Source organism: Hylobates moloch, unplaced genomic scaffold (assembly GCF_009828535.3).
Source record: "Hylobates moloch isolate HMO894 unplaced genomic scaffold, HMol_V3 SCAFFOLD_12, whole genome shotgun sequence".
NCBI classification, from domain to species: Eukaryota; Metazoa; Chordata; class Mammalia; order Primates; family Hylobatidae; genus Hylobates; species Hylobates moloch.
Genome location: NW_026652287.1, coordinates 37,838,385 through 37,942,870, shown reverse-complemented (window position 1 = coordinate 37,942,870; position 104,486 = coordinate 37,838,385). Strand labels below are relative to the sequence as shown.

At 51.3% G+C, this 104,486-nt stretch overlaps 3 protein-coding genes across 8 annotated transcripts; all 3 read right to left on the bottom strand.

The window, feature by feature from the left end:
- Positions 1-4,019: 4,019 nt before the first annotated feature.
- KPTN (kaptin, actin binding protein) lies at positions 4,020-13,703 on the bottom strand. Its single transcript, XM_032169328.2, has 12 exons — positions 13,419-13,703; positions 12,990-13,072; positions 12,783-12,867; positions 12,649-12,703; positions 9,843-9,918; positions 9,645-9,718; positions 9,183-9,292; positions 8,748-8,825; positions 6,643-6,718; positions 5,742-5,877; positions 5,469-5,651; positions 4,020-4,485 (listed from the first exon to the last, which is right to left on the bottom strand). The coding sequence occupies exons 1-12, from the start codon at positions 13,639-13,641 to the stop codon at positions 4,357-4,359; spliced, it is 1,308 nt and encodes a 435-aa protein (XP_032025219.1). The 5' UTR covers positions 13,642-13,703; the 3' UTR covers positions 4,020-4,356.
- Positions 13,704-16,787: 3,084 nt separating this feature from the next.
- Positions 16,788-44,513, bottom strand: NAPA (NSF attachment protein alpha). The gene is made up of 11 exons (XM_032169332.2): positions 44,279-44,513; positions 32,852-32,931; positions 30,090-30,206; positions 24,697-24,743; positions 22,565-22,642; positions 22,268-22,323; positions 22,110-22,194; positions 21,168-21,272; positions 19,926-19,994; positions 18,843-18,893; positions 16,788-17,520 (listed from the first exon to the last, which is right to left on the bottom strand). The coding sequence occupies exons 1-11, from the start codon at positions 44,374-44,376 to the stop codon at positions 17,419-17,421; spliced, it is 888 nt and encodes a 295-aa protein (XP_032025223.1). The 5' UTR covers positions 44,377-44,513; the 3' UTR covers positions 16,788-17,418.
- Positions 44,514-49,690: 5,177 nt separating this feature from the next.
- Positions 49,691-103,072, bottom strand: ZNF541 (zinc finger protein 541). Of its 6 annotated transcripts, XM_032169327.2 has the most exons (17): positions 102,994-103,072; positions 101,798-101,944; positions 84,528-84,932; positions 78,198-78,438; positions 73,098-74,931; positions 69,856-69,914; positions 69,151-69,310; positions 68,680-68,853; positions 67,096-67,420; positions 61,527-61,590; positions 60,747-60,889; positions 60,258-60,361; positions 58,205-58,280; positions 57,581-57,669; positions 50,851-50,991; positions 50,479-50,654; positions 49,691-50,377 (listed from the first exon to the last, which is right to left on the bottom strand). In XM_032169327.2, exons 3-17 carry the CDS (start codon positions 84,832-84,834, stop codon positions 50,224-50,226), a joined length of 4,047 nt encoding a protein of 1,348 aa, XP_032025218.1. In that variant the 5' UTR covers positions 84,835-84,932; positions 101,798-101,944; positions 102,994-103,072; the 3' UTR covers positions 49,691-50,223. The 6 variants fall into 6 exon arrangements, with proteins under 6 accessions (XP_032025218.1, XP_058281688.1, XP_058281690.1 ...); XM_058425705.1 differs by lacking the exon at positions 50,851-50,991; XM_058425707.1 differs by lacking the exon at positions 68,680-68,853.
- Between the last annotated feature and the right edge of the window lie 1,414 nt (positions 103,073-104,486).

The window sequence follows — 104,486 nt, the reverse complement described above, 5'->3', positions numbered from 1 at the left end:
ATCCAGAGACAGAGATGGAGACAAGGGGGAGATGGGGAGAGAGACAGAGAGAGAGAGAGAGACACGCGGACATGGGAAGAGACAGAGACACAAAGAAAGCAGAGAGACAGAGAGACACACGAAAGCTGAGACAGGGGAGAGAGGCAGAGACACAGAGACACAGAGAAACAGAGATGGCGCAAGAGGAAAGGAGAGAGAAACCCAGGACTTAGAGACAGAGCCCCGGAGAGACTCCGAACAGACGCCGGCACAGAGACACAGAGAGAGGGAGACAAGAGTGAGAGAGTGAGAGACAGGGACTCCCACAGGCGGCCAGACTCTGCTAGACAGAGACCCTTGAGATATGTGGAGAGGCAGAAAGATGAGACCCAGACACAGGAAGGCGGGGGCAGAGGTAGAGAGCGCGAGGGGGGGTGCCCCAGACGGGGTGGGGGCGGGGTGTCCTCGCCCCCCAGTACCCAGGCGGTCCCCCTCCCCAGCCGCCGAGAACCAGGAGGGACTGAAGGTGTTGGGGCGGCTGGTGGCACTCCCACCCCACAGAAGGTACGCGTGCTGGGCCAGGCAGCCCCCCACCTCCAGAAACCAGCCCAGGGAAGCCAGCTCCAGGCTTCCCGAACCGCCCCCACTCCGCGCCTGGGGTAACCCCGTCCTTTTCCCACGCCCCCACTTCCCCACCAATGGGGTCTCTTACCTGAGGCTACAGCCTGGAGCAGGTCCCCCCAGCGCTGGGCTGGCAGTGGTGGGCGACTCCGCCCGAAAGAGAGAGAGAGATTGAGAGAGAGGAAAGCCGGAGACTGAGAGGGAGAGCCAGGGAGGAGGGGAGGGAGAGGGGATAGAGGGAGGAGAAGAGGAGAGGGGAGGGACACGGGGGAGGGGGAGTCGGCGAGGGAGCGAGGGAGGGGGAGGAGCCGGAGAGAGGGGGAGGAGGCGGAGGCGGGCAGAGGGGAGGCGGCGCGGGAGGCGGGGGAGGCCCGGGGAGGGGCCTGGGGGAGCAGGGCGGGAGGAGCAGGGAGCCCGAGCCTCCTCCCCAGCCTCCAGGTTCAGCACCAGAGGCAGGGGACAGCAGCGGAGGGCGCTCCTGTGCGTTTCAGAAGCAGCCCCCGCCGCCCAACACACACACACACACACAGACACACAGACACACACACACACACACACACACTCTCCCAGCCATACAAGGGCCAACAGCTACAAATAGTTACAGACTCACAGAACTAGGGGGAGGGCAAGAATGTTTAGCTGGAGTCAGATCCAAATTCACATACTGTGCCTGCACAGCCTCACAAAGGAGGCCAGAAACAACCACAAAGACACCCATTAATAAGAATAACAACAGCTGCCATGCATACAGGCAGCCCTGACCACGTGCCTGGCATCGGCAGCACATTATTATTATTTGAGACAGGGTCTCACTCTGTCACCCAGGCTGGAGTGCAGTGGCACGATCTTGGCTCACTGCAGCCTCAACCTCCTGGGCTCAAGCAATCCTCCTGCCTCAGCCTCCTGAGTAGCTGGGACTACAGGTCCCCGCTACCACCACGCCAGGCTTTTTCCCTCCATTTTTGTTTAAAGAGATGGGATCTCACTATGTTACTCAGGCTGGTCTCCAACTCCTGGGCTCAAGCAATCCTTCTGCCTTGGCCTCCCAAGTAGCTGGGACTACAGGTGCCCACCACCACCACCACGCTAGGCTTTTTTCTCTCCACTTTTTTTTTAAGAGACGGGGTCTCACTATGTTACCTAGGCTAGTCTCCAACTCGCAGGCTCAAGTAATCCTTCTGCCTCGGCCTCCCAAAGCGCTGGGATTACAGGTGAGAGCCCCCGCACCTGGCATGTTCTAATGTTTTTAATAAATTTAGGACATATGTTGACACAATCAACCCTTACACCAACCTTGTGAGGTAAATGCTATTATGAGCTTCACTTACAGACAGGGAAACCAAGGCACAAGGTGGTAAATATGGCTCCAGATTCTACACCCTTAACTGTTGCACCGCACAATTCCCCAGGCTGAGGACCGTCAAGTCAAGAAGAGCTGCAGGCTGGGTGCAGTGGCTCACGCCTTTAATCCCAGCACTTTAGGAGGCTGAGGCGGGCAGATCACTTGACGTCAGGAGTTGGAGACCAGCCTGGCCAACATGGTGAAACCGTCTCTTCTAAATATACAAAAATTAGCCGGGCGAGGTGGCACACACCTGTAATCCCAGCTACTTGGGAGGCTGAGGCAGGAGAATTGCTTGAACCTGGGAGGTGGAGGCTGCAGTGAGCTGAGATCATGCCACTGCACTCTAGCCTAGGCGACAGAGTGAGACTCCATCTCCAAAAAAAAAAGAAAAAAAAAAAGAAATGAACTGCAAAGGGCCAGGCAGGTGGCCTGGGCTCCTGAAGACACAAACTCACGTGCCTTGTGATGGGCCCACACATACCCCCACGCAAGCACACACCTCTGCAAGGCACACCAGCACTACACCCACCCCCAATCCCGCTCCCCCCAACAGGGGGTGATGGCGTGTGAGTCGGTGTGGAGTGCTCCTTCTCTACAGGCGGACAGTGGGAGGGAGGGGGCCTTGCTCGTGCCACCGGTCCTGCCCACTGCCAGTCCTGGCTGGACACCATGAGGCCTGCTGCCAGGGGAGGGAGAGGATCCGGCTCCCTGCAACTTCCCACGCCTGGGCCTGGCTTCTGGGAAAGAGGGTAAAGACAGGGGTGGCCAGGAGTTGCTGAGCTCCTAACGCCCATAAACGCTCGGTAGAGAACTGGTGGCTGGGTCTTCCCTGTCAGTGCTGGTGGTCAGACTTCTGAGTGGACCTCCATAGCGGGAGGTAGACAGATGGCCAAAATGACTACGGTGTCTGCCTCTCCCCTGAACCCCCAGGAAGCAGGTGTCCTGCCCAACCCCTGCCCCCAGCCTGGATACGGCCCAGGGAATGATCATCCCCCAACCCTGCTGACCCAGATTCTATTCCTGGTCTGCAGTGGAGGGAGGACAAGACTTCCATCGTTCCCGCCCTCCACTGGTCCTAGAGACACAGGCCTCTGATTCCTTCTCCTGGTAATACAGAATGGAGCACAGGAGGCCGGGCTCAGTGACTCACGCCTGTCATCCCAGCACTTTGGGAGGCCGAGGAGGGCAGATCACCTGAGGTCAGGAGTTTGAGACCAGCCTGGCCAACATGGTGAAACCCTGTCCCTACTAAAAATACAAAAAAATTAGCCGGGCGTGGTGGCGTACGCTTGTAATCCCAGCTCCTCAGGAGGCTGAGACAGGAGAATCGCTTGAACCGGGAGGCGGAGGTTGCAGTGAGCCGAGATCGCGCCGCTGCACTCCAGCCAGTGCATCAGAATGAGACTCTGTCTCTCACACACAGACAAAAGACCACAGGCAAGGCAACTCCTACCACCACAGGCTGGGAGAATCAGGCTTGTCTCCCACTCCCTGGGCCCCCAACCCCCTAGGCTTTTTAGATTAGGTCTAAGCTTAGCCTTTTCCAGCATGGTCTAGCCTGGGTCTTCTCCCTAGGTCTTGCTTCAGTGCTCTCCACTGGGAACTAAGCTAACTTTCTGCTGGGGTTTAACCCTGGCCCCTTGCACAGGGTCTGGCCATAGCAATTTTTTGTTGGGGTCCAACCTCAGCATTATTCATAGGGAGTCTAGCCTCAGACCCTCTGCTACAAATGGACCACTGCTTTCCCACAGCAGCCCCTTCTACCCACAAGTTTTCCTCTAAACGCTCAAGCTCCTTGCCGTTCCACTGGGATCTACCCTTAGATCTAGATCTTTCCACTGGGGTCTCATGTCAGCCCTCTCCACTAGGGTCTAACCTCAGCTCTTTCCCTTCTAGTTTACGTAGTCTGTTCCACAGTGGTTTAACTTTAGCCTTTCTGCTAAGGTGTCACCTCATTTCCTTCTCTTGGGTTCTACCCTGGGATCGAAACTCCATCCTGTATCTGGGTCTAGCCTTGCATTCCCTCTCCCCCAAATCCCTCTCCCTCAATTCCTCTGGGTGAATCCAGCATCCAACACAGAGCCAGGCATACAGCAGGTGCTCACCAAATGCTTGCCGAAAAAAAGAATCGAGACAACTGGGAAATGCTGTTCTTCTGGACATATAAATAACCATCAGGTGGCCAATTCTCATCCAGAGTGGACAGGGTGGAATGGGATCATCCCCGCTTTCAAATAGGGACATTGAGGCCCAGAGAGAGCAGTGGGTTAGCTGGGGTCCCAGGGCACAGCTTCACCACCCTGGGGAGGTCTGGGAAGAGCATCCTGTCCTTCAGGACACGCCCCACCAGCGGCTGGAGGTGAGCATGCCATGAGTCGCCCCAGGTCTGGGAAGAGTGGGTGCGTGGGTGCTTAAGAGGCTGCATTCTCAGCAGGCCCTGCACCTGCCCCGTCCTCCAACCCCTGTAGTCGACGTCTCCTCTGCTCCACTTGATGTCGAAGGCGGGTCAAGACCAGCTCCGAGGCCTGAATCAGGCTGTGCTGTGGGGAACAAGAGAATGAGGGGGATGGAGCTGAAGAAGAGCTGCAGGGGTACAGGTTAGACCACAGCGGGACCGTCTGGAGTGAAGCAACTCCAAAGTCCAGGAGCTCGGCCCAGGTGGGAGGGCAGAGAGCAGACCACAGTGTGTGGGATGGGAATGGGCCTCTGTGACAGGGGTGAAGGGGAGTGGCCTTAAGCGAATTTCTAGTGGGAGGGACAAAGCCTAGACCCAAATGTAAGGAAGTGAGATTAGAAGGAATATAAAATTTAGCCGGGCTTGGTGGCAGGCGCCTGTCATCCCAGCTACTCGGGAGGCTGAGGCAGGACAATCAGTTGAACCCGGAAGGTGGAGGTTGCAGTGAACTGAGATCACACCACTGCACACCAGCCTGGGAAACTGCACTCCAGCTTGGGAAATAGGGCAAGACTCTGTCTCAAAAACAAACAAACAAATGAAAAAAACAAAACAAAAAAAGGCTGGGGTGTGGTAGCTCACACCTGTAATCCTAGCACTTTGGGAGGCCGAGGTGGGCGGATGGCTTGAAGCCAGAAGTTCGAGACCAACCTGGGCAACATGGTGAAACCCCATCTCTACTAAAAATACAAAAATTAGCTGGGCGTGGTGGCATGCACCTGTAATCCCAGCTGCTTGAGAGGCTGAGGCATGAGAATTGTTTGAATCTGGGAGGTGAAGGTTGCAGTGAGCTGAGATCAAGTCACTGCACTACAACCTGGGTGACAAAGCAAGACTCTGTCTCAAAAAATAAAATAATAAATAAATAAATAAATCTCCTTCACCAGGCCGGTGCCCCCACCCCAGCTGCTGTGAGTGCTCACAGCTGCCCCTTTCTCCTGGGAGTTGTCCTGGCTGGCAGGAACTGCCTCCCCGAAATGAGTTCCTCCCTCCCCCAGGAGGGGGCTTGCACCCCCTGCCCGAAACTGCTGAGGTCGACTCCCCTCCCACCCCAAGAGCTGGGGTTACCTGCAGGATGTGCACGCCCTTCAGGGAGACCACGGCAAGCTCCTGCAGCCCATCCCCGGTCAGGTCCACGTGAGCCATGGCCAGCAGGGGACTGGAGAAGCTCCGCTGCCACAGCAGGCGGAACCCATGCTGGGCCTCAGGAAGCCCCGACTCCGGGCCCTGGTACTTATAACACAGCAGTTCCTGCAGGGGTGAAGAATCAGGTCACACAGGTTGATGGGGGGGACAGTGGAGGGAGGCCGGGGGGTAGTGACTCCAACTGTCAGGTCCCACCTGTCCATAGGTGGCCACCAGGACTTCTGGCCGCCCATCCAAATCCACATCGGTGACCAGGCCGCAGAGGACGCTGTCAAACTGGTCACTGCCGGGCAGGAGAAGCTGGTCTTCAAGACCCCGGTTCAGCAGGTCCCTGAGGGTCCCAAATGCAGCAGATAGACTGGGGTCAGTTTGCAGTGCCCAGCACCCTTGGCGGACACTAAGCTGGGTACTGGTACTGCTTCCCTTCTCAGGCCTAGACACACTGGTCCTCCGGAAGCCTAGACATCATCATCTCAGATTTGGACATATTCACAGACCCAGCAAGGGCTCAACCTGTGCACTCAAGCCCTTCACGTCGGGGACCATCTCACTCCCAAATGGAAAGCCAGTGTCCCATCTGGGGATTCAGACGCACGTGTCCTCAATCTAGACACCCACGCTGCCTTCATGGAGCCCGAAGAGGGCTTGGCCCTGGCCTGGACACCTTCACCACCCCTAGAGGGGTGCCAGAGCTGGCTATAGTTGCTTCCGAGAGCTGACTGGGAAATGTTCCCACGTAATCATGTTCATGGTTTGAAAGCCACCGTGGTGGGAGTATTTACACTTTGGAAACTCTGGTAAATGCTACATACCTGGGCATTCCTCGTGCATAGCCAGTGATTAACCATTTGCCAGCACACCTACGACATCCACTCCAGGGGGCAAGGGCACCTCTGCTCCCACCCCCCAGCCTCAACATATTCCCTACAAGTCTAGAGTTCAATATTCACAGCCCCCGCCCCTGGGTCACAAGTATCTTTACTTGTCCAGCTCTGGGTAATCCACCCAGAGGAACTTACTGTGGAGAATGACAAGGTTAGACCACAGTGTAAAGAAACAAGGTTAGACCACACCCATGTGTCTCAGGCCCCCTCACCGATATACCACTGCTGGCTCCAACATGCTGGCCACGAGCACGCTGTACTCATCTTGTGGTGGCCTGTCCTTGGTCTCTGGAGAAGAAACATGAATGGTAATCCCAGCACTTTGGGAGGCCAAGGCAGGTGGATAAGCTGAGGTCAGGAGTTCGAGACCAGCCTGGTCAACATGATAAAACCCCGCCTCTACTAAAAATACAAAAATTAGCCGGGCATGGTGGCGGGCGCCTGTAATGCCAGCTACTCAGGAGGCTGAGGCAGGAGACTCACTTGAACCTGGGAGGCGGAGGTTGGAGTGAGCCAAGATTGCACCACTGCACTCCAGCCTGGGTGACAGAGTGAGACTCTATCTCAGAAAAAGAAAGAAAAAAGAAACATGAATGAAGAGGGGAATGGTATTGTGGGGACAGGTTCCAGGCTCCTCGTCATACCCCAGGCCCCTTTAATGAGAGACCTGCAGGTTAGATCTCAGGAAAAAGTCTTGAGGTTGTGTTACAGAGGGAGGGTTAGAGATTGGCCCATGAGACAATTATAAGTCAGACACCAGAAGGAGAAATAGGTGTTAGATGATGGTTTAAAAAGTCTGAGGTTCCGGGTGTGGTGGCTCATATAATCCGAGCACTTTGGGAGGCTGAGGCAGGCGGATTGCCTGAGGTCAGGAGTTTGAGACTAGCCTGGCCAACGTGGTGAAACCCTGTCTACTAAAAACACAAAAATTAGCCTGGCGTGATGGCATACACTTGTAATCCCAGCTACTCAGGAGGCTGAGGCAGGAGAATTGCTTGAACCTGGGAGGTGGAGGTGATAGTGAGCCGAGATTGTGCCACTGCACTCCAGCCTGACTGAGACTCTGTCTGAGAAAAAAAAAAAAAAAAGACATTTGTGCATGTATGTTTACAGCAGCCCAGTTCACAACTGCAAAGATGTGGAACTAACCTAAGTGGCCATTGACTAATGAGTGGAGAAAGAAAATGTGGTATATATACACCATGGAGTACTACTCAAGTCATAAAAAGGAATGAAATGTCTTTTGCAGCAACTTAAGCACAGTAACATAGGAGTGAAAACCAAAAAATGTATGTTCTCACAGAAGAGGGACTAAGCTATGAGTATGCAAAGGCATACAGAGTGTATAATGGGGTTTCGAGATTCAGAAGCAGGAAGGTGGGAGGGGGTGTGGGATAAAAGCTACACATTAGGTACAATGGACACTACTTGGGTGATGGGTGTGCTAAAATCTCAGAATCCATCACTATAGAATTCATCCATGCAACCAAAACTACTTGTGTCTCCAAAGTGATTGAAATAATTTTTTTTTTCTTTTTTGAGATGGAGTCTGGCTCCGCCGCCCAGGCTGGAGGGCAGTGGTGAGATCTCAGCTCAATGCCACTTCCACATTCCTGCCTCAGCCTTCCGAGTAGCTAGGATTACAGGTGCCTGCCACCACGCTCCGCTAATTTTTGTATTTTTAGTAGAGACGGGGTTTCACCATGTTGGTCAGGCTGGTCTTGAACTTCCGACCTCAGGTGATCTGTCGCTTCAGCCTCCCAAAGTGCTGGGATTACTGTGCCTAGTCAAAACTTTTGTTAAAAAAGCAAGATGCCAGTCAGGGACAGACCTCAGTAAAGGAGCAGGAATGATCAACATATTGATGGAAAAGGCTAGACTCTGAGTGGTGGGACAGCGGTGAGTCCAGGAGCATAGCCGGGAGCTAGACTGCAACAAGAGACACAGTGAAGGGGCCACAGAGCGGGGTGAGGAAGTACCGATGTGACACGTGCAAGTTAGGGTACAGAGGGAGAGGTGGACGCTCAGCCCCAGGGTACGGGGCTAAGGTTACACCAAAGTGAGGAGAACTATGGACCCTAACAGAAAAGATATGGGTTAGGCCCCATGTGCCAGTCCTGGAAGTTAAATTCACAAGAGGGGAGGGGAGGGAAGAGGTGCACTGTAGCTCAAGACCTGGAGTGGGGGATCCAGGAGAGAGGGACTGGGGGCTGCACACTTTGGGAGAGGGGTGCAAATCTGGGTAGGACCCAAGGACGCAGAGTTGCCTCTTCCCTCCCACCCGCTCTCTCCCCATCCCCTCAAACCCAGAGCTCACCCTTGGCGGCCGAGAGGCTGAACACGATCACTCGGGAGATGGGGCCGTCCTGCAGGACCGACCACATCTGCAGAACCTCTGTGTGGAGAGCGAGGATTCAGAGCCCCAACCCCACCCCGGTCCCGCCCCCAGCCCTGAAACAGCCGCCTTTCCGCCCCCACCGTTCAGCCCCACCCTAGCCCCGCCCCTCTGCAGCCCTCAACCCCACCCTAGCCCCGCCCCCAAGACCCACCCTCATCCCTTCCCCCCCTTCCCCTACTTCACCCAGCTCCAGCCCTCGGCCCCACCCTAGCCCCACCCGGCAAGCCCCACCCTCATCCCTCAACCCCCTTACCCTCCTCCCCTACCCCACCCAGCTCCAGCCTTCAGCCCCACCCTGGCCCCGCCCTCTAGCCCTCAACCCCACCCCTTACCCCGCCTCACCGCCGCCCTCACCTCGACTCCGCTGGTCCACGTGGGTGACACGGACATAACCACTCTGACAGCCCAGAGCTGAGAGGCGCCGGGACGTGCCAGGGAGGTTGTGGACGTCCAGCCAGAGGACGCTGGCGGGCGGGTGGATGGACAGGACGGAGGGCCATTGTTGGGCCCAGCCCCGCCCCTCTGCCTCCCCAGGGGCAGCCGCCCCTCCCTGTAGCCCTGGGACCCTGCTGCATGATTCTTCCTGGATAATCCCCACCGCCCAACTCCTCTGGGGTCAATTCTCACCACCCGAGGGCTGAGTCCACCTCTTGTTTTCTCTGGGGTCACCCCTGCTGATCAATTTCTCTGAAGTCATGCCATGGACTGATTTTTCTGAGCTCCTCCCCGGTGATCAATTTCTCTAAGGTCTCACTGCCCGATTTCTCTGAGGTCAGTGCCCCGGTCCCCAGTGGCCTCTTTCGGGGCCTCTCCTACCTACTGGTCAGGTTCGTCAGCTCTGGGAAGAGGTTTTCCACGGGCTGTTCCTCAAACTGATGCAGCCCCTCGTTCTGGGGAAACCAAGACCCACCCCACCCCCGCTTAAGTCAGCCGTCAGCTTCACACATATACCCACCCAGCGCCAGCCCACAGTGAACCCCACAGGGCTCTGCCTAGCACGTCTCCCCACCTCACCTCCTTGTAGAGATGAATGGCCGGGTCGTTCCCACTCAAGAGAAACACGGTCTCAAGTTGATCCCCGACCTGGACCCTGAAAGCAGAGAAATCTAGAACCCAAGGTAGTGGAATCTACATGGTCTGAGAACCAGAACTCTCCTCTTGCAAAAACCCCTGCCTGTTGAGAACCTTAACATTCTGGGATCCAGACACTAGATCCAGGGTTAGAATCTCACGGCTCAAGCTCCTGAGTACTGTATCTCCTTGAAATACATTAACTGGCCGGGCGCGGTGGCTCACGCTTGTAATCCCAGCACTTTGGGAGGCTGAGGCGGGCGGATCACGAGGTCAGGAGATCGAGACCAGGTGAAACCCCGTCTCTACTAAAAATACAAAAAATTAGCCGGGCGTGGTGGCGGGCGCCTGTAGTCCCAGCTCCTCGGAGAGGCTGAGGCAGGAGAATGGCGTGAACCCGGGAGGCGGAGCTTGCAGTGAGCCGAGATTGTGCCACTGCACTCCAGCCTGGGCGACAGAGCGAGACTCCGTCTCAAAAAAAAAAAAAAAAAAAAAAAAAAAAAGAAATACATTAACTGTAGAAACGAGCCCTCATAGAATCTCAAAATCAAGGAATGTACCTCCCAATCTCAGAATTGCGGGAACACGGCTTGCTAGAACCTCCCGCTCTTAAAGCCCGCATCTACTCCTACCTTCGCTCTGTGGATTCAGGAATGGAATGTGGAACTCTAGAATGACCTGCAGAACCTTAGAAAGCTAGGACCTCTTCAATCTGAAACCCCGGTATTCTAGAAGTGCTGTTTTCTGTCTCCTTAGAAATACAAGAACTTCAGGCCAGGCGCAGTGGCTCACGCTTGTAATCCCAGCACTTTGGGAGGCCGAGGTGGGCGGATCACGAGGTCAGGAGATCGAGACCACGGTGAAGCCCCGTCTCTACTAAAAATACAAAAAATTAGCCGGGCATGGTGGCAGGCGCCTGTAGTCCCAGCTACTCGGAGAGGCTGAGGCAGGAGAATGGCGTGAACCCGGGAGACGGAGCTTGCAGTGAGCAGAGATTGCGCCACTGCACTCCAGCCTGGGCGACACAGCGAGACTCCGTCTAAAAAAAAAAAAAAAAAAAATACAAGAACTTCTAGAATTTGCCATCACAGATTTCAGATTCAAAGAATGATAGAATATCCAAATCCTAGCAAGGAGAACATTAGTGCAATTAGAATCTTCAGTTTTGGGGACTCTCACCTGTTAGACCAGAGATTGGCCGACTATGACCTGCAGACCAAATCCAACCCACCAACTGTTTTTGTAAATAAAGTTTTATTGGAACACAGCCACATCCATTCATTTACAGTGTCAATGGCTGCTTTCTGGCTACAATGGCAAAGTGAGTAGTTGTGACAGACTGGCCCTCAAAACCTAATATTTACTATCTGGACCTCTACCAAAAAAAGTTTGCCAATCCCTGTTCTAGACCATCTGTGTTCTGGAATGGAATCTGGAACTCTAGAATGGAACCCACACACTTTGGGGTTCTAGCACCTTGGTATTCTAGATGGTCTATGTTCTATCCCCTTGAAAGATGAGAATGTCAGGACTTTATCATTACAGAACCTCAGAAGATTCTGGCTTCTATCATACTGTAGAATATTCAAATGTTGGAATCTTAGAGCCTATGACTCTAGAAAACTTAGCATCTCTGATCTTGGAACGTCAGACTCTAGAACATTAGAATCTGGGAATTCTAGATGTGCAGAATTCCCAGAATTCACAGGTGCTCCATCAACTCTCTCAGATTATCTAGTTCAGGAATGGCAATGTGGTGGCCCCTTGGCCATCTGGTCCATGGCCACCTTAAAAGCATGATGCTTGGGCCGGGCGTGGTGGCTCACGCCTGTAATCCCAGCACTTTGGGAGGCCAAGGCGGGCGGATCACCTGAGGTCAGGAGTTCGAGACTAGCCTGGCCAACATGGCAAAAACCTATCTATACTAAAAATACAAAAATTAGCCGGGCATGGTGGCGTGAGCCTGTAATCCTAGCTACTCAGGACGCTGAGGCAGGAGAATTACTTGAACCAGGGACGTAGAGGTTGCAGAGATTGAGCCACTGCACTCCAGCCTGGCAACAGAGTGAGAGTCTATCTCAAAAAAAAAAAAAAAAAAAAAAAAGCACAATGCTTTAAAAAACAAACGTAGAATCTGATTGTCTATGGACAAGTTCGTGGTCTCCAGTTAGCTACAGCTTTCCAACCTCAGCTGCATATGCGTGTGTGCACATCTGCACCCTGTTATATTACACTTGTGCTTTCCATTCTCACGTGACCTCTCTGGTCCCCAAAGGCATTTTAGTTTAATTTAATTTAATTTATTTATTTTTGAGGCAGAGTTTCGCTCTTGTCACCCAGGCTGGAGTGCTGTGGTGCAATCTTGGCTCACTGCAACCTCCGCCTCCCGGGTTCAAGTGATTCTCCTGTCTCAGCCTCCTGAGTAGCTGGGATTACAGGCACACACCACCATGCCCAGCTAATTTTTGTATTTTTAGTAGAGACGGGGTTTCACCATGTTGGCCAGGCTAGTCTTGAACTCCTGACCTCAGGTGATCTGTCCGCCTCAGCCTCTCAAAGTGCTGGGATTACAGGTGTAAGCCACCGTGCCCGGCTGGCATTTTAGTTTTCAATCCCTAATCTAGTACAACCTCTTTATTTTCCAGAAGGGGAAACAGACTACAGGGGTCTGTAAGTAAAGAAGGGGTTCGAGAAGCCAGGGTTTCTACATTTACAGTGGGGTGGGCATCGATGCGCAGGGGACACTCACTCTGCATGGCACAGCTGGAACGGAGTGAACTGGAGCTCCAGGTTCAGGCAGCTCTCTGTAGGGAGGGCACAGGCAGGTTAGCATGGGGGACCTGCTGGGGACCCTCTCCCTCCTCCCGTCCACACCTCACTCACGGGCAATGGAGTCAAGGTTGTACTCAGAGCCGGGCTCGTAGTCGCAGTAAATATTCAGGAAGGGGCTGCCCTTGTCCCCTGAATCCTGGGGGAGGACACGGGGTTCAGGGGAGGGCAGGGGTGGCAGGAGGGATCCGGGGTGGCTCAGTGGAACTCACCATGTGTGTAAGGAGGAGGGCGAAGGGAGGTGGAGGGGGCTCTAGGTACCTTGATGAACGTGATCCCCACAACCAGACCCCGCTTGGGGGGTGACTTGTTGAAAGTGTCGATGGAGACAATCTCCGCGTCCACTGGGAGGGGAGAGTTCTAAGTTCAGTGTCAGGCAGACTCATGAATCCAGTCTCCCAAACATGGTGAGCTCTGGCTACTGCAATGATCATGCCCTCTGGTTTGGGTCCTGACCACCATCACCTGACCTCTGTTCCCTGGGTACTAGGGATCCTGACCTGTAAGTCTTTAGAATCCTGAAACCCTAGGCTCATCCAGGCCCCAACTATGCCTGCCCCCTGATCTCAGTGACCCCCTTAAAACCACCCGATCCCATTCTTCCAGCACGGTGACCCGGCTCAGACAGAGCCTCAGAAGCCTTCTCAACACCACGTTCCAGGCCCCCCCCAGCACCATAGCGCCACCCACCGGGAATGTAGTTGAACTGCAGCTCCTTGGCCACTGGCCGGATTTTCTGTCGGAGGTCTTGGTAGCGGAAGCCGAGCACCTTGCCTTTAAGGGTGGCGGCCAGCAGCTCCCCGCGCTCGCCGGCGCCGCCTGCCAGCCCATACACATTGCTCTGCGACGAGAAGCGCGTGAAGCTGTCCTCGCGCAACGGACAAGGCCCCGCGGCCACGGCCGCCTCCCCCATCACGCCCCTCAGTTAAGCACCCTCTCCGCAGCCCCCGCCGCGACCCGCACTACCCAACCTACGACTCTCTAAGCGACCTGAACCGCCGGGTGCCCGGCCGTTGCGCAGGTTGATGACGTACGGAAGCTGCCGGCGTTGCCCTCTCCCAAGATGGCGGCCAGATCGCCTTCTCGGGCCTCCCAGGCGACTTTGCCCCACTGCGCTTGCGCACTCTTCTCCTTTCCATTTCTGGACCAAGGGGCTGCCATAAGGAGTCTGTGACTAGAGATGGGAGGTGGTGGCCACGGCCTGTCGCTGTATGCTGTGTGGAAGGTCAAATCATCATCATCATAAAACTTAATATTGCCCTTATGTGCCAGGAACTACATAAGTGCATTCCATCTAATAATTTATTAAAAATTCGCAAGGGGGTGGAGGTAGGTACTTAAATCCATTTTAGAGATGAAGGAATTGAGGCACAGAGGGGTAAAGTAACTTGCCTAAGATCATACAGCTAGTAACGAGCGGTCAGTACTGGAAACCAAACAAGGTAACTCCACAGTTCACTATTTTTTTTTTTGAGACGGAGTCTTGCTCTGTCACCCTGGAGTGCAGTGGTACAATCTCGGCTCACTGCAACCTCTGCCTCCTGGGTTCAAGCGATTCTCCTGCCTCAGCCTCCCGAGCAGCTGGGATTACAGGCGCCACCACACCTGGCTAGTTTTTCTATTTTTAGTAGAGATGGAGTTTCGCCATGTTGCCCAGGCTGGTCTCGAACTCCTGACCTCAGGTGATCCGCCCACCTCTGCCTCCAAAAGTGCTAGGATTATAGGTGTGATCCCCCTTGCCTGGCCCATAGTTCATAATCTTAACAGTATCATCTTTAAAATAATACGTTCTTCTTGCCCCCAAGGAAAAATGATCCAGCTATAATAACCAACTCCTTTACCGAACACTTACTTGTGACAGTCATGCTGGCCCTGATAATCTGATTCCTCACAACTGTTCTGCAAGGGCCTACTGTTACCCTCCCTGCCGGTTCACTTACTCAGGATTCATTGAGCTTTTACTGTGTGCCTGGACGTCCTTTGCAAATCTGTCTCACTAATCTTTGCAAGAAAGAAACCTCTGCAAGAGGTTTATTATCCGAGTTTACAGAGAAAGAAATGGAGGCTCAGAAAGAGTAGTAAGTCCACTGACTGATATGCTAGTAAGTGGTGGGGACAGGATGTAAACCAGGTGTTTCCAACTCTGGGGCCTTCAGGGGTTCCTGTCTGTGCTTCTTTGTCTCTAGAAGGCCGTGGAGGTTTGGGTACTCTGTGCACATCTGTGTATCATTTCCAGAAGACATGGGTTGGCCAGCTCTCCTGGACACCTCGAGCACACACAGACTGCAAGCTCCATGAAGGCAGCAGCTGATCTCCCTTGATCATGGCCTTATCGCCTGTACCTGGACCACAAGGCCTGACACAAAGCAGGCATTCAGAAAATGTGTGTCAAAAATCACAAACTATGTGCTGAACATGTAAGAGACAGCTCTTACATGATGGAAAGTTCTCAAAGGCAGACTGGATAACGGAGGTGGCAAGGAATTTGTGGTGATTCCAGATTTCTGGATGTGGAGAGTAGAAGTTCCCAGAGGGCAGTCTGGGAATGCCGTCAGTGCTGCTGTATTCCCAAGGCCTGGCGTGCAGCAGGTGCTTAGTGAATACTTGCTGAGGGAGTGGCACGTGGGTCTAGTGCCACTTCAGCAGTGCGTTTCCTTCAGGCGTCTTCCCTCCCTAGTAACCTATAAGCCACATGTTGAGCGGATGAATAAAAAAATGAAGTTACAGGTTAGGAAGGAATCATCCTGTTTAGAGGTTTCCAATCCTAGCTGCACACTTGAACCGCCTATGAAGCTTTAACAAAACAAACCAAAACAGGCCGGGCCTGGTGGCTCATGCCTGTAATTCCAGAACTTTGGAAGCTGAGGCGGGTGGATCAACTGAGGTCAGGAGTTTGAGACCAGCCTGGCCAACATGGTGAAATCCTGTCTCTACTAAAAATACAAAAATTAGCTGGGCGTGGTGGCGCACACTTGTAATCCCAGCTACTCGGGAGACTGAGGCAGGAGAATCGCTTGAACCAGGGAGGCAGAGGTTGTAGTGAGCCAAGATCACACCACTGCACTCGGCCTGGGCAATAGGCCGGAGACTCCGTCTCAAAAAACAAACAAATAAAAAACCCAAAAACTCCCAAAGGGTAGGGAACCTCAGTCAAACCACAATTTATCAGAGTGCGGCCCCAGCCTGGATACTTTTATTTTTGCGCCATCATGCCTAATTTTTGTATTTTTAGCAGAGACAGGGTTTTGCCATGTTGGCTAGGCTGCTCTCGAACTCCTGACCTCAAGTGATCTGCCTGCCTCGGCCTCCCAAAGTGCTACAATTACAGGCATGAGCCACAGCACCCAGCCCCAAGCCTGGATACTTTTAATGACTTTAAAGCATAGCCAGGGCTGAGCATCACCGATTTGCTGTCTCCTCCATAGCGAGGGGCCCCGCGCAGGGCAGGGTAAAGCACATGTGTACCAGACAGGGCCCCCAACATGTACATCGTGGAGTGTGGTGGAGGCAGCTGGTTCCTGCCCACCTTTCCCGGGCAAAGGCTCCTGTTATCTCCTCCCCCACTCCCCAGACCCACTCGGACCTCTCAGACTCTGCCCACCAAAGCTGCTTCCTCCCCCGTCCTGTGACAGATGGAACAACTGTCACCGGGGCGTTCAGCCTTCCTGCCAGAAATGTGGACATGGGAGATTCGGCAGGCTTCCACCCATTCTCATCCAAAGCAGTCATGAGGACTGTCACATTCGACCCTCCCACTGGCTCTGAGGGGTGGCATCACCACCATGGATCCCAGTTGAGGAAACCAAGGCCCCCGGACCCCAAGAACCCAGAGAAAGATCAAGATGGGTGCTCTGGGACTCCCAAGCCAGAGCTCCTCCCCAGGCCCACCATCCCTGGGTCTCCCCCACCTAGAAACTGACCCAGCCCACGCGTGTTTCAAGGATGCATGCCCCTGACCTCCCAAGAGCTCACCTAGAGTCTGGGGGACCAGGAGTGTGAGGGGGACGGGTGACTGGCCCAGGGGCAGAGTGGGTAGCAGAGGTGAGGAGGAAGAGAGACTCATGCAAAAGTGTTGTTTTTTATTTTCTTTCATGGGCCAGCTGCAGCTTCCAACCAAGAAAAACCTCAAAGCATTAGGGAAGGAGCAGGTGTCGGGCTGGGGTGGGGGAGAACCCCCTAAGCTCCAGGGCCCAGGGTCTAACCTGAGAGGTCGGGGCTGCAGGAAGCTGGGGGAAGAGGAGCCTTCCCCTAGCAGAGACAGCAAGTCTCAGCGGCTACATGTGCTTTAGAGCTTGGCTGGGGGACAAAAGTGGGAGAGACAGAAACCGGCCTCATGACTCAGCTGGTCAGGATATGGGGGGCCAGATGCTGACCCCAAACCCCCGGCAGCACCCCTAGCAATAGGTCTGTATCAAAGATTCTGTACAGATGGTTTTGGGGGTGAAGGGCACCTATTGGGGCTTAAATAAATGGACAGGGGGCAAGGGATGTAGCGAGAACAGAGGGTGACTGTCCGGCCAGCAGCCTGGGCCTCTGGTGCCCCTGCATGCTGACCCCCAGTGCCGCCTGCCCACTGTGGCCCACGGGACTCCCCAGGTGGGAAAGGAGGGAAGCTCTCCAGCAAGTCTCGGCCCCACCTCTCTCTGAGAAGATGGGACAGGAAGATGGGTGCTGGGGGGCTGGGTGGGGCTTAACGCAGGTCCTCCTCGTCGCCCTGGATGGTCTTCTTGATGCGCAGCAGCATGGTGGTGAGCCACTGGTCCAGCCGGGAGATGGAGTCGTATTCCTTCACCTGAGGGCACACCAGGTGATAGGCTGGCCATGCTCCTCCCTGTTCCCAACCCTGCAGCCCAAGGGCACTTGTCCCAAGGTTTTCAAGATATGTCCCTGTCACCCCTGGTCTCTGAGAAGGAGCAGAGGGAGGGCTTGAGGCTCCAACTCAGCCATGGGAGCTCCCTCTTGTCTGTCTTGACTATGCCGGGCACAACATTTCCCTTGGGGGAGAAAGATATTGTAGCTTTTAAAAAAAAACGGTCCATGGCCGGGCGCTGTGGCTCAAGCCTGTAATCTCAGCACTTTGGGAGGCTGAGGCGGGTGGATCACGAGGTCAGGAGATTGAGACCATCCTGGCTAACGCAGTGAAACCCTGTCTCTACCAAAAATACAAAAAATTAGCCGGGCGTGGTGGCGGGCGCCTGTAGTCCCAGCTACTCGGGATGCTGAGGCAGGAGAGTGGCATGAACCCGGGAGGCGGAGCTTGCAGTGAGCCGAGATCGCGCCACTGCACTCCAGCCTGGGTGACAGCGCGAGACTCCATCTCAAAAAAAAAAAAGTAAAAAAAAGTCCAGCATCCTCATTGAATGGGTGGGAAACTGAGGCCTGGAGATAGGAAAAGGCCACTCCTGAGTGCCACGGGGGAGAGAAGCCACGGCCTGCTGGGCATCCCCTCTTTGAGCTCCTGGCTGAGTTGCCACCCACTATCTGGGGCAGGAGGAACCGGATGGCATTTGCTCACTGTCCTCAGTTAGGGGCTTCCATTCCCGAGGGGCACCTAGGGAGAAATGCTTGACATATGCCATTAGAGGAGCGAATCAGGACCTGAGCCGGATGCCAACGAGCCCAGGAACGCTGGGAACAGAGAAAGGGAAGGGAGAGAGAGCCGCGTGGGCGGCTCCACCAGGCAGAGAGAAGCTGGCACCTCTCCCATGTCCTCAGCTCCACTCTCCTTCTCACCCCTTCACTCCCCATCTGTGCCTCCTGGGTGTCCAAGGCGCCCACTGTTGAGTCTCACACACTCACCTGGGGGACTCAAGGAACCCTGGTCTTCAGAGGCAGACAGATGTGGCTCTGAACACCAGCTCTGCCCCTGAGGGGCCAAGGCCGAGCCTCCTGACCTCCCCAACCTCAGTGCCACCATCTATAAAATGGGGAGAACACTCCCTGCGCCTCCTGGTGCTACTTGTAAGGTTTCTGGGGTGACTGGAGAAAGAAATTCACAGTGGGCTGGGGGCCAGATAAAAATGGGTGAATGTCAAGGGACAGTGTGTCTGAGGGCACCTTTCCCAGGAGACCCATCCTCGTGAAGGGGCCTGGCCCCCCATGCTGGCCACTCACCGACTCGGTGTAGCTGTCCACATTCTGCTCCTCGTGGGCCTCTAGCAACTTCTGCAAGCAAATGGCAGAGAGGGGTCAGGGGCCCACGCTGACCTGAGGTCTGGCCTGGATTAGATGAAAGCACACACTATCTGTATGCCAGGCCTGGGGCTGGGGCTTCCTGAGGACTCTCAGAGGGTCAATCCGTGTGGGTTAAACTGGGGATGGGTAGGGGCGTGTTGCAATCCTGCTGCCCTACTCATCAGAAACGGCTTGCTCTCAGGGCAACCTTACCAACATAGAACATCACACAGAATGTGTGTGTGTGTGGGGTGTGTGTGTGTAGGGTGTGTGTGTGTGGTGGGGGCATGTGTGTGTGTGGTGTGTGTGTTAGGGGGGTGTGCTGTGTGTGGGCATGTGTGGTTGGTGTGTGTGTAAGTTGCGTGTGTGGTGCGTGTGGTGTGTTTGGTGTGTGTGGGGTGTGTTTGGTGTATGTGTGGTGTGTGGTGTGTGTGGTGTTTGGTGTGTGTGGCGTGGTGTAGTGTGTACAACGTGTTTGGTGTGTGTGCGTGGTGTTTTGTGCGTGAGGGGTGTGTGTCATGTGGTGTGTGCAGCATGTGTTTTGTGTGTATGAGGGGTGTGTGTCGTATGGTGTGTGTAGTGTGCGATGTGTTTTGTGTGTGTGAGCGGTGTCGTGTGGTGTAGTATGTGTGTGATATATGGTGTGTGACGTGTGCTGTGTGTGTAGTGTGTGTGATGTGTGTGGTGTTTGTGTAGCGTGTGGTGTATATAGTGTGTGTGTGGTGTGGTGTGTGGTGTGATGTGTGTAGTGTATGTTTGGTGTGTGTGGTTTGGTGTGTGTGGTGTCTGTGATGTGTCTGGTGTGTGTGTGTGTCCACCTAGCCATCCCGAGCTCCAGTTGTTGTTCCCGAGTTGTACTTTCTTCATCTGGAAAATGGAGACTCAAATGGCCAAAGAAAACAAAACAAAACAAAGACACCCTCTGAGAACTACTGGACAAGTCTTGGTGATTGTCCCACCTGGAGCCCCGGCCACCCCCGTCTGGGGTTCAGGAAGGGGGAGGCCGGAGCACCTAGCACTTACTTTCATCAACTTGCATTCTCGGGAATCAGAGAAAGCTGGAAACAGCTCCTCATACTTCTGGACAGCCAGCTGGGCAGCAGGGAAGGGGGAAGATGAATTAGTAACGAGAGGGCCCTCAGAGCTACTGGCCTAGCAGCCGAGGGGACTTGGGGATGTCGGGTGATATTGAGTCAGCTCTGTGCACCCCTCCCCCAGCCTCAGGTGTCACCTGGCTCTGTGTCTGTCAATACCTTCCCGTAGCTGAGCTCACCACCAGCCTGGCTGCAGAGATGGCTGCAGGGAGAGGTGGGTGGAGGGGGAAGGTTCCCCAGATAGGCACCCACCGCCTCCTCCCACCTGGCTCAGCCGGGGCAGGGGACAAATGAGCACATCCTCCATGCCAGGCCTGGGGCTGGTGCTTCTTGAGGACCCTGAGAGGGTCATATAACGGTGAGCCCCCTTTTCGAAGTGAAGAAACAGATCCAGAGAGGAGCAGTGACCTGCCCAGGGCAGGGTGAGACATGGGGTGGGAATGGGAACCTGGTCTGACAAAGCCCAAGCTTTTGCCCACCACCAGTGCCCACAGCAGAGCAGGGCTCTGTGGGGTATGTGTGTGGGTGTGTGTGTGGGGGGGGTGTGTGGGGCCATCACCCCAGGCCGTGAGCCAGGGACACCAGGAAATCCCGGACTCCATGCTTCTGCCAGGCAATGGTAGGAAAACTCCGGCCAAGCAAAATCTAGCGCCAACCCCCCAGCTCCTTCCCACTGGCCACGCCCCTTCTCACTGCCCTCTTTGGCACCTCTTTTGCCAAGTGTCCCGAAAATAGGTGGGCATGTGTGAAGTACAGCTGAAGTTATGATAGCAGGAGTCACAAAGATCTGGAACACTGGGGCTGCAGGTCCCTAGTCATGTGGCCTCAAACAAGGGACTCTCGTCCCAGACTCACCATCTTCACCCACAAGACGTGGTGACAATGGTGCTGACTTTAATGGGGTGCAGTGAGGATTCAAAAAGTGCACCCATGAAGGAAAGAGCACTAAGTGAGGCAGGAGCCAGACCCGCAAAAGCCTCCAGGCCCGGGTGGGCAGGTGACGCCAGCACAGAAACACAGCTGTGAGAACCACACTTCTCATCCAAAGGCTGACTGGCAGAGGCCAGACGTGAGGGAGGAGCACGTCCCTCTTGGGGGGCAACAGGACCTGGCCTGGAGATAGGCACATGGTGGCCTGGCACGGTGGTCCTGCGGGCATGGGGTGTGCTACCTTGGCGTTGAGCATGTCGATGCAGAAGTGGCAGAGGGCCGCCTTGAAGAAGTAGTCTTTGGCGCTGTACTTGAGGAGGGGGCTGTCCATGGCATTGGTCCCCACCTGTAGCCATGGAGAAGTGGCACTGTGAGCTCAGGGCAAGCAGCCAGAGGGCCAGAGCCACTGCCAGGCACTGGGGGGCCAGCTGGGAGATGGGTCCGTGTCCCGGGGTGAGGCCCTGTTAACCCAGGACCCCAAAGGCAGGGAGCCAGGGACCAGCTTGGGGAGGTCAGTGGCCAGTGCGTGAGCGACCAAGATCAGGGTGTGATGGTGGCTGGGTGGGGGTGGAGGCTGTAGCCAGGTGTTTATGGGCCTTCTGAGAGCCTGAGACAGTGGGAAGGAGGCGGCCTGGCTGTCAGGACCAACGGGAGGCTGGCACGGCGGTGGGCAGAGGGGCGGCAGGCGGTGGGAACATGAGAGGCGGCGCCCGCCCCTCTCTCCCCAGGGGCCAGCTGCCTTTTTCTCGGCCATCACCCAGGGCTCCGCACACGCTGGGGGGACCCCATGTGACACTCCCTCCCTCCCACTGTGGATGAGGACCATCGTGCCATGGGGTGGGGTGCCCACGGCCACCCTGGGCCTCTTGGCAGTTCTTCCTGTTCCCTCCCTCTGGGTTCTTTAGCCAGCCTCACTCTGGGCCCCTCCAGGAAGCTCTGCGAGGGGTGTGGGAGGGGCACAGCCAGGGAGAGAGACGGTGCTGGAAAGGCATGGAGTGGTAGGTGGAGAACGTTCAGCCAGGCTGAAGACGGGGTGGGGGGATGACATGGCAAGGGATGTGGGGGGAGAGGCAGAGGGCGAGCCGGGGGAGGGGTGGTTCCAGAACAAGGTGCCAGGGCTTAGGAGGAGGCACAGGCCCTGAGAGGGGGCAGGGTGGGAGCCGCCATCCCCATCTGTCCCCACCTGTTCGTAGATGTCAATGGCCTTCTGATACTGCTCCAGCAGCGCGGCGTAGCCAGCCACCTTCAGCAGACACTTGTTGGCTGAGCTGTGTGGGGAGGAGTAGTGAGGGGAAGTGGTGGCGGTGGCTGCGGGGCTGGGGCAGGCAGGAAGGGGGCTACCTGTTGGACTCCTCGCCTTTGTAGTAGTCTGCGGACTGCTCGTAGTGGGCGATGGCCTGGGGAGACACGGGGGATGGGTTCCAGGGGAGGGCAGGGAAGGGAGAGGAGGCCTCTGTGAAGCTTCCACACCCTCCGCCCTGCCTGCCTGGGACACAGCCAGACCCCGTTCTCCAAGTTCTGCCAGCGCCCCATGCCCCCTTCTCGGCACTCAGACACCAGAGGACTCCCCTGGTGGGAAGAAGAGAGAGCAGTGCTGGTCCTGGCTGCCAGCCCAGGCAGGGCCCTGCTGCCACTCACCTTCTCGATGTCCACCAATTCCGTCTCATAGATCTCAGCAATGGAGATGTGGTGCTTGGCCGCAATCGTGAATCGGCCCTGGAGGGGACACAGGAAGGGGCTGCCTGTGACTCATGACCTCCTGTGTGCCCGCCTGCTGACCCATGACCCTTCAAGTTCCCGCCCCTCAGCCACGCCTGTGAGGAGGTATGAAGAAGACCTGAGGTGTGAAGAAGACCGAGAGGTGTGGGAACACAGGGGTGAGAAGGGAGGGCCCCAGCACTAGAGGCCTGGCTATGCGTGCTGGGCTGAGCGGGTGACCTTGGACAAGCCACTTCAGGGCCTCAGCCTAATTCCATCCCGTCCACGAGGGCACAGATGGTGTGACACCAGAGAGGATGTGAGCACGAGCACTTGGCCAAGGCTCTGGCCCTTAGGAAGCCTCTGATAGCAGCCAGAGAGGCGGAAGGACCAGTCCAGAGCCACTTGGCAAAAGGCTCTGGAGAAACCAGGATGGGAGGGAGGACTTGAGACCCCTGCCCAAGAGTACCAGCTCTGCCCCCAGGCCAACACCTATCTGTCAGCCTCCCCCATGCACACCCAGAGCTCCCCAGGGAGGCCTCAGGTTCCAAGGGACCTCGCACCTTCCATCCGCCTCCACCCAGTGTCCAGGCGCTTGCCTAACTGCTCTGCACCAGGGGCTGGTCCAACGCCACCCCCTTGCTGAGGGCAGTAGGAAAGGGCAAGGCCCTGGGCTCAGCCAGACCTTGTTTTGGGTCTCAGTGACTCCTGCTTATAGCTACATGTCCCTGGGCAAGTCATGTCACTTGTCTGAGCCCCTCTCCTCCACTAAGGAACGGGGATGACAATAATGCCAACCTCACAGGGCTGTGGATTAAACCACCCTGCAGTGTCTGGCCTAATAAATGGCAGCTGCTATTATTGTTCTAATCACAGTCATCCCTGCAGCACTGCCCTGAACGCAAGGGGTAGGGCTTGTGTCCCTGCCTGGGGTTGGAGGGCTGAGACAGACAGGGCAAGCGGAGAGGCAAAAAGGAGCTGGCCAGGCGCGGTGGCTCATGCCTGTAATTCCAGCACTTTGGGAGGCCAAGGCGGGTGGATCCCTTGAGGTCAGGAGTCCAAGACCAGCATGGCCAACATGGTGAAACCACATCTCTACTGAAAATACAAAAATTAGCCAGGCGTGATAGCACACGCCTGTAATCCCAGCTACTTGAGAGGCTAGGGCACGAGAATCACTTGAACCTGGGAGGCAGAGGTTGCAGTGAGTGGAGATCACGCCACTGAACTCCAGCCTGGATGAGAGAGAGACTCTGTCTCAAAAAAAAAAAAAGAGAGAGAGAGAGAGAGAAAGCACTGACAGGAGCCCCGGCCTGGGTGGGACCCTTCACTCTGGCTCCGGTTGGCAGCTGCCCATCTGGTCTGCATCTGTCGTTGGCAACGCCCCCTGGGGCAGGCAGGTGCTGAGCCTCCTGTGGACTCTGCCTACCCCTATGGCCTGCTGCAAGATGCTTATCAAATGCGACACTTGTGGGAAGGCTAGGCAAGGGAAAGTGCCGGACGCACACTCTCTAGTAACCCAATTTCTTTTTTCGTTTCGAGACAGGGTCTTGTTTTGTCGCCTACGCTGGAGTGCAGCGGTGTGATCGCAGCTCACTGCAGCCTCAACTTCCTGGACTCAAGCGATTTTCCTGCCTCAACCTCCCAAGAACTAGGACCCCAGGTGCATGCCACTACACCAGGCTAATTTTTTGTAGAGAGGAGGTCTTGCTATGTTGCCCAGGCTGGTCTTGAACTCCTGTGCCCAAAAGATCCTCCCACCTCAGCCTCCCAACATGCCAGGATTACGGGCATGAGCCACACTGCCCAGCTCAATAACCTAAGTTCTATGAAGGAAAACCATGACTGCCTGTGGAGCGAGGGGGCCGTCAGGCTGGTGAGGAGCTGGGTGAAGACCCAACCAGCCCAGGCCAGCTCAGGTGACCTAATCCCCCCAGCTCCCACTTCCCGCTCCCCAACTGGTTTGGCCGCAGAATAAGAACAGTGCTGAGGGTGCTGAAAGAGGGGAAGCAAGGCTGGGGCAATGCAGTGGGACCCGGGGCGGCGTGTCAGGACAAGCAAGCGGCCCTTACCATGTCTGTGTAGATCTCGATTGCTCGCATCAAACAGTTAATGGCCTCTGGAGAGAAAGGGAGGTGGGAGGAGACATGAGAAAGTGAAGTCGTTTCAGCAGAAGCCGAGGAGAGGAGGCAGACGCAGGCGCACCTGGCTGCCAGCAGAGAGATCAATAGGCACTCAGAGCTGCCAGCGCTGCCACACACTCTCAAGGGGCTGGGAAGAAGGGGACGGAATCCCTGAGCTCCAGGAAATCTGGTGAGAGGGCTGACTCTGCAGACTGTGACTTGCTGGGCACATGCTTCAGGGGGAGCCCTTCTCCCCTCAGGCTGCCAGGATGCTACCAGCTTCCCACAACCCCAGCGACAGGGCACAGCAGTGCTAGGCCAGGCTGATGGCCAGACTCCCATGGGTGTTTTAAGACAGACCTGCCAAGGCGCTGCTCTTGAAGGACTGAGCTGCTGGCAAAGGGGAAGGGGGCATGGGAGGCGGCCAAGCCAGCATCTGAGGTGGTCTTGGAGGCAACAGGGGTACCAGGTTCTACCTGGGCTCTGCCACCATCTCTGCAGGACCCTGAACAGCTTCTGTTCCTGCACCAGGAGGACCTGGACCTCTGGCACGAGGAGGCTGGATGTCATGAACACTGAGCCCTCAGTGTGCTCTCCACTGCCCCCTCTTCCTCATATCTCAGCAGTCGGGAGCCCTCTGTTCTCAGTCCCTTTAACCTGGTCCTGCCACCCACCAGCTCCTCAAAGGTTTTGCCAAAAAACCTGAACACACCAGGATGGCACTGAGGAAGAACTGGGCTACCTTTGTTGTACTATCTCTTGCAAGATTTTAAATTTGGGAAAGGCTATTTTTTTGACAAGTTATTTGGAGGAGAGAGAAAAGCATGAGTGGGAGGCATTTTCTAGCAGATAGAAATGAGCTCCCAGGGGGTATTTTTTAAGAACACCATTTTAGTGCATCTCAGGAGGACAGGGGTGTTGTGGGGAGGGAGGCCTGGGTTGGGGAGAGAGAAAGGCAGGGAGCTTGGACAGGCCACAGGGCATGGGCTCTGAGCTTCAGCCTGGGCATCTGAAAGTTCCTGGTCACCGTGGGGGTCTCCATGGTCACCCAGGCCATGTTTGCCTGAGATGAGGGTGCTACCAAGAAGCGCCGGGGCTAGGCTCCTCTCAAGGGACTCACGGTCCGGATGGGACTCCAAACTCCTTCTGTGGGGAAGCATCTGAACAGAGGCTCTTTGTCTCAGGTCTGTGGCTGGGCTTTCAGGGAGTCCAACCCCTCCTTCTGACATGTAAACAGTGGGGTCCACAAGCACTCCTCTGGGGAGTGGGGTCTGTAGGTTTTGTCCAATTCAGAAAGACCTCTGGGGATCCAAAAGGGACTGAGAGAAGGTACAGCACTCAGTCCAGGTTCCAGGGCTGACAGACGGAGACTGTGGCAGCAGAAAGAGGAAACGATGGCAAAAAGGGGGCAGGTGAGGAGGAAGGGGAGAGAACACAACCTAAATCCGGCAGTTTGAAGACACACACATCCTGTAGTCGGCGGGCCCAGAAGCAACAGCTAAGCCGGGCCGCGCTGCAGAGGAGGAGAGCAGCAGCTGGAGTGAGGTGAGAGGCCCGCCTTGCCCCGCCCCACCTGGCTGCAGTCTCCACATGGAGGCCCTGGGCTGCTCACTGGTTCACTCTCCTGGCCAGAACACCCAGGACACCAACCTGGCACCCTGTGGGCTGAGGTGGCAAAGGCTGCTGCTCCGCAGTGAGCAGTGAGATCTGCAGCTGCCACCTGGGCCTGCTGGCACTGGCTCTGGAGCACCCGTCATCAGCATGGCACAGTCCTTGCAGTAGCAGCAGGGAGACAGCTTACCCCCAGGCAGCAACATGGACGCATGGGGTTAAGTCCCCTCCATGCCTGGAAAGCGGCGGGCCACCAGCAGATACCTGGGCCAGCTGGCTCCTGGACGAGCTTCTGACACACTCATGACTGCTACTCTTATCTCAGGTCACCAGGCCTTGTGCACTCGGACAGGCGGAGCAACACCCAGCTCTGTGGCCTGGCCCCTCCTGCACCCACCCACAGAGGGCTGGAAAGGGGCTCAGAGCAATACAGCCCAAGTTGGGGAGCTATGGCCCAGGCCACCGCCCATCCCCGCAGTCACTCCTACCAGCGATGCCCAGCTTGACTTCTGCCTCTCTGAAGCCCTTCCTGGTTACTGGTCATCTCCTCCTTAGTAAAATGGGGGCAAGTCACAGAATGCACAAAGAAATCAAATGGGTTAAAAGATGCCAAGCATTTGGTACACAGTAGAAATCCAGTAAATGGCAGCTAGGGAGGAAGTGGGGGACAAGCAGGGGCCAGGCCGCTTTCCTGCCCCAGGTACACACACTGTCCCCAGCCCCAGCTATCAGGCAGGCCCGGGAAGAGGCCTCGCTGGCCCGACTCTGCCCTGAGCAGCAGCCGTGGTTGGGTAACTGAGGAACCAATAACACATATGAGCATCACCCTTCCCCACCCAGAGCCACCAAGGTGGCAGCAGGCCACCCTCTGCAGAGGGAGAGGAATTCGGGAGCCCAGCCGGGCCTCAGGCACACTCCAGCTGCCACTTGGGGGCAGGTCCTTCTGGAGGGAGTCCTGGAGGAAACCCTAGAAGTGCTGACCCAAGACAGGCCTGCTAGGCTGCTGAGGAGACCAGTGATGAGGACGGCCCCAGGGCGCCGGCCACCTGCTTGGGGAAGCCAGGCAAGGTTCCAAATCTGGCCTCCAGCGCTGTCTCACAACGCACCCGGCCAAGGGCAGAGGCTATGGGGAGCCCAGGGCAGGCAGGGGCCCCTGGACTGATGAAAGCCAAGGGTGTCCTGACTGGAAGTTTATTACACACCAGGTGCCGCACTGGGCATGACTGCATCATCTCACAGCAGTCTCTGCTTTAACAGATGAGGAAACAGATGCCCAAAAGACTGACTTGCCCAGGATCACAAGGGAGGCAGGGTCCTCCCAGACCACCCACCGCCTGCGCTGCTAAGCCACACACAGTTGCTACATGACATTCTCTGTGAGGCTTTTTTTTTTTTTTTTTTTGAGACAGGATCTCACTATGTTGTCCAGACTGGTTTTGAACTCCTGGGCTCGAGCAATCCTCCTGCCTCAGCCTCCCAAAGCACTGAAATTACAGGCATGAGCCACTGCACCTGGCCTTGTGTGAGGGCTGTCTAGCCTCAGAAACAAAGCAGCCGCTGCCCTTGATGCCAGTGTGCCCCTTGCCCCACTGGGAGTCATGGCTGGGGTGCGCATCTTTAGGCTGTAGCTCTGGAAGCTGCACTAACACCCCTCCCTGCTCAGCACCACGTCCCCAGGGCTCTGGACATGGCACCTGCTCTCAGCTCTACCCAGGTGAGGCTCTCCTTTCAGTACTGCCCCCTTTCTTCCCTGAAAGATCTCCCATAGCCAAATTCACGTCCCCCAGCCTCAGCTCTGTGCAAGTCGGCCTCTGTGCCCTGGATGTGGCATCATCTTTATACTTTCCTACTGGTCGGAGTCCTCAGCCACCTTCTGAGCTTCCTAAGGCCAGGGAAGGGCCACATCCAGACTCCAGGCCCACACCCTGCAGAGTCTCGCTGGAAAGCTAGAAAAGCTCAGATCAAACGCAGGGAAGGGACCCCACCATATCCCACTGCCAGGCAGGGCCTGTGTGCAGGAAGTGAGGGGTCTGCTGAAAGAGCAAATGGCACTCACTGTTCTGCAGCCTGGCGCTCAGTGCTGCCCCAGAGTGTCCTTCCAGTTACTCCAGATGGGGCAGCAGCTGAACGTCACAGATGCTAAGACAGCATATCTTGGCCAACCAGTTTCCCAGGGAGCAGAAGGAAAGGCTTGGCGGGGCAGCTTAATGGAAGGCATGGAGACTCCCTGTGGTAAGTCAAGCTTAAAACCAACCCAGGGTCTCCCTGGGTCATCACTGCATCAACCACGCAGCCTGCTGTGGCCCAGTGCTACCAGCCAGGCAAGCCCCACGGCCCACCCAGTTACAAGGCTGCTCCTCGGCCTCTTGCCAGGCCTGAGCCCCACCATGTGACCACTGAGGCCAACGCGTGAGATGCCCAGCTGGTGAGGAGCAACTGGTCAGTCTAAGGACAGAGAAGAGCTACTGGTCAACACAAATTCATCCTCGTCTGGGAACATGTCAGATCATGACAAAGGGGTATGCCAGCAGTTCCCAAACATGGCGTGTGAACCCAGTGCTCACTGATCCATGGAGGAAGCTCCCTGCACTGCTGCAAACCTGTCTTCTCTTGGGAAAGACGGGCCTTTATTCCAAGATTACATAGTTGCTTTTTATTTTTTTTTTTATTTTTTTATTTTTTTATTTTTTTGAGACGGAGTCTTGCTCTGTTGCCCAGGCTGGAGTGCAGTGGCGCGATCTCGGCTCACTGCAACCTCCGCCTCCCAGGTTCACGCCATTCTCCTGCCTCAGCCTCTCCGAGTAGCTGGGACTACAGGCGCCCGCCACCACGCCCGGCTAATTTTTTGTATTTTTGGTAGAGACGGGGTTTCACCGTGGTCTCGATCTCCTGACCTCGTGATCCGCCCGCCTCGGCCTCCCAAAGTGCTGGGATTACAAGCGTGAGCCACCGCGCCCGGCTGCTTTTTATTTTTTAAAGATTCATTTATTTTCCATTCCCCTGAGATGACAGTGACAATAGATGGTCATTTTTAAAAACTGCCTGTGCTTTCTAATTAGCAACCTGTACCTGGCACCAACATTCTAAAAAATAAATTAAAATTCCCGCCACATGCAAACACTATGCTGGACTTCCTCTTCAGGAGGCGCCCAGGGGGACAAAAACTGTTTTCTCACCATGAGTCAGCCCCAAACTGGGCTTCTGTCCCTAGCATGCTCTCATTTTAAGTAATTTGTTCTCTGGCAACTATATCTCAGGCTTTGTTCTCTTTAATTCCTCCCCAGGATGTAGGGAAGCCAGGTTGGGCTAATTTCCGCTCCTTTTTCGGCAGCAACTCCTACCTGGCTGGTCTCAGAATCCTCCCCGCCCCCCACACCGCTCCCTTCTGCATGTTAATTCTGACAACAGAACAGATTTTCCTCTCTCCCCGGCAGGCGGTGGGTCTGCAATGGAACTCCCACTCCCAAATGCTCCGGGACTGGGAAGGGGTGATCAGCTGCACCGACACGGTAGATAAGGGGGTGGAGACTTGAGCAGGGCGCGAATGCCAACTGGAAGGAAGGGAGCCAGTTCTAAAGTCAACGCTCACTCTGCCTCAGGCGCGTCCCTGCCAGCCTATCACATGTCGGCCACTGGAAAAACCAGAGCCGCCAGGAAACCTGAGGAATCGATGCAGGGTGCTAGGATGGTGCTCCGGGCAGCCAGCCCGTGTGGCCTGCAGAGGCCCTCACCTTGGGGGTCGGCTTTCTTGAACGCGTTGCCGGCGTCCACAAAGCAGGTGGCTGCGTCGTGCTTGCTCTGGAGCTGCAGGTGCAGCTGTGCAGCCTGGCAGAACGCATTTCCAGCAGCTGGAACAGAAGAGAAGGGCAGTCCCAGCCTCAGTGGGGCTCCACACTTTATGAAGCCACAGAGACACTGCCCTGGGAGGTGGGTCGGGCTCTCGAGAATGCGGAAAGAGTCCCCAAGATAGGACGAGGGTGGCCTGAGCGAGCCCAGACTGAGGCCTAGACCTCAAGTCTGCTGGCTCCTGCGCTGAGGCTCCCTGGTGGCCTACCTGACAGTCTCTGAGGGCGGCAGGAAGCTGCCTCGGGGGAAGGCCCTGAGCCCCAGGTATATGGAAAGAGAGCCAGGGTAAGCCCAGGTAAAATGCCACGTCCGTAATCCCAGCTATGCTGGCATTTCCAGGGCCACCACTTCTAAAGATCCAAGGAGAAGGCAGACAGATCTGAGTTGGAAAGGATATAAAACAGAGTGAGGTGGCCTCCTGCACTCCCGGCCTGGGCAGTCCTCCCCAGGGGAGTCTCGAAGCACAGGGCAAGAACCACCACTAGAAGGCAAAGTACAGGCTGAATCATGGGGTGGCTTCGGAGGGGTATTTTGGGAAGCAAGGGGCAACTGAGATTAAACCATGTAACACCTTCCCATCTACTCCTCTTTCCAAGTCCTGTTTCTTTTTCCACAGCTCCCCAAAGCTCTTCCTGATTCTCCCAACTCCTCTGCCTCTGTTCACATTCTGTTCCCTTCACTGCAGATCCCCGTGGACAAGGCACTTGCATGAATTGTGAGGCTCATGGAGTAGGGGTCGGACAACACAGAGCCGGCTCCCTCCAGGAGCTGCATGTCCAGAGAGGGAAACAGGATATGGACACCAAGAATGAGTACATGCAGACCAGTGCCCACGGGCGGAGGGCAGAAGAGACCACGCCTGAAGCCTCGTCTACCCTGTGCTCATCTGCACACGGTCAGCTTCTGTGGGTCCCAAGCCATTCTGCCCACACATCTCCTAACTGATGTTTGGGAGGCAGCAGCGTCTCTCCTCCTCATGCAGCTGACCACCTCCAGCTCAGCTCTGAGGCTTCTCCCCTTCATTCTCCTCCAGCTGAATCTGAGTCAGAGTTTCTGAGCTGGAAGAGGACCAGGAGGCCTGGCCCCATCCTCTTAAGTTTTGAGCAGCAGAAGAGACAAAGCCTTCCAGGTTTTCACTATATGATTTCATTATTATTTTCAAGAGTTCCAAATTTGAGTATAAAATTACGGCCAGGCGCGGTGGCTCATGCCTGTAATCCCAGCACTTTGAGAGGCCGAGGTGGGCGGATCACGAGATCAGGAGATGGAGACCATCCTGGACAACATGGTAAAACTCTGTCTCTACTAAAAATACAAAAATTAGCTGGGCGTAGTGGCACGTGCCTGTAATCCCAGCTAGTCGGGAGGCTGAGGCAGGAGAATCACTTGAACCAGGGAGGCGGAGGTTGCAGTGAGCCGCGATTGCGCCACTGCACTCCAGCCTGGCAACAGAGCAAGACTGTCTCAAAAAAAAAAAAAAAAAAAAAAAAATTTTTTTTCAAGAAAAGGGGATATTACCGGGGGGAAATGGCCTAGGGCTTTTCTTTGAAGAGTTGGGGGGCAGAAGTAACAAATTTTAGGGGAAAAGCAACACCTATGTAATTAAAAAATAAGCTTTTTTTCTCTAGAGGAATTTTCTAAGTTTGGGAGCATAAAAATACAAAAAACATTTGGCTTTATTCACAACGTATTTTGTGAAAACTCAGGAATAACTTTGAATTTTTGGGAAACCAACAACATTCTCAAAAATGATGATAATCAATTTTATTGTGCACTTCTGCACCCTGCCTCCGTGGTCCCACCACCAGGTTCCCTCTCCTCCATGGTCAGAAGTTCCTCCCTGCGTTCAAACACTGGGTCTCTTGCCGTATTTCCTTAATTCAATCTTGGTGACATGAAAGATGTATTATGAAATGAGCCTCAAAAGGCCTCAACACATTGGCTTGTTGGACTTCCTGGGCCTGCAGGGAGCTCCAAAGAGATCTCCAGCCTCCCTGAGCCCAAGGGGCTCCTCCCCACCCCTCTCCTCTGTGAAGCTATCCTGCCTCACTGGAGCAGGTTAAACACTCAGGCTCTGCAGTCAGAGCCTTGGTTTCTGAATCTTGGTTCTGTCACTTACTAGTTCTGGCACCCTGGGCAAGAGACTAAGCCAAGCCTCAGTTTCCAAATTTGTAAAATAGGGATATTTATAGACTGACAGGGCTGCTGTGCTAATGCAATTAAATGATGAGCACTTAGTACTCAACAAACAGTAGCCATGATTCATGTTGTTATTGGAATCACCTGAACATCCTCCCCCAGCCTAGAATTTAGACACTGATGGAAGCACTAAGGAAGTTACCAGGAAACCTGAAGTTCTGAATTTAAGGAGGACTCTAAGAGCTCATCAATCCACATAGGTTTATCTAGGTCTAATAATCTATTTATTCCCATCCTGTCTGTCCTTTCACCAAGGCCCCATGACCCAGAGTATAAAGTAACCCAGCAAGCACAAAACAATTAGAGACCGGGCCAGTGGCTTTCCGATGCTGGAGACGGCATAAAAAGAGAAGGGGCCCTCAAGGCCAACCTCTCGGGCAGGCCTATGTGAGTGGAAGCTGAGGGAGGAGGAGAGCACCTTGGAGGAGCTCTAGCGGAGATGACATACCACTCCAGTTTTTGGCCATTTTGAACATGTTTGCTGCTCTGGCGTAGATTTCGCATGCTTCCTCTATTTTGGATGAGCCTCTGGGGAAAAAGGAAAGAAAAAAAGGAGACAATCTAGTCGGCTATCCAGGAGAAAGCAAGCATTCTGCTCCAGTGCCGGTACAGACATGCCCGTAACCCCTCACCCTTCACCTGTGAAGCCAGCTTCCCCCAGGCCTCCTGAGTCTGTGGCCCCCGCCCCTGCATACAATGGCACACTCAATTCGGGCAAAACGGCTCCCTCCGGGAGTACTGGGGTAGATACTGGGTGCTTGCTGGGGTAGTGGGGCGAAGAGTTCCTGACCCCACCACAACCCCAGGGTCTGACAGCCTCTTCTACTTCCTGCCTGGGATACTAGGGGCCCACTGGGTCCCAGGCGCGCTACAAATCCCCTTTCCCTGGGAGACTGCAAAGCATTCTGGGGGACTAGCCCAGTTTAAGACATCGTGTTGCTTTTGCAAAGGGAGCCTTAATCCTGTGCCTTGCACTCTCTGCTTGCTGAATAAAGACCTTGCAGCCCTAGAGTGTGTCATTACCAGTTCGGGACCGGGCATATATATCACACAGCCATACAAAGAAATGGGAAGCACTATTTTAAAGTGTAGATATAAAATGTTCCCATTTGTGTTTAAAAAAAAGAGGGTGGGCTGGGTGTGGTGGTTCATGGCTCCTGTAATCCCAACACTTTGGGAGGCCAAGATGGGCGGATTGCTTGAGCTCAAGAGTTCAAGACCAGCCTGGGCAACACAGCAAAACCCCAACTCTACAAAAAATACAAAAAATTAGCAGAGTGTGATGGCGCATGCCTGTAGTCCCAGCTACTAGAGAGGCTGATGTGGGAGGATCACTTGAGCCCAGGAGGCGGAGGTTGCAGTGAGCCAAGATCACACCACTGCACTCCAGCCTGGACGACGACAGAGCCAGACCTTGTCTCAAAAAAAAAAAAAAAAGAGAAAGAGAGTGAAAAGAATAGAAACATACATGTTTATATAAACATAGGATATTTCTGGGCAAATACACAAAAACCTAGTAACAGCATTTTTCTCTAAGGTGGAGCCTGCAGAAGGAGGGCCAGGTGTGGGAGGCAGACATTCACTGGGCATTCCATGTTTGTACTGTCTGAATTTTTAACTGTTTCTACATCTTTTCAAGAAAAAATATATATACATATATATACACACATATGTATACATATATATACACATGTGTATATATGTATGCATATATGTATATATGTGTATATGTATATATGTGTGTATATATCGATACACATACACACACACACACACCCACAAACACATTTTTAAGTATTAGGATTTATATTTGGCCCTGTGGTCCAGCAATGAATTACATTTCTAGCAATTTATCCTAAAAAAACGAATCAGAAAGTTACAAGGATGTTCAGCATAGCATTATTTAAAACAGCAAAATCCCCCAAAAACTTATTGTCCAACAGTAGGGATACACTGGGAGATAGACAGGAATTTAAAAACATAAAGGGCACCCTGTTTGGGCAGCTTCACTCTGGCTTCTTGACCTCCACATGTACATAATGAGCCTCCTCTTGACTTGGGGGACCTCATTAGTACCTCAAACCCGTAAGTCCCACTGCATTCTTCTGCCCTTAACAATACAACCAGGCTTAGCCCGCCAGGTCTGTAGTCTGTGTAACTGCTCAAACTCCCAACATCCACATAATCAGTAGAATAAAATCCACACACTCCGGAGTCCCACCAAATGGATTTCAGGGTCTCTCTTCACTGGCATAACTAGTGTTTAGTTTATTTTTAAGGAAGACAAAAGAGAGGAGTGGGCATTTTCCCATTCAAATCGTCCTCACCATCCCATCCCACACCCTGTGTCAACTGGCCCAACGTTATACCTGGAAACCTGTCCACACCAACCCCAGCTGTGGAGGGGCTCAAAAGTAATTTTGGGAGCTGGGATGTGAGCACTCCTTCCCTCTGCACTGAGTATTCAGTGTGTCCAACCTGCCCATCCCTTTGAGCCACATGAAGTGCTCATTTTATCAAACCAGAGTCCCATAGCCACACTCTCTGGGATTCGCTCAGTAGGGTCTGGATGGGGCCTGCAATTGAGATTTTTAACAATTGGGGTTTGGGAGGCCCAGGTAATTCAGCTGATAGGTAAGTCTGAGAAGGAAAAACTGACTGAGACTGACTACCTGGAAAGCAGCCACCAGCGATCAGATCAGCGGCCAGGCCTGGCAATGTCAGCAGGCAAATAAATGCCCCCACGGTGGGCAGGCTGGTTAGGCCAGGGATCCTGGCCTCCTGAATCCACATCACAACAGGTAAATAATCTATTTATTCCTATCCTCTCTGTCATCTTGTCAGATGAAAAGCCTACCCTCTGCCCTCTGGGGCTGTGCTGATGCTGTCCCCCACTCTCTGCTATCCCCGGGAAGTGGCCCTGAGCAATGTGTTCTTCCCGCACTCACCCTGCTGCACTCTGTCTTCCCTCACCCAACTCACCTCAGCCAGCCCAACACACCTTGGGCCTTGTTTGGAGTGACTTCTTCTTCCTTTTTTTTTTTTTTTTTTGAGATGGAGTTTCGCTCTTGTTGCCCAAGCTGGAGTACAGTGGCACGATCTCAGCTCACTGCAACCTCCAACTCCCGGGTTCAAGCAATTCCCTGCCTCAGCCTCCTGAGTAGCTGGGATTACAGATGTGCACCATCACACCCTACTAATTTTTGTATTATTAGTAGAGACAGGTTTCACCATGTTGGCCAGGCTGGTCTCGAACTCCTGACCTCAAGTGGTCCACTCGCCTCGGACTCCCAAAGTGCTGGAATTACAGGCATGAGCCACCGTGCCCAGCCTGGAATGACTTCTTTAGAACCCATTCTTGGCCTTGGAGAGGTAAGAAACTTTCAAAACCTTCTGGCTGAGAATCCTGAAGGGTCCTTTGGGGCCTGGCTGCAAAAAACCCTCAGAAGGACCTTCTCTGGAATGTTCTCTTAAAGGGACATTTTCAGACCTTAATCACAGGTCTGCCCACCCCACAGGTCCCCCAGCTCAGCCTTCCCTTCTTTTTGAGTGTGACTAAGTCCTATCCAGCTCCATGCACTCTCTGAAAAAGCACAGACCCTGGATGAGCAGAAATGACCCACATCATTGAGCGGCCCACAGCGGGCAATCAACAATGAGCGGAGTCAGCCCCAGCCGGGTTTATTTCAGCTCAGCGGGACAGAGCAGACACAGGACGGACACAAAGCCTACCAGCTGCCCGGGCTGAAACTCTATGATCCCAGGCTAAGCACAGCCAACTCTGCACGGGGTCAATGATTCTAACTGTGGGGTGGAAAGGCCAGAGGGATTAATACCTGCTCAGGCCCCAGGCCTGCCTCCTTCTTCCCCTGCACCCTGTGATCTTGCCCATTACCATGGCCAGGGATGACAGGAGATCTCCAGAGTCCCATCCTCTTCTTTTAGAAAAGGGAGTGAAGTCCCCAAAGGGGGAAAGTGACCTGCCTAGGTTCCAGTGGAAGATCCTGAAGAAGCCATTCACATACACATTTATTCATCTGGGGAACAGGTATCCGAGCATTTATTATGTGCCAGGAGATAATAACAGTACACGAAAGGAACAGCCAGCTGGGCCTCCTCTCCTGAGGGCCTGGGCGGCGGCGCATGTGACAGCTGACTGTCCCTCCCCCACTGACCTCCCCCAAGCTGCCTCTGCTTCACTCCTTCCATCCCACGGCTCTGAGCCACTCCGGGAATAGAGGGAACTGGTTTGGGCTGCCTGATGCAGGGCTGTCTATAATTACCCGCTCAGCTTTGCTCTCTCCCCCTCCAAGGCGGAGGAAGGAGTCTCAGGTCTCCCAAACACAGCCACCAACCTCAGCGACTGCCATATGGAAGGCTGGGCACTGCCAGGAATGCACAGATGCCCGATGGGACCTGTGCAGGGCAGAGTCTTAGCCCCCTCCTTCCTTCCTCCATCCACCAGGCACTTCCTGGTTGCCAGAAATACACCATGTCCTGACCCACCACCTGCAGCTCCCGAAGGACCTCACGAGGCAGGGTGGACAAAGTCAGGCCCCCATTTTGGGTCCTGGACTCACTCTGTCTCTCTTGCCTCTGTGGAAGCCACAGCCACAGGCCTACGGTTTCCTCCTCAGACTTAAGGCCCACTGCCCCACGTCTCTAATCAGCACCCTCAGTGGGGAAGGTGTCCTAGGGCCCATCACATGCCTGTGTCTTCCCTGTGAGCCCACCTCCTGCACGGCTCTCGAAACTATGTGCCTTAATCATGGCTGGCGCATGGCGCTCCCTGCCTCCCGGGTACTCCCCTGGAAGGAGCCCACAGCTCCTCACGAGAGCCCTTTGGGTGCTGCCCTTGCTTTACAGGCGACGAAGCTGGGGCTCAGAGAGGGCGGAGGGCTTGTCCAAGCTTACCCTGCCAGGAAGCAGCAGGACTGGGAAAGAGGACTGGGGCCCTGGGGATCCAGTCCTGCCCTTGCCTCTCACTCAGTGATCAGGAAGGCTTCCTTCCCCATGCCCAAAGGTCCTCGGGAAAATGAGGAGGGAGGACAAGGTCCCTGCCTGCCCCCACTCCTCCTCTAGATTAAAGAAGCCAGGGAGCCTGTACTGCCGAGGCTTCCCTCATCTCACGAGCAGAGGCTGCTCTCTGCTGGAGCTGCGTGGAGCATCCTCTAGGCAAAGGAGGATGAATTAAGCCAGCCCCCTACCGAGCCTGCCAGTAACAAGCCAACAGGCAGAAGGAACGTCAGAAAAAGTTAAGGCTGCCTGTGGTGCAGGGTCCACCCTGGCACAGGGAGCCGGGGGCCACCAGCCCTGCTAGTCCACTGACTGCACTGGAGCTGGGAGCTGCCAGAGGCTCAGCATCCTGAAGGCACCGCCACCAGTATCACCTGGAAGCGCGAAACCACCAGCTGCCTCCCGCCACTCTGCAGTGGGCCTTGCCTGACCAAGCAGAGTATGAGTTCCTGCAGGGTGGGGCCCGAGCCCATCTCTGCTTTCCCATCTCTCCACAGGCCCCGGTTAACAACGGTGAAAGAATAAAGTGTCACAGGCTAACTGCCCAGCTCTGAAATCGCCACAAGACCCTCTTGTGACATGCCTGTTTGGGCAAAGACAAGGGGTAGAAAGAGAATGACTTTAGGGTGGCGAGACCTGGGCTGAAGTCCGTTTCAGGTACTTTGCTAAGTGTTCGACCTGGGGCTAGTTATCCCCGAGGCTTTTTTTTTTTTTTTTAAATAAGAGATGGGGTCTCCCTGTGTTGCCTACGCTGGTCTCGAACTCCTGGGCTCAAGCAATCCTCCTGCCTCTGCCTCCCAAAGTGCTGAGATTCCATCCTTTATCTATAAAATGGCAGCGTGGCTGGCCACGGTGGCTCACACCTACAATCCCAGGGCTTTGGGAGGCCGAAGCAGGAGGGTTGCTTGATCTCAAGAGTTTGAGACCAGCCTGGGCAACACAGTGAGACCCCAACTCTACTAAAAATTAGCCAGGCATGGTGGCATATGCCTACAGCCCCAGCTACTTGGGAAGCTGACGTGAGAGGATCACTTGAGCCCAGGAGGTTGAGACTGCAATGAGCTACGATCGCAACACTGCCCTCCAGCCTGGGCAACAGAACAAGACCCTGTCTCTCAAAAATGAAAAATGAAATAAAATGGAGACAATGAATCTGGCCTGGGAGGGGTCTTTGTGAGGATTAGAAATGACACATACTCAATACTTGGCACAGAGTGCAGAATGGAAAAGGTGCTCAAATGGTTGCTGTTATACAAAGGAAGAGAAATACGCTCAAAGGGGTGCCTGCCACCCAGGAATGGGAATTCTAGAGAGTTGCTTGTGGTGGTAAAAATAAATAATAAAATAATAAAATAACGTAAAATAACAATAAAATAAAATAAAATAACATATAGAATAAAATAAAATAAATAAAATAAAATAAATGCTGACAGTAGTCAGACAGGCCTAGCCTCAGCGCCAGCTCATCGCGTGCCAGCCTGCGTTTCCTCATGTGTAACTAGGGATAAGACCCCACACCTTGCAGGGCTGCTGAAGCATGAGCAATCTTGCAGGCAGCACCCCACGGCATGCCCAGCAGAGAGCTGGCCACACCGCGGGCGCTCAGTAATCAAGAGCATCCCTCTCATCAGGCCCCACAGAGGACCGATTCCAGGCACGCTTCCCTTCTTCAGAATCGCAGCATGGGCTTCATCTCCACCCCAGATTAGCTAAGTGCTGCTCCTCCTTCGGCTTCCAGAGTCCTGGCCTCCCACTGCCCCACCCCTTACCGCACAATGCTCAAAATACATACAGGCCTACGGCCCTTCGAGATGATAAGCTCAGAGCCAGGACCTCACCTGCCACACGGCACATGGCCTGGCAGGTGCCCTGTTTCTTATTTTCTTATACGGATGCCCTCCTGCACCCCAACGGGATTACATTTCACCACAGACCAAGGGCGAATGTGCTCCCTTTTTCTTCAAAGGTGTTCTCAAAGACCCTTGTCTCTTAGTAGCCCCATCCCAAAAAGGAGACGGAAATGTTCGTATGGCCAGGCAGCAAAGTCCTATTCATCAGGAAAGCCAGGAACTCTCGGATTCCCCAGAAACCTTGTGTGCCCTCAGGAAAGACTCCACTCTGAGACTGGGCAAGAGATGCCAAGTTTTCAGTTGTGGATCTTGGCAGCTCGCAGGGCACTGTGATTCACCAGGGTGCCCACTGGAAATGGCGCCGGGGTTTCTGCACGCTCTGCAGAGGAAGGCAGTCTGGAGAGAAATCTGGAAGCTCATGCCCACACCAGTCTCAGCCAAGACCCCGGGCAGGCCCTGTACAGACAAGCTGGCCCTCCCAGGGTCCCGCAGTTACTGCCTACAGGTAGTTCAAACAGGAACTGATTCGTCAAGATCTGATCTTAGGAATGCACTGTTTGTATACAGAACACCCTCTGCCACCTATTTCTCCAGCACTTCTAGCTCAACTTCCAATGACAATACCTACTAATAAAGATGACAGGGAGCCCTTAATAAACATTAGCAGAGCCAGGCACCGTGCTCCCACCACTTCCCACGCATCGTCTCATTTATCCTTAAAACCACCCGAGGAAACAGTTACCATGATTTTCATTTCACAGATGAAGAAACTCCCTCTACACGTTTGTATCCAAGAGGAAGGAAGTTTTTATTTTGGCTGTTTTGGGGGCAGGGGAGGTGGCTGGAAGACATCAGGGATGAGGAAAAGCCCCAGGGAACAGAGGTGCCATTCAGAACCTGCACGGTCCCCAAAGGGCACAGCAGGCACTCTGGATTCCCCAGGAGATACGCAGCAGGGAGGAGGAACTAGTGTGCCTGGACTCAGCTGTCCCCTTCTGCTGCTGGCTCACTGTGCTGTAGTTAGAAGTCTCCGTCTTTTTGCTTCCAGAGCAGAAGTTTGAGCTGCGCCCCCATCACCAAGGGGAGGAATAGGAATGGCTTTGAGCTTCTCCTAACTGGCTGGTGCTGTCACCTTCAGTGGCTGCTGGTGCATCAAAGCCCCCTAGCGTCTGGCAGCCCAGAAATAATGAAGAGCAAGAGCGGCATCTGAGCACCAAGGCAGGCAACAGCACAGACGCCCACTGCCTTGCGTCCCAGGTGAGGGCTCTCTGACTTGCCCTTTGACAGGGGCAAAGGCCCCTCAATGTGGGACACTGTCATTGCTGGGGTTCCCAAAGGGGAAGGGAGAGGCACCAAGGACAAGCTGAGCCCCAACACTCCCTTCTCCAGTCCCGGCAGCTACCAAGGACCTTGAATAAAGGTGGGTTATGAAATGCTGAACACAAGCAAACCCAGATCAGAGAGGAGGAGGTGCCTGAGTGATTCCCACCCATCAAGCAGGTCCTCCCAAGCTGGCCTCTGGCTGTGCTCCCAGCTCCCAGGCACGCAAGCTCCGGTCAGGCCAGCCTCCCATCCTCCCTGCCCTCTGCCCTCACCTCACTCACACTCCCACAGCACCAGGTCAACTACTCTGGGAGCTGGAAGGAACTGAGATGAACACACCAGCTCTTTTTTTCAAATCCTTAGAGAAAACAGCCATGGGAGGACAGTTAAGAGGGTGGCGGCTCTCCAACACACCTAGTTTGCCAACATCCTTCCTAAATGTAGTGCCCAGAGATGGTCATGAACCTTGAGGAGAAACTACCGTGGTAGCACAGCAAAGGGGCTAAATGAGAAGGCTCTGGAATCACACAGAACTGGTTTGAATGCCACCTCTCCCACTTACTGTGGGGCTGGGCAAATAAGTCAACTTCTCTAAGCCCCCAAGTTTCTCTACCTCCACGGGGATTTTGTGAGGACTAAATCCATACCATCCATCAGCAGGTTGAGCCTGGCCCAGGCCTGGGTCCGAGTCAGAGCGAGCACTTAATAACCAGCATCTGCTAGTATTACCGGCACTGCAACAGCCTCCTGCTGTCACTCTCCCCCACACCAGCTGCTGCAGTCCTTTCTAGAAGGCAAACAGGAGCTTGCCAGGATGGGCCTCCCTTAGCCTCCTTGGAGCTCTCCAGTGCCTCCTCCAGGCCCAGCCCTTGCTCACCAGGCCTTCCTTGTCTGGCCTCACCTGCCGCTTCCACCTTTATGGCCTAACATGGAACTCCCTGTGTTCCATCTTCCTAAGGCATGCTCCATCATAATCCCTGCCTGGAGTGCTGCTCCCTGCCAGAGAGCACCCCAAAACTCATGTTCATCCCCCCAGGTTTGGGGCCTCTCCCCCAGGAAGCCATTTCTGATCCCTCTGGATCTCAGTTCCCTGTCTTTCCAGGCCGAACCTCCCCTCACGGTAGGTCTCTGTTGCACCATCCCTGCTGCCTAGAGCACCCTCCCCGGCCCCACTCCTCAGCAAGTCCTGGGGTTCCTTGGCGCCCAGCTCACTCCTCACCAAGAGCCTCCCCCTGGTTCACGCTGCTTCCTCTGAGCTCAGTCACAGGAATGACATAATCGAGCCCCTCTTTACAGTAGGTAATTCCACTTTACTGGTGTTTGCTGTTCATCCTGCCTTCCCAACCAGGTAGCAAGTGCCTTGGGGCTGACTTAGCTGCTCCCTCCCAAGCACACAGTCCAACAGCCCACTAATCCCTGGGCCAAAAGGGACACCCAGAGCCACCCACGAAAACTATCACCAAAAACCCAGCTCGTGGCCCCACTCCCAAACACAGCACTTGAACTTCTCCCCTTGTGAAGAAAAAGAAACACACACACGCCCTCTCTCTCCTTGCAGCCTCTAAAATAAAACATTTTTCACCTAATCAATACAGTCCATCAGCCCCGGATGTTTCTCCACACCAGGCAATTCGCCATCATGTTCTTCAAGTTCTTTTGCTAAACATTATCCAACCTCAAACAAGGGGCGTGGCCCAAAGCCCTTTTCCTGTTCCTTCCTCTCTCGGAAAGATCCCTCTCCTTCGTGTCTTACCAGCCTCTGCCAGGCTCCTACCACAGTCTCTTCCCATCCCCAGGCCCTCCTCCCAAACCCTTCTCCAGCCTTCTGCAGATGTTCCCGGTCCCACCATCGTCCCCAGGCTCTGCTTCTGAGTGGCCACCACACACCTTTCTCTCTACAAGCCCACTAGTCCTTTCCCAGTCCTCCTCTCAGTTTCCACAGCCTCCCCTTGACCCTTTCGGGTCCTCCCATCAGCACAGATCCCACCCCCTCCACACCACCGCCCCCTGCCAAACTCCCTTCTCTTTCCTCTGCCCAGAGCCTCATGCTCCTCTCAACCCTACTAAGTCTTCGTGGATCCCTTTTTTGTTCCCTTTCAGCTCCTCTTAGCACATTCATGTTTCTCAGTCTGTCCCAGACCTCTCCGCTGGGGCGCCCACCTTGAACCCCATCAGCTCTCTGCACGCTCCAAACCTGTTTCCTTCTGGGAAGTCACATTAACAACAGCTAACACTCTCAGAGATGTAACTCCACGCCAGGCTCAATTCTAACACTCATAGCAAATGGGAGGTAGGTTTGATTTGTGATCTCCTTTAACAGGGAGACTAAACAATTTACCCAAAGTCATGAAGTAAGTGGCAGAGCCACATTTCAAACCTGGGCTCTTGACACTTCTATTATCACAGGATGGTCGTGTCAGCTTTTAGGAGCTAACGTGAGTTTTATGCCATGTTATATGCGTTAGTTCTGTCTCCCAAGCCTTTTCCCATCCCTCTTCTCAGCATGTCCCTGTCATCCCCATTACTCGAGGATCACACAGCAGGAATTTGATCCCCCGTTTTGGTTCTCTCAGTTCCCTTGTCTCTCCCTGTTATCCCTCCATCTCCTTGGCCAAGCCACCACCAGGCATTCCCCTACCCAGAAGTCTCCAGCCTGAACCCAGGCCTCCTCAGGTTTCTTTCTTTCTTTCTTTCTTTTTTTTTTTTTTGAGACAGAGTCTCGCTTTGTCCCCCAGGCTGTAGTGCAGTGGCTCGATCTCGGCTCACTGCAACCTCCGCCTCCTGGGTTCAAGTGATTCTCCTGCCCCAGCCTCCCGGGTAGGTGGGATTACAGACACCCGCCACCAGGCCCAGCTAATTTTTATATTTTTAGTAGAGACGGGGTTTCACAATGTTGTCCAGGCTGATCTGGAACTCCCGGCCTCAGATGATCTGCCCACCTCGGCCTCCCAAAGTGCTGAGACCTCCCCAGTCTTGATTCCATCATCCCAGGTTCCTCCGCTCAGCTGTCCTTAAACTAGTCACTGCTAACCAGGGCCGTACTCACCCCATGCACCCCCCCACACTTCAGACGCGGCTCACCGCTCCTAGGATCATCTAGCCCTGAGCCCCTCCGCCTGGTGTCAGCCCCCTTCAGCCTTCACCCTCACCGCCCAGGGCCCATGCAAATCCACTGCCCCAGGGGTTGAAAAGGTCAGTCCCTCCCGCAGGCGTCCTCAGCCCCAGACCCCATCACTGCCGCCTGAGAGCCTTCAAACAGATTCCCCTAGAGCTCCGAAAACCCTCCGGACCTGGCTTCTCTCCCGGACTCCCTCCGTCCCCCCAGGCCGGTTCCCTCCAAGGCTTCAGGACGTACTCCCTCGGGCCAGGTTCTCCCCCGCCCGCTGGCCTGTCTTCGGCCTGGGACCCCTTCCTCGCCTCAAGATAGTGTCGCCTCGGTCCGTGTGTCCTCAGCCCAAATCCCTTCCGCCATGTCAGACCGTCTCTCCTCAAACCGTGTTGCCCCGGCCCAGGCTCTAGGCCCTCAGCCTGTGTCCCCTCTGCCGCCTCAGGCCATATCACCTCATTGCAGGTTCCTTTCCATCCCCTCGGCCCGAGCTCTGCGTGCCCTAACCCGCCACCTCCGAGCGTGACTCCTTCGTCCTCTCAGCCTAGGGTCCCGGCCGATCCCTCAGCCCGGTTCTTACCCAAAGAGGCCAGAGAAGAAGGACTGCGAGTTCTTCACTTTGCGCTCCGCCTCGGCCAACAGCGCCATCGCCTCCGCTTCCTTCCCGGAATTGTCCATGGCGGCCACAAAGGGACTCAGCAAAGCGCCCAACCCTGGCCCTGGGAGGACTCAGCCGCGGCCGGGCCGCGGAACACAGATGGGTAAAACTCGCCCGGCTGCGTTGACGTCGCACCGGCGCGCGTCGCCTGCGGCCCGGAACCACGTGACTAGCGCTGGCCAACCAGCGGCCTCGTAACGCGGCGCCCGCTCCGCCGGCCACGCCCCCACTAGCAGCCGCACGCCGCCCGTGACTCGTGACCCCCCCATCGGCGTCCCGAGACCTTAACGCATGCGCACATACCGGCGAACGGCGCTCCACTCTCCCCTGTACCTCACCTCCCACGTGACCCTGCGGAAGGCAATGGCCGTACCCACCGCCGAGGCCCCGCCCCACGGCGTTGCCGCTGGATCCTCCTCCACCAATCAGCAGGAGCCCTCGGCTCGCGCTGGGGGCGGGGGGGTCCTCCCTCGCCCTCCCTGCGGAACTCCGGCACAGTCAGCTGACCGCGGACACTCACGTGACAGCTCGGGGCCCACGCCCGGGTTTGACAGTTCTGCTCAGGGCTTAGTCCCGCCCCCGCGGCTGGTCTCGCCTGCTTCTTCACTTGGAAAGGCGTTTGTGGGAAAAGAAAACCGTTCTGCTTTTTCTTGCTCCCTCTGCCGGCCAGTACTGGAACTGCTTTGGGGAGACCGCTGAAGTAGTTGAGAGACTGGAAACAAAAACTTAAGAGGTTCTCTAACTCTGGTTTCATAAAAAATAGCTGAAGAGGGCCGGGCGCGGTGGCTTACGCCTGTAATCCCAGCACTTTGGGATCCCCATTACTCGAGGATCACACAGCAGGAATTTGATCCCCCGTTTTGGTTCTCTCAGTCCCCTTGTCTATATTACTTGGGAAATAGACAAATAGTTTGTGCAGAAGAATTCCAAATAATCTGTGTAGATACTCTGCTCTCAAGAAGGTGAAGGATACCTCCCCATTCTGTAAGTATGGACTGTGCATAGTGACTTCCTTTCAAAGAAGAGGGTACAAGAAAGGGGAGAAAAAGACTAAATTTACAGTGGAGAAACCGGGCATTGACATCCAGGTGATTGAGGTTAACCTCAACATTGATAACTCATGTGATTAAAATGGCTCTTTACTTCTGGGATCTTTCAATCTAATCATGAAAAAAACACTAGACAAATTCCAGTTGAGCCATGTCCTCCAAAATACTTGCCCAGTACTCCTCAAAACTGTTGGTGGGTGCAGTGTGTCACACCTGTAGTCCCGGTACTTTGGGAGGCCAAGGCAGGAGGATCACTTGAGGCCAGGAGTTCGAGACCAGCCTGTCCAACATGGGGAAACCCCATCTCTACTGAAAATACAGAAAACTTAGCCCGGTGTGGTGGTGCATGCCTGTAATCACAGCTACTTGGGAGGCTGAGGCAGGAGGATCACTTGTACCCGGGAGGTGGAGGTTGCAGTGAGTGGAGATCGCCTCACTGCACTCCAGCCAGGGCAACAAGAGGGAGACTCCGTCTCAAACAAATAACACTGTCAAGTCATCAAAACAAGGAAAACCTGAGAAACCGTCACAGCCAAGGAGACATGATTGCTAAATGTAACGTCTTACCTTGGGTGGGATCCTGGAACAGAAGAGCATTAAGTTAAAAAACCAAGGAAATCGGCCAGGTGTGGTGGCTCACGCCTGTAATCCCACTACTTTGAGAGGCTGAGGCGGGTGGATCACCTGAGGTCAGGAGTTCCAGACCAGCCTGGCTAACATGGCGAAACCCTGTCTCTACTAAAAATACAAACATTAGCTGGGCCTGGTGGCAGGCGCCTATACTCCCAGCTACTCGGGAGGCTGAAGCAGAAGAATTGCTTGAACCCAGGAGGTGGAGGTTGTGGTGAGCCAAGATTGTGCCACTGTGCTACAGCCTGGGCGACAGAGTGAGACTCCATCTCAAAACAAACAAAAACACTAAGGAAATCTAACTTATGAAGTTTAGTTAATAATATTGTGCCATATAGGTTCATTCATGGTAATAAATGTACCATTCTAATATAAGATGTTAATCATAGGGGAAACTGGGGTATGTGGGAACTTTTTTGCTGTCGTTGCAATTTTTCTACAAATCTAAAACTATCCTAAAAATCTTCTTTAAATAAAACGGGTTCCAAGGCTGTACCCACAATGGTTCCAATTCTGAGTCTGTGGTGGGTCACAGGAATCTGCATTTTTTAAAAAATGGAACCCTATATAATTAGGATGCAGCCAGACCCGGTGGCTCATGCCTGTAATCCCAACACTCTGGGAGACAGAGGCGGGAGGACCGCTTGAGCCTAGGAGTTAAGGACCAACCTAGGCAAAAAGCAAGACCCTATCTCTACAAAATTAAAAATTTTTAAATTACTCCTTGGGAGGCTGAGGTGGGAGGATTGTTTGACCCCAGGAGTTTGAGGCTGCAGTGAGCTATGATCGTGCCACTGCACTCCAACCTGGATGACAGAGTGAGACCCTGTCTCATCTCAAAAAAAAAAAAAAAAAAGTAAAATTAGGATGCAGATAATCCCGGGACCACAGTTTGAGAAACTGCTATTATCTAGGGGGTTGGCTGAGCCGATCAAGGCATAAGAAGTCTTCCCCCAACTCTCTTCATACATGAATAGACTTGCCTGCACCACCTACTTGTGGTTGCCACCGTGTCCTGACCACAGAGCAGATGGGGGTGAGCCTGGATTACCACAAGCAGTTTTGGTTCCGTGTCTGTCAAAACAACACTATGTAAAAGCTTCTGTTTAAGCTGTTCCATTTCAGGGTAATTTGTCATGCAGCAACAGATAATATACCCCTCAGCCTTTTCAACCAGGGATTTTTTTTTTTTTTTTTGAGACGGAGTCTCGCTCTTTCACCCAGGCTGGAGTGCGGTGGCGCGATCTCCGCTCACTGCAAGCTCCGCCTCCCGGGTTCACGTCATTCTCCTGCCTCAGCCTCTCCGAGTAGCTGGGACTACAGGCGCCCGCCACCACGCCCGGCTAATTTTTTGTATTTTTAGTAGAGACGGGGTTTCATCATGGTCTCGATCTCCTGACCTCGTGATCCGCCTGCCTCGGCCTCCCAAAGTGCTGGGATTACAAGCGTGAGCCACCGCGCCCGGCCTCAACCAGGGAATTTTTTTCCATTTCCAGAGTTCATTGGATTTATTTAGGATGGGATCCAAACAATATTAGCAATCACATGAGAGCTTGTTAACTAGTAGCCATTCAGTTTTTATGGTGCACCCTCCCAAGTGCTTAATTTACATTTTATTTCTATTTATTTATTTTGACATGGAGTCTCGCTCTGTTGCCCAGGCTGGAGTGCAGTGGCACGATCTCTGCTCACTGCAACCTCCGCCTCCGGATTCAAGCAATTCTTGTGCCTTAGCCACCCAAGTAGCTGAGATTACAGTCATGCACCACCACACCTGGCTAATTTTTGTATTTTATATTTTTAGTAGAGATGGGGTTTCACCATATTGGCCATGCTGGTCTCAAGCTCCTGACCTCAAGTGATCCGCCCACCTTGGACTTCCAAAGTGGTGGGATTACAGGCGTAAGCCACCACGCCTGGCCATAATTTACATTTTATTTAACTGATAGGTTGCAGGGGTTGAGGAGGGGCAATTTTCATCCCATTTTACAGATTGAGAAAACTGAGGCTCCCACAGGGAAAGTGATTCGCCCTAGTTTACAAGGAGGTAAGAGGAGCCAGGATGGAATTGAGGTTCATCTGATGCCTGTACCCTTTCCCTTAACTGCAGTGTTCCAACTGCTTCAAATTCAGTGTCCATCTCTGCCCCACTCCCAGCCAATCTTTAAGCCTTAGCTGATAGGTGGGCCCTCTGTGAAAGCTTCTGACACTGCCGTCTACTTTCCCAGCTCCTCAGAACACAGCTCACCCTATCATAGACACGATCACACCCTGATGCAATCAATCCTCTGCAGTCAATTCCCCATCTGAGCTAATGGCATCAACCACAGCTGCTCAGGCTCAAACCTGCCCTGCTGGCCTTGATCTGTCCCTTCCTTGACCACCTCCCACTGATGTGTGAGCCACTGACAACTCTGTCGCCCAGGCTGGAGTGCAGTGGCGCGATCTTGGCCCACTGCAACCTCCACCTCCCAGGTTCAAGTGATTCTCCTGCCTCAGCCTCCTGAGTAACTGGGACTACAGGTGTTCACCATCATGCCTGGCTAATTTTTTTTTGTATTTTTAGTAGAGACGGAGTTTCACCATGTTGGCCAGGCTGGTCTCAAACTCCTGACTTCAAATGATCCACCTACCTTGACCTCCCAAAGTGCTGGGATCACAGGTGTGAGCCACTGTGGAGCCTACCTTTCTTTTCTTTCTTTCTGACGGAGTCTTGCTCTACCAGGCCGAAATGCAGTGACGCAATCAGTTCACTGCAATCTCTGCCTCCCAGGTTCAAACGATTTTCCTACCTCAGCCTCCCAAGTCGCTGGGATTACAGTCACGTGGCACCACACCCAGCTAATTTTTGTATTTTTAGGAGAAATGGGGTTTCACCACGTTGGCCACGATGTTCTTGATCTCTTGACCTCATGATCCGCCCGCCTTGGCCTCCCAAAGTGCTGGGATTACTGGCGAGAGCCACTGCTCCTGGCCATGGAGCTGCATCTTGAGTGGTCTAGGTTAACTGTGGTCATTTCTCTTCTCACTAACAGGGATCAGTTTAGAAGCGAACACAGGCTCAATGAGACATACGGGCATCTGCTGGGAGCTGTTAAAGTTTTCCTCACTCTTAAAAAGGGAGGCAGGGAGGGGGGGCTGTTTTCTCTTCCCTGCCCCCCCAACCCCTGCCGGTCTGGATTTTGGTTTGAGATTATTCCCGCCTCTGCTGAAGCCCTGGTTCTGACCCTGCCCCTGCCAGGGGTCCCTGATTTCAAGGCTGAGCCCCCACTGGGACAGCCAAACTCCGCGATTGTTTAAATCAACACCAACTCTTCTGTTACAGCCAAAAGCATTTCCAGTATCATGACCTAAAATCACCTTGTTTGCTTATTATTACTGCCACCTTCCTGTTCCTACAAGGGAAGGTCCGTGAGGAAAAGGGCCTCTCTTGCTTCACTATCCCTGTTGTGCAGATTGGCAACGTCCAGTGCATTCTACAGCAGGTGCTTCGTAGATGTTTGCTGAATGAATGTCCAAATCAACATGCCCGTCTTCTCCCCAAGGCCCCCAGCCCCCAGGGCAGGCCACAGCTGACTCACTTCCTGGCCTTAGCACATGGTGGGGTTCCTAAGCCTTTATTGGATCAATAGGCAGGGAAGTCAAAGACAGCGGCTCAAGAACTCAATTTAATCAGATTTACGAGTTGACACGTACAAAAAACACCGAACAATGCAGAATTCATCGCAAGACTAGGGACTGAATTTGGAAGGTAGAGTCCCCGCCCTGGGGAGGGGCCCAGCATGTTAGAGATCTCAAGGTTTTTTCCCACTGATTCTCTACGTCTTGGCCTTATCTAACACATGAAACCAAACCCCACAACTGAGGCTAAGATTTAAGAGCTACCCAGAGCTAACTTTTCCCCTCCCCAAGCCTCCCTGCTCTAGAACTGGAAGGGAAAGAAGGGGAGAGACTATGAACCTAAGAAGAGTGGAGCCTCCAGCGCCACCGGACGGGGACTGCATAGCTGTCCGACAACTGAGCTCCTCCTGCGTATCTGTGGCCAAATGCCCGCCATGTTTGCAGGCAGGTTGGCCAACGGGGGACAGGGAGGGTGGGGGGAGGCAGAGGGGTGCCCAAACACCCTGGAGAGGCCGAAGGGAGGAGGGGCAGCACTGGAGGCCCCATTCGGACTTGCTGCCACGGGAGTCACCACTGTAGGGGGCCGATGTCAGCTCCCAGCTCCTCTTCCTTCAGCTGGAAGGGCTTCACCGGCCACTTCACCCTGATGATGGGCTCCACGTGGTCCTGAAGGCGGTGCCGCTTCATGTGGGCATTTCGACTCTTGATCTTGTCAAACACCCTGAGGAGTTGCCAGAGGACATGGGGTCAGAGCAGGGAGGAAGGGATCACAGGGGCTGAGGCTGGGAGCCCTGGGAGCGTTTCCAAGAGAAAGCTGGGTACCTTTCACACTCTCTGCATGGAAAAATGCCCTGGCTCTCCGTGCTTCCAGACAGTTCGGGAGTCCGCTTGGGGCCGGCATTTGGGCTGCAGCTGAAGATGGACTCCCTCCTATAACTCTTGGTCTTTAACTCGGGAGTTGGATGGTGGCTGGGTCTCTCCCGAGGGCTGTATGGGACCTGCAGAGGGAGCAAAAGTGACATAAGGGTGCTGACCTGTCCTGCTGTAAGAGACACAGAGCTGGGGGCATACGTGTCTCCTGCAGAGAAACCCTTCCATTAGGAGCACCCCCGCCCTCTGACCCCACCCTCCAACTCAACGGGCAGCAGGCACTGGGAGGAGAACGAGCTCCCGACACGGCCCCGGTTCCTCTACCTTTTCCTCTGTCCTTTCCACCTCTTCCGGCTCTCTCCTGACTCTCTTTTCTAGCCCTGGGGCTCGGCCACAGTCAAACTTGATAATTTTTTTCCAGATGTAATAATACTCAACGCACTGAGCTACCGTCTTTGTCTGGATCTAGTGAAAGAAAACAGGCTGTGGCTGTGCCACGTGGGCCCTGGGAGTGTGACCTTGCCATTGGGCCAGCCGCCTCGTTTGGAAAGCCCTTCAGAAGCACCTCTTCCTTTGGCTTGGCGTTACCACTCACCACAAAGGCACAGGATCACAAAATCCTTCCTGGGGACGAGGGCGTTCAAAGTGGAGCCACACAGTAGCCACCAGTACCTAAGCCTGCACACTCTGAGCAGTCATTCCAGCCCAGGAATTCTTTCCTAAGGAAGATGTGCACAAAGGTCCCACCAGGTACGCTAACTGCGACATCATGCTAATAAATCGGAATGCCCTCTGCAGGCAGAATACCACACAGACATTACAACAGCTAGTCAGGGCCTCTAAAGTCTTGGCAGGAAGTGACCCACTCTAGAAGAAGGGGAGGTTTTGAGTGCACAGTGTGAACCTAGGGGATTATTTTCCCATTCCTCCACTAAGAAAGGATCCCACTAAAAATAACATCTGTTAAAAACAAAAGGGAAGTTGGGCTTGTTGGCTCATGCCTGTAATCCCAGCACTTTGAGAGGCTGCGGCAGGAGGACGACTTGAGGTCAGGAGTTCGAGACCAGCCTGGGCAACATAGCAAGACCCCATCTCTACAGAATTTTTAAAAAATTAGCCAGTCATGGTGGTGCATGCCTGTGGTCCCAGCTACTTAAGATGCTGAAGCGAGACAATCGCTTGAGCCCAGGTGTTCAAGGCTGCAGTGAGCTTTTTTTTTTTTTTTTTGAGACAGAATCTCGCTGTGTCGCCCAGGCTGGAGTGCAATGGCACCATCTTGGCTCACTGCAACCTCTGCCTCCCGGGTCCAAGTGATTCTCCTGCCTCAGCCTCCTGAGTAGCTGGGATTATAGGTACCCTCCATCATGCCCACCTAATTTTTGTATTTTTGTAGAGACAGGGTTTCACCATGTTGGCGAGGCTGGTCTTGAACTCCTGACCTCAGGTGATCTGCCTGCCTCGACCTCCCAAAGTGCTGGGATTACAGGCCTGAACCACCACACCCGGCCAGCAGTGAGCTATGATAGTGTCATGGCACTCCAGAGCGAGTATCTTTTTTTTTTTTTTCACTGCAACCTCCACCTCCCAGGTTCAAGCAATTCTTCTGCCTCAGCCTCCTAAGTAGCTGGGACTATAGGTGCGTACCACCACGCCCAGCTATTTTTTGTGTTTTTAGTAGAGACGGGGTTTCACCTTATTGGCCAGGCTGGTCTCGAACTCCTGACCTCGTGATCTGCCTGCCTCAGCCTCCCAAAGTGCTGGGATTACAGGCGTGAGCCACCGTGCCCGGCGAGCGCCTCTTAAAAAAAAAAAAAAAAAAGGAAAAAAAAGAAAAGTTTAATTGCTCTAGGAAGAAAATTTCTCGGGAAATTAAATTGGCTATTGAGCTAACTCCAGAAAAGACATAATTCCACCCAAATGTTTTTCAGCTTTGTGAGTATTCACAAATGAGGAGTCAAAACAGCACAAACTCTGCCTAAGAGACATCAATAAGTTTAAAAAAAAAGTTGGACTTCTGCTTCTGAACAAGATGGAGCAACAGAACCAGATTTACCCTCTCGTCCAAAACAATGAAAACACAGAGTCAAAATATAAACAATGTTTGGCAAGACACCAGGCGTCATTCAACAAAGGGCAGTGAACCCTGACAGGAAGCAAGCTGCCACCACTCCGGCTTATCAACTTGTGTTTCCAGGCCACCACCCAGGCAGGGGCAGTTTAGGCAGAACCCAGCAGGACTTAGGGAGCTGAGGTGGAGCACAGTGCCCCCGGAGACCACGGCAGTAGAGCCCACAGGACAGAGGATGGGAGAGGAGAGAGCTACACACAGAACATTCCAGAGATGGGGAGCAAATTTCCCCCAAGGACTCAGCCAAAGACTGCCCAGCACATGCATAGGAAGAGACCAGCCAAAGCTGGGTAAAGAGCCATCCAAAAGGATGAGAGGGGAAAGTGCCTGCTGCTCCTACAGGGCCAGGAAGAGTGCCCGTTCCCACAGCCAGAGTGGGAAACTTCATGATGCAGGGGGCACTGGGTAGGGTAGTGACACAGTCTTGCCTCAGTAAGGAGAAATAATCAGCCTTAGAGAAGAGCTATGCTGGTCCCATCTAAAAAATCTAAAACTGAATCTAAAAGTAACTGTGTCCCAGAACAAAACTCAAGAATATTTATAAGGCTGCAAAAATATCCAGCATCCAACAGCTAACATTCACAATGCCTGTGATCTGGTGAAAATCACCATGCATGCAAAGAAGCAGGATAACGTGGCACATCAGGAGGAGAAAACCCAATCTATCAAAGTCAACCCATCAGAGACACAGGTGTTAGAATGAGCAGGGAAGGACATGAAAGGTTACCATAACTGTTTAATATATGTTCAAAGAGTTATGCCAGAGGCCAGGTGCGGTGGCTCACTTGTAATCCCAGCACTTTGGGAGGCCGAGGCAGGAGGATCACCTGAGGTCAGGAGTTTGAGACCACCCTGGCCAACATAGGGAAACCCCATCTCTACTAAAAATACAAAAAATTTAGCTGGGCATGGTGGCATGCGCCTGTAATCCCAGCAACTCAGAAGGCTGAGGCAGCAGAATCGCTTGAACCCAGGAGGTGGAGGTTACAGTGAGCTGAGATCGTACCACTGCACTCCAGACTGGGTGACATAGCGAGACTCCGTCTCAAAAAAAAAAAATAAAGAGTTATACCAGAGCTAGGTGTGATGGCACACACCTGTAGTCCCACCTACTCATCAAAGCTGGAGGATCACTTGAGCCCAGGAGGTCAAAGGGTGCAGTGAACTATGATCACACTCCTGTACTCCAGCTTGGGCGACAGAGTGAGATCCTAGATCTTAAAAGAAATAAGACCAATAAAACCTTCAAAACACTGCTAAGAGAAATTAAAGATGACGCATAGAACACAGCCCCTGTTCATGGGTCAGAAAATGAATGTTGTTAGAATGTCAACTCTCCTTGGCCGGGTGCGGTGGTTCACGCCTGTAATCCCAGCACTTTGGGAGGCTGAGGCAGGTGGATCACCTGAGGTCAGGAGTTCAAGATCAGCCTGGCCAACATGGTGAAACCCTATCTCTACTAAAAATACAAAAATTAGCCAGGTGTGGTTGTGCGCACCTGTAATCCCAGCTACTCAGGAGGCTGAGGTACGAGAATCGCTTGAACTCGGGAGGTGTAGGTTGCAGTGAGTGAAGATCGCGCCAGTGCACTCCAGCCTGGGCAACAAGAGTGAAACTCTGTCTCCAAAAAAAAAAAAGTCAACTCTCCTCAATTGGCCTATAGAGCCGATGCAGTACCAATCAAAATCCTAGCAGGTTTTTTTTTTTTTTTGGTAAAAATGGATAAGCTACTTAGAAAGTTCATATGGTAATACATGATTTCAAGACTTAGAAAGCTACAGTAGTAAAAACAGTATGGTATTACATTTTTTTGTCTTTTCAACAAAAGGTACAAATGAATATCCACATGTAAAAAATGAACTTTAACTCATACTTTACACCATATACAAAAATTAACACAAACTGAATTGTAAACCTAATTGTAAAACCTAAAACTATAAAACTGCTAGAGAAGGCCGGGCGAGGTGGCTCACGCCTGTAATCCCAGCACTTTGGGAGGCCGAGGCAGGCAGATCACGAGGTCAGGAGATACAGACCATCCTGGCTAACACAGTAAAACCCCGTCTCTACTAAAAATACAAAAAATTAGGCAGGCATGGTGGTGGCGGGTGCCTGTAGTCCCAGCTACTCGGGAGGCTGAGGCAGGAGAATGGCATGAACCTGGAAGGCGGAGCTTGCAGTGAGCCAAGATCTCGCCACTGCACTCCAGTCTGGGCGACAGAGCGAGACTCCATCTCACAAAAAAAAAAAAAAAAACTTCTAGAGAAAACAAGGGGAAAATCTTTGTGGTTGGGTTAGGCAAAGAATTCTTAGATACAACACCAAAAGCACAGTCCATAAAAGAAAAATTAATAAATGACTTCATCAAAATGACAAAATTTTTCTTTAAAAGACATTGTTAAGAGATTAAAAAGCTACAGATTGGGAGAAAACATTCGCAAAGCATGCATCTGGATAAATGACATGTGTCCTGAATCGATAAAGAACTGCTACAACTCAATAATAAAAACACAGCCGGCTGGGCGCGGTGGCTCATGCCTGTAATCCCAGCACTTTGGGAGGCCGAGGTGGGCAGATCACCTGAGGTTGGGAGTTCGAGACCAGCCTGGTCAACATAGCAAAACCCCGTCCCTACTAAAAATACAAAAATTAGCCAGGCGTGGTAGCAGGCGCCTGTAATCCCAGCTACTCAGGAAGCTGAGGCAGGAGCATCGCTTGAACCTGGGAGGCAGAGGTTGCAGTGAGCATGGATTGCGCCACTGCATTCCAGCCTGGGCAACAGAGTGAGATTCCATCTCAAAAAAAAAAAAAAAGAAAAGAAAACACAGACATCCCAATAAAAACATATGCAAGAAATATGAACAGACACCTCACCAAAGGCATACAGACAGCAAACAGGCCCATGAAAAGATGCTTAGCATCGTCAGTCGTGAAGGAAACACAATGCGATGCCACCACACTGTCATGAGAATGGCTGGAATTAAAAGGACTGGCCCTACCCAGGGCTAGCGAGTTTGTGGAGCAACTAGAAATCTCATTTCCCGCCGGTAGGAATGTGAAATGATACAACTACTTTGGAAAATTGTTTGGTGGTTTCTTAAAAAGTTAAGCATACACCTACTAAGTCATTCCATTCCTGGTATTTACTCCTCTAGAAAACAAAGTACACGTCCATACCAAGACTGGTACCTGAATGTTCATAACGAATTTATTTATAGTCACCCCAAACTGGAAACCACTCAAATGTCCACCAACAGACAAATGATTACTTAAACCGTGGTACATCTGCCCGGTGGAATACTATTCAGCAGTGAAAAGGGGAGACCTATCAATACATGGAACATGGATGAACTCAAAATCATGACACTGAGTGTGAGAAGCTGGACCAAGTAGAGTCCATACTGTGTGACTACTCCATTTATAGCAAACTCTAGGAAATGAAAACGAATTTACAGTGCTCTGGTAGATCAGTGCTGACTGAGGACAGGAGGTGCAACAGGGAGTGATTACTATGCGGCAGGAGGAGATTCAGGGCAGAGGGACATGCTCATTATCTTGACTGTGGTGATGGTTTCCCAGGTATAGTATCAATATGTCAAAACTTAGCAAATCTTATTATACTTCAATTATGTGCAATTTTGTGTACATCCAATTTTTTTTTTTTTTTAGAACAGAAAATAAGCAGCAGGACATTATATGCAGTGAGATCTCGTCCTTTGGCTTTCTTCGGCAGGGGGAGAGTCTCATTTTGTCGCTCAGGCTGGACTGCAGTGGTGCAATCTTGGCTCATTGCAGCCTTCACCTCCCAGGCTCAAACAATCCTCCCACCTCAGCCTCCCGAGTAGCTGGGACCACAGGCACGCAGCACCATGCTAGGCTAGTTTTTAACTTTTTTGTAGAGACAAGGTCTCACTATATTGCCCAGGCTGGTCTTGAACTCCTAGCCTCAAGCAATCCTCCCACCTTGGCCTCCCAAAGTGTTAGGATTACAGGCGTGAGCCACTGCGCCTGACCTCATCCTTTTTTTCTTTTTTTGAGACGGAGTTTCACTCTTGTTGCCCAGGCTGGAGTGCAATGGCGAGATCTCGGCTCACTGCAACCTCCACCTCCCAGGTTCAAGCAATTCTCCTGCCTCAGCTTCCCGAGTAGCTGAGATTACAGGCATGTGCCACCACACCCAGCTAATTTTGTATTTTTAGTTGGTCAGGCTGGTCTCGAACTCCCAACCTCAGGTGATCCACATGCCTCAGCCTCCCAAAGTGCTGGGATTACAGGCGTAAACCACCATGCTAGGCCCTTTTTTTTTTTTTTTGAGACAGAGTCCTACTCTGTTGCCCAGGCTGTATGGCAGTGGCACAATCCCCACTCACTGCAACCTCTGCCTCCCGGGTTCAAACGATTCTCATGCCTCAGCCTCCTAACTAGTTGGGATTACAGGCACTCACCACCATGCCTGGCAAATTTTTGTATTTTTAGTAGAGACGGGGTTTCACCATGTTGGCCAGGCTTGTCTTGAACTCCTGACCTCAAGTGATCCTCCCGCCTTGGCCTCCCAAAGTGTTGGGATTACAGGCGTAAACCACCATGGCTGGCCCTTATCTTTTTTAAAGTACATGCATACCTATGTATATAAAATTCGTACAGACGGAAATGCCTGTTGCTTGGTGGAATAGGTAACAGAGGTTGCCAAGCAGAAGTAGGACTGCGGGGAGGGGCATGGAAGACTGTTCTGTGCAGGTGATGCAGGTCTGTACCATCTGGAGCTGTTCATGAGGATGGCTTTTTGACACTGTAAACTGTCTACAGTAAGAGTGCTGCCACAGGAAGGTGAGGGTGGGGCCCTCCAACCCCCGACCAGCCCTGCAGCTCTAGCTTGTCTCAGCTGTGTGAGACAGGGCCTTGGACACCAGCCCACATTCACTTTACCGTCTTGTGTATCAAGTAGAAGTCCTTCTTGTGGGCACAGAACGCCTTCTTAAAAAGCCTCCTCTCTATAGGGGTCCAGACGTCTGAACCTATCAAAGAACACAGCCGACCGGGAAGGCCATTTGTCCTGGGACCACAGCCATGGCTGAAATGCAGACCACCTTCCCTGTTATAGCTGCCATTACTGAGTATCAATTATGTGCCAATCTCATAAAAAACTCAAAAAGTCTCTAGAAGGGAGGGACCACTACTAGCCCCACTTAACAGATGTGGCAACTGAGGCTTCAGTTGCTTGCTAAAGGCAGGTAGGGGCCCTGGCATCCTGTTTCCAGAGCTGATGGGTTCAACCACTGAACCTAAGCCCATCTCCCCTCCCCCTGGCCGTGATCATTCCCCTTCCAGCTGGGCAGAGTCCGTAAGGAAACCACTGGGAAAGGGTGAAACAGGATCCCACTAGCAGAACGTGGCGCCCACTGAGTCATCCTGACAAGGACAGGCTCTCCTGAAAGGCAGGCAAAGGCCCCGAGGAGAACTCCAGGAGGCAGGGGCAGAGCTTGCAACAGAGCTGGCCAATTCACAGGGTCTCAGCTGGGCCAAACCAGCCCAGCAGCCTTTCCCCGTCACCTGTGTAGCGATAGTCAGCAAGCAGGTGTGTCCGTGGCTTGTGGGGCCCTCGGAGCAGGAGAGTCTCCAGGGCGACCTGGAACAAGAGGAGCGACAGGCTGCCCAGGACCAGGTGGGGGAAGAGGACCACCGGTATCCTCCCATTCATCTGAAAAACACTTGCGGCTGTACCTAAAGTCACTGACTGTCCCAGGGCTATTCAAAGTTGCCCTGGATGGGCCGCCAGCCTGTGAACTGTCTGTGCGTGCATCAACTGTGTCACCAGGCACACCACCGAATGCAGCTGAAGTTATTTTTTCACAGCAAGCCTATCTTGACGAAGGAGACTGTGTGTGGATTTATTCTGGCACAAGTTCCTTATTCCCTCAGAGACTGGCATTTTGAGGAGTATGACCCTTGCGTAGGACCCCATTTTTATTTTCTTCATAGCACTAGTCAATAGCTAACAATTGAAAACATTTTATTTTATTTTTAGAGATGAGGTCTCACTATGTTGTCCAGGCTGACCTCCAATTCCTGGGCTCCTTCAGCCTCTGCCTCCCAAGTAGCCAGGAATACAGGTGGGTACCACTGTACTCAGCTAGCTAACAATTTTCTTTTTTCTTTTTTTTTTTTTTTTTTTTTTTGAGACAGAGTCTTGCTCTGTCACCCAGGCTGGAGTGCAGTGGCATGATCTTGGCTCACTGCAGCCTCTACCTCCCCAGTTCAAGCGATTCTCCTGCCTCAGCCTCCCAAGTAGCTGGGACTATAGGTATCTGCCACCACTCCCTGCTAATTTTTTTTTTCTGTATTTTTACTAGAGATGGGATTTTACCATGTTAGCCAGGCTGGTCTCAAACTCACAACCTCAGGTGATCCGCCCACCTTGGCCTCCCAAAGTGCTGGGATTACAGGCTTGAGCCATGCGCCAGGCCTAGCTAACAATTTGACTTTCCTAAATCGTAAGCCCCCTGAGGGCAGGGATTTTATCTCGATCACTAGTGTAAGCCATCATTGCAGAGTTTGCATAATTTGTGAGGCCCACTGCAAAATGAAGATGCAGGACTCCTTGTTTAAAAAGTATTAAGAATTTCTTTTTTTTTTTTCTTTTTTGAGATGGAGTCTCACTCTGTTGCCCAGGCTGGAGTGCAGTGGTGCGATCTTGGCTCACTGCAACCTCCAGCTCCCAGGTTCAAGCAATTCTCCTGCCTCAGCTTCCCAAGTAGCTGGGATTACAGGAGCCCACCACCATGCCTGGCTAATTTTTGTATTTTTAGTAGAGATGGGGTTTTACCAGTTGTCCAGGCTGGTCTCGAACTCCTGAGCTCAGGTGATCCACCCATCTCGGCCTCCCAAAGTGCTGGGATTACAGGCGTAAGCCACTGCGCCTGGCCAAGAATTTCAAGACAGAGACAGCAGAGCATTAAACCAAGCATGGAGCCCCTCAGATGGCCCTGGCCCCAGTGCCTACAGTACAGGCAACCAGCAGGTACCCAATAAATATGTACTGCCACTCTGCTGAGGACCTGCTATATGCCAGACACTGCCTCTCAGGTTGGTGAAAAGCAAGACCACGGCATGACTCTTAGATCCTTAACACAGGCAATATGGCTCTTCCTCTCCCGCTCCTCACAGTTAAGACTTTTAATTTACTTTCTAACACCCAGAATTGTGAGGAGGGGTCCTTGGACTAGGTAGAGGCATTTATGTTGCATCAGAGGTTTGTATATATGAGTTTTCAATTGAAAGCTAAAACTCAAGGAATTAAGTAGATGAATGCAGGGCCTGAGCTGGGTCTTCGGGGCTTCCCTTCTCCAGTGCCCCCTGAGATCTCAGAGGAACCCCTGCACTTGGTTGTTGCCCCAGACAAGTAGCTACGAATTGGGCCCACGTCTTAGCATTCCCCTACAGTCTGTGCACAAGGACCACGGCAATCCCAAAGCTGCTGTGGAGGAGGATGGGCAGCCTTCTTCCAGCTTCCATCCGCTGTGAACCCCCAGGCAGATGGCATGTCACAAGCACCTAGAACCCTGGGCCCCAGGAAAGCAGGGAGGGTCCCCTTGCTGTGCCTCACCTGAACGTTGCCCTGAGCCTCGTGCAGGCAGTGCAGAGCGAGCTCCAGGTTGGTGCCCCCTCCTGGCATCACGCTGGAGCACGCCACGTTGCAGAGCTCGGTCACTGTTTCCAAGAAGGACATGAGGAAGAGGAGGCACACAGGAGTCATCAGGTGCTAGGGAGGAACCTTTCCCGAGAGACAGCAGAGAGGGGGTGCCTTTCCCTTCTCTCTTCTGCATCTCAGGGAGGGACAAGGAGGAAGAGCAGAACCCTGTCCCCGGCACCCGCTCTTGATGGCCTGACCAGCCACCATGTGACAAAAGAGGTAGGGGAGGGAGAATGCAGCAGGGAAGAAGCAACGCTGGCCAAGAGCCAGCTCCCTCCCATGCCCAGGGGACACTGCTTCTTGGATCCAGTGGTCAGGAGTTCAAGACCCAGGAGTAAAAACACCCTAGAAATGGAGGGGGAAGAAGGGCCCTTAGGAATTCAGCCCCAAAGCCTCAGCCACCTCTATCCTGTGTCTCTGGGTTGATCATCATATCTCCCCATGGCTTCCAGACCAGAGAAGCTACATGCTCGTCAATTCCAGCCAGGGATCTCTCCTGGAGTTCCGGGATCTCTGCCTGAAACCGGCTTCCTATATTGATATGTCTGAAATGAGGCCACACACACAGATAAGGGAGACGTACAAACATGACTGAGATGGGAAGTGAAATGGAGACGCTCTGTATGCCCTGCTCTTGGGCCACAGCCTGCTCCATGGAAACCCTCTGCTGTCTCAGGTGCATCAGGTACGTGCTGTCCCCGACGGACACACACAGGCATTTCAGAAACTTCTGCAGGGACACTTCCTCCCTTCCTGTTTTCCTTCATTGCCACATTTCTCTCTCAGGGTCAAGGCAGGGGAGGTACAAGCTGACACCCGGCATGTGTCTATGTCCACACCATAGCCATCCAGCCACATCCCTCAGGCATGCTTGAATCCCGCTCTGTGCCATCACCAATTCTACCTGGAACCCCAAGGTCCAGGGCATTCTGTCCCCATGTGCCACATACATATTTCTAGAAGGAATAATTTTGGGGGATTTTCATATATATATATATATTTCTAGAAGGAATAATATTGGGGGATCTTCCTACATATATTTGGAAAAATCTACCACTTCACGCCTAGGGAGCCTATGTGAGTAAACCTGAACCCCCCATGGGAAGAAGGAAACCTTGGAAAAAGTGACACTAGAACTCAAGGTGGGGTAAAATAAGCTTCACTGGAAAGGACCCAACTTACGGCTCAATGCTGATCTTGGTGTCATCCTTCACCACACAAATGCCAAAAGACCCATCCACTTGATCTAGAAAGCACAGAGTGAAAAGGCTCAAGAAGACAGACAGCAGGTAACCGACAGGGTCCTCTGCCTGCCTGTGTGGACGCAGCTGAAAGCAAGGTCTTTAAGATATCATGGGTTGGCCAGGTGCAGTGGTTCATGCCTGTAATCCCAGCACTTTGGGAGGCCGAGGCGGGAGGATCACAAGGTCAGGAGATCAAGACCATCCTGGCTAACACACAGTGAAACCCTGTCCCTACTTAAAATACAAAAAAAGTAGCTGGGTGTGGTGGTGGGTGCCTGTAGTCCCAGCTACTCGGGAGGCTGAGACAGGAGAATGGCATGAACCCAGGAGGCAGAGCTTGCAGTGAGCCGAGATTGCACCACTGCACTCCAGCCTGGGCGACGGAGCGAGACTCCGTCTCAAAAAAAAAAAAAAAAAAAAAAAATCCCATGGGAGAGGGCAGCGCTTCAGAAAAGGTAGAGGAAGGAACTCAGCAAACAATTTAACTCATGACAAGTATATGTATGCATAAAAACAGCACACTAAAGTCTCTGGAAATTGTTCTAAGGTCATTCAGCACTTGGAGAAATATTCATTAAAAAAAATCAACTAGGCCGGGTGCGGTGGCTCACGCCTGTAATCCCAGCACTTTGGGACACTGAGGCGGGCGGATCACTTGAGGTCAGGAGTTCAAGACCAGCCTGGCCAACACGGCAAAACCCCATCTCTACTAAAAATACAAAAATTGGCTGGGCGTGGTGGCATGTGCCTGTAATCCCAGCTACTTGGGAGGCTGAGGCAGGAATTACTTGAATCCGGGAGGTGGAGATTGCAGTGAGCCGAGATTGCGCCACTGTGCTCCAGCCTGGGCAACAGAGTGAGATTCCATCTCAAAAAAATAAAAAATAAAAAATAATCAACTGAATATTGGTAAGAACAAGAGGCTGTTGCATCTGAGCTGTGACCTGCTCCCTTACCCAGCCAGATCCCAGCTCCAAGGGTTCTATTCCAGGTAGGTGCAGCCCAGACAGGGGCTGCCTCTCCTGTCAGCTCCCATGCTTAAAGAATTAAAGGAAGATATAATGACAATTTCTCATCATAGACAGAATATCATTAAGAGGTAGAAATTATTAAAAAGAGAGAACCAAATGGGAATTCTGGGGTTAGAAAGTAAAATATTGGCAAGTGAAGCTGTTGAGGAAAAAAAATAAAATAACCAAAATAGGGCTCAATAGGTTTGAGTTGACAGGAAGAAAATAATCTGTAAACATGAAGACAGACAGATGAACAGAGACTATGGAATCCGAAGAACGAAGAGAAAAAGAATAAAGAGAGCCTCAGAGAAATGTGGGATACCATTGAGTACAGCAACTACATGTAACAGGAGTACCAGATGGAAAGGAGAAAGAGACAGAAAGAAATATCTAAAGAAAGAGGCCTCGTGTGGTGGCTCATGCCTGTAATCCCAGCACTTTGGGAGGCCAAGGCGGGCCTGAAGTCAGGAGTTCAAGATCAGCCTGGTTAACATAACAAAACCCCGTCTCTGCTAAAAATACAAAAATTAGCCTGGTGTAGTGGTGCACCCCTGTAATCCCAGCTACTCGGGAGGCTGAAGTGGGAGGCTAACTTGGGAGTTAGAGGCTGCAGTGAGCTGAGATCATGCCACTGCACTCCAGCCTGGGTGACACAGCAAGACTCTCTCTCAAAAAAAACCCCTCCAAACCACCCCCCAAAAACAAAAAAACAAAACTTAAAAGCTACAGTAATCAAAAGTTAAAAGCTACAGTAATCAAAACAGGGTGATACTGGCATAAGGATAAGTATACACATCAATTCAATAGAATTGAACACCCAGAAATACACCCACACGTTTATGGTCAATTAATTTCTAACACTGAATTGTGCTGAGTCAATCCAATGGGAAGTCTTCAAAAAATGCTGCTGGAAGAACTGGATATATACATGCAAAAAAATGAATTTGGACCTTTACCTCGTGTAATATATAAAAGTTATCTTCAAATTGATTACAGACCTAAACCTAAGAGCCAAAATTACAAAACTCTTTTTTTTTCTGTTGTCCAGGCTGGAGTGCAGTGGTGCCATCCTGGCTCACTGCAACCTCCACCTCTCAGGTTCAAGAGATTCTCTGTCTCAGCCTACTGAGTAGCTGGGATTACAGTGCCCACCACCACACCCGGCTAATTCTTTTGTATTTTTAGTAGAGACGGGGTTTCACTATGTTGGCCAGGCTGGTCTTGAGCTCCTAACCTTGTGATCCGCCCGCCTCAGCCTCCCAAAGTGCTGGGGTTACAGGCGTGAGCCAACGCGCCCGGCCCAAAATTACAGAACTCTTACAGGGAAACAGGAGTGACTCTTCATGACTTGGGTCAGGCAAATCTTCACATATAACACCACAAGAACAAGTAACGAAAGGAAATTGGGCTTCATGAAAATCAGAAACGTTTGTCCTGCAAAAGGACCACTTTACAGCTACTAGGATGGTTATACTTAAAAAGATAGACAATAACAAGTGTTGACAAGAACGAGGAGAAATGACAATGCTCATATACAGCTACTGGAAATTTAAAGTGGCCCAGCCATTTTGGAAAACAATCCAGCAGTTTGTAAACAGTTAAATATGGAGTTACCATATGACCCAGCACTACACTCCTAGGTATCTACCCAAGAGAGCTGAGAACATAAATCCACACAAAAACCTGTACATAAGGCTGGATGTGGTGGCTCAGGCCTATAATCCCAGCACTTTGGAAGGCCAATGCAGGAGGATTGTTTCACACCAGTTTTTTTTTTTTTTTTTTGAGACCAAGTTTAGCTCTTTCGCCCAGGCTGAAGTGAAATGGCACAGTCTCGGCTCACTGCAACCTCCACTGCTGAGACCAGCTCGGTCAGGGAGACCCTAACCCAGCGGCGCTAGAGGAATTAAAGACACACACAGAAATATAGAGGTGTGGAGTGGGAAATCAGGGTCTCACAGCCTTCAGAGCTAAGAGCCCTGAACAGAGATTTACCCACATATTTATTGACAGCAAGTCAGTGATAAGCATTGTTTCTATAGATTTTTAGATCAATTAAAAGTATTCCTTACGGGAAACAAAGGGATGGGCCGAAATATAGGGATAGGTCTGGCTAGTTATCTGCAGCAGGTGCATGTCCTTAAGGCACAGATAGCTCATGCTATTGTTTGTGGTTTAAGAATGCCATTAAGCAGTTTTCCACCCTGGGTGGGCCAGGTGTTCCTTGCCCTCATTCCGGTAAACCTACAACCTTCCAGCGTGGGCGCCATGGCCATCATGAACATGTCACAGTGCTGCAGGGATTTTGTTTATGGCCAGTTTTGGGGCCAGTTTATGGCCAGATTTTGGGGGGCCTGTTCCCAACACTGCACCCTCAGTTCAAGCGATTCTCCTGCCTCAGCCTCCTGAGTAGCCGGGATTATAGGCACCCACCACCATGCTCGGCTAATTTTTATATTTTTAGTAGACACAAGGTTTTGCCATGTTGGCCAGCCTGGTCTCGAACTCCTGACCTTAGGTGATCCACCTGCCCCAGCCTCCCAAATTGCTAGGATTACAGGCATGAGCCATCATGCCTGGCCCACCTCAGAGTTTGAGACCAATCTGGGCAACATGGCAAGACCCCCCTCCCTACATAAAATAAATTACAAAAAATTAGCCAGGCATGGGGGTGCATGCCTGTAGGCCTAGCTACTCTGGAGGCCGAAGCAGAAGGATCAGTTGAGCCCAGGAGGTTGAAGCTGCAGTGAGCTGTGATCATACAACTGCACTCCAGCCTGGGTGACAGAGTGAGACCTTGTCTCCCAAAAAAACCCAAAAAATTTCTATATGAATGTTTATGGCAGCATTATTCATAATAGCCCAAAGTGGAAACAACCCAAATGTCCATCAACTGATGAATAAACAAAATGGGGCCCATCTGTACAAAGGAAAAATGTTCAGCCATAAAAAGGAATTGAGCACTGATATGCACTACAATATGAAGAGACTCTGAAAACATGCCAAGTGAAATAAACTAGACACAAAAGGCTGCATATTGTATGATTCTACTTACATGAAATGTCCTGAATAGGCAAATCCAAAGAGAGAAGGCAGACGAGTTGGGTGCCCAGGCTGGGGGAAGAAGGGACTGTGGGGATACGGGCGGAGTCACTGCGAATGAGCTCCGGCTTCTTCTGGGGATGCTAAGCATGCTCTAAAATTAAGACTGTGTGTTGGCTGGGTGCGGTGGCTCACGCCTGTAATCCCAGCACTTTGGGAGGCAGAGGCTGGCGGATCACGAGGTCAGGAGATCGAGACCATCCTGGCTAACACAGTGAAACCCCGTCTCTACCAAAAATACAAAAAATTAGCCGGGCGTGGTGGCAGGCGCCTGTAGTCCCAGCTACTCGGAAGGCTGAGGCAGGAGAATGGCATAAACCCAGGAGGCGGAGCTTGCAGTGAGCCGAGATTGCGCCACTGCACTCCAGCCTGGGCGACAGAGTGAGACTCCGTCTCAAAAAACAAAACAAAACAAAAGACTGTGTGATGGGTGCACGGCCTTGTGAATATCCTAAAAAACACTGCATACTCTAAATGGGTGATTTGCATGGTATGTGAAGTACAGCTCAATAAATCTGTTAGGAAAATTACATAGGCCAGGCCAGGCGCGGTGGCTCACACCCGTAATCCCAGCACTTTGGGAGGCTGAGGAGGGTGGATCTCTGGAAGTCAGGAGCTCGAGACTAGCCTGGCCAACATGGTGAAATCCCATCTCTACTAAAAAGACAAAAATTAGCCAGGCATGATGGCGCACGCCTGTAGTCCCAGCTACTTGGGAAGCTGAGGCAGGAGAATTGCTTGAATTTGGGAGTTGGAGGTTGCAGTCAGCCAAGATCACGTCACTGCACTCCAGCCTGGGTGACAAGAGTGATACTCTGTCTCAAAAAAAAAAAAGGAAATGGCACAGGCTGGACAGGGTGGCTCACACATTTAATGCCAGTACTTTGGGAGGTCAAGGCAGCAAAATCACGAGTCCGGGAGCTCGAGACCAGCCTGGACAACATAGCATGACCCGATCTCTATGAAAAATAAAAAATTAGCCAGGTGTGGTGATGCGCACCTGTAGTCCCAACTGTTTGGGAGTCTGAGGCTGGAGGATCGCTTGAGACCAGGAGATCGAGGCTGCAGTGAGCTGTGATCAAGCCACTGCACTCCAGCCTGGGTGACAGAGCAAGACCCTGCCTCAAAAAAGAAAAAGAAAATGACACAGAAGGTCAAGCAGAAGCATGGTCAGGCTAAATGGCCTCTACGTTTTCTTTCGGGCTGTAAAATTCTATGCACTAGAAGGCACTTAGATCAGTCCTGGGGCGCATCTGAATGGCAAAGGAACCCTCAGACTAGGTACACCCAAGCAGGAGACAATCACTGAACCCAATGCTACAAGGGAGAGTGGCTGTGGTCTGCAGGCAATCCACCCTGGGATCACAGAGTGAGTGCCCCAGCCTCACTCACCGAGCATGGAGCTGATGAGCTGGTCAGGGCTGGCCCGAGTGGATGTGGAACAAAGGGTGTTGAAGTACACCCCAGAGCCCTCCCGGATGGGGCTGAGCATTGGGGGCGGTGTGTAGGGGGAGCACTGGAATAAGCCCTTCAGGAGGCAGTCCACCAGGAACATGGGCGACTGCAGGCGGCTCTGGTGGCATCCTGCAGGGCCGGGCTCCCCAGCCGTGGAGGGTAGAGGAGGGATGAACAGCCCCTTGGGTGGGGGCCGCTTCTTCCGCTTTCTCTGCTGGCTGCTCTCCTTGCTGTCTCGCTCCTCCCCGTCTTTCTCTTGTCCCTGAAGAAGTTTAGAACCACAAGTGGTCACCTGAAGCCGCCTACTGCACCACTCCACTCCATCTCCAGGATGGAAAGAGAACAGGAAAAGGAGACTGGCCAGAGACAGGAAACTAGGAAATGCACGCCCGGCGAAGGAGGCCGGCCACACCTGGGCCAGACCGGAGGTACTGAGCCTGGCGATGATCCGGCTGCAGCCTTCTCCTGCACCCACTGCCCCAGCAAAGCCCCTGACTCTGTGTGAGAACAGCCTCAATCATTAAGATGACTGGCCCTTAAAAACAGAGAAATCCCCAGAGATACAGTGTGATGGTGACAAGAAAGAAATGCTGCTCAACCCAAATGACAAGCACCCAAATGACCCAGCCACTGACTCAGGGGACCTTCAGGTCCATGGACTCTGTCCCCGAGTCCAGCAGGAGCTTCTCCAGTAGGGAGTCCTCCACTACAGGCTGCAGAGACAAGCCCTACGAGACTGATCACTCGTAACTCACCATGCTCTCTCTCGCCTCCACAAAATCTCCCCTCTGCTCTGCCAGCCCTACTCCTCCTCATCCTCCAGGTCTCAGCTCCCATACCTCCTCCTCCAGGAAGCCCTCCCTTACCTCCTCAGGCTGGGTCAGGAGCCGCCTGGGAACTCTCTGGGCTCCCTCTGCTCCCAGCTCTGCCCACTCTGGGTTGTCACTGTCTGGGGACAGGCCTGTCTCCTCCACTGGACTGGGAACCCTGGGAGGCAGGGCCCAGGCTATTGTGGTCACCTCTGTGTCCCCAGCACCACCCAGCAGAGGGCCTGGCAGAGGGGCTCAGTGAATGCTGAATGACTGAATTAACATGCAAACCAGGTTCTTCTGGATCAAGATTTTTTTTTTTTTTGAGACAGATTCTTACTCTGTTACCCAGGCTAGAGTGCAGTGGTGTGATCTCAGCTCACTACAACCTCTGCTTCCCGGGTTCAAGTGATTCTCAGGCCTCAGCCTCCCGAGTAGCTGGGTTTACAAGTGCCTGCCACCATGCCCAGATAATTTTTTTGTATTTTTAGTAGAGACAGGGTTTCACCACGTTGCCCAAGCTGGTCTTGAATACCTGAGCTCAGGCAATCCACCCGCCTCAGCCTCCCAAAGTGCTGGGATTACAGGTGTGAGCCACTACGCCCAGCCTGGAGTCAAAGATTTTCTGTGGTATCTGGTTTGGGTTTTTCCTACGGCTTCCCCCAGCAGCTGGGGGCAGTGGCAGGAAGCAGGCAGACCGACAAGCACCCACCATGGCCATGCTCCCTATGTGTCGGGTCACTGGAACCACGGGGATCGACTGGGGGACCACCAAAGGGGCTGCAGCTGTGGGGTCCAAGGGCTTCCTGGCTCCTGGGGGACTATGCCTGTCCCCTTCTGGCCTCAGCACCTGTCTTAGCGGCTTGCAAAACTCTGTGCCAAACACCTAAACACAGAAGAGAAGAGATGGCTCTTTAAGAGATAAGGTAGGTAGGGAAAGGAAGAGCTGCTTCAGCAAAAAAAGCTGTCATAGAAAACAGCAGTGAGTCTGTGGCACAGACTAAGCTGGAGAGCTGCTGCAGCCCATGGCAATGGCCTGCCCCTGGAGAGCCACACAGCCTGACTCCAGCCCCCAACCCAGAGTGACGTCCCCATCCTGAGATAAGTGACACCAGTCTCGTTTACTCCCCACAGGCCTGCCAGAAACCCAGTAACCACCAAGCCACTGGTCGTCCCCCTTCACCTGCGGTTCCTGCTTCCCTCGAGGTGACGGCCACTGGTCGCTGTGAAAACACATGTGGCTGCTCAGCCCTTTCTCTGTATAAAACATCTGGTTGCAGTTCTTGCAGACAAAAGTGCTCCTGGGCTCCGTCCAGTCTGTGGGACTGCTGTTTTGCTGGTTACTGTGGGACATGGCAGGAAAGAAGACTGGGAGATTAGGACCCTGTCCTTCATCACTGATTTTTTTTTTTTTTTGGTCTATAACTCCAATCCACTGACTTTTTTTTTTTTGGAGATGGAGTCTCACTCTGTTGCCCAGGCTGGAGTGTGGTGGCACCATCTTGGCTCACTGTAACCTCCGCCTCCTGGGTTCGAGTGATTTTCGTGCCTCAGCCTTCCAAGTACCTAAGATTACAGGTGTGTGCCACTATACGTGGCTAATTTTTATATTTCTAGTAGAGACAGAGTTTCACCATGCTGGCCAGGCTGGTCTCGAATTCCTGACCTCAAATGATCCCCCTGCCTCAGCCTCCTGAAGTGCTGGGATTACAGGCGTGAGCCACCATGCCCAGCCTGACTACCCTTGATAAATCCTAAAAAATGAAGGCTGTACCCTAATCCCATTAGGACTGAAAGCATCCTCCCCACTCACTTGTCCAGGGCCGGCACAGGAAGGCCAGAGGACTCCTGTCGGGGTGCATGCAGGATCGGTGGCTTCTTAACTTACCCTCCGCCTGCAACGTTCTCTTCCTTCACCGGATGGGGGAGCCTGTAGATGTTTCCACCCTGAAGATGAAAATGCATCTGAACCAACACATCCGAAATGAAGAGGCAAGAAGAGCTCAAACTACAGACTTTCAGAAGAAAACATCGGAGTAAATCTTCATGACCTTGGATTAGACAGTGGTTTCATAGGTAAGACATCAAAGCAAAACAGGCAAATTAGACTTCATCAAAATGTAAAACTTTTAGCCAGGCATGGTGGCTCATGCCTGTGACCCCAGGACTTTGGGAGGCCGAGGTGGGAGGATTGCTTCAGCCCAGGAGTTTGAGACCAGTCTGGGCAACATGGCGAAACCCCATCTCTACAAAAAATACAAAAATTGGCCTGGCATACTGGCGTGGGCCTGAGGTCCCAGCGACTCAGGAGGCTGAGGTGGGAGAATCACTTGAGCCCAGGAGTTCAAGGTTGCAGTGAGCCATGATCGCACAACTTCACTCCAGCCTGAGTGACAGAGTGAGATCCTGTCTCAAAAAAAAAAAAAAAAATTAAAAACTTTTGTCCTGCAAATGGTATCATAAATAAGGTGAAAAGACAGACCACAAAATGAGAGAATATTTGCAAGTCATGTGTCAGATAAGGGTCTTGCATCCAGAATATATAGAGAACTCAAAAAATAGTAATTTGATTTTAAAAAATAAGCAACGGACCTGAACAGACATTTCTTCTAGAAGGATACACAGATGGCCAATAAGCACACAGAAAGGTGTTCAACATCAGCAGCCACGGGGAAATACAAATCAAAACAAACCACAATGAGATACTGCTTCACACTCGCCAGGGTAGTTATAATTTAAACAAACCACGGACAATAACAAGTGTTAGTGAGGACATGGAGAATGTGCAGCCCTTATACACTGTGGGTGGGAAGAGGAAACAAGCAAAATAGCCTAGTAGTTCCTCAGACCTAAAACAGAGAGCTGCTGTACGACCGGCGATTTGACTCCTAGAACATAAATCCCCATAAAAATTTGTACATGGGTGAATATTCACAGCAGCACTATATTCAAAATAGCCAAAAAGTGGAAACAACCCAAATGTCCATCCACTGATGAACAGACAAATAAAACACGGCCTTATCCATCCAACAGAGGATCACTCAGTCATGGAAAGGAATGCAGCTCTGCCGTTTGCCACCCCACAGATGAGCCTGGAAAACGTCATGCTGAGTGAACGAAGCCAGACACGAAAGCCACAGAGTGCACGATTCCACTCATATGCAATGTCCAGAACAGACACATCCACAGAGACAGAAAGGAGACTCGTGGCTGCCAGGCCCTGGGGGGAGGGTGAGATTGTGGGTAACAACTAAGAAATGTGGGGTTCCTTTTGGGGAGATGAAACTGTTCTGGTAAAGAGTGGGGATGGCTGCATGATCTTGTGAATAGACCACAAATTACCCAATGCTACACTTTAAAATGGTGTATTCAGGCCGGGTACCAGGACTCATGCCTGTAATCCCAGCACTTTGGGAGGCCGAGGCAAGCAGATCACCTGAGGTCAGGAAAGACCAGCCTGGCCAACATAGTGACACCCTGGCTGTACTAAAAATACAAAAATTAGCTGGGCATGGTGATGTGTGCCTGTAATCCCAGCTACTTGGAAGGCCCAGGCAGGAGAATTGCTTGAACTTGGAAGGCAAAGGCTGCAGTAAGCCAAGATTGCACCACTATACTCCAGCCTGGGCAACAGAGTGAGACTCTGTCTCAAAAATAAATTTGGCCAGGCACAGTGGCTCACACCTGTAATCTCAGCACTTTGGGAGGCCGAGGCGGGTGGATCACGAGGTCAGGAGTTCAAGACCAGCCTGGCCAAGATGGTGAAACCTTGTCTCTACTAAAAATACAAAAATTAGCCAGACGTGGTGGCGCATGCCTGTAACCCCAGCTACTCGGAGGCTGAGGCACAGAACTGCTTGAACCCAGGAGGCGGAGGTTGCAGTGAGCTGAGATAGCGCCACTGCATTCTAGCCTGGGTGACAGAGTGAGACTCCATCATAAATAAATAAATAAAATAAATTTAAAAAATAAAATAAAGTAGTGGATTTGGCTGGGCATGGTGGCTCATGCCTGTAATCCCAACACTTTAGGAGGCCGAAATGAGAGGATTGCTTGAGCCCAGGGGTTCAAGACCAGGCTGGGCGACATAGCGAGACCCCCCCCATCTCTAAAAATATATATAAAAAATAAAATGGTGCATTATATGGCACCTGAATAATAAAGCTGTTAATAAAACAAAAATGAGATAGCTGTGGTATGATGGGAAGCTACTCATCCTCCTGAGTAGCTGGGACCACAGGCGTGCACCACCATGCCCAACTAATTTGTTTAAATTTTGGTAGAGACAGGTTTTCACCATGTTGCCCAGGTTGGACCTGGAGTCGGGAGACCTGGATGAGCTCTTCGGACCAGGCCCTCCAAGCACAATGTCTGGAGGAACCAGTGAATAATTATCAATGTGCTTAAGTGTGGGGCACGATGCAGGTGCCCACTTGTGCTCGTGGAAACCATGACTCACAATCAGAAAACACATGGCCATTTCAAGCAGGAATCTTAAAGGAAAGAGGGCATCTACCTTCATATCCTCTGAAGATTCTAAAAAGGCAAATCCAAAGGGAAACCAGAAAAAAAAAAAAAACAAGCAAAAAAAGGTTTCATGAGATAACAGTGTTTTGAACAACTCTGGGATATCCTCATGTTGATCTTTTTTTTTTTTTTTTTTTTTGACAGGGTCTTGCTCTGTTGCCCAGGCTGGAGTGCAGAGACGAAATCTCAGCTCACTGAAACCTCCACCTCCCAGGTTCAAGCAATTCTCCCACCTCAGCCTCTCGAGTACCTGGGACCACAAGCATGTGCCACCACGCCCAGCTAATTTTTTTAAATTTTGGTAGAGACTGGGTTTTGCCATGTTGCCTAGGCCGATCTCGAACTCCTGAGCTCAAGCAGTCTCCCCACTTCGGCCTCCCATCCCAAAGGGCTGGGATTACAGGCATAAGCCACCTCACCTGGCCTCATTCTGTCCTTTTTTTTTTTAAGTGGGGAAAACCACAATCTTGTGGAACCTTAATTCCTTCCTCTGTAAAATTGCATCTAGGGACTTTCTGAAATGAAATAAAATGCCTGGACAACTAACAAATGCAAAGGAAACTCACTCCACTCTGGTCAGGCCACGTGAGAGAGAGCTGGTACCTGGATTCTGCTGAATATTGTCAGCTTGGACTTGGAGAGATCTGCCGGGGGCCCGGCCGATGAGAAGGAGGCCATGGCTACCTGGCTCGGAGAAGCCGCACAGCACATATCCATCTTCACCTTCTCTTTCCGGAAGCCAGAGAATCGCGGGGCCCTGGGGTTGCCCAAGAGCCGGTAGCCTCCACCCCGGGAGCAGGCTGGGGCCTTTTCACCTTTCGTGGTCCTTGAAGCCGTGCCATTCTCTGCTGGGGCCTGCTTCCCGGGCAGCGAAGCTCCCGGTGGCTCCTCCCCAACTAACTGGGTCTGTCGTTGGCCTGTGGAGGGGAAGATGTCCCCCAGGTCCAAGGTTCCTTTAGAGGATCGCAACTGCTTGGCCAGAGAAGAGATGTCTGGATTCCTGGAAGGGTCCAGAGACGGCGCTGCAAGGGGTGTTGGAACCGCGGCCTCTTTCAGTCCCCTCTTTGCGTCTCGTCTCGTGTTGCCGGGGGAGGCCTCTCTGGGAACCCCGGGTGTGGTTTTTCTCCTGCGGGCTGGGGAGCCCTCTGCCTCAGGGTTTCCAAGGCCGGCGTGGAGACAGTCCACAGCAAGAGCCAGTGGCGGGGGCTGCTGCGGCCACGGCCCCTGCAGCGGCCTCAGGGCGGCTGACTTGCCCTCGGGCGCAGGGAGCTGGGAGGAGGCTGCTGCCACCTGGGCGTGGGAGAAGATCCGCTGGGACTTGGTGATCATCTGGAACACCTGCATCTGCTCGTGGCTCACAAGAGGCTCCTGCGACTTGAGGAAGAGCTGGCGGAAGAGCGGCGAGGCATCCGCAGGGAGCCCCCCTGGCTTCTGGGCCTCCTGGAGGCCGGGCTCCCCGGGGTTCTTGCACAAGAAGGAGTCGCAGTCGCGCTTGACCTTCTTGGGGGCGCAGGGGTCATCTTCTCCGCTGGCCGACCTGGGGTCGCTCCGGGCCTCCCCGGGGACCCTGAGGAGCGCGGGAGGGAAGGGCAGCGCGTCCTCCAGGCCGCCGCCGGGGCCAGGCGGGGACTCCTCCGAGGGGCTTGCGCTGCTGGGTCCCGGGCCAGACTCGGAGCCCTCCCGCGAGGGCACAGCCGAGGGCTTGTGGACAACAAACACGTTGTTGCCTTTGCTTTTGGGGCAGCCCGGCAGGTTCCGGAGCCACTGGAAGCTGTGACTTGATGGCTGGGAACTGGCAGGGACCGTCTGGCCTCGGAAGAGAGGCAGGCAGGCAGGCACGGAGCCGCCTTCGGGCCAGCACTCCGCGGTGGACCGGGCCTGGAGCAGCGCGGTATCTGGCTCCGGCTCTGACGGGTCGGGGGCGCCGTTCTCGGCGGCCCTGGAATTAGGGGCTGTGAACACGTCAGTGGCCGGCTCTTTGTGTGGGAGGCGAGGCTCCTCGGGAAGCTCCGCGGGGGGGCCGGCTGGGGTGCAGGACAAGGACCCCGATGAGGCGGGGCAGGGACAGGCAGTGTTCCTCCCTTCGCTGTCTAAAGCCCCCGCCGGGGCTGGGCCAGGAGAAGGGGTCTTCTGGTGGACGATGCTACTCACGATGCGGCGCAGGAGGTCCCGGTGGGGCAGGAGGGAGCCAGGGGACCTGGCCTCTGGGGGCACCAGGGACCGCAGGCTGCTGGGAGGCGGCTGGCCGGCCGACTCGTGGGCGTTGGGGGAGTCCCCGCAGGCCTCTTCCTCCGGGGGGGCTTCCTTCAGGATGCACAGGCCGTGCTGGACCTCGTAGTGCCGGCGTAGAGAGCGGTAGTCGCAGTAGCTCTTGCTACAGCCCTGCTCGATGCACACGAAGGGCTTTGTCTTCTGGTGGGTGAGCATGTGCCCGGTCCTGGAGCCAGACACAAGCAGGGGCGTCACCGGGGCACCTGGGACCAGGCTTTCTGCTGTAGGACCCTAGCGGCCCCCAAAAGTCTGTGGTACAGTTGCACCACAATTCGGAAATTGTACTCAGCCCCCACGAGGAAAGACCACCCAGCAAACCCTGCTTCAGTCAAAGCCATCTGGCAGGGGAGTTCCTCTCCCCTCACCTTTAAGCAAACCCCTTACAGAAAAGTAAAAAAAAAAAAAAAAAACCAGTGGGGCACAGTGGCTCATGCCTGTAATCCCAGCACTTTGGGAGGCCGAGGTGGGTGGATCACTTGAGGTCAGGAGTTTGAGACCAGCCTAGCCAACACGGTAAAACCCGTCTCTACTAAAAATACAAAAAATTTAGCTGGGTGTGGTGGCACATGCCTGTAATCCCAGCTACTGGGGAGGCTGAGGCAAGAGAATCACTTGTACCCAGGAGATGAAGGTTGCAGTGAGCTGAGATCGCACCACTGCACTCCAGCCTGGGTGACAGAGTGAGACTCTATCTCAATAAATAAATAAAATTTTAAAAAATAAAAATAAAAAAATCCACTGAGGCCAGATCAGACTTCCCCAGAATGGGTTCCCAAGGAACACACAGACCTCCAGAGTTGCTCCTCAAGGACTTTGGCGCAGCTGATAAATAAGTTTTGAAAAAACACCATTCACTCTTTGGAGGTTCACAATGCACAGTAGCAAATTTAATTAATTAATTTTTTGTTTTTGAGATGGAGTCTTGCTCTGTCACCCAGGCTGGAATGCAATGGCACGATCTAGGCTCACTGCAACTCTGCCCTCCAGGTTCAAGCGATTCCTGTGCCTCAGCATCCAAGTAGCTGGGACTACAGGTGCGTGCCACCACGCCCAGCTAATTTTTGTATTTTTAATAGAGACGGGATTTTGCCTTGTTGGCCAAGCTGGTCTCGAACTCCTGACCCTCAAGTGATCTGCCCGCCTTGGCCTCCCAAAGTGCTGAGATTACAGGCGTGAGCCACTGTACCCGGCGCACAGTAGCAAATGTAAAAGCCATACAGAGAGAGACCTGTTTAACTTTCAGTGTCTCTCAAACTTATTTGCCCAGAGAACTGTTTTTGGTTTTGTTTTCAAAAAGCCCCTATTGGCATTCCTGAGAACCAGAATTCTGCAGAATAGACTGGAGGAGATGCTAACTTGGGGACGATCCTTCCTTTAACAAGGGAAATCTGTGCCTTACCGTAGGAGACCTCTAAGAAGATGCTACCTGGAACCCCCCACAGCAAAGAAGCCAATTTACAGAGGCCCAATCCATAGAAACATTATAGAGCCAAACAGCCAAATGTGCCTATAGTTTCTGCAAACAGAAATGCATGTAAATATGTATTGCATCACACCTACCTCTGCATTAACACATTATAAACATAAGCAGAGGAGTACATCACCCTCTGGGCCCCCAACAGCCCTGCTCTGGACAGTCCTAGTCGATGTGGACTAAATCATAAAGTCTTTCCCCAAAGGCTCACCCTCGGCCTCTGTCTGAGGGAAGCAACAGAGAGGGAATGAGGAGACCTAAGTTCTACCCCAGCTGTTACCAACTTGTGACATGAGCAAATTGGCTCCTTTTCCTGGGGTAGGTGTGGGTGAGAGGATAAGATGAAAGATGGATTAGTCAAAGCCCCTTGTGAAAGGGAGGAGCCCAGTAAGAATGCAAAGTACTTTCATCTCCCACTTGCAGGTCTCCTGGTTTGAAAAATATCTGTCTTTCCTTCCCCCACAGGCAAGACAAGCTTATCATTTCCAAGACATTAAGCGGTGGCTCACACCTGTAATCCCAGCACTTTGGGGAGGCCGAGTCGCGCAGATCACTTGAGGCCAGGCGTCTACTCCTGGCCAATATGGAGAAACCCTGTCTCTACTAAAAATACAAAAATTAGCCAGGCATGGTAGTGCATGCCTGTAGTCCCAGCTACTCAAGAGGATGAGGCAGGAAAATCACTTAAACCCAGGAGGAAGAGGCTGCAGTGAGCTGAGATCAAACCTCTGCACTCCAGCCTGAGTGACAGATCAAGACTGTCCAAAAAAAAAAAAAAAAAAAAAAAGGAAATGTTGCTCCCGACACTTTTTAAGTCAAAAGTTAAAAGGAACAGAATGAGTTTTTTAAAAAAGAAAAACAAAACAAAAAGAAAAGAAAAGAAAAACAAAGCTGGGGCCGGGCGCGGTGGCTCACGCTTGTAATCTCAGCACTTTGGGAGGCTGAGGCAAGTGGATCACGAGGTCGGGAGTTTGAGACCAGCCTGGCCAATATGGTGAAACCCCATCTCTACTAAAAATACAAAAATTAGCTGGGCGGGGTGGCATGCGCCTGTAGTCCCAGCTGCTCGGGAGGCTGAGGCAGGAGAATCGCTTGAACCTGGGAGGCGAAGGTTGTAGTGAGCCAAGATCGCGCCACTGCACTCCAGCCTGGGTGACAGAACAAGACTCCGTCTCAAAAAAAAAAAAAGAAAAAGAAAAACAAGGGTTAATGCTCCATTGCCATGGTCTAGAAGCAGGCATCTCATCTTTCCTGTCCCATGCTATCCCAACACACAGAGAACACAGATCCGTTTTCCTCAGACACATACCAGAGACTCAGGACATAGCTCTATAAAGTTAGCCCAACTCCTCCCATGACACAATTGACTCAGGAGCCAGCTGTTAGGCGTTTTTAACCCACAAGGGGCCCGTCTGCAAACAGAAGCAGTGGCTTCCTCACAGGCGTGAATTTAGGGGCTGGGACAGCGCCCACTCTCTTCCCTGCGCTCTGATGGTGTGAGAAGAACGGAGCGGGCTGGGCACGGTGGCTCACGCCTGTAATCCCAGAACTTTGGGAGGCTGAGGCAGGAGGATCACTTGAGGTCAGGAGTTCAAGACCAGCCTGGCCAATATGGCAAAACCCTGTCTCTACTAAAAATAATACAAAAATTAGCTGGGTGTGGTGGCGGGTGCCTGTAATCCCAGCTACTCAGGAGGCTAGGCAGGAGAATCACTTGAACCCGGGAGGCGGAGGTTGCAGTGAGCCGAGATCATGCTACTACGTTCCAGCCTGGATGACAGACAAAAAAAAAAAAAGCATGGAGTGGCTGTGGCTGCGGCTGAGCAGAGGTAATACACATCTGGAAAACCCAACAGAGGATGAGACAGGTTGATCTGGGAGGATAGGAAGAAGACCCAGGAACATGTCCCCACCCCCAGCCCCTGAACAGACGTTTTTCTGACCAGACTCCTACATACAGGTGGTCCTGGCGCTTAAAGGCCTTGCTGCAGATTTTGCAGACGTGCTTCCTTTCCTGGCTGTGTGTCAGGTAGTGCTTGCTCAGAGAACTGGCGCTGCTGAACACCTTCCCGCACAGGCTGCAGTCCAGAAGTGGGTTTTGAGGGGAATTGTGCTGCCGCTTTCCTTTCCTGGCACTCCCCGAGGTGGCCCTTCCTCCTTCGTCAGCCTCTTTAGCCTTAAGCACACCTAGCCCCAGGTCTAAAGAGAGGGAGAAAGCACAGGTTATACACAGCCAAGGCACCCAAGCAAAAAGCGCAACTAAGGCACTCCACACCTCTTAGAACCATGGTGGCCTTGTAAGTGTCGCGCAAGAACTCTTGCTCCACTCAAAGTAAACAAGGTTCAGGAGCAGGTGAGGGGAACAGAAGCCCTGCAGGATGGCACCCGGACTTGGTGCCACGCATGGAGGGATGACTGCAGGCTGAAGCCCTTCCAGAGCAGCATGACCGCAATGGGCTGGGCTTTATGACCACACCATCACCTGGTACTCTTGGAAAGGCAATTAGAAATATATTATCCAAAATCTTGGAAAAGTGGAAATCCTTGCACACACCCAGCCAATTCTGTTTTTGGGGTTTTCACATAAGGAAATAAATGTAGCTTTGTACAAAGATCTAGCTGCAAGGGAGTAAACTGTCATACTGCTTTTCCTGGTGAAATGTTATAAACAACCTAATATCTGAGTTGGGTGTGGTAGCTCACACCTGTAATCCCAGCACTTTAGGAGGCTGAAGCAGGCGGATCATTTGAGGTCAGGAGTTCAGGACGAGCCTGGCCAACATGGTGAAACCCCATCTTTACCAAAAATACAAAAATTAGCTGGGCATGGTGGTGTGTGTCTGTAATCCCAGCTATTTGGGAGGCTGAGGCATGAGAACTGCTTGAACCCAGGAGGCGGAAGCTGCAGTAAGCTGAGATAGCACCACTGCACTCTAGCCTGGGCGACAGAGTGGGACTCTGTCAAAGAAAAAGGAAAAGAAGAAAGAAAGAAAGAAAGAAAGAAAGAAAGAAAGAAAGAAAGAAAGAAGAAAGAAAGAAAGAAAGAAAGAAAGAAAGAAAGAAAGAAAGAAAGAAAGAAAGAAAGAAAGAAAGAAGAAAGAGAAAGAAAGAAAGGAAGGAAGGAGGAAGGAAGGAAAGAGAGAGAGAAAGAGAGAGAAAGAAAGAGAGAAAGAAAAAGAAGGAAGGAAGGAAAGAAAGAGAGAGAAAGAAAGAGAAGGAGAGAAGGAAAGAAGGAAAGGAAAGGAAAGAAAAAGAGAAGAAAACAAAAGAAAGAAAGAAAAAGAAAGAATCAGATGGACTAGTAGGACTATGAGCTGGTTTTATTTTCCTCTTTTTGTATAGGTAAATTGTTTATATTTTATGTATCCCTTGGATAAAATGATAAAATATATAGTTATGAATCACATCACCCAAGAAATAGTTAAAGGAACTGGGAATATTCAGTTTGGAGAGGTCAGACGTCTTCAAATATCTGAAGGGCCAGTGTATACAGGAGACAGCAGACTGTTCCTGTCTTGCTCCAAGGGACAGAGCTAGGCTTGATGAATGAAAATTAAAGGGAAGCTCACCTCACACCACTGGAAACATAGGGCCATGGATGCAAGGACTTGGCCTCGCTCACTGCTGTGTTCTCAGGTGCTAGAGTTCCCATTCTGGCACTCACAGGCACTCAATAACTGTATGTTAGATGAAGGAATAATAAAATATTTTTCTACTTTTTAGATTGACCTGAAAGGTGGATTAGAATGCCTTTTTTTTTTTATTTTTTTTATTTTTTTGAGACTGAGTCTTACTCTGTTGTCCAGGCTAGAGTGCAGTGGCCCAATCTCGGCTCACTGCAACCTCCGCCTCCCAGGTTCAAGCCTCAGCCTCCGCAGTAGCTGGGACTACAGGTACCTGCCACCATGCCCGACTAACTTTTGTATTTTTAGTAGAGATGGGGTTTCACCATGTTGGCCAGGCTGGTCTTGAACTTCTGGCCTCAGGTGATCCACCCACCTCAGCCTCCCAAAGTGCTGGGATTACAGGTGTGAGCCACCGCACCCAGCCTGCCTTTTTAATTTCTTATTTATTATTATTTTCTTAATAGAGATGGGGTCTCACTATGTTGTCCAGGCTAGAGTGCAGGGGTTATTCACAGACGCAATCATAGCTCACCACAGCCTTGAACTCCTGGGCATGAGCAGTCCTTCTGACTCAGCCTCCCAAGCAGGTGAGACTACAGGTGCACACCACCATGCCCAGCTAATTTTTATTTTTATTTCTTGAGACAGGGTCTTATTCTGTCACCCAGGCTAGAGTACAGTGGTGCGATCACAGCTCATTGCAGTCTCTAAGTCCTGGGCTCAAGTGATCCTCCCACCTCAGCCTATTGAGTAGCTGGGACTACACAGGCCACCACCACTCCCAGCTGATTTTTAAATTGTTATTTGTTGTAGAGACAGGGTCTCACTATGTTGCCCAGGTTAGTCTCAATCTCCTGGACTCAAGCAATCCTCCTGACTTGGCCTCCCAAAGTGCTGGGATTACAGGCGTGAACCATACATAGCGCCTGGCTTAAACTGCCTTATCAGATGGCAAGTTTGTTTATTGAGATGGAGTCTCACTCTGTCACCCAGGCTGGAGTGCAATGGCGCCATCTTGGGTCACTGCAACCTCTGCCTCCTGGGTTCAAGTGATTCTCCTGCCTCAGCCTCCTGAGTAGCCGGGATTAGAGGCGCCTGCCACCATGCCAGGCTAATTCTTGTATTTTTAGTAGAGACGGGGTTTTGCCATGTTGGCCAGGCTGGTCTCAAACTTCTGGCCTCAAGCAATCCTCCCACCTCAGCCTCCCAAAGTGCTGGGATTACAAAGTGCGTGAGCTACCGCTCCCAGCCAAGATGGCAAGTTTGGAAATAATCATTTATCGGGGATACTATGGAGATGGGATCCAAGAATTCAATGGGCCAGGGCATGGGAAGAGCAGGAGGTTGCTCTAAAGGCTCCAAACGTGCAAATTCTCTGTGGCTCATGAGATGCAGTGTGACAGACACAGCAGAAGGGAAACTGGGCTGGGAGTCTTGAGGCCTAGACTCTCCTCCCAATCCTGCCTGTGGCCATTTGTCATGGAACTTGCTTGGCCTTTGTCTTTGTCCTCTGAGAAATTACTATAATGAGTAGTCAAATAACTCCAACAGTTTCAACAAGGAGAAACCGGGCTCCCTCAGGCGAAAGTCCTTAGCCTTACTCAATCACTTAAAAATGCCTATTAAAATCGAGACCATCCTGGCTAACACGGTGAAACCACCCCATCTCTACTAAAAATACAAAAAATTAGCTGGGGGCAGTGGCGGGCGCCTGTGGTCCCAGCTACTCGGGAGGCTGAGGCAGGAGAATGGCGTGAACCCGGGAGGCGGAGCTTGCAGTGAGCCGAGATCACACCACTGCACTCCAGCCTGGGCGATAGAGCAAGACTCCATCTCAAAAAAAAAAAAAAAGCCTATTAAAGCAACTATAAAACTAGAAAACAAAACATTTTTAAAAATTGGCAAGGAGACCAGGCACAGTGGCTTATGCCTGTAATCCCAGCACTTTGGGAGGCTGAGGAGGGTGGATCATGAGGTCAGGAGTTCGAGACCAGTCTGGCCAAGATGGTGAAACCCCGTCTCTACTAAAAATACAAAAATTAGCTGGGCATGGTGGTGGGCACCTGTAATCCCAGCTACTCAGGAGGCTGAGGCAGGAGAACCCCTGAACCCGGGAGGTGGAGGTTGCAGTGAGCCAAGATTGCGCCACTGCACTCTAACCTGATGACAGAGAAAGACTCAGTCTCAAAAAAAAAAAAAAAAAATTGGCAAAGACACTGAAAAACAGGCAAACAGAGGAACGAGCCTGGGAAGTCACTTGATCTTCTCAGTGTTATAAGGGCTCTACAGTTTTTTAACATTTATTTATTTATTTATTTGTTGAGACGGAGTCTCACTCTGTGCCCAGCCTGGAGTGCAGTGGCATGATCTCAGCTCACTGTAACCTCCACCTCCCAGATTCAAGCAGTTCTCCTGCCTCAGCCTCCCAAGTAGCTGGGATTACAGGCGCCCACCACCATGCCAGGCTAATTCTTTTTTTTTTTTTTGTGACGGAGTCTTACTCTGTTGCCAGGCTGGAGTGCTGTGGTGCAATCTCGGCTCACTGCAACCTCCGACTCCCTGGTTCAAGCGATTTTCCTGCCTCAGCCTCCCAAGTAGCTGGGATTACAGGCACGTACCACCACGCCCAGATAATTTTTGTATTTTTAGTAGAGACAGGTTTCACTTTAGCCAGGATGGTCTTGAACTCCTGACCTCGTGATCCGCCTGCCTCGGCCTCCCAAAGTGCTGGGATTACAGGCGTGAGCTACCACGCCTGGCCAAATTATTATATTTTTAGTAGAGACGGGGTTTCACCATGTTGGCTAGGCTGGAGTGGAACTCCTTACCTCAAGCAATCCGCTCACCTCAGCCTCCCAAAGTGCTAGGATTATAGGCATAAGCCACCATGTCTGGCCAGAGCTATAAAATTGTTTAATGCTCCGTCTGGGTAAACTGACTTTGAGGAAAATATTCAAAGAACTAATCCAAAAGAAAACTCAACATGTACAAAGTTGTTCACAGAAACACTTTAACAGTCCAAACAGCAAGAACATGGTCTAACAGTCCAATGGAATAGCTATTTCAGTGACCCTCAGTATGAAGGTCTATCTTCAATATGAAAGCAAATACACCAACTCTTACAACTTAAATGGAATTATATACTTAATATTATCTCTGCAAGACTATGTATGTCTGACTTTACCCACATGTTTAAAAATTTGCAAGTGAGGTCAGGTGTGGTGGTTCACGCCTGTAATCCCAAGCACTTTGGGAGGCCAAGGTGGGCAGATTGCTTGAGCTCAGGAGTTCGAGACCAGACTGGGAAACATAGTGAAACGCCTTCACTACTAAAAATACAAAAGTTAGCTGGTTGTGGTGGCACACACTTGTAATCCCAGCTACTAAGGAGGCTGAAGCAGAAGAATCACTTGAACCTGGGAGGCGGAGGTTGCAGTGAGCCGAGATTGTGCCACTGCACTCCAGCCTGGGCGACAGAGCGAGACTCCGTCCCAAAACAAACAAACAAACAAACAAGCAAACAAACAAACAAAAACGAATATCTCTCCAGTGCTTTAAGGTCTACGAAGTGTGTTTACAATAGTTCCTTCTTTTGTTTTAATCTGGGGGGAGGCAGAGAGGATATTATTGTCCATCTGCTTTATGGATAAAGACACTGGGGTCTAAGAAGGTCTGACAACCAAAGATCAGAAGGGACCGGACCCCAGTTCGTTCTGGAAATGTGACATCAGCCTCGAAGGTGTGGTAATGGGAAGGAAAGTCTTCTGTGAAACCAGCCTCTAGGGTGTGGTAATGGGAAAGAAAGTCTTCAGTAAATGCTAACATCTGCCTACACACCACACAAAAGATAAGGATATCCCCAAACACCTAAGTTTCTGAACATTATTCCCTAGAATGAGTGTTCTGTTTCCTTTACTAAGAATTGGGGGCCGAGCGTGGTGGCTCACGCTGTAATCCCACTACTTTGGGAGGCCGAGGTGGGAGGATCACTTGAGGTCAGGGGTTCAAGACCAGCCTGGCCAATATGATGAAACCCCATCTCTACTAAAAATACAAAAATTAGCCGGGCATGGTGGCAGGTGCCTGTAATCCAGCTACTCAGGAGGCTGAGGCCGGAGAATTGCTTGAACCTGGAAGCCAGAGGTTGCAGTGAGCCGAGAATGCACCACTGTACTCTGCCTAAAAAAAAAAAAAGAATTGGCCGGGTGCAGTGGCTCACGCCTGTAATCCCAGCACTTTGGGAGGCCGAGGTGGGCGGATCACGAGGTCAGGAGATCGAGACCATCCTGGCTAATGCGGTGAAAAACCGTTTCTACTAAAAATACAAAAAAATTAGCCGGGCATGGTGGCGGGCACCTGTAGTCCCAGCTACTCTGGAGGCTGAGGCAGGAGAATGGCGTGAACACAGGAGGCGGAGCTTGCAGTGAGCCGAGATCGCGCCACTGCACTCCAGCCTGGGCAACAGAGCAAGACTCCATCTCAAAAAAAAAAAAAAAAAAGAATTGGGGAACAATTCCCAAGTAGGAAAAAAGGTGACTATTCCCTAAGTCACCTGTAGGAGGGAAAAATTTTCTTAACCAATCCATGCAGAATCAGTCCCTAGCTGGCCACAGAAACTGTCGAACATCCTGCAGGGCCCTTCTACCCAGGTGACAGCCTCACCTTGTAAGGATGCCTGAGACTCCGAATCTGCATACTCCTCCAGCAGCTTCACAGAATCACTGTCCTTCCCGGAGTACAGGGACAGGGTGTCTAAGCTGTCCTCCAGCACCTCGCTGGACATGTCAGGCGTTGAGAGGCTGGGGTCCGGGTGCAGACCACTCAGGCCAGCATAAAGAAAGTCTCGCGTGTTGGGACCCAAATCCCGGTTGAGGGTGTCGCTGCAGTTGAGCCCTTGGCTCTCTGAAAATGAAGGGAGGTGCATTTCTGATGGGAGCGCACCCTCATCTCCAAGGCTGTACTGGTCCATGGCTCTCCACTGCCAGGTCTTGGCCAAGAGCTACTCTCCGGATAAGCAGAACCATGTAAGGAGACAGGGAGGAGAGAACCCTTGATGGCAACTAATTCCTGAAAATGAAGCAAGAAGAATGAAAGTTATTAGGTGGCAAAACAGCATTGTGGGCAGAGCACAGACTTGCAATGCAAGCAGACCTCGATCTGGGTCTGTTCTCTGCCTCATAACAGCCATGTGGCTTTGGGCAAGTCACCTAAGCTCCACATGCCCCAGGTGCCTCATCTGTAAACTGGGCATAAGAGTACCTCCTTCACAAGGTTGTTGTAACAAATAAATAAAAGTACTTCCAGCAACATGGTGGACTGAACTGATCGATCTCTTCCTCCAGCTATAAACATATACATGTATGACAAAAGATAATTTTTTAACACACAGCCTAGGTCAAAAGACAGGAAAAATCCCAAGTGCCAGCAGCAACAAGAAAACTCAATGCTGGAGGTGTAAGCTCACGTAGGCTTATCAGAATCAGACACAGAGCCTAGAGCCATTTGTCCAATATGGTGGCCACTAGCTCCATGTGGCTATGAAGTACTTGATTTTTTTCTTTTAAGTTTTTACAGATATGAAATCGAAAATGGATAATTTTTTTTAAAGATACGGGGTCTCACTGTGTTGCCCAGGCTGGTCTCGAACTCCTGACCTCAGGTGATCCACCTACCTTGGCCTCCCAAAGTGCTGGGATTACAGGCGTGAGCCACTGCGCCCAGCCTGGAATGATAATATTTTCCATATAATGGGCTAAATGCAACATGTTATTAAAATTAACTTCATCTGCTTATCTTTTTAATGTGGCTTCTAGGAAATTTAGATTATATATGGCTCGTATTCTGTATTATCGAATGCTGCCCTGCCGGCTGGGACCTGGGATGATAACAGACACGTGGGAGAGGGAAACAGGGCCTTGAGTTCCCAGGAAATGGAGGCCTGGAGCCCTGGAAGAGCTGAACCATCCACAGGAAAACTAAATAAATGAAAAGAAAAGCTTCACGCAAGCCTAGAAAAGTACCCCCAAGAACTAGAAAAAAATAGCACAGTGAGACATGACAAAGCTGAGCATTCTACAAGTCTGCAAAAGAATGACAATTACCCTGATGGCAAACTTCTCAACAGAAACAAACCCCGAAGATAAGAATAAGAATATCATCAATGGACTAAGGAAAAGTCAGCCAGCACAGAGCTCAACATACAGGCATGAGAGAGGGAGGGAGGAGGCTGGGTGCCAGGGCTCCCATCTGTAACCCCAACACTTTGGGAGGCAGAGGAGGGAGGATTGCTTGAGGCCAAGAGTTTGAGACCAGCCTGGGCAACACAGCAAGACTGGCTTCTACAAAAAATTAAAATATTAGCCAGGCGTGGTGGCGTCTATCTGTAGTCCCAGCTATTCAGAAGGCTGAGGCAGGAGGATCACTTCAGCCTGGGAGCTTATAGACTTTTACACACAAGGCCTAAGAATCTACCTTATAGACCCTGGTCCAAAAAATGACTAAAAGTTTTGAGTCAATTGGGAAAAAAAAAAAAGAGATGATGGTAACTTCATACTTTTAAGCTTGCACACTAAAAGAATCTAAGTATAACCACCAAGAGAAGAAAAATAAACCACATAACATCTAAACTAGTAGAGTTTATTCCCCCCAAAATGGGCAGGGGGAGTGGGGGAGCAGAGTTTACTTTAAAATACTGTAGGGAAAAGAGAGAAAAGATTTATAGTACTGCAATTAGGAATTAAAGAGGAAACACATCACTAATGGCCTTAGAAAAAATAAAAAGGATTATAAAAGAATACTACAGGCCGGGCGTGGTGGCTCAAGCCTGTAATCCTAGCACTTTGGGAGGCTGAGGTGGGCAGATCATGAGGTCAGGAGATCGAGACCATCCCGGCTAACACGGTGAAACCCTGTCTCTATTAAAAATACAAAAAATTAGCTGGGCATGGTGGTGGGCGCCTGTAGTCCCAGCTACTCGGGAGGCTGAGGCAGGAGAATGGCGTGAACCCAGGAGGCGGAGCTTGCAGTGAGCTGAGATCGTGCCACTGCACTCCGGCCTGGGCAACAGAGCAAGACTCCATCTCAAAAAAAAAATAAATAAATAAATGAATAGAAATAAAAGAATACTATAAACAACTGTATTCAGATAATTAAAAAATTAGATAACTTAGATACATTAACTTATTTAAATTAGATAACAGATTAAAATGGGCAAACTGCTAGAAAGACACAAATTACCAAAACTGACTCAAGAAGAAACAGAATTTCTTTTTTTTTTTTTTTGAGATGGAGTTTTGCTCTGTCGCCCAGGCTGGAGTACAGTGGCGCAATCTCAGCTCACTGCATCCTCCGCCTCCTGGGTTTAAGCAATTCTCTGCCTCAGCCTCCTGAGTAGCTGGGATTACAGGTGCCCACGACCACGCCCAGCTAATTTTTTTTTTTTTCTGAGACAGAGTTTCGCTGTCGCCCAGCCTAGAGTGCAGTGGTGCCATCTCCGCTCACTGCAAGCTCCACCTCCCAGGTTCACACCATTCTCCTGCCTCAGCCTCCCGAGTAGCTAGGACTACAGGCGCCCGCCCCTGCGCCCAGCTAACTTTTTGTATTTTTAGTACAGACGGGGTTTCACCATCTTGGCCATGCTGGTCTTGAACTTCTGACATCGTGATCCACCCGCCTCAGCCTCCCAAAGTGCTGGGATTACAGGCGTGACCCACTGCGCCCAGCCAAGAAACAGAATTTCTGAATAGACCTATGAGAAATAAAAAGACTGGGCCAGGCACAGTGGCTCACGCCTGTAATCTCAGCACTCTGGGAGGCCGAGGTGGGCAAATCACTGGAGGTCAGGAGTTTGGGACCAGCCTGACAAACATGGTGAAACCCCATCTCTACTAAAAATACAAAAACTTAGCTGGGCATGATGGTGGCACCTGTAATCTCATCTACTCAGGAGGCTGAGGCACAAGAATCACTTGAACCCGGGAAGCAGAGGTTAAAGTAAGCTGAGATAGTGCCACTGCACTCCAGCCTGGGCGACAGTGAAACTCCATCTCAAAAAAAAAAAAAAAAAGAAAGAAAAGAAAGAAAAAAAGAAAGACTCAATTAGTAATTTTAAAGCTCCCTGTACATCTTGCCATAGAAACACCAAAAACAAAAAATCAACTTTATCAAAACTCTGGAAAGCAGTCAAAGCTTTATAGCAACCAAGCAAACCCTAAGAAAAAGATGACTTTGATGTTAAAAAAAAAAAAGGCTGGGCGCGGTGGCTCGCGCCTATAATCGCAGCACTTTAGGAGGCCGAAGTGGGCAGATCACCTGAGGCCAGGAGTTTGAGACCAGCCTGGCCAGCATAGTAAAACCCCATCTCTACTGAAAATATAAAAGTTAGCCGGGTGTGGTAGTGCACGCCTGTAGTCCCAGATACTTGGGAGGCTGAGGCAGGAGGATCACTCGAACCCAGGAAGCGGAGGTTGTAGTAAGCCGAGATTGTGCCACTGCACTCCAGCCTGGGTGACAGAGCAAGACTCTGTCTCAAAAATAAAATAAAATAAAATGGTGACTGAAACCCAGTGGGAGAACTTTGTGGCATATTTAACTTACCCCTGCCCCATCCCTACTCCCTGGCTCAGCAGTGGTCTTGAAGGTAGCAGCCCATGTTTCTGGTGTGGGTTCCCTGGTGCTGGAGGGAACAGAGAGGATCTGGTTTTCAAAGAACAGTGGTTGTCCGTCTGTCTGACCTGTCAGTGGCTCCCTGAAAGCCCAATGCAAAGATCTTGCCTTTTTTTGTGCCTACCTGGCAGCTCTCTGGGGTGCAGAGTGGCTACGGACAGGGCGTTTGTTGCAAACATTAAAGTCAAATGAACTAGACGCTGCAGCCTGGCGCAAAAGATATTGATTGGGGCAAACAATTGACTTGCTAAAAGCTAGGGAGGAAAAGCTGGGAAGTTTGATACTTCGGAGAAATAAAGGCTTTGAAAAATGAGCCAGGCATGGTGGCTCATGCCTGTTATGGCAGCATTTTGGGAGGCCGAGGCAGGTGAATCACCTGACATCAGGAGTTTGAGACCAGCCTGGCCAACATGGTGAAACTCCGTTTCTACTAAAAACACAAAAATTAGCTGGGCATGGTGGCAGGTGCCTGTAATCCCAGCTACTTGAGAGGCTGAGGTAGGAGAATCACTTGAACCCGGGAGGTGGAGGTTGCAATGAGCCAAGATTGTGCCACTGCACTCCAGCCTAGGAGACAAGGGCAAAACTCTGTCTCAAAAAAAAAAAAAAAAAGTCCACACTGGCAGTTTCTTATAAAGCTAAATATAATTTTTTTCTGCATCTATTTGATGATTGTAATATATATATGTATAAAATCTTATGCAATCCAGCAACTACACTCTTAGGCATCCATCCAACTGAGCTGAAAACTTCAGTCCACACAAAAGTCTGCACACACATGCTTATAGCAGCTTTGTTCATAACTGCCCAAAACTGGAAGCAATCAAGATATCCCTCAATAGGTGAATGGATCAACAAACTGTGGAACATCCAGACAATGGAATGTTCTTCAAGAATAAAAAGCAATAAGCTATCAAGCCACACAATGACATGGAGGAATCTTAAATGCACATTGCTAAGTGAAGGAAGCCAGTATGAAAAGATTACATACTGAAAAAAAAGAAAGACAAGACTACATACTGTGAGACTCCAACTATATCACATTCTGGAAAAGGCAAAACTACACAGACAATAAAAAGACCAGCAGTTGTGTGGTTTGTGGGGTGAGGAGTGAAACTATTTTGCATGATAATCTAATGGTGCATACCTGACATTACACCATAGTCAAAACCCACAGAACTATACAACACAGAGACTGAGCTCTGGCTGGGTGTGGTGGCTCACGCCTGTAATCCCAGCACTTTGGCCCAGGAGTTTGACACCAACCTGGGTAACAAAGTCAGACCCTGTCTCTACGAAAAAATTTTTTTTTAAATTAGCCGGGCATGGTGGCACGTGCTTGTGGTTTCACCTACTTGGGAGGCTGAGGAGGGTGAATCGCTTGAGCCCAAGAGTTGGAGGCTTCAATGAGCTATGATAGCGCCACTGCACTCCAGCCTGGGCAACAGAGTGATACCCTGTCTCAAAATAATTAATTAAGTATTAAAACAAAACAAAACAAAAACCTAAATGAATAAAAAAAGAGCTTCCACATATTCCTGGGAATTTAGAAGGTGGCATCTCAGGGTGGGCACATGTTTGGAAAGGACCGGAGAAGGCTTCCAAGCTCTCACCTCTGGCTGACCTTCGCTCTGTGCAGGCAGAGAGTGAAGGCGAAGGTAGGGTTGTTAACTGCCTGCCTGAGTGTGGAAGGAGTGCCTCGCTGCAACTACTGGGAGCTTTTTGTTTTTTGTTTTCTGTTTTTTTTTTTTTAGCTCCAGGAGTTTAAGAAGATCTCTGTTAAGTCACTAGCTGACCACTAAACTAACAGAACAGTCTACTGACCACACCCCACAAAGAACACAGTCTTTACAAAAAAAGCTTAGAAAAGCCACTAAACAGTTACAACCTACAATAAGCAGCAACAACCAAGCCTGAGGACAGGGAAGAAAGGAAGAATCCCATTCCCAGAGTTACCAGACTGCAATATGCAAAATATCCAGTTTACAGGCTGGGTGCAGTGGTTCACGCCTGTAATCCCAGCAATTTGGGAGGCCGAGGCGGGTGGATCACCTGAGGTCAGGAGTTCAAGACTGGCCTGGCCAACAGGGCGAACCCCCATCCCTACTAAAAATACAAAAATTAGCTGGCTGTGGTGGCAGGCACCTGCAATCCCAGCTACACGGGAGGCTGAGGCAGGAGAATTGCTTGAACTCAGGAGGTGGCGGCTGCAGTGAGCCAAGATCGTGCCACTGCACTACAGCCTGGGCGACACAGTGAGACTGTCTCCAAAGAAAACAAAAACAGTCCAGGAGCACTGGCTCATGCCTGTAACCCCTGCACTTTGGGAGGTCCAGGAGGGCGGATCACTTGAGGTCAGGAGTTCAAGACTAGCCTGGCCAACAGGGTGAAACCCCATCTCTACTAAAAATACAAAAATTAGCTGGGCATGGTGGTGTGTGCCTGTAATGCCAGCTACTCAGGAGGCTGAGGCAGGAGAATCGCTTGAACCCGGGAGACGGAGTCTGCAGTGAGTTGAGATTGTGCCACTGCACTCCAGCCTGGGTGACAGACTGAGACTCCATCTCAAAAAAAAAAAAAACAAAAAAAAACAAAGAAACAGACAAAATGTCCAGTTTTTGAATAATGGAAGCTTAAGAAAAATGAGAGGTCGAGTTTTTCAGCAAAAAATTATGAGTCATGCAAACAAAAAAGCATAGCCCCTTCAGAGGGCCATCTGTCTCACACAAATGGAATCAGATGACCTGTGGCCTTCTGTGTCTGGCTTCTTTCACTAAGCACAGCGTTTTCAAGGTTCACCCACATTGCAGCACGTGTCACTGCTCCATTTATTTCCAGGGCTGAATAATCTTCCCCTGTCTGGAGAGACCACGTTTTGTTTATCCACTCTCCTGTTGATGAACATTTGGGTTACTTCCATTTTTGGGCTATTGTGAATAATTCTGCTCACACCTAGACGTTAAAGAAATGCTTCATGACTCACTGATAACAAATCTAGTGCATACTGGAATAACGGGAGTTTGGGACTAGATTTCTAGGCCATCAGTTTCTGCTTTCTAAGAACTTTTCATGTTGATATGTAATAGAACCTCTGCACCTGCAATGTCTGCATTGCATGTTATATGTCTACCCGCCTGCCTGCATGTATGCAGCCTACTGAGGCAGCACAAATTTAAAGTCGGATACGGGTACGTAATCCCATATACAACTGAGACCCAACTGAGTTTCAGAATCTGAGGGGGTTTTAGAAGTGTAAATCAATGCACACCCTGTATTTTAAGTAACTTCCAGTGGGGTTCAGGGCAGTACCTGGTAACCAAATCATTATTTCTGCATCATTACTTATGACCACTCAGCATACGTGAAATAAAGGCTGTGAAAAGCAACATGTAGGGTCAGGTTTGGCCACCAGATGATATTTGAGATGCCTCAGGATTCTCAGAGCTTTTTGGGTTTCCAAAAAATCAGGGAGAGGAGTGAGGATCTGTAAGCCAAATTCAAATTCCACCAATTCCACAGTTTCTGCTACAGTGCTGCTATAAACTGTTTTCACTACTCCATGAGGGGAAAAAAACCCATCTCCTCCTGCATCTCCCAATAATAAAAACAAGTGAATAAAAATCATATATAGGCCGGGCGCGGTGGCTCACGCCTGTAATCCCAGCACTTTGGGAGGCTGAGGCGGGTGGATCATGAGGTCAGGAGATCGAGACCATCCTGGTTAACACGGTGAAATCCCATCTCTGCTAAAAATACAAAAAATTAGCTGGGCGTGGTGGCGGGCGCCTGTAGTCCCAGCTACTCGGGAGGCTGAGGCAGGAGAATGGCGTGAACCCGGGAGGCAGAGCTTGCAGTGAGCCGAGATCGTGCCACTGCACTCCAGCCTGGGCGAAAGAGAGAGACTCCATCTCAAAAAAAAAAAAAAAAAATCATATATATATTTTTTAAGATGGAGTCTTGCTCTGTCCCCTAGGCTAGAGTGCAATGGCGCAATCTCGGCTCACTGCAACCTCTGCTTCTTGGGTTCAAGCAATTCTCCTGTCTCAGCCTCTGAGTACCTGGAATTACAGGCACTCACCACCACGCCTGGCAAATTTTTGTACTTTTAGTAGAGATAGGGTTTCACCATGTTGGTCAGGCTGGTCTCAAACTCCTGACCTTAGGTGATCCGGCCCGCCTCGGCCTCCCAAAGTGCTGGGATTACAGGCATAAGCCACCACGCCCGGCCTAAAAATCATATTTATTAAGCACTTTCTCCACATCGGGTATCATACCAAGTGCTTTATATGCATTAACTTACTTCTCACAAAAACTTAGATTGTAGTATTACTTCCCTTTTACAAATAAGGAAAGAGAGACTAATTTGTCCAAAGTCAAAACCCAACGGCCAGATCTTAAACCCAGATACTTTGATATTTGCGCTAATGGTCTTGCCCATTACACAGTACTGATTCCCTATAAACTAAACTGTATACTGCACTGCTCCAATTAAACTACAAAACACATAAGGTGCTGGGTCAGGGGGAAGAATGTCTCTGGACTCTCCAAGGCCAAATCACCTGCTTTCCAATATACTCCTATAGTCCACAGAACAAACTGGTCAGGTTACAACCTCAGACAGGCAAGCCAAAAGTCCAAAGGCCATGCTTTGATATTTACATCCTTCTCCAGACAGTAAAGCAAAACCCTCTCTGCCGATACAGAGCTTCCTTTTATTCTGTCAACAAATACATTCAATTCAACAAGAGTTTTAGCACCTTCTAGGTACAAAACTCCCTGCTAGCCCTTGCGACGCAGAGTTTATGGTCTCCTGCAACCCAGCAGACATTCCCAAGGACCCAAATACTCTTTCCAAGAATTTTATCATTTTGTGTTTTCATTTAAATGCTCAACATCACTAACGATCAGGGAAATGCAAATCAAAACCACAATGGGATACCACCTTACTCCTGCAAGAATGGCCATAATCAAAAAATCAAAAAATAACAGATGTTGGCATGGACGTGGTGAAACAGGGAGATTCAAGCAATTCTCCCACTAGTTTACATTACTGCTGGTGGGAATGTAAACTAGTACAGCCACTATAGAAAACAGTGTGGACATTCCTTAAAGAACTAAAAGTGGAACTACCATTTGATCCAGCAATCTCACTCCTGGGTATCTACCCAGAGGAAAAGAAGTCATTGTACGAAAAAGATACTTGCACATGCATGTTTAGAGCAGCACAATTTGCAATTCCAAAAATATGGAACCAGCCCAAATGCCCATCATCAATCAAGGAGTGGATAAAGAAATATATATATGATGGAATACTACTCAGCCATAAAAAGGAACGAAATAATGGCATTCACAGCAACCTGGATTGAACTGGAGACTACTATTCTTCTAAGTGAAGTAACTCAGGAATGGAAAATCAAACATTGCATGTTCTCACTTTATAAGTGAGAGCTAAGCTATGAGGATTAAAGGCATAAGAATGATATAATGGACTTTGAGGACTTGGGGGGAAGGGTGGGAGGGGATGAGGGATAAAAGACTACAAATTGGGTTCAGTGTATACTGCTTGGGTGATGGGTGTACCAAAATCTTACAAATCACCACTAAAGAACTTACTCATATAACCGAGTACCACCTGTTTGCCCAAAATCTATGGAAATAAAAAACTAAAAAAAGAAAAAAGAAAAGAAAAACCCAGTACATCTGGATCATTAGAGGACTCCCTTGTAACCGAGTACTACCATGTGGTTTCAATGCTTAGGTGTGTTTACGATCGCACTCATGCCAGAAAGGACTACTTTAATTGCTTCAGGCTAACAAGAAGAGGATGGAGGAGGATTTAGCTCATAATAATGCCTTTGGGCTCTACTAGAGGCCAGCTGGCATCACGACAAATGGAGGTTTTGCTGCAGTTCAAATTGAGACAAGGGATGGGAGAATTGAGACCTCACGGGGCCTGCTAAACCCAAAAGGGCCCAGGGTGGCAGTTGGCTAAGTAATTGTTTCAACGAGCAGTTAAGTTTCAGGAAATGGTATCCCTCTCATTAAATTAATGTTTGTAATTCAAATTACATCGGTTTGGTTGCTTTGTTTGAATTTAATTTGCAAATTGATTTTGGCTTTATAGCTGCACAGGAGCTGTACACTTTAGGAAATTATGTCTTGTTCTATCATCACTGATGCCTTGTTTAACAGTTTTAAAACAATTTAAGTCAACATTGGGGATCCGAAGCAATTTTAATTTTTTTTCTTTAAAAAAAATGCTATCAGCCCAGCGCAGTGGCTCATGTCTGTAATCCCAGCACTTTGGGAAGCTGAGGTGTGCGGATCACTTGAGGTCAGGAATTCGAGACCAGACTGGCTAACATGGCGAAACCCCGTCTCTACTAAAAATATTAGCCGGGCATGGTGGTGGGTGCCTGTAACCCCAGCTACTCAGGAGGCTGAGGCCCAAGCATCTCTTGGACCTGGGAGGTGGAGGTTGCAGTGAGCCAAGATTGTGCCACTGCACTCCAGCCTGGGTGACAGAGTGAGACTCATCTCAAAAAAAAAATAAAATAAAATATAATAGGGCCATCATTCCATGGTGGGGGTGAGGGCAAACAAAGGATTCTCCTATGAAATGCTACGACCTTTTGGGAAGGTAACCTACCATAAGATTCTAGACTGTAGAAGTAAGTCCACAATAGATAAATAATATTTACTATGGTGTTGTTTGGAGGGGAGGGAACAATCTGAATGCCCATCTGATTTAAAAATATATTTTATTTAGTCTGCAATATATTTAAATATGTTTCAATTAGTTATCCAGTTAAAAAATAGATGGGGCTGGGTACGGTGGCTCACGCCTATAATCCCACCACTTTGGACGGCTGAGGCAGGTAGATCACCTGAGGTCAGGAGTTCAAGACCAGCCTGACCAATATAGTGAAACCCCGTCTCTACCAAAACTACAAAAATTAGCTCAGCATAGTGGCACTCACCTGTAGTCCCAGCTACTCAGGAGGCTGAGGCAGAAGAATTGCTTGAACCCGGGAGGCGGAAGTTGCAGTGAGCCAAGATCATGCCACTGCACTCCAGCCTGGTGACAAAGCCAGACTCCATCTCAAAAATAAATAAATAAATAAAATAAAGCCAGGCGTGGTGGCTGACGCCTATAATCCCAGCACTTTGGGAGGCTGAGGCGGGCGGATCATAAGGTCAGGAGATCGAGACCATCCTGGCTAGCACGGTGAAACGCCGTCTCTACTAAAAATACAAAAATTAGCCGGGCGTGGTGGCAGGCGTCTGTAGTCCCAGCTACTCAGGAGGCTGAGGCAGGAGAACGGCGTGAACCCGGGAGGCGGAGCTTGCAGTGAGCCAAGATCAGGCCACTGCACTCCTGGGCCACAGAGCGAGACTCCATCTCAAAAATAAATAAATAAACAAATAAATAAAATAAATAATAGAAAAACAGATGGATAGAGCACTAGAGCATCACTATCCAAAAGCACTTTCTGTGCTACTAAGCCTGCACTGCCCAATACTGCAGTCTTTAGCCACATACAGCAGTTGAGCACAGAAATGCAGTTAACACCCTTGAGGAACTAAACTATTTTACTTATGTTTAGTTAAATTTATTTATTTATTTATTTATTTATTTATTTATTTATTTAGAGACGGAGTCTCACTATGTCACCCAGGCTGGAGTGTAGTGGTGCAATCTCAGCTTACTGCAACCTCTGCCTCCTGGGCTCAAGTGATTCTCCTGCCTCAGCCTCCTGAGTAGCTGGGGATTACAGGCGCCCGCCATCATGCCCAGCTAATTTTTGTATTTTTAGTAGAGATGGGGTTTCACCATGTTGGCTAAGCTGGTCTCAAACTCGACCTCAAATGATCCGCCCTCCTCGGCTTCCCAAAGCGCTGGGATTACAGGCCTGAGCCACCGCGCCCGGCCAGTTAAATTTAAACAGGTACAAGCAGCTAATGGCTACCACATCAGACGGTGCAAATCTAGAGATTTCTCATTCAAGTTACGCTTTCCAACTTCTATTTTTTTTTTTTTTTTTTTGAGACGGAGTCTCGCTCTGTCGCCCAGGCTGGAGTGCAGTGGCGCAGTCTCAGCTCACTGCAAGCTCCGCCTCCCGGGTTCGTGCCATTCTCCTGCCTCAGCCTCTCCATGTAGCTGGGACTACAGGCGCCCGCCACCACGCCCGGCTAATTTTTTTTTTTTTTTGTATCTTTTTAGTAGAGACGAGGTTTCACCGTGGTCTCGATCTCCTGACCTCGTGATCCGCCCGCCTCGGCCTCCCAAAGTGCTGGGATTACAAGCGTGAGCCACCGCGCCCGGCCCCCAACTTCTATTTTAAAATGTGAAAGAAAAAATCAGAAGATCTGTCAATGCTGAGTCCACATTCCTGCAAGGCAACAATTAGTTGGAGGTGAGAAGCCCCCACCACTCCCTATTCTCTCCCACTCTCTCAGCTCACTGATTTCTGTGCCCTGCCAGGCCTCTGGAGGCATCTGAGTTTATGACCCTCCAAATGAAACCCTCCAAACTCAAGGCTTAAATGTCACCTCCACTATAGAGAACACTTTCAACATAACAAAGTCTGAGATTAATTTCTCCCTCCTCTGAACCCTGACAAGCACTTGTGTAACAATCCACTTAACATTTATTCTAAATTATCTAGGAAGTTAATTATTTTTAAAGTTCTCCCATTTTCCCCAGACTCTGAGCTCTAGGATGGCTGGGACTCGGCCTTAGGTGTCTAAACTTCTCATAGTATCTTGCCTAGCACAGAACTTTGATCACAGAAGGCTCTCGGCATCCTTTTCATTCATGAGTGACAGAATTCCACTGTGCCACCTCTTTTCCTCTTTGAAAAGCTCCAACCACTGTTCTGCCACCACTCCCCCCACCTCCCAAGCACCACCTTCTCCCTTCTCTCTCTGCATCCATGTTACCAGGGAGAGGGTCATCAAGTCTGAGTAACAGCAGGTGCCTGGGAGTTGAGAAGACAGACTTGCAGCTTTCACCCTAGCTATGCAATTTCCTTCATTTTATTTTATTTTATTTTTTGAGACAGGGTCTTACTCTGTTGCCCAGACTGGATTGCAGTGGCGTGATCTCGGCTCACTGAACCTCCGCCTCCTGGATTCAAGCGATTCTCCCATCTAAGCCACCTGAGTAGCTGGGCTTACAAGCATGTGCCACCACACCTGGCTGATTTTTGTATTTTTAATAGAGACAGGGTTTTGCCATGTTGGCCAGGCTGGCCTTGAACTCCTGCCGTCAAGCAATACACCCGCCTCAGCCTCCCAAAGTGCTGGTATTACAGGCGCAAGCCACTGCACCCGGCCTGCAATTTCCTTCCTTACTTTCCCACTCTAATTTTTTTTTTTCCTGAGCCGAGTCTCTCTCTGTCACTCAGGCTGGAGTACAATGGCGTGGCCTTGGCTCACTGCAACCTCCGCCTCCTGGGTTCAAGTGATTTTCCTGCCTCAGCCTTCCGAGTAGCTGGGACTACAGGTGCACACCACCACACTGGGCTAATTTTTGTATTTTTAGTAGAGATGGGGTTTCACTATGTTGGCCAGGCTGGTCTCAAACTCCTGACCTCGTGATCCACCCACCTCGGCCTCCCAAAGTGCTGGGATTACAGGTGTGAGCCACTGTGCCCAGCCTCCACTCCAAATATTATTGTAAACTATAGACCCATTTTGTTTGGCCTACACAGTGTTTTTACAAATTGGATTAGTCACCAACATTTTTTTTTAATGGGGAGATTTCACCTTCCTATATGGATTTCTGGTTTCTCTTGAAAATGATTAGATTTGATATTCCTTCACAGTTAACAACAAGGTAGACCTGAGGGACAAATGGCATCTCTAGAAAGGGCTCACGGTCTCCAGTTTTCCCAGCCCTCACTTATCTTCCTGCCTGGCCCTTATGATATTCATCATTGTAATAATAATAATAATAATAATAATAATAGTGAACATTTATTGAGGCTTTATGACATGCCAGGTACTCCTGTAATCACTTATATATCATTGTATTTAATTCCCACAATACTTGAGGCATATACTGTATTACTAACCCTATTTCACCAATGAGGTAAATAGTCCAGAGAAGTTGAGTAACTTGCCCAAAACCAGAGCTAGGATTCAACCCTGGGTAGTCTAATTTCAAAACCCTTACTCTTGCCCACTCCACTATGCTATTATCACACACTTGAGACTGGGACTCCTGCTTCACACTCCGTGCCTACATTCTTAAGTAGAACAATCAAGAAAGACTTCCAGCTGGGCAAGGTGGTTCTCGCCTGTAATCCCAGCACTTTCTGAGGCCTAGGTAGGAAGATAGCTTGAGTCCAGGAGTTCAAGACCAGCCCAGGCAACAAAGTGAGACCCCCCCCCGCCATCTCTACAAAAAAATCAAAAATTAGCCAGGTGTGGTGGTGCACACCTGTGGTCCCAGCTACTCGGAAGACTGAAGCAGAAGGATTGCTTGATGTTGGGAGGTCAAGGCTCCAGTGAGCCAGGATCACACCACGGCACTCCAGCCTGGGCAAAGTGCAAAATCCTGTCTCAAGAAAAGAAAGGAGAAAAGAAAAGACCAAAACAAAGCACAAAGACTCCCTCCTATAGTCTTATAGTCATGTAACCAGTATCTAATTTTAACCAGAAGGTAAAGTCATTTTCTCTGGCCGGGCACGGTGGCTCACGCCTCTAATCCCAGCACTTTGGGAGGCCAAGGTGGGCGATTCAGTTCAAGACTAGCCTGGCCAACATGGTGAAACCCTGTCTCTATTAAAAATGCAAAAAATAAGCTGGGCGTGGTGGTGCGCCTGTAATCCCAGTCACTTGGGAGGCTGAGGCAAGAGAATCCCTTAAATCCAGGAGGAGGAGGTTGCAGTGAACCGAGATCGTGCCACTGCACTCCAGCCTGGGTTAGACTCCATCTCAAAAAAAAAAGAAAAATCAGAAGGATACTTTCAAAGGAAAATCCATACACAGAGTTAACTAGAGTAGGAAAAGACACATCAAAGTTTCTCCCCAAAAGCTGATTCTAGCAGAAAATGCAAACAAACCCTAAAACCTAAGATAGCAACTTTCATGGCTAGGTAAATGGGGGCACCCTTTGGGGTCCTCAAGAATCTTTTAGGGAATCTGCCAGATCAAAACTATTTTCATAATAACATTCAGACATTATTTGCCTTTTTCACTCTCAGTGAAGCTTTCCAGAGGCTACAAGACATGTGGTATCTCAAGAGACTGAATGCAGAGGTAGGGAGGAGAATCCTGATGACTGTGAAAATATGAATCAATGCCACTCATCTAAATTTTTCTGAAACAGTTTTTTAATTTAAAAAGTCCATTTTGGGCCAGGCGTGGTGGCTCACGCCTGTAATCCCAGCACTTTGGGAGGCTGAGGTGGGCGGATCACGAGGTCAGGAGATTGAGACCATCCTGGCTAACACGGTGAAATCCCGTCTCTACTAAAAATACAAAAAATTAGCCAGGAGTGGTGGCGGGCGCCTGTTGTCCCAGCTACTCGGGAGGCTGAGGCAGGAGGATGGTGTGAACCCGGGAGGTAGAGCTTGCAGTGAGCCGAGATCGCTCCACTGCACTCCAGCCTGGGTGACAGAGCGAGACTCCATCTCTAAAAAAAAAAAAAAAAGTTAATTTTGGCTGGGCGTGGCGGCTCATGCCTGTAATCCCAGCACTTTGGGAGGCTGAGGCAGGCAGATCACTGGAGGCCAGGAGTTTGAGACCGCCTTGCCAACATGGTGAAAACCCGTCTCTACTAAAAATACAAAAATTAGCTGGGCATGGTGGTGGGCACCTGTAATCTCAGGAACTCAGGAGGCTGAGGCATGAGAATCACTTGAACCTGGGAGGTAGAGTTTGCAGTGAGCTGAGATAGTGCCAATGCACTCCAGTCTAGGCAACAGAGCAAGACTCTGTCTTAAAAAAAAAAAAAAAGCGCATTTTTTTTTGTTTATATATAATGGGTTTATTATTGCCCTTTTAAAATCAATTAATAAACATTTTGAAAGTTTATTAGTTTAAACTTCTAATACAGCAAATGCCAGTAGATAAAGTTTACATAAACAAAAATTCTCTACAGCCTTCAATAATTTTTAAGTGCAAAGGGGTCTTAAGAGCAAAAGTTTTAAATTAGCTGCGCGTGGTGGTGCGTGCCTGCAGTCCCAGCTACTTGGGAGGCTGAGGCAGGAGAATTGCTTGAACCTGGGAGGCGGAGGTTGCAGTGAGCTGAGATCGCACCACTGCACTCCAGCCTGGGAAACAGAGAGAGACTCCATCTCAAAATAAAAAAACAAGGCAAAAGTTTGAGAACTACTATTCCAATAAGAAAAAGTCCTGCATGTACACATGTGCCCAAGCAGACGTGCATCTAATAGAAAGAAACCCGAATCTGAAAATTCCAAAGTGGTGGCCGGCACGCATATTTTATAAGTTCCCTACGCTGTCTTTTTTTTTTTTTTTTTTTTTTTTTTTGAGACGGAGTCTCGCTCTGTTGCCCAGGTTGGAGTGCAGTGGTGCAATCTCAGCTCACCGCAACCTCTGCCTCCCAGGTTCAAGCGATTCTCACGCTTCAGCCTTCCCAGTAGCTGGGACTACAGGCGCCTGCCACCACATCCAACTAATTTTTTGTATTTTTAGTAGAAACAAGGTTTTACTATATTGGCCAGGCTGGTCTCAAACTCCTCGGCCACCTCAGCCTCCCAAAGTGCTGGGATTACAGGCATGAGCCACTGCGCCCAGCCTACACTGTCTTATTTAATTCTTAAATTATCAAATGTGTTGCTAGCATTTAAAAATCAGAAGGTTTCACCTAAGGATAGTTTTCTGGCCTCTTCTCAAAGAAATCGAAAGTTCTGGCAACACTGGCCTGGCATTTCCACTGCCTGGCATCACTTAGATGGGACATACAATCTTTGGTTCACGACAATCCTTACTTCTTCCCTTTACCTGTGCCTTACCTGTAAGTATCTGAGTTGCCACCCTGAGCTAGGGAAGGAAAAACGTTTTTTGCAATAAACATCAATAAAGAAACACACATCAATCTATGTCTGCACTCCTCCTAACAGGTCAACATGCACAATAAATAGCCCTTTTCCCTGTTTGACTTCTCCAAAGCAGTAACTTTTATGATTACCATTAGTACGGACTTTGGGATTGCTTGGAAATCCTCTTGAGAAAGAACGAGATCTATCCAACAAAGCAGGTGTCTTTGGCCCAGTGCAAAGGAAGAAACTCACCAGAAGAGCAAGTTAGTGAATCTCCAGGGAACAGGAGGACCCAGTTTAGGCCCCACAGGGAGGGGGTTCAGGTGACAAGCAGACCATTGGATATGTCCTCCTGGAACGCTGAGTGGTAAATGCAGGACACTCCCAATTTCTTTTGCCCTGAAAGCACGTAGTGGGAAGGAAGAAGCAGTCAGGACTTGGGTCCCAAAGAAACAAGAACAGAGATGTGAAAATGGAGAAGAGCAACAATTTTTGGAAGAAGGCAGAAAGCGGTATCAACAGCGGAGATCTGAGTGAGGAGGAAAGGTTTTTTTTGGTAAGAAGAAATAATTGTTCCTTCTTTCCTTATTTCCCCGCCCCCCCCTCCCCCCACCCCCGGGAAGAGACCTAGGGAATTTTACGGGGAGAAACTTAATTAGGGCAGAATTGGTGATAAAATAAGGATATTTGCTGGAAAGTTGGGGGTAGGTGAGGAAGACTGGAAATATAAGTATTAGACGAGAGAGAAACTGGAAGAAATTAGTTGGTTTGTTCTAAGCGAAAAGATATTCCAAAAAGGGGCACTCTAGGCGTGAAGAAAAAAATTTTGCTGGAAAGTGATCCTGAATGGATAAAAAAAACTGGGTTAATTTTTTTTTCTTTTTTTGCTCTAAAGGAAGTGGGGAGGGGCATGTCAAGGAAGGGAGGAGAGATTTGGAGTTTTGCTGGAAGATCCTAAAAAGGGACAAATCTGGGTGCCCCAAAGTGGGACTATGGAGGAGGAAGGGGGATTTTGAGCAGAAGGGGCCTGGACGGGGCTAGCGAATGCAAGGCCCAGATGCAGAAGGTGGGGAGGTCGGGTAGGGCCCGCGACGCGAGCTGGGGGGCTGCGAGGGGGGCAGTTGAGGCCCGGGAGGACGGAGTGGGAAAGAAAAGGGGGTGCAGCAGGCCAGGGGCTCCTCAGGAGGGTCTTCTCCAAGGGGGAAGGGCCTGTGGGGTGCAGCGGGGCCCGGAGCTGTTGGGTTGCAGAAAATGCGTGCGTGACGCGGGGTGAGGGGCGCCCGCCGCGCCTGCTGCGCCCCTGGAAAGGCAGATGGGGCCCCCTAAAAAAAGAAATCAAGAAACGAATGAGATTGTAAAAAGGGGGAGGGGTTGACAAAAGAGGAAATAATAGTAATGGGGGATAAGGAGGAAAGAGAGGGGCAGGGGCAGCAGCAACCGGGTTTTACCCGCCCCCGGGGGCTCGCGCGCCGGGCCTCGCGCCTGGCGCCTCGCGGGGCTCCCAGCGGCCTCCCGCCTTCCCCGCGCCGCCCGGAGCGCACGCGCAGCCCGGCCCACCCCCGGATCTCCTCGCTCACGCGCGGCGCGGGCGCGCGTACGTGACCGCGGGCCGCCTCACGTTTCCCAGAACGGCCTCGCGCCCGCCGCGCACCGCCCGGGCTCCCGGCGCGTGCCTCCTGGCCGCGCGCTCTCGACTGCTTCTCCGAGGGGCGGGGCTTGCTGCGGGCGGGAAAGGAGGCGGTTGGTCGCCATTTTGGGAAGAGGGCGGTTGAGGGCGGAGAGTGAGAAGAGGGAGCCGGGGAGGAGCGGCGGGGGGAGGGGCCAGTCCCCCAAGACCCGAACCCCGAAGCCGAGAGTCCGGGGAGCCTCCACTACAGCCACTGTTCCTGGTGGGCGGCGTTAGAACGCGGTGGCGGCCGCTGGATGGCTGACCCCAGTCCCCGGAGGGGCCTCTCTGAGCAGCGTCCTGGTGCTGGGGAAGCCGTATCCTCTGTTTCCGGGGACCCTGTCGCAAGCGCGGGAGTCTCTGGGGGTCTCTTCTGCCTCAGTGGGTGGGGGAGATGTGGGGCGAGCTGCTCCTCCCTTTTTTAAAAATTTTTTTCAGAGACAGGGTCTCTCCCTGTCCCCCAGGCTGTGATCACGGCTGCTGCACCCTCCCCTTCCTGGGCTCAGGCGATCCTCCTGCCTCAGTCTCTTGAGTAGCAGCGACCACAGGCGGGCGCCGCCGCACCCTGCTAATTTTTACATTTTATTTATTATTTATTTATTTATTTATTTATTTTGAGACGGAGTCTCGCTCTGTCGCCCAGGCTGGAGTGCGGTGGCGCGGTCTCCGCTCACTGCAAGCTCCGCCTCCCGGGTTCCCGCCATTCTCTGGCCTCAGCCTCCCGAGTAGCTGGGACTACAGGTGCCCGCCACCGTGCCCGGCTAATTTTTTTTTGTATTTTTAGTAGAGACGGGGTTTCACCGTGGTCTCGATCTCCTGACCTTGTGATCCGCCCGCCTCGGCCTCCCAAAGTGCTGGGATTACAAGCGTGAGCCACCACGCCCGGCCCACATTTTTTTTAAAGATAAGGTCTTGCCATGTTGCTCAGGCTAGCCTGGTTCCTCTGAGCTCAAGCGATCCTCCCGCTTCAGTCTCCCAAACCATTGGGATTATAGGTGAGAGCCACCGCTCCCGGCCTGTTCCTCCCTTCTTTGGGGAAAGGCTGAGCCATCTGGGGCCCCTGCTCCGTGCTGAGCTGTGTTGGGAAGGGCGGTGGGCCGTGGTGCCGACTGGCCAAGGAGCACCCTTTTTTTTTTTTGAGACAGGGTCTTGTTCTGTCGCCCAGGCTGGAGTTCAGTGGTGTGATCTCGGCTCACTGCAATCTCTGCTTCCCGGGTTAAAGCGATTCTCCTGTCTCAGCCTCCCGAGTAGCTGGGATTACAGGCACGCGACACC

Excerpts from the sequence above, each read along its gene's own strand:
- KPTN (XM_032169328.2), bottom strand. The coding sequence starts at position 13,641 with ATGGGGGAGGCGGCCGTGGCCGCGGGGCCTTGTCCGTTGCGCGAGGAC. Across the intron at positions 13,073-13,418 it reads GCAGTTCAACTACATTCCCG|TGGACGCGGAGATTGTCTCC; the intron begins GTGGGTGGCGCT and ends CTCCCCTCCCAG. Across the intron at positions 4,486-5,468 it reads AGGGCGTGCACATCCTGCAG|CACAGCCTGATTCAGGCCTC; the intron begins GTAACCCCAGCT and ends TGTTCCCCACAG.
- ZNF541 (XM_032169327.2), bottom strand. The coding sequence starts at position 84,834 with ATGGACCAGTACAGCCTTGGAGATGAGGGTGCGCTCCCATCAGAAATG. Across the intron at positions 67,421-68,679 it reads ACATAGGGAGCATGGCCATG|GGACAAGAGAAAGACGGGGA; the intron begins GTGGGTGCTTGT and ends AAACTTCTTCAG. Across the intron at positions 61,591-67,095 it reads GCTCATCAGCTCCATGCTCG|ATCAAGTGGATGGGTCTTTT; the intron begins GTGAGTGAGGCT and ends TGTGCTTTCTAG.
- NAPA (XM_032169332.2), bottom strand. The coding sequence starts at position 44,376 with ATGGACAATTCCGGGAAGGAAGCGGAGGCGATGGCGCTGTTGGCCGAG. Across the intron at positions 32,932-44,278 it reads TTCTTCTCTGGCCTCTTTGG|AGGCTCATCCAAAATAGAGG; the intron begins GTAAGAACCGGG and ends CTTTTTCCCCAG. Across the intron at positions 22,643-24,696 it reads TCGAGATCTACACAGACATG|GGCCGATTCACGATTGCGGC; the intron begins GTAAGGGCCGCT and ends TGTCCCCTCCAG.